The 141,304-nt window shown below is 51.7% G+C and overlaps 3 protein-coding genes across 6 annotated transcripts; 1 reads left to right on the forward strand and 2 right to left on the reverse strand.

Moving 5' to 3' along the window:
* Positions 1 to 6,443: 6,443 nt before the first annotated feature.
* Positions 6,444 to 35,458, reverse strand: UBE2V1 (ubiquitin conjugating enzyme E2 V1). 2 transcript variants are annotated; one of them, XM_068986705.1, is made up of 4 exons: positions 35,398 to 35,458; positions 17,574 to 17,722; positions 9,390 to 9,515; positions 6,444 to 8,122 (listed from the first exon to the last, which is right to left on the reverse strand). In XM_068986705.1, exons 1-4 carry the CDS (start codon positions 35,417 to 35,419, stop codon positions 7,976 to 7,978), a joined length of 444 nt encoding a protein of 147 aa, XP_068842806.1. In that variant the 5' UTR covers positions 35,420 to 35,458; the 3' UTR covers positions 6,444 to 7,975. The 2 variants fall into 2 exon arrangements, with proteins under 2 accessions (XP_068842806.1, XP_068842807.1); XM_068986706.1 differs by lacking the exons at positions 17,574 to 17,722; positions 35,398 to 35,458 and adding an exon at positions 17,387 to 17,485.
* An 11,003-nt stretch (positions 35,459 to 46,461) lies between these two features.
* Positions 46,462 to 71,741, reverse strand: PEDS1 (plasmanylethanolamine desaturase 1). Of its 3 annotated transcripts, XR_011145925.1 has the most exons (7): positions 71,618 to 71,741; positions 63,997 to 64,116; positions 52,779 to 52,870; positions 51,459 to 51,603; positions 49,843 to 50,055; positions 47,607 to 47,822; positions 46,462 to 47,479 (listed from the first exon to the last, which is right to left on the reverse strand). XR_011145925.1 is itself a non-coding variant. In XM_068986703.1 (6 exons), the coding sequence occupies exons 1-6, from the start codon at positions 71,739 to 71,741 to the stop codon at positions 47,701 to 47,703; spliced, it is 807 nt and encodes a 268-aa protein (XP_068842804.1). In that variant the 3' UTR covers positions 46,462 to 47,700. The 3 variants fall into 3 exon arrangements, 2 of the variants coding, with proteins under 2 accessions (XP_068842804.1, XP_068842803.1); XM_068986703.1 differs by having other exon boundaries at positions 46,462 to 47,822; positions 52,788 to 52,870; XM_068986702.1 differs by having other exon boundaries at positions 46,462 to 47,822.
* A 29,337-nt stretch (positions 71,742 to 101,078) lies between these two features.
* CEBPB (CCAAT enhancer binding protein beta) lies at positions 101,079 to 102,140 on the forward strand. The gene has a single exon (XM_068987738.1). The coding sequence runs from the start codon at positions 101,079 to 101,081 to the stop codon at positions 102,129 to 102,131; it is 1,053 nt and encodes a 350-aa protein (XP_068843839.1). The 3' UTR covers positions 102,132 to 102,140.
* The last annotated feature ends 39,164 nt before the right edge of the window (positions 102,141 to 141,304 follow it).

Here is a 141,304-nt window from a genome sequence, read left to right on the forward strand (position 1 = left end):
ACTCAGAACTGTCCACCCTGCCGAGTTCTGGGCATGCAATTTCTTCCACACGTTTGAAGATGTTACCTCTGCAGAAAGGCCCTCCCTGCCCAGGGTGACCTTCCCATCTTGTTCTCTTGCTGGGATATTTCAGGTATGTGCTTAATACTTTGAAATGACATTGTAAATTCACCCTGTCTGTTTTGTCTCCTCTATTCCAAAAGGGAAGTCGCTCAGTCGTGTCCGACTCTTTGCGACCCCATGACTGTAGCTCACCAGGCTCCTCTGTTCATGGGATTCTCCAGGCAAGAATACTGGAGAGGGTTGCCATTTCCTTCTCCAGGGGATCTTCCCAACCCAGGGATCAAACCCAGGTCTCTTGCATTGCAGGCAGATGCTTTAACCTCTGAGCCACCAGGGGCAGCAATTTTAGTTTGCTTTGTTTTCTGCTGTGACTCTGGTATAGAGGTCTGCACACAGAAAGAGCTCAATAAATGTTTGTTGAATAAACGAATGAACAAACCAGTGAGTGAAAGCTCAGGGAAAGGGTTTGGCTCCTAACCCAGAGGGAGGAGGAGATCTGTAACCTGAGGCCTGAGGGAGGGGGAGAGGGTGGGCTAGTGAAGACAGGGGGAGAAGGGTTTTGTCTTAAAATGCTTTTCTCCAAGGGAGGGTTAAAAGGTAGCTCAGAGGTGGTAAGGTGATTAAAATGTTAAAAGCCTTTAATCTATTGACACCATGAAAGTTGAGATATTTTACTAAATCTTGATGTCTGGCTTCTGTCTCAAAAAACGTAAAGATATGGCCATCCTGAGCTCTCATTCCAGAGGCAAGAAGGTCAGTTTCCCAGCTTGTAACATCAGCCCCTTGAAGCCTTTGAGTTTGTGACCCCTGAAGCCAGAGGCCACCTTGGCATCGCTGCAGGACCCCACCGCAAACACCCGGGCTGGGCGACCTTGGGGACGCCTTCTGAGTCCTAGGTTCGTCCTCAGTAAAAGTGAGCTGGTAGCGCAGGTGCGCTGGTCCTCCAGGTGCGGGGTTGGCAGTGGATGCGGGCCAAACGCACACGCCCAGATGCTTGCGAGGCCGCTGAGAAGTGGTCCTTCCTGCCCCGTCCTCCGGGCGTCCGTCTGCAGCGCGCGAGCGCCCTCTGCTGGCCCGAGCGGGGACGCAGCCCTGAGCCTCAACCTGGAGCCCTGGGGCCTGCAGACCTGGAGAGTTTGTCTCTGGTGCAACAGGGTGATTTCACAGTAGCTTGAAGGGTTTGCCGTGTGCTGAGGACCGTGAAAATCTCATGGGCGCATACAATGTTATGTAATGCTTAGCACAGTCCTGTGAAGGGAGCCCAAGGGCTCTGCCCAGAGCCACACAGCCATAGGTGTACTGGGGTTGGCGTCCATGACTCCAGGTCATGTGCTGAGATCCGGGGAGAGAGAGGTGACATGCGAGCCTCTCCGCTCACCCACCCGCGTCTTCACCAGCTTAACCTGGAGCCGCCAAACTCCTTACTGGGCTGGTCCCTCTGTTCGCCCGCCCAGTTGGCCCACAGTCCCTCCGTCACTCCGCGAGTTCTCGGCAGAGCCGCCGGGACCCTGCCCTCGTCACTGCCCTGGGCCTGGAGAGGAAGGCGAGGCCCCGCTCTGGAGAAGGATTCCTGAGCTCGCGGAAACCTTCTCAGTGTGTCCCAGGACAGCTTTCGGCGCTGGAGGCAGGGGTGTGGATGAGCCAGGTGAGCACCGACCTGCATGGTGCCCGTTCCAGAGAGGGAAGGAGGAATCAGTAACCGAATAAATCAGTTCGTTAGGTATGAATATTGCCAGGAGCAAAACAGCATCGGCTAATGAGGACAGCCGGCCCAGAGTGGCTGCTCTAGAGGGGCCGGGGCGCTCTCGGGGGTGGGGGGCATACCTGTGCTGCCTGTGGTGGGAGCCCACCCCTGGACACGAGCAAGCAAGTCCTGGGCCTGGGCACCAGACGGGCGTGAGATAGCCACGTTTTGCCTGGGGGTGACGGGCAGAGAGCCCAGGGAGGTGGCCCTTGGGGTAGGAGGGGGAGGGCATGAGAACTGGCTTGGGGAAGCGAGAGGTTTCTGAAGTGCCAACCTAGTGCGCTGGCCGGCTGCTGCAGCGTCTGCGCTTCTCGAAGACCCCGGGGCGCGGTGGGTCAGAGCACAGAACACAGGCCAGCGTCACCCAGCCCCGCTCCGTGCGGTGTCAGGAGGCCACTGAGCCGGCCACCTGCCTGTCTTCCCCCCTACTCGCCCACCGGACCCTGAAGTGGACAGGCCTCGAGGAGGGACCAAAAACGTGTCCCACCAACCACCCAGAAGGGCTTCTGATCTGAGCTCTTTGCATCCCAAGGGCCCGGCGGTGCCTGGTGAGGGCGGCCACCCATAGCTGTTTATGCTTCAGATGACCGTCTCAGACGGCGAGGATGCCTGTGTGTGAGGCACTCCTACAAATCAGGAGGCAAAAGGAACAGAGATGATGTAATTGAGAGGGATAAAGGGCTTCTCAGCTAGAGAAAAGATACTCAGCGTATCACATGACAAAGTGCACAGGAAGCCATGAGCTAGCACGATTCAGCTCAGAGACGGGCGAGAAGGGCGTATGAGCGCAGATGAAGGGAATGCAAGGAGCCACCTTGCGTTGCTGGTGGGAGGGCGAGTTTGCTACTTCTTCGTTTGGAGGCAGTTTGAAAATGACAGGATTAAAACTGCCCATGTCCTTGGCCGGAGAAGTCTGTTTCTAGGCATTCTCTTGGCGCGGGTGCGCCCCGGTGCGCCCCGGTGCGCTGAGGCTGCTGGGCTGCGGCGGAACGTCAGGGATGACCTCGGGGTCTCCATGAGGCCCTGGTCCCTGTGGGTGGCACACGGACAGCGCTCAGCAGCTGTCCAGGGGCCTTGAGAGGTCCTGTGGGTGAAAGACATGTCTGGGGGAAGAGCGGAGTGGAGGCCACACGCCCAGTTAGGCTAACTGGAAAAAAAAAAAAACACCAGAGGGCGATGGGGAGCGGGTCTCGGCTTGCGCGCGCTCGACCTCGGAAGAATGTGCAGCCCTCCGGGCCTCGCCTTGAGGGGCGGGGCCAGGAGAGGGAGGGAACCTCACCTTCCGTTCTGCCCCCTGCTACTGTTTGAAGCACTGTCCAGGTTCCTGCAGTTTCTCTTTGGTGAACATAAAAGTGGGGTCTCCAGCTCAGATTTCTCATCACTAGAGTAAGGGGCAGGTTAATTTTTTTTTAGCAAGGGAGCTGATGTGGTCTCTGTCCTTCACTGCTGGGGTGGCTGCCACCTCTGTGCTTATCACAACTGAGATACTCTGTGGGTGCTGTGCCAAGTCGCTTCAGTCGCGTCCGACTCTGCGGCCCCGTGGACCGTAGCCCACCAGGCTCCTCTGGCCATGGGATTCTCCGGGCAATGATACTGGCGTGGGTTGCCATGCTCTCCTCCAGGGGATCTTTCCGACCCAGGGATCACACCCAAGTCTCTAACGTCTCCTGCATTGGCAGGCAGGTTCTTTACCACTAGCACCACCTGGCAAGTTCAAAGTACATACATTGGCCAGGCATTGAACCTGCATCTCCCTCGTGGGAGGCAAGAATTCTACAACTGAACCGTCAATGCCTTGTAGACAACTCTTTACTCATCAAACCTAAAATGTTCACTTTTTAACATCTTAACATCTCTGGAACTGGGACATTCCTTACAATCAGTGGCATCTTTATAATTGGCAGTTTTTTCTTGGTAGTGCATAAAATAATGGTCCATCTCACAGAGCAGGATCTCAGACTCAATGAAATGTGGGTCTGTTTCTTGGGGCCCCTGCGGCCACTCCATTACTCGGCACCTTCCACCTGGGCCACAGGGGTCCTGCCCATGCTCTGAGGACCCACCGCATCCCCCTGGGTAGAGCTTCCAGGACTGCAGGCCTCCCAGGGGTCAAAGGCCACCTAGATGACAATCTGGGGAGGAGAAGGTACAGCTGGTGATGGAGCTTTATGTCCTGAGGCCTCAACTGTGGCCAGCCAGCTGTGATGGTGCTCCTGTTCTATACAGGAATGAAAAAAATGCATGTGGCACACTAATGTTGGGAGATCTCACATAAAAATCAGTATCAGAAAGATTACAACTAAAATTAATATAATACTGTAAGTCAACTATACTTTAATTAAAAAAAAAACATCTGGCATTCACTGAGCCCACATTCCCAGCACATCAGGCACACACCGGAACCCCGAAGACATGGCCAGTGCCTTCCAGTGCCTTCCAGTGCCAGGGCCAACAACTGCGAGGCTCTTGCTGAGTGCTAAGTCCTCCCCTCTTTCAAGGCCGCCTGCAGCCACAGGTAACTTCATGGAGCCCCCAGGAGGAGGCCCCAGGGGGTATGTCCAGTTGTCACCCCCATAGCCCACAGCCACGTGCGGCCCATACAGCCCACCCTAGCATCTTCTTTCTCTCAAATGGAAAGAAGAGATGCTCTCACAAGCTGCCCTTCCTTAGAACGTTCTCTGCTCGAATCTTTGACGTCAAGACCAGAGTCCTTCACAGAGTTCTGTGGAGCAGGTGCAGGCCAGGGAAGGGAAGAGGACTGAGTGTCCACTTGCCATGGGGGCGAGGGGGTGGGAAGGGCAAGAGGCCCAGCGGGACTGGCTCAGAGGGGCGGGCCCTCAGCAGGGCCGGGGCTGACCTGATACCACCCATGTTGCTGCTTTACAGCCGGAGGCAGCAGGGCGCCGGTACCCCTCACCCGCCCCCACCCAGGGGCCCCAGAGCTATCTCAGCAGAGAAGCAGCTCAAGGGCGCTGCCCTCCCCAAGGTCGTGGACAGAGGTCACGGGGCAGCGGAGACCCCTCGCTGGTTTGCTGGTGGTCAGTCAGGGGGGTGCTTCCCTCCCCAACACCATCAGGCCTGCAGGTCCACATCGTGAACAGGGACAGGGGAGGGACCTTCTCTCATGGGCAACCGGGCAGGGACTGGGGGTCGGGGGCCACCCCGCTGAAGAAGTGCTCTCTGCACCTCGAAAGAGCGCTTCCCCTCCGCCCCATGTGTAGGCCGTAAGCTTGAGACCACCTGTGAACGCACCGGCCGAGATAAGGGGCAAATCGCCCGACTGTGGGACGTATCCACAGACCAGCCTGGAGGCTGTGCCAGGAGGCTCCAGGTGAGTCCCGAGGCTCTAGGCCCAGTTCCCCGTAGCCACCAAGCAGGTACCAGGTGCAGAGTCTCTGCTTTCCTGTCTGGAGGTCCCCGCGCTCGTAGACTTAGCCCTGGGGGTGTCCTGGCAGCGTTCTGAAGCTCCCCTCCTCTTTCTCCCTTGTGAGCTGAGGGTGAGGAGCCCGCAGACGTCCCTGGCCCAACCCCCTTTCAGGGGAGCTTGAGGGAGCAGCTCACTCCAGAGGACGGGCTCATGAGGACCTTTAGCAGAAAGTCTGGCAGCCCTTTCTGGAAGGTGGCCCGCTGTGAACCACCCGACTCCCTCCAAGCAGTCACTGACGTCCGCTCTGGCCCCAAGGGACAATCTGGCTCCTGGCACAGACACCCGGGTGGTGCCTGCTGGTGGTCGGGACCATGGCAGGGAGTGCAAATTCTGAGTCAAGATGGCCACGGACACGTCCTCACCCCTCACACAGTGGATGGCAGACACACTCTCCATCCGAGCAAAATTCTTGTTTCAAATGCTAGAAACACATGGGAGAATCTTTTCCATCCAACAGACAACTAAATCCAGCTACTAAGTACTAATAGTTGTTACTAGCAGAGACTTAATAGCTTGAGTTTCACAAAGCAACATTTTAAATCTAAGGGGAAACCCTACCCCTCCTTTGCTGGTTTTTTAAGACAGGGGTTGGCAAACTATGGTCCATGGGCCAGGTCTGGTCCACTGCCCAGTTCTGTTCGGCCCCTCAAACGAGGAACGGTCTATAGAGGAGCGTCTGCAATTGACCTGATAACAGGGAGACTAACTTTGAATCCCAATTACGTCATCCCCTAAAAAAAAGCATTCCATTCTTCTCAGTGTACCTGTTACCATTACAAAAAACTGTACTCAATTATGATGTTTTGAATTTCATCCAAAAGGTGTGGAAATTTTGTTTTCTCGTTAAATAAACACACACATAATTTCTTTGATTTTGCCTCTCGGCCAATAAAGCTTAAACAGTTGGGGATTCTCTGGCTGAAGAATGGTTAGGACTCTGCCCTCACTGCTGAGGGCCTGGGTGCAACCCAAGATCTCACAAGCCAGAAGGAAAAAGCAAGCCTAAATGTTTACTAACTTGAACCCACTGTAGAAAAAGTTCCCCAACCCCTGCTTTTGGAAGTCAAATTGAACACCAAAGCATCTAAGACATTCAATTCTAATCCTGAATAAATTATATGCTGAGGAAGAAGAGCACAGCTTCTTAAATATTAACGCACACTTCTTTTTATTATATTAAAATCAGGCAATGGTCTGACAATAAAAAGACTGCTTATGGAATACTGTTATGTTAAACTTTACTTACAGGATGTTAAACCCTTAGAACTAAGGTTTCCTCCAGAAAAAGATTAATGGAAACATCAATTGCTTTTCAGACTTGATAGTTGCTGCTTCAAAAGGTGGTTTTACACAGACACTAAAAAAAAAAAAAAACCCTTGGAGCACAATGAATTGATTTTATTTCGGTAGGCATCCACATCTCAGCATTTAGTGGTCCTGAACAGAAAAGTGGAAAAACGCAGCAATTCGCCAGGAATTTCGGGGATCTGCCGTGCACACCGAGGTCTTTCGTGATCCCTGCTGAGGGCCGGGAAAAGCAGCAGCACCAAAACCAAAGTATGCACCGGATTCAAGGCTCTTTTCGCTCCAGTTGTCAGCTTCCGAACCAGACCCGAGTGGACTCAAAGGACGGCCCAGTGAGAGCCCTGTGTAAAGCTTCTTCCATGTTAGAAAGCCAAAGCCTCTACAGGAAAAGGACAATTCATTCAGAGGGGTCGTGAGTGCTTCCAAGTGGCCTTCCTCCAAGTTTAACCACCAAGGAGGCTGCGAGCTGGCAGGCCTGAGTAACCCTGGTGACTGTTCTTTTCACCTTATCGAAACCTGAGCTAAAGAAACGCATCAGCTGATGATGACAGCAGAGGGTGGCAAGGCTGAGAACCCAGTATTCATTTCCCAGGCTGGTGGAGAGTAAAATATGGTTCCAAGACTAAATGAGGGGAGGTCAGAGACTCTTTCCAACCTTACCTGATGGCTTCTGGCCAAAGCAAGGAAGCGTCATGGGAAGTGTTGGGTGGTGGTGGTGCAGAAAGGGACTTGAGGAGGAGGAAGGAAAAAGCAGCACCCCTCGATTAAGGTGGGGGGAGAAGATACGGGGAAAGCCCTGAATTCCTCACCAAAGGCCAATTCCAGAGGGGAGCAGAGGGGTTACAATCTATGCCTCGGCCAAGGGCAGCAGTGGAGGGTGGGGGGGGGAGGAGGATTGATGGCTTGGAAGAGGGGCGTCACTTAAGACTTAGAGAGAGACCAGGGATGCGGACAGAGCAGCCCACACGCCAGCAGTGTCCCCCAGGCTGTGACCTGAAACCTTCACGCCTACTCTAATAAGCCACGCCTAGCTGGAGGGCTGTTGCAGGGAGTGGGGGGGGGAAGGCAGAGACCCCAGGCCGTGGAATCAGCAGCAAGGTGGCTGTGTGATGTGTCTTTTCACAGTTGAGTTAGACGTGCCCCACCGGTTAGGATGGGAATCAATTTAAATATCACTTTCTTGATCCCAGAAGTTCAACTATGTGGACAGTGGTTACACTTGACAGGATGATTTGTTATAGCACAACTTATATATTTCAAATGGACAAAAAATTAGTATCATTTACAGTATCTTAAGATAAACTGCCTTTGAATGGGAGCTTTCTTTCCAGTACTTTGAGGTCTACAAGACGAATCTAGAAAATTTACTACTGTGGAAAATGAAGACTGCTTAAATCGAATGGGGGCAGGGGAGGGCCTGTGGTTTTTCTTTTTCATTAATTGCTGTAACACTGTCCTTCAGGCGGCTGAGGAAGTTTCATATTTTCTTTAGCCATCATTAGGCGCCGAAGCTCTTGCAGGACAACTTTGATGCTATACGAATTCTGCCATTTTGCTAGCACTGATATAGCTCTTGGGTCCACCTATAGAAAGGCAAAGATAAAACAAATTACTGTCAGGCTCTCAAACAAAAGGAAAGCTGTGTGCTGAGCTAAGCTACAGCAGAAAAGTGAGTGAGAAGCATTTTTCAGGTGGAACACGCTGGTCACCCAGCAGGACTGACACGCGGAATGCCCACAGGGATCCCTCCCTCCCGCTGGTCTGCTTTGCCCTTGTTGGGTCCCAAACCCTTATGGCCTGGAAGGAGGGAATTAAGGGCAAGTAAAAGCCGCCTTTAAGATGAGGCACCAATGCCTGGTGAGGCTCAGCTGGCTGTGAAACGACGGCCCCGCCTGCTGGGCCAGCTGCGGCCACCGCCCAGGGCCTGTCCTGCCCACTCTGTGCCTAGGTGGCGGGCGATGCCCAGGGCCTGTCCTCCCCACTCTGTGCCCAGGTGGCGGGCGATGCCCAGGGCCTGTCCTCCCCACTCTGTGCCCAGGTGGCGGGTGATGTTCAGGGCCTGTCCTGCCCACTCTGCCCAGGTGGCGGCCACCGCCCAGGGCCGATCCTGCCCACTCTGCGCCCAGGTGGTGGCCACCGCTCAGGGCAGTAGGGAGAGTGAGGCAACAGCAGCCCGGACCCGGGCTCTGCAGACCAGAGCCTGCCTGAGCCACCCCCCTCAAGTCAGTGCAGTGCCCCCCTGGAGAAACGCCTCCAAGCAGGAACTTCTCCTGGGTTTAGGACATCAGGTGGGCCTCAGAGGCTCGAGCGCCTTTGGCGCGCAGCGCGGGGCCGTCGGCCGCCCCTGCTCTGCTTTTACAGCATTTACTGTGGTGTCACCACCAGCACCTGCTTACGGCAGATGAGACTGGTCTCCATTCATGGCAGTGAAAATAGTGGCAAAAATAAGAAAGCAAGGCCATTACAAGGAGAAAGTATTATATGTCCATGGTGCACAAATAAGGCCCGTGGGGAGAGGCGTGGCGTTGGGGCGGTCTTTTCCCTCTCTGCCTCCATTTCCTTGCCTCCACCTCTTGGGGGTGAAGCAGGAAGGCTGAAGGAGCGCTCCTCTCAAAGTGACCGGCACAGGCTGAGTGATAACAGCCCAGAGCCAACGCCATGCAAGTTGTGCTGAAACACAACTGGGAAACAGGCCCTCCCTCCAAAACAGCACGCGTGTGTCCTGCGGTACATGTCATCATCCGATAACCAAGGAACAAACGCAATCAGGCCCCAAGTGCCCCTGACATTCGAGCACAAAGAATTTGGGGGACCCCCAGGGGACAAGGAGGGGCAGCAGAAACAACTTACCACTCCATTAGAACTATTAACTCCATTCATATTAATTTTTGTTACAAATCTTACAAAGGGGGGTGCTTCTGGGTATTTAGGTCCACATTCTATTTTAAGGCTGTATATTCGGTTTTCATAAATTGTCTGGAAAAAAAATAGAAGGCATAGCCATGTCAGGCAATTACAAAGAATTAAAAAACCGCACAACTTCTGAAACCCCATTTATTCCCCATGCAGAGCTGGTGCGTCTGCTGCCACCATTCAGAGTCTACTCGCTGTTTGCTAAGTTAGTCGTAATCAGTCCCTGCACCAGCGCCTATGCATCCTGGCTTTGGGGGAATATAAAGAAGCCAGGAAATTTAAGCCAGTGTCACTGGTCTTAGGGTGGCATCATTAGGCCCAATCAGATGGACTTGGCTTTTCTGTTCATTTGTCTACACTCTGGAAAATGACGTGTAAGAGGCATCCTTCATTCTGGGAAGTCACACCGATGTCTACTCATGCTGGGATCATCAGCCAAGGCACTAAATACCATCATGTACAGAGTAAAGAACAAGCAACTCCAGAGAACTTTGAACTCAAGCAAAAGGTCAGGGTGGGCACAGACACAAGGGTTGCCTTCCAGTCCTCACCACCGGGGCCGTCCTCTGGGAAGGGATCTCAGCCACGGGCACTCTGTCCCTGCTGCCTTTAGGACCACCCGGCATCGAGGAGGTGTGTGGGGGGAGGGGGCCGAGGACGCCAGACCTGCCCAAGAGAAATGGTCCTTCTCCGAGCGCCAACCGAGCCTCCGCTGAGAAACACCGAGTCCCACCTCATGCTCGGGGATGGCTCCCTTGTCACTTCTGCCCAGTGAGCAGTGGAGTGCGCCGCCTTCTCCAGGCGGTTCCTTCTGCCTAGAGTGCTGAGCCCCCACTCGGACCACCTCATAGCCTTCGAGACCCAGTTCAAGCAGCATGTAAAACAGAAGGCTGTGCACGGTTTTCTCATGTGAAGCTGCGTTATCATCATCTGCGTGTCTGAAGACCACACCAAAGCGCAGCTGACACCTCCCGGTCAGACTGGCCCCCTTGCAGGGAGACCGGCCTCCTCCGGGGCCCTCACCCGTGCCCTGTGCCCTCTGCACCCCGTGCTGCACAAGAAACGCCCGCTGTGTGAACAGTGACATCTAGCGGCCTTTGGGGGGAGCACGTTAAGAAGGATGATTAAAAGGCTTGAAAACATTCAGTCTGAAATAGTGGCCCGTCCCTAGCTTAAAAACTGGAACATATATTTTAAGATCCAGAAGGCATAACATTCCCATACCACATCCACTTCACAGGGACCCCAAGCTGTAACAAAAGCTCAACTCAGGATTTCCCCCCACCTGCCTTCTTCCCTGGTAAGCAGGAGCACCATCCGGCAGTTAGAGCAAACTGGCAGCCAGCCATGACTCCCTTTTCCCTCACTCCTTATCCCAGGCATCAGAAGGGGTGCACACTCACCCAACCTTCCTCTCCTATCACGCCTCCTCCAGATGACCCCAGGCCTCTGCCTTCGCGCGCCCCTAGCACCTGCTCCCCAGCCAGCCCTGGAAACTGTGCCTGTGGCCTCACCCCTCCAGTGGCCTCCTGGAGACCTGAGAAAGGGGGGCCCGGTTCCTGGACTGGACCCCGCGCGGCCCTGCCCTCCTCTCCGTTGCTTCTCTTTCCTCATCCCGCCCCTCCGGCCTCCTCGTCACTCTTCAGACACACTGGGCTCTCTCCTTGGGGCGCTCATACCAGCTGCCCCTCTGGGCCTCGCAGCTCAGCTCCCATGCATGTTCCCCTCAGAGTTCTCGAGACCCCTCACTCGAAGACTGATGCCCAGTCACCCGCCAGACACCCCTCACTAATCTCAGAACAAGGCGGGCAGGGGCCTCAACCGAACTGGTACTCATCTGTTTATTGAATGAATGAACATTGCAACTTTTCTGTAAATCTGGAAGTGCTACACAATGAATGTTTGCTTATTTATCTATTTATATTACAAGACAGTTGATAGTATTAGTTCCTGGCATACAACAGTGACTCAGTATTTTTGTAGATGATACTCCATTTAAAGTTATTATAAACTACTGGCTACATCCCCTGCGCTAATCAATATATTCTTGTAGCTATTTATTTTCATTCATGGTAGTGTCCCTCTCAATCCCCCATCCCTCTTTGCCCCTCCTCCCTTCTCTCTCCCTACTGGTAACACCAGTCTGTTCTCTGTATCTGTCTATTTCTGTTCTACATTCATTTATTTTTTAGATTCCAGGTAAAAGTGGTAACATACAGTATTTGCCTCTAACTTATTTCACTAAGCATAACCCCCTCCGGGTCCATCCACATAGTTTGAAATGGCAAAACTTCAATCTTTTAAAAGTGTTTTTAAGACATATGAGACATGAGAAAGTGAAAAAGGTATTGGCTGCAAAAATATGCAAAGCACAGCACAAAATCTCAATTAGCATAAAGACGACGACGTCAGGTGCACTGGTCAACCACCGCTCAGCTCAAATGCTGGTTACATGGCAGGTGCACTCAGCGTACAAGGGGCACGTGCTGTCAGAATAAAGGCTGGGCCTCTCAACGGGAGATGGGGTGCAGCCCGAGAGGACCCCCATGACGGAGGCCACAGACAGGCAGCAATGTACAGGAGGCGTGGGAGAGACATGTCAAACCACTGTGCACGGTCAATCTGGGGATGATTAACCCCAGATTTCTGCTAGGGGATTTGAAAATCAGGGAAAAGCTTGGGAAAAAAGACACCACACTAGGTATTTTAACAAAGAATTTAATATAGGAAATCGGTTAAACCTGTATTACTGGACTGAAAAAAGCTTTGAAAGAGGAACCTCAACAAACACAGAGGTAATGGCTGCAGGGAGCAGATACTGCCTTTGGGCTAGTTCAGGGCTATTGCCTTTTGCCCCCTGAAGGCTGGGGGACAAAGGAAGAAAGCTGTAGCTGGTCAGATTCAGAGGCTCGGAGGAAGAGGGTTCCAGGGTTGAACCCAGGTCTCTCAGGAGGGGCTGCTGTGAGGCTGATGCTGGGGGTGCCCCCAAAAGTTGGAGGAACCCCCAAAAGCTGGAGGCCGGGACCCACTGCTGATGCCAGGATGAAGGGTAATCACCAGAGTGGCGCAGACAGAGAGGCAAGCAGGAAGGAACAAGGCTTCCTCTCTGCCTTTCAGGCTCTCTGCTGCGTCCTCCCCTGGCGCCTGACAGGAAGCCAGCTGACAGAGGAAACATGTAGCTCACAGATGCCAGCGCCAGGATCCAGAGCTGAGCAGGGAAGGTGGGCTTGGAGCTCACTACCCAGCAGCTGCCTGGCCCGCTCCGGACCAGGCAAGACAGACTTCCTCTGCACAAAAACTCTGTTCCCGTCAGTCAGGGCATCTACATGAGCCACAGGCCCTCTGACGGCAGTGCTGATTGTCCGTTTCTTGACTTCAGTCACAGTGCCACCTGAATACTGGACAGCTGGAGACTTAAGTTGCTGAGCTGACTGCACAATGGCAATGAAAAATAAAAAGGCAAAAGGAGGCCCTCTTTCCTTCCCCTTTGCTTTCTGTTCCCATCAGGGTCACTCTGGCCCAAAGCCCCGTCTTGGCAGTGAGAGCTGTCTCTGGGCTAAGCCCCTGGCCTTTCGGGGCTCCTCCAACCAGCCCTGTGGATCCCACAGGGACCAACAGCAGAGGGTGCCTGTCCTCCAAGTGATAGGTTTCAGTGGTCCTAGCGTCCCCCGACTCAGCCTTCCAGACCCAGGCCGTAGTTGTTTTTTAGTGTTCTCTCTGTTCCCCTGCTGCTGCTGCTAAGTCGCCTCAGTCATGTCCGACCCTGCGTGACCCCACAGACGGCGGCCCACCAGGTTCCCTGTCCCTGGGATTCTCCAGGCAAGAACACTGGAGTGGGTTGTCATTTCCTTCTCCAATGCATGAAAGTGAAAAGTGAAAGTGAAGTCGCTCAGTGGTGTCTGACTCCTAGCGACCCCATGGACTGCAGCCTACCAGGCTCCTCCACCCATGGATTTTCCAGGCAAGAATACTGGAGTGGGCTGCCATTGCCTTCTCCGTGTGTTCCCCTAGTAGGTTTTTTTCAGCTCAACACCTATTTGATCAACTTTCTATATTATATTATCTCTGTTGAAATAATATTTAGTACGGTTTCTCTTTTCCTGACTGACACAAAGAATTAAATGGTACAAAGTGAACTGCTTAATCTGTATTGTTTGAAAAACTTTATGAGAATACATTCACATATCAGACATGTAACCGAAAGCTTTTAAGAAGGAGACAGGTATACTGATATGGAAAGATGTCTGTTAAGGGTAAAAAAGAAAAAAAAAGCTGCAAAACATTAAGCACAGCAAGGTCTCATTTTTATTAAAATGGTTATGTCTTTAGGTTTGTGTACCCACAGTAAATGCCAGGAGAAACACCACACGCCACGTGGCCAGCGTTTATCCTGTGGAGCGCGTAATGAAGCGGGGAATGGATCACTCCACACACTCCTGTAATTCTGTTTGTCCCTAAGTGTGCACAGAATACTTTTAGATAAGTATGTGCATAAACACACAGCTAGGCTCTCACCCAGCCATAAAAGCATCATCATGGAGAACTCCAGAGGTGTAACAGTGCTGCTCAACCAGGGTGACCCCCGCCCCTGTCCCACTCCCAAAGTGGTGGGAAGCAGGCTGCACCTGGAGACGTTTATGACTGTTACAACCCCGGGGATGCTGCTAAACACCTGTCTAGTGACAGGACAGCTCCAAAACTAAGAGCCACCCAGCCCAATATATCAGTAGCGCCAAGGCTGAGAAACTCTGCTCTATAACCCGGCTACCATTACCACCCTATGGTCAAAGTACAAATCCTCTATATGGAATGCCGTGAACAGACATGTTTGCCGAATTTTGCAAGGGGCACTTGGACAGGAAGCTTTGCTTTTAGGTTTGGAAGATTTGCTTTACAAAAAGAAAAAATATATATACATATCTATTTTCAAATAGCTAACATACTCATATGATTAAAGCACACTCAAAGAGTACAAAAAGGTATTAGGAATAAGTCTCCCTGCCCGCAGCCCTAGCGAGTGATTCCTTTTGAAGAACACAACCACCGACATCAGCTTCTTCTATGTTTTCCGAAGTGTTCTCAGCGCACCGAAGCACAAGCGTGTCCTCCTCCTCGTCCGCCCTCATCCAGCCTGACCCCGAGTGACAGCAGGTTCTGCATACTGCTTTGTACCTTTTTCCCACTTAAGTATCATGGAGATCACTCCATTTCCACACACATAAATCTGTCTCATTCCTTTGAAAAGCTAAACAGTACATTCTATGGTCTACTGAAAGACACTGAGGTGGTTTCCAGTAGTTTGCTAGTACTGAAAATAATGCATGAGGTAATTTTGTACATACAGGATTTGGAGCAACACATTCAAGAGGAGAGGGGCAGATTCCTAGTAGAACTGCTGCATCATTTGGCACACGCTTTTTAAATACTGGTGGAGGATTCTGTTGAGTAACACAGCAAAAATATAACAGGGAGAGGAGCTCCTCAGGCTCTATTTAGAAGCTTTAATAATGAGGCTGGCTCTTCAGTTGCACAGCATATACCTTGTATGTTAACCACAAAATAGACTGGTCACAGGAAGCACCTAGAAGCACCTAGTTTCTTTTATGTCTTTGCTTTTAACCTTAGGGAACAGAAACTGTAAGAGTAAAAAGGCCCGATAATAAGAACTGGTAAAGACGGAGAGAAAGGCACACCCCATGCACTGCTGGCAGGAGTGTAAAATGGTGCAGCTACTCTGGGAAACAGTTTGGCAGTTGCTTGAAATGCTAAACAAAGTTGTCATATGATCTAACAATTCCACTCCTATGTATATACTTAAGAGAAGTGAAAACATCTGTCCCCATAAAAGCCTATACACAAATATTCATAGCAGTATTATTCATAATATGAAAAAGTGAAAAAAATTCAAATGTCCATCAATTAATGGATAAAGAAAACTTGGTATATCCATTAAAAAAGAATATTATTCAGCCATAAAAAGGAAAAAACTACTGGTAAGTGGTATAACATGGATGAACCTTGAAAACACCATGATAAGTAAAAGCCAGTCATTAAGGCCACATATTGATCCCAATCACATGAAACGTCAGAATCGGCAAACTCACAGACAGAAAATCAGATTGTCAATGGGAGTGCCTGCCGATGGGCATGGCATTTCTCTCTTGGGTAATGAACATGCCCTCAAGTTAACGACAGCTGCACAATGCTGAATATGATTTAAAAAACCTACTGAACTGAACACTTTAAAAGTATGCTCTATGGAAGCGAATTCGCCATTGTGAATTATATCTCAATTAAAAACAAAAAAAGATGTAAAGGATATATGGGAAGTACCTTGCAGACTGCAGCTACTCACTAACAGCTTCCTTTGGAAAGGTCAATTGAAATTCAGGGTAATCTACAGTGTCTTGGATGGAATAGGATATCTTTAACAGAGCTGAGTGTTCATTTTATCTGTTCATGTGTTCGTGTAAGTATATAACTCAGTGGTACCACTGAGTGTATTCACTCAACACACTCAATTGGGGAATAATTTAGTGTATTCATTGTGGCACACTGGTTCATCCTTACTATGTTAAAGTCTGAAAATCGGTCTGTTGATTAACAAATCTATTGAACAACTACCTCATTCTGAGTCATTTCTAGGTGTTCTGGAGAGTAAAGAGGAGGGAAGAATAGTTTTCATCTTCAAAAAACCTAAACCATTCTTAAGAAGAGATGAAATGCAGTGAAGGAAACCATCACTATACAAAGGGCTTGCAGAGACAGCAAGAGATGATCTGTGTGAAGACAAAAAAGCCTTCTGCATCAGGTTTTCCCTAGTACTTAGGAGATTCAGAAAATCCTGATTTTCACAGATTAAAAAAAAAAGATCAAAAAAAGAGTAAAAGCAGACTGCACATTTTTCAACCACCCCCACCCCCCATAAACAAAACTACAGGGTCAAAAAAATGACTCAGAAAAGTAAGTGGCAAAGCCAGTCATTCACCCTGAGCATCTATGACAATCTAAGATGAACAACAGGTTGTCCTGCACTGAGCGGGCCCCACACTCTTTCCTTCTCAGCCAGGGCCACATGCACCTGTCTTTCTACCTCCCAGAACTAGTGCAGAGCCTTGCACAAGATGAACAGAATGACTGACTATCCTCAAGCACAAGCAGACACAGGAAAGGGCCTGCTACGCTTAAAATCTCCTACAGCTCGTCTGAAACGAGTGTCACATTACTGGAATCTATCTCTTCCCTCCCACATCAAATTATTACTTAACACTAGATACCTTTATAATGGGAACAGCTGAAAACTCAAAATGTAAATAGGAAGGAAACAATATAGGCTAGTAGTTAGGAATACAAGCTCTGGGTGAGACCCGGTTTGGGAATTATCAGCTAAGTAACTGTGCAGACTTCTCCAAGTTGGCTTCTGTACAGTGGAATGCAACTACCCAACAAGAGCGTCCCAACAGCGGGCTCTTGGGAGAATTAAATGATGTTTCTGGGGAGTTGACTACATGCCATAAAAAAAGGTTAGCTGGCATTACGAAGACTGGGAACTCTTGCTAATTACGCAGCTTAAGAGAGGTCACATTCCTCATCCCCACTGTCTCTGTCTTCTTTGCAAAGGTCTCTGGGCTAAACAGTGCCTGGAACAGACCAGAGCAGACCACGCAGGCAATGACCCTTTGCTGAGTGGCCCAACGAACCAGGACACAGACACATGACAGGACTGGGACACGATGAATAAAACCCACAACCCAGAAGGCTTTCCACAGCCCATCTAGACCGTGCCTTCAGGAATGCCGGCTCTATCTGGAGCCTTGTTATTTGTAAGGCCAAGAATCTGTTCTAAACTACATCTAAAGGTACAATTACCTCAAACCTCACTGTCTACATTGTCATGTAAATCACACTATGAGTCTGAACAGGTTTTTGCTTACCATTTAGAGAGATTAAACAGCATCAGAGGAGGTTCAAATATATAAACTGAAACTGGTCAAAAAAGAATAGCCACATTTCAGAAAATACACCATTGGTGAGCTTTTCCCGTGACAAGGCTAACAGTTTTTAAAAGGAGGCACAGTGAATGTAAGACATTGACATTTATAGCCGTAGCTCGACGCTTACTCTTGGAGGCCCAATTATCATCCCTGTCCATCTTGTAAGTGTCATGTCTTCGTCATCTTCTAGACCCCAGCTAACTGTGCCATCTCCTACTCCTTTCTGGCCTTCTTCGAGTTCTTCCAACAGTCGGAAATTTCGAGGGACTTTTACTCCTAAAATAAATGGAAAGAGATTCAAGATACTAGCAACTCCAGGGGAACTTGCAAGCCTAGAGCTGGTCGCTCATCATCACTACCTGACGATAAAGATGCTCTCACATGCAGAACCTGTGGGAGCCGGCGCGCCTCGAGCTTGCCTCAAGCTTGCCGCTTACGGAGCTCTCGGTGCTGACGAGCACAAGAAGCGGGCACGGGGTTCCTTACCGGTGCAGTGACGACTAAACCATGGCTCGGTGACAGAACCTACAAAGTGCCCCGCCCCCGCCCCTGGAACGCTGACAGACTTCACTAAGGCTTTACGAGTCCAAATGTTCATTTGGGCCCCCGAGTTTGACATGAAAACCATAAATAAAGTGTTGATACAAGCGCCTTGGAAGAACAGAGGCTATTTCTTTTGTTTTACTCTTGTTCTACATCTCTAAGGGTGTGCTCCTTTGCTGGAATAACTCTTAAAACTACCCTAGAGGGAACAGTTGCCCTACTCCGAGCACGTAACAACAGTGTCCCCTTCATCAACGCAAGAGTCAAGTGAAGGCAACGGATGAAAATTTTCAAATATTTAAGTCACAGTTTCTCTCTCGTGAAAAAGCTAAAGGAGGGTAGCCAGTTCTCTGCTTTACCTGTTTCTAGAATCCCCCAAGCCTGGCAAGCAGCTCAGGGAAGCAGGCACACAAGCACCTGTCCAGGTTCACACCACTGGGCCCAAGTTCAGGCTGAGGCGCGTACTGCTGCGGGGTGTCTTCCAGAACAGAGCCTAGGTACTGGTGCCAGATGGGGGTGCTCCTCTCCCAACCAGGCCTGCCCACCTGCCTCCCACCTCCCCTGGCACTCAGACTATTTCCTCAGGGAAAAACTCGGGATCCAGGCAAGTTACTAGCTTTCTTTACTGAGCCCCCAAGGCCAGACTCTCAGAGCCAAGCAGCACTTCACGGATGATTGTGAAGAAAGACCCACTTGGAAGGACTCAAAGCTGTGGGAGGTGTTTCCAGTATATTTTAGTATTTTCCAAAGTGCAGAACCCGCTACTATTAATTCGACTGGAATAAATATCTGAGGACATCAGATACTTTTCCAGGCACCAGGAAATAAGCTGTGAACAACACAAAAATGCCTGCCCTCACGGAGCTTACATTCTAGAAGGAAATACATGCAAATTATTAATATGACAGATGGTGGTGTTCTGGAGCAGAGAGTACTGATGGGAGAAGTTACAATTTTAAATAGGGAGTAGGATTTATTGATAGCTGAAAGGAGAGTCTTCCAGGCAGGGGCAAAGGTCCTGAAGCACAACCTTGCCCAGAGTGTCAAAGAACAGCAAAGATACCAATTTAGCTAAAACCAAGTCAGTGAGATGGAAGATTAGTAGGAAATCAGGGGCTCCAACTGTGAAAAAAAACACTGGAGTTGTGAGCAGAGGAATGACAGGATCCAACCTGTTTTTAACAGGACCCCTCTGGCTGCTGTATGAAGAACACAGTGAAGGGAGCTAGGGCAGGAACAGGAGGCTCTGGCAATCATTCCAGCAGAAGCTCGCAGGGGATGGCAGTGAAGGTGGTGAGAAGCTTTGCTATTTCAGAGGGCTGAGTGGTGAGACGTGCTGTCAGGCTGCCTACGAAGTGCGACAGAAAGAAGAGTCTATGGCCCCCCAGCTTTTTGAAGATGGTACATGAGTGAACACTTCACTCTACAGTCATGCGTTTATTTTTGAGAATAGCCTATTTAGGGCATGTAACATTATACTAATTTTTCACTTATGACAATGATACAATTTTCCTTTTAAGAATAAATATAAGCAAAAGAGTCAGCTGACTGAAGAAAAATATTAAACAGCACAGATGGTACTTGAAACTTAACAGAAAAGTCCTGAAAGCATTCTTGAATGGTCCATTTGGAAAACACTAGCATTTTTCACCCACAGACTAGCCAACTGGATTATTCAGCTACAGTGAATAATTAAGTCTCCTCCAGCACACACAAAACTAAGGGAGGTTTTTGATATTATAAGCAAGAAGCCAGACAATAGAATGCCTCTTGTTTAGAAAGAGTGAAATCGTTAACAATCCTAACTAATTTGGCTCAGGGAGAAAACTCACTGCGCATTGCCACCGCTATTACACTGGCTGGTATATAACCCTCTCCAATAAAAATGAATATTCCAACAGCGCGGAGTTGCACTGACAGGGAGACTGATGAATATCTGAGGTAGCTGTTCACGGATGGGGTGATGGGCTGACTTGTGTCCCGTCAAATTCATACACTGAGCCCCAGCTCCTGGCATCTCAGAATGTGCCCATGTCTGCAAACAGCCTTCCAGAAGGTGATTAAGCGGAAATGAGGCCACGAGGGTGGGCCCTGCTTCAGTCTGCCTGGTGTCCTTCTGAGAAGAGGAAGCCCAGGTGCCCAACAGGCATGCACACCTGTATGGGGTAAAGACCACACGAGGACCCAGTGAGAAAGCGACCACCTGGAAGCCAAGGAAGTCAAACCTGCTGACACCCTGATCTTGGACTTCCAGCCTCCAGAATTCTGAATTTCCATTATTTTAGCAACCCAGTCTGTGGCACTCTGTTCTGGCAGCCCTCGCAAACTAACACAGATGCTAAGTGACATCTTAAGAAATTTGGAAAGGAAACTAAGATAGTGACAGTGGTTATCTCTGGGTGCAAGAATTATGGGTGACTCCAACCCCCTTTCTATATTTTATGATTAAAAAACCCCCAAACCACAACTGTGGTATTTGATCAAGAAAACACTTAGGAACCATGTCAACCAAAGCACACTTGCGATCTGCTTTGCTCACACGCCTCCCCCAGGTGAGTCACATGGGTCACGCTCCCTCACCTTCTCCAAGCCTTTAGTTACCGGGCACCTGACTGAAGTGAGGACTGAGGATTTGCTGAGAGGGGGAGTCTCACCTAATGGTATTCCCTAAGAGACTAACTCTAAGCGGACTGTGTTTCTTAGTGTTACCAAAACCTGTTCAAGTACAATGATCAACAGCAAAGTCCAGTAGTTCCCATGGCTAAGCCCTTCATCACTGAATGAAGTTATACATGTGATCTGTATTTCAACTTACTCTCTTTGGCAAGATAAAAAATGGGCGGTTTTTTTGGGGGGGGTGAGGGGGGGGAGCTGCGCCAGTTTGCAGGACCTTAGAGATTGGAGCCAAGGAAGGTCCCAGAAAGCACCAGGTCTTAACCACTGGAGCGGGAAGAAATTCCAGAAAAACTGTGCTATTTTTTGGTGTCAGATCTTTAAAGTCAGGTTGGATTAATTACTTTAGGTGTAACTGTTCCTCCTATAAACTTTAGCAAAGAATATCCTTATGGCTGTAAATGTTCCCTCTTCATCTAACAACCAGGTCTAATTAGGAAATCCTTTTTGTAAAACAAATTTTTTTGCTACACCACTAGGCATGTGGGATCCTAGTTCCCAACCAGGGACTGAACCCGAGCCCCCTGCGGGGGAAGCAGAGTCTTAACTGCTGGACCACCAAGGAGGGCCCCCTGATTAGGAAATCTTCATCCAAATATCACAAGCTCGTTGCTATTAGTTTCAAAGCAGGTAGTGAATTCAAGTTATATCTTTCTGATGCTTCATTTTTTTTTTTTTACTGGTGAAGTAGGGAAAAATATTATATCAGTAAAGAATCTTGTACTTCCAAGTACTTCCACTGGAGTAGACATTCAATTACTTAAAGCGTGCAAAGTCCACATACACAACTGAACAACAACAAAAAATGAGGCAGTTAAATTTATTTTAGGTTAGCATTTGGAACAGTAACTGAGCACCACAGAGGACAAAGTCAGCTTTTGTTACTTCCAGACTGACATTATAGGATGATTCAGTTTGAGTCAATTATGAAACAGGCATTAAAACAGCTTAATAAATGACAAACTTTGGATTGGCCAGTATCTACTAGGCAGTCTAGAAATAGTGCAAGCAGGAGTTGGAATATACATATAAATATCAGAATAACTGTAATATATACTGATTAATTACAGTAAGCATTTAGTCTATTTGAATTGCAGTTCTCAACTTTTTTGGTCTCAAGACCCTTTTATACTCTTAAAAATTACTGAAGATTTCAAAGAGCCTTTGTTTATGTGGGTTCTAGCTACTGTTACTTATCAAATTAGAGAATTAAAACTGAGAAATTGTAAAAATATTTAACTCACGTAATAACTAACCACAACAAACCACTATGTGTTAAGATAAACAACGGACAACTATATTTTCCAAAGAGTAAAAATAAATTGGTTAGAAGAGTGGTATGGCTTTGCAAATTTCTTTAAAATGTCTGGCTCAAAACAACAGGAGTGTGGAGAACTGGAGAACTCATGTCCCGTCTGAAGCGCACAGCCACTCCTTTGCTCTGGCCAAGCGTCTGTGGTTCACATTCTGTTTATGAGCTGCCATTCTGCAACATCTGAGGTCACCTAATTGTTCTCAAAAATCCCTTTGAGCCTTAACACCCAAGGTTTACCTCTGAGGATATTTTAACCCTCTAAGGGTAAGAATATGTAAAGACTGATAAAGGATGTATCTGGCATCGGGCAGTTATGTACTCAGTTAACCTTTATTTAGCTAAATCTTGAAGAATTTAAGTCCACAAAGTGGACAGCTTTTTAAGAGGGCTGTTACTTTTTAATCTTCCTTAAGCCATAAATGTATTTTCAAAACCTGATTAAAAGCCTGGGGAAGAACAGCCAGCAGCAATCAGGAACTGAAAACACACACAAAGTGTGCAGAGATTCATGCAGCTGCTTCTCATCTAAAGAGAAGCGGCTGACGAGTGCCTGGTTAGCTGATATACTGAACTCCCTAAGGCGGGAGAAGGGGATGACACAAGATGAGGTGGCTGGATGGCATCACTGACTCAATGGACGTGAGTCTGAGTGAACTCTGGGAGCTGGTGATGGACAGGGAGGCCTGGCGTGCTGCAGTTCATGGGGTCGCAAAGAGTTGGACACGAGTGAGCGACTGAACTGAACTGATCTAGTAAAGAACCGTCTAGGGTTCCATGTTCCATGTGTCTAAAACTGAGCTCACTCCACGTTCACAAGCAAAATCCTCACATTTAGGACAGCAATTTTGAAAGTTGGCGAGGCTTTTTAACTGTTTCTCAACACTCCCCTACCCATAAACTGGTCAGTAATATATCACACTTTTCAGTACAATGATAACCAAACACTCACCCTATGCTAGACCTTACAAGGGCTATGAATGAAAGACAAAACAGGGGCCTCCCAATCAGAGCATGAAGTCTCACTATGGACACAAGACACACAGACATGAAGTCCAATAAAACAAAGCTATTAAAACATACAAGAGAAATATAATCACAAGACAACGTTTCTTTAACCTTTGAGAAGGTCACAGACCCCTCGGAATATGACGAAACCTAAAGAGGTGGGGCTGTGTTTCTAAGAGGGACTAGCCTTTATCCTGAAGGTAATTAGTGGGGAGCTGCAACAGGCTCTGAGCAGGGCAAGAGAGAAGGCAAATCTCCCCGGTAATGTTCAGGATGTGCTGAAGGATTAGAGGCCAGGTTAGGGACGTGTTACCCTGAACATCTCAGGATACAAAGGCAGAAGCATCTGCTTGGAGCAAATATTGGGACAACAGAACAGGTCATCAAACGACTTACAGGCTGAGGTAGGTGGGATGTTAAGAGATTTAAGGTAGCACATATTAATTTGTATGACTGTGGTGGTGGTTCTCATTTTTATAAAGAGATATTAAAACACTGGCCTTTACATGGTAGGCTTTAGATGAATATTTGTTGACAATTAAAAAAAAACTGAGTGAAAAATAAAAAGGTATGTACAGTCCATTTTATAAAAGATAAACACAAAGTCAACCCATGCATCCCTACATGTCTCCCCGACCCAGGGGTCGAGCCCATGTCTCCTGCGTCTCCTGCAGTGAAGGCGGGTTCTTTTCCTCGGGCCATCGGGGAAGCCCCTTACACGTGTATACTCACATAAATTATCTTTCGATGCCATGGAAGTGAAAAAAATGAAAGTGTTAGTCGCTCAGTCTTGTCCGACTCTTTGTGAACCCATGGACTAGCCTGCCAAGCTCCTCTGTCTGTGGAATTCTCCAGGCAAGCATACTGGAGTAAGTTGCCACTTCCTACTCCACGGGATCTTCCCGCCCCAGGGATCGAGCCTGGGTCTCCGGCAATGGGGGCAGGTTCTTTAGCCCCTGAGCCACCGGGGAAGCCGTGGAAGCAGAATCACAAGCGGAAGGGTGTCTGGTGACCACTCTATTCTGAAAAGGCTGCTCAGAGTCATGGCGAAGTGGCCTCCCACAAGCAAGAATCAGAACCTAACTTCAGAGAAAACTCTACAATCTCTCAGCAGAGGACTAAGAGCACGGACCTAGGCTCAGGTCCACACTCTGTCACTTACTAGCAATCTAGTTGAGGGACCGTGCAAGTTACCTTGAACCTCAGCACAACAGGGGTGCCGATACTCCTTGCTTCTGCGGGAGGTGAGGAACAATCAATGCGCTGAAACCTATAAAGCACTTGGTGTTATACCAGGCGCAGAGCCTGAGTCCCCTCCGCCGGCACACCATTACAGTGTAAAAACCCTCACTTGATCCCATATCCCCTTCTAGCTACTAGCGCATTGTTTTGCTTGTTTTTAGCAAAAAAACCTCAAGAAGGCTGTCTTGACTCCTTGTCTGCAGTTTTTCACCTGACCTGCACCTACTCCACTTAAGGTTCTCTAGCGAGTCACTCACCCAAACTGCTCCCCGGGGCGCAAGGCCCCTAGCCAAGCCCTGTGACGGACGCTCAGTCCCCACCTCCCGATCTGGAGCGCTGGCAGCGCCCCCCGCTGGTCCTGTGACTCCTCCCTAAGCCTCGGGCTCTCTGCAACCTCACGCACTGAGGAGCCTCATCACCCTGACCTCCTGCCACTGGCTGCCCGGCCTCAGTGCACAGCTCACTGACCGCTGTTTTTCTGTCTACTTGACTCCCCAAGTGATCTTACCCAGATCAAGGATGCTAATAACTCTCCAATAAGAGGTGGCAAGAATACACAGAAGAACTGTACAAAAAAGATCTTCACAACCCAGATAATCACGATGGTGTGATCACTCACCTAGAGCCAGACATCCTGGAATGTGAGGTCAAGTGGGCCTTAGGTAGCATCACTACAAAGAAAGCTAGTGGAGGTGACAGAATTCCAGCTGAGCTATTTCAAATCCTGAAAGATGACGCTGTGAAAGTGCTGCACTCAATGTGCCAGCAAATATGGAAAACTCAGCAGTGGCCACAGGACTAGGTCAGTTTTCATTCCAGTCCTAAAGAAAGGCAATGCCAAAGAATGTTCGAACTACCGCACAATTGCACTCATCTCACAAGCTAGTAAAAGTAATGCTCAAAATTCTCCCAGCCAGGCTTCAGCAATACGTGAACTGTGAACTTCCAGATGTTCAAGCTGGTTTTAGAGAAGGCAGAGGAACCAGAGATCAAACTGCCAACATCCGCTGGATCATGGACAAAGCAAGAGAGTTCCAGAAAAACATCTATTTCTGCTTTATTGACTATGCCAAAGCCTTTGACTGTGAGGATTACAATAAACTGTGGAAAATTCTGAACGAGATGGGCATACCAGACCACCTGAGCTGCCTCTTGAGAAACCCGTATGCAGGTCAGGGAGCAACAGTTAGAACTGGACATGGAACAACAGACTGGTTCCAAATAGGAAAAGGAGTGCATCAAGGCTGTATATTGTCACCCTGCTTATTTAACTTATATGCAGAGTACATCATGAGAAACGCTGGGCTGGAGGAAGCACAAGCTGGAATCAAGATTGCTGGGAGAAATATCAATAACCTCAGATATGCAGAAGACACCACCCTTACAGCAGAAAGTGAAGAAGAACTAAAGAGCCTCTTGATGAAAGTGAAAGAGGAGAGTGAAAAAGTTGGCCTAAAGCTCAACATTCAGAAAACTAAGATAATGGCATCCGGTCCCATCACTTCATGGCAAATAGATGAGGAAACGGGAAACAGTGGAAACAGTGCGAAATCACTGCAGATGGTGATTGCAGCCATGAAGTTAAAAGACGCTTACTCCTTGGAAGCAAAGTTATGACCAAGCTAGACAGCGTATCAAAAGGCAGAGGAGACATTACTTTGCCAACAAAAGTTCGTCTAGTTAAGGCTATGGTTTTTCCAGTAGTCACGTATGGATGTGAGAGTTGGACTATAAAGAAAGCTGAGCGCCGAAGAATTGATGCTTTTGAACTGTGGTGTTGGAGAGGACTCTTGAGAGTCCCTTGGACTGCAAGGAGATCCAACCAGTCGATCCTAAAGGAGATCAGTCCTAGGTGTTCACTGGAAGGACTGATGTTGAAACTGAAACTCCAATCCTTTGGCCACCTGATGCGAAGAGCTGATTCATTGGAAAAGACCCTAATGCTGGGAAAGACTGAGGGCAGGAGGAGAAGGGGATGACAGAGGATGAGATGGTTGGATGGCATCGCTGACTCAATGGACAGGGGTTTGGATGATCTCCGGGAGTTGGTGATGGACAGGGACACCTGGCATGCTGCGGTTGATGGGGTCACAAAGAGTCGGACACGACTGAGCGACTGAACTGAATTTATATTTCGAATTAACTGCCGGCTAGCCATCTCCATTTAGATGCCTAACAGGCCTCTCCAACTTGATTCCAAACAAAACTCCCTTGCACTCCCCCAAAAACAAAAACTACCCACCCCTCGATCTCAGTGTATGGCACAGATTTCCCAGACTAGAGACCCTGGAGTTACGGTAAGAAATCTTTCCCTTATAACCCCATATTTGACCCATTTCCAAATATATCCCCAGCATGACCCGTCTTCACCATCCGGACCGCAAGCACCGCAGCACACGCCGCCGCAGCCGGTTTCTGTCTACTGGCCATTCTCTACAGCGAGCTCTTTAAAGGTAACTCAGACGCCACGGCTCCCCTCTCACCACCCTCCTCCCCTCTCACCACCCTCCGCCGGCTGCCCCTTCCAACTAGCCCCAAATTCCTGAGCTCACCCACAGAGCCCCGCTGACTTCCCTAATACCATTTCCTGCCTCCCTCCCCTTGCTCCTTGCCCTCCTCCAGCCACACCAGCCTCCCTGAGCTTTCTGAACAGGCCATCTGATGTTGCTTTGCACTTGACGCTCGCTCACCCCAGAATTCTCTGCCCCAGAGCTGGGCATGGTGGCGGGCTCCCTTTTTCTTCATCTAAAGTCTACCTTCCCATTCCCTTATCATGCTTCATTTTTCTTCACAACATCATTACCACTCGACATTTAAATGTACAGTATTCATTTCCACGTCATTAGTTGTTTACTGTCTGTCTCTCCCATCTGAACATAAATTCCCTGAGAGTAAAACTTCTGTTTTGTTCCCTACTGAATTTCCAATACGCCAGAGTGCTCTGCCAAAGCATGTACTCAAATGCCTGCTGAATGACTGAATGGGTAGCTGGGTGTTAGCTACGGATGTTGTTTGAGAATGAATAATGCTCATGTCACAAAATTCTAACTCTGGTTTATTTTTGAAAACATGGCAGGGAAATATTCACAGCACTATTAAAAGGGAATCTAATATTATAAAGATTATCCAAGGGACTAATATGGATTTTAAATCACCCAGGAAAGTTATACGTTAAATTTTGAATGTGAGGATATGAAGAAGAAACACCAATCTTCAGCGAGGAGCTGGGCAGTCTGTAGCGGGCCTCTGAGAGCCGCCGGCCCCCTACCCCATGGTCCTTCACACAATGACTGTGCTGCACCTCTCCTTTTTCTTTAAATTTCATCTTCTTTCCTTTTCATTGTCTGACTCACTCTCGCAGCTTCTCAAGCTAAGAGCCGTGACTCACTCCACTCCCTCTCCCCAGGATCCGGTGTGCTCCCTGGTATGCACTGGTGCTCAATTAATGCTTCCTGACTCAAGAAAAGGCAGCACCTCTTCCTCTCCTATCATAGCCTCTAATATGGTCTGCTGTGGCCAAAACACTGAATACTGATACTATGTAAGTGAGATACCAAAGGTTCTTTATTTTGAGGTAATTAAAATTCGGTAAGTAGTTTTATTTGTTAATGAAGTGTGATCAAGACTTTTAGAGAACCCCCCTTTTTTTTTTAAAAAGAGGGAAAACTGTTTCTCTCCCCAGACCACACAAGTTAAGGATTCTTTACAAATTGAACTTTGCTTCATTAAATATATATGAAAGCATGTTACTGATATTTCAAACCATTTAGAAACTGCTTACAAAGTTAATACACCAATATTTTCTACAAAACAAGAGCATTTAGCTCTGAATGGCCTGACCACACCCTTCTTCTAGAACCTCAGGGGCAACTCCAGGGATAAAAATCCAAATACTTGTCAGAGATCCTACAGACCCTGTGAGTGTATCAGTCACAGGGGGACTTCATCCCATCCCAATGAGAGAGAATAGGTTCAAAATCACGATACATTACTTTAAACAAAAGACTTCAGTGAATACATTAAAAATTAAATCCATATATGTCAAAACCCAGAAGTATTAACAGGTTAGAAAAACTCAGGAACACTAACATATTTTCTTCCTCTGGCACTCAATCTACTGAATTAACCTAAATTTTAAGATTCCTAAAATTTCTAAAATCTCCTAAAATTTCACCTAAAAGGCAGCTGAAAAAACAGCTTCAAGAGACAATACCTTTACAAGAGTATGTAAAAATGGACTGTTGTTAATCTTAATAAACTGTAACTATTCAAAGGTTAACTATGAAAATGTTAAGATAACTTTATCAAGGTGCTAAAATAACACAGCAATCCAAGATTTATAAAAAGAAAACATTTGTTACTGTTACTTCAGAATTCTTCTTTCCAGAAGGATTTTTCCTGGATCTGTGTCAGTATTAACAGTCAGCCAGTTATTCTCTTGGCTAAATATAAACTGAAAAGTCAGCAGCTGCAGGATATCACGAAGAAAAGATGACAACCAGGTTAGAAAAGCATGAATAATTGATAGGGTTTTACATCATGTCCTAGTAAAACATTTAATGCAGTAACGTGAAACACAGTAACATATTAAAATATTTGTGGTACAAAAAGAATTTTGAAGCCCTTTAAAACAAGTGGCAGGTATCTCAGCAGGTCAACCCTGGAAAACCCTGGCCTGGCTTGGGTCTTGATTTAAAATGGCAGCGCCTCACAGGTCTCTCTGGAAAGAAAGCCACCAGCTGAAACTGACTTTGGTGCCCATTCAGGGAAGACAGTGAACTGAGCTAGGAGTTTGGTGGTGCTACCATCTGGGAAAATAAGGATACCTGGAAGGTGAAGCACCTGGATTAAATGCTCCTGACATAAAGTGAGGGGGCAGGTAACTTTTATTTCTGAGCAACCAGCATGTGAAGTCTGGGTGCCTACTTAGGACCTGTCCCGAGGAGGATGTTTCTTCTCTCCTTCTCTATAGCAATGATTCTCCCAAGTATGGTCCCCAGACCCGCAGCCTTCACATCACCTGCGAACCCACTAGAAGTGTGAATTCTAAGGCCAGACACCAGAACACTACGCTACAGCACGGAATTATCCGATCAAAAACTGAGGGTAGAGCCCAGCAACCTAACAAGCCCTCCAGGTGATTCTAAAATGTTCCAGTTTGAGAACCGAAGAAGGCGATGGCACCCCACTCCAGTACTCTTGCTTGGAAAATCCCAGGGATGGAGGAGCCTGGTGGGCTGCGGTCCATGGGGTCGCTAGGAGTCGGACACGACTGAGCGACTTCACTTTCACTTTTCACTTTCATGCACTGGAGAAGGACATGGCAACCCACTCCAGTGTTCTTGCCTGGAGAATCCCAGGGACAGGGGAGCCTGGTGGGCTGCCGTCTATGGGGTCACAGAGTCGGACACGACTGAAGCCACTTAGCAGCATCTAGGGGAAGAAACATCCCCCCTTTTATCATCCTTTAGAGTCCAGGCGATGTGACAACAAATAGCTGGTGACAAAATGCAAGGCCCCATGTCTCTCTGCTGGGGTGATGAAGGCCAGAAACTGCATTTCCTCTGAAAGGGGTGGAGACAAAGAATAAGGTGGTAAGTGTCTCAGGACACTAGGGAAGGAGAGGACAGAGCTAATGCTATTCTAAAGTCCCTCTGTAAGTACCAACTCATCAGGGCAAGAGCTTTCCTTTTTGAAAGGTTGAACAGGCATTTTCGCTTCTGTCCTTCCGGATTAGTTCATTGTGACACTCAGTGTCTGTTGAGCACCTGCTATTTGCTAGGGACCACACGAGTGCTAGCGACACAGCAAAGAGCAAGGCAGAATCCTGGCCTACTGGAGAGGCCCAGAAAATATGCTTAGAAAAAAACACTCTCAAACAAACAAAAACACCCCGAGAAACCTTCAGACAAGGTTAAGCAAGGTTTAGAAGAGAACAGAACAGAGCTGTGATGGGTGAGAAGACCAGGCTGAAAAGGGTGGGAAGGACGGCCTTTCTGGAGAGCTGAGACCTGAAGGAGGAGAAGCAAGCAGTCAGTCACATGCAGGCCAAGCTTCCCAAAGCGGAAGGGCAGGAGCAGAGGTGCCGTATCACGCGAGGTCACAGCAGGCAAGGCCAAGACTACGGCGGGCCCTGAGGGCCATGGGAGAGAGACGGATTTTATTCTAAGTGCAGCACGAAGGGCTTTCTGTTGGGAGTGGCAGTTTGTTTTCTTGTCTGCGAGACGTCATTCTACTTCCTCTATAGAGAATGGATTGGAAAAAGGCATGACTGCAAGCAGGAGGCCTTTGCTGTCTTCTAGGCGAAAGGAAGGTGGTTCTGGTAGGAACCACTGTCTCGGTGGCAATAATGCCGAGAGAGAGGAGGAGGATCTGGCGTCTATTCTGGGGTTACACCTATGGATTTGCACAGGGTGAAAGTGACAATGAAGAAAGAACCCTGCTCGGTGTTATTATTACCACCCATGAAGGAACCAATCTGCCAAGGCAGGAATGTCAACAGACCTGCCAACGGCTGAAGGAACTCGAGATGCCCAGCTGGAGAACAGGTAATAGGGGCTGGAAAAATGCTGCCATCGCCAAACCGCGTGCCCTGGAGCAGAGCTGTCCCAGTTCTGCACCCCGGATCCCCCGCCCTGGCTCTGGGCTTCAGGCAAGCCATTTCTCTTCTCTGGGCCTCAGTTTCCTCATCTTTACAATAGATACCTGCTTCAAAGGGTTACTGTCAGAAACAAGATGACGTATTTAATATAGCGTCTAGCACATAGTTAGCCCTAGAAGTGCCATTTAAAAAGAAGTCTGAAAAGCCTGCATGTAACTGAGGACCAGGACTGACAGACTTTGTACACGACATCACGGAGCCCCAACGAGTGTGAGTTATTGAGTGTGAAGTATAAGCAAGAGCAAGCAGTGGCCTTCACTCTCATCAGACAGCACACAGCCCAGAATGGGATAAGAAGTGGTCAGGGATGCTATGAAGAGTTTCTGCTACAGGTGGCACTAACTTCTCATTAAAGCCCATTCTCACCAAGATTAAACACGCCAAGACCAAGGAAGAGCACACGGGCAAATCCATGCCTTTCCATTTCCTTCCGAAGGTGCTGGAGTAAGCTGGGGAAGGACCAGGAGTCAAAGCCCCTGGCTCTAATCTTGAGTGTCACCACGCCTTGGCCAGCCACCAATTTCCCTCGGGAATGCTATGGGGCCAACACCGCCCCTGGAGAGCACACGAGTTGTGGAGAGTCGAATGAGATGATATAACAGGTAAGTCAAAGCATGAGGAAACCTCTAAAACACTATATGCAATGTGAAAGAAATAGTTTTAACATCTCTCCGTCACCCAATGTGCTGCTCTGTACTTCCCTGGGGACCTTCAGAATTAGACTTGAGTGAGGGCGAGAGAAAGAGAATACAGTTGGGGGAAGAGGGTGGTTTTAAAGTTCCTGTGAAGGGGAAAATCACGGCCAGCACACCCTGGCAGTCCCTAAGAGGAACCATAGGTTGTTCTGGCCCAACACAGCGTTTCCTTCCATCACTGGGGCAGACTGGTACTTCTTCAGCTGAGCACCACGTGACGTTCTCTTGAAAGCAGAGTCCCTGTTGTACAAAAGGCACCTACCTACAACCGGCACAAGAAGATGCTCACACAGTGAGACACGGGAAGGAGACAAGCTAAGAGACTACAGGTTCTCATCTGCCAGCTCCAGCTTTCTGGGGAACACTCTTGAACGGAACGCAAGACCGTAAGCTCCACCGCCCATGTGGTGACATGTTCGTAAGAGGGCTGTGTGCATGAGGCCGCTCCAAAACATGTGGGTTTAAAATGTAACGGGCTTACTCTCCTGGCACTATGCTTTTGGTTAACTGTCAGGGTAGCCTGTGGGATGCTGGGTCAGAGGAAAGACCTGGCCGCCAAGGGTTACTCTTTGAGGCCCTGCAATCTTGGTCAAGGCAGGAGGAAGTAACCTGTCCTAACACGAGCATCCTGAGGACTTGTGGGGTTTTCACAGTTCCACCCTCTAAGATCTATGCAGAAATCACACACTGCAGAAGCAAAAGAGGCAGAAAGGTGCTGTCACCAAGCGTTGAAAGCTGTGGCCACGGAAAACAGAGCTCAGCCCTTACAGGAACTCAGAGGCTTCACAGCTGTTTCCTGGGACCCAGGGGCCCAGACTCATCAAGAGGCTTGTTCTAAAGCTGCCTCAGGAAGGCCTCGGGGCCCCTGACCACACCTGAAAGACTTCTCAGGGTTAGAAAGCAGAGGGGCCTGTGCACTTGTTTCAGTCTAGCCCAGCAGCCTGCCCCAAGTCATAGCAATACAATCTTTCTGCTTCCCACTTCAGCGCTCTACACTCCTCTTACTGCCTGGGAGGAGAGGTCAGATCCTGCCATTCTTCTCTTTTAAGACCCTCATTCATTCACTCACCAAATATTTACTGAATGCCTACTTCAGACCAGGTGCTTGTTCAATGGCTTCCTTTCACACTGAATAAAATCCAGAGCCCTCTCTCTCTAACCTATCTCTTTAACAAGCCTCCCGTGCACACTGAAGTCTTCGGTTCTTTCAATCTGCCAAGCGGATTCCTATCACAAGGCCATTCCACTCACTGTCCCCCAACCCCGGCCTGTGACACACACCGCCAGCTCCTTCCATCATCTGCTTCAGTCCAAATACCCGCTCTTGGAGAAGCCTTCCCTGACCACCTCTCCGGACAGCACCATATCACACAACTTCCTTCACAGCGTTTACTGCTATCTGAAATCTTAATTATGTATTCCTTTAATGGGCTTCTCCTTGACTAGATTAGAAGCTCTTTGAGGACAGGGGCTATGTCCACCCTGTTCACTCTCCATAAAGGGGCATAGTAAATTCTTAACAAATATCTGTTGAACACACAGACAAAGGAGTTCTCGGAAGTCCAGTTCCAGGGCATCTCAAAACCTGTTCCCTGTTACCTAAACCATGCCAAGTGCTCTTGTATGCCACCAGACAGCAGCTGACGATGTTTTATCTGATGACCACAGCATTTAGGGAGCACTCTTCAACTGGGAGGATCTCAAGAAGTTAGAATTAAGTAGCTGTTAAACCGGATTATAGATAGCCAATCTCCAGTCACTGCCAAGGAGCTGAGCGGCAATACCACCGTAAGGACGGCGGCTATGGGCACAGCCGTGTGAACAGCCTCCCCGGTCCACAGCAACCTGGCCGGGTGTTACTCCGCTGAGAGGAGCCTCACAGCAGTCTGGCCTGACTCAGCCCCTCTTCTGAGAATGTCCGTGGCAGTCTCTTGGTAAATGAATTGACTCAGCACTGTTCCAACTGAATCCAATTCCAGGAAAGGGAGGTGTGGTTTCCTCTATCCTTCAGGAAGACCCCATGGCTTTCAGTGTAAAAGACAGCTTGTGGTAGGTGACTCCAGTCAGACCCCCAATGTCCAACTCCTTCCATGCCATCTAACAACCAGACAAAGATGGCCCCTCAGGACACTAGAGGAGTCACATGCGGGGAAGACAGACTCCCTCACCCTGCTCACTTCAGGTCACCAACCTTTCCTACCGCTGCTGCTGCGGCCTTATACAGCTGGAGGATTCCAGTGCCCAGCCCGGTGGTCCTGTTTGTTTCCCCCCTCAGAGGCCGCCCACGGTCACCTCATTTGGGAGGACTTCTTTGGCCAATTTCACTGCCAGACACCTCAGGGGACACCCTGCTCGCCAAAAGGGAGACGATCCGTCACTCCCAAATCCTGCACTTCCCGAATCTGACTCTCTTGCCTCACTGGCCCCTCTGGGGGACCTTCCCCAAACAATCATCACCCTGTCTCCTCCAGAAGGCCACCTGAGTCCATCCCCTGCTCCCCAGCTGTGAATGCTCACTCTGAAACAGATTCCTTCAGGACTTGACCCTCTGAAGCATCTTAGGGGAGTACAGAGCAAGGAATGCAAAATAAACGCTGCTTCCCTTTACCTACCAGAGTCTGGAAGAACTCCCCCTGGCCCAGAGTGCAGCCCCCTCAATCCCTCTTGCATCTTGATTTTCTTCTCCAGTTCCCATTTCATTTATTCCTCTCCCCATGACCATCCAGCCACTGGGGAACTTCTGACCTGAACCCCCATATGTTACCAATACCTGAAAGAGTGGAAGAGAGACAGTCTCCATATGAGACACTCCTAAGGTATGTTTCCCTCACCCAAATAAAAGAGATGTTTCTTCTCTAAGAAGAACATCTCTGAAACCTGATTTCCAGTCTCACTCACTGCATGGGGCTTCCCTCAGTCGACCCTTCCCCTAACACACACCTCCAGGGCTCCCAACTCATCTGTTCTTCACCCAGGATCGCAAGCTTCCACCGACTGCCCTACTCAGAGCTCGCCTCCTAAAACCTAACATCTATCTCCTCAAATAGGGGCCTGGTAATGATGGGGCCATTGCACTTTCAGCTGCTCCAACCAAATCCCTCTGGAATCTGAGAAATCCCTCTCCCCTTCTCACGTATCCTGTGGAGATGCCCTTAATTCCAGCTCCCCCACCGCAAAAGCTGCCATCCCAAGACGCCCCCTTTCTAATCAGCGTAAAAATTTTCTCAGCTAACCCAATCCCCTAAACTTACACGGATCATGCCCTTAAACAACGGGGCATCCTATCACTCACCCCTCAGGATCCCGTTTCCTTCCCTCATTCTTCCTCAGGGGCTTCTCTGAAGTCAGGGCCAAACGGACATCCCCAAAGGCGCCTCCCCCCGCTCAGACACCCAGCATCCAATAAAGGAATTCCATCTCTCTAGGGGCGCCTCCTTGTCCTCTAGGGGACCCCCCGATCTCGTCTAAGGAGCCGCCAGCCCCCGACTCCTCCGGAGTGGCCCTGGGTTCCCCCTCGCCCGCTCCGGCCGTTCTGCAGCGCCGCAGGGCCGGGCCCTTCCTCTCCGCAGGGCCCTCACGCCGCCCGGGGGAGCCTCGGCCTCACCGCGCCGCCCACAGGCCCCTCAGGCCCCCGCCCGTGCTTCCGGCCACCGCCTGCTCCTCCTCCCCGCTCAGGCCGCCCGCGTCGCCGCCGCGGGGCCCAGCGGACAGCGGCCCTGCAGAGGCCCTGGCCCCGCAGCAGGGGCCTGTGCGGGTCTCCGGCCCCCGGCCCAAGCCCATGCCCCCTCGGCCGGCTGGGCCCGGCGCCCCCGCTCACCCGAGCCCGTGGTGGCTGCCATCTTGCGTCGCTGTCGCTCAAAGGCCGGCCCCTTCTTCACCCCCCCACCGTCCCCGGGCTTTTCTGCGCAGGCGCGTGCGCAGGCGCGGACGCCTCTCTGACGCCTGCTCCGCGGGCCGCTCGACCCGTTGCCTGGAAGGTTTTTTTCCCCCTGCCCTTTTAGAGCGAGGAAACATTTGCGTGCGTGAGGGCCCAGCAACCTGCAAGGCCCTCCAGACTCTGGTGCGAGGCAGGTATTGAGGTGCTTGGTGAGAAGGGCAAGGGTGATCAGACTGGGAAGGGTGTGATTAAAAGCCAAGAAAGGTTTAAAAGAGCGCCTGTTGTCATAATCTATAATACAATGTAATCTGAAGAGAAAAAAAAAAAAACAACCCACCAAAACCCCAAAACCTGAATCACTATGCTGTACACCTGAAACTAACACCATATTGTAAGTTAACTATACGTCAATAAAAATAAGCAAATAGATGCAAATTTATAATATTGTTTAAAAGCACTTATCTTGCCCTGGGCTTTTTCCTCTGTGAGGTTTGGGTTAAAGTGAAAAATGAGGGCGAGAGGGGTTAAGATATTTATATAAACTCAGCCCTTAAGTAATTGAGTCAGAATTTGAACCCAGGCCATATGCCTTGCTTCCAAGATCAATCCTTCCAGGTCAGAAGGGGCTTGAAGCAGGGCGGTTAAAGGATTCCGGGGCATATATATATATTACTATATATATATAGGTGGCAGTGAAAACATTTACTAATTCACTCAAATATTTACTAAGCATCTACTATGTGCCAGACACTTTCATAGGTGCTGTAGATGGATATACATCCCTGAAGAAGCAAGCTCCTGCTCTCATGGGCTTACATTTTAGTTGGAGGCAGGAAGCAAGCAAACAAATAGGGAAGAACCTAACTATAATAGGACAGGAAATAAACCAAGGGAGGTGTGGTCAGGCCTCTTATGGAAGTCACATTTCAACAGAGACCTGAACGATGAGAAGCAGATGGTGGGAGTGACATGTGCAAAGGCCCAGGAAACATATATTGGCAAATGTTAAATTCAAGAAGTTGACTCCTCTAGCATAAGTGGTCTGAGAAACCCTTATGTGGATGTGAAGACTGAGGCTGGAAGAGAGGAAAGGTTTGCCTCATGGTGGCACAGCTACACACTGGCAGAGAAAGGACCAGAACTTTCAGTACAAAGGAACAAGGAAGCTGGACACCTGCACCCAAGTCACCTGGTTCTGACAGCAGTGCCTCCTAAGCATCTCTCTACCCCATCCACATCTAGGCTCCCCTTGTCGCCCACGTGGAGGATCCCAGCAGCCTCCATTCTTGCCCCCATGTTCCATTCTCCTTATGATAGCCTGAGTCTGCTCAGTTGCTCAATCGTGTCTGATGGTAGCCAGTCAGGCTCCTCTGTCCATGGAATTCTCCAGGCAAGAATATTGGAGTGGACAGCCATTCCCTTCTCCAGGGGATCTTCCCCACCCAGGGGATGGGTTGCTATTTCTTTCTCCAGGAGATCTTCCTGACCCAGGGATGGAATCCAGATCTCCCGCATTGTGGGCAGACTCTTTACTGTCTGAGCCACCAGGGAAGCCCCTTCCCACTACTGGTCACATGCAGTCATCTTGACATTACACCCTGTATCAAGTGATTCAAATTTACCTTGAAGGGCACACAAAATATTTGCCCTGGACTTTCAGTCACTGTACAATGTTAAATAACAGATGGGAAGCATTTGGGTTCCTAAAGTGGACTCACCTCTGGAGTGAAATGTTCTGGGTTCGAGTTCGCCACTCACTTGGGTGTGTGACTTGAGGCAAGAGACTTGAACCTCTCCTGGCATCAATTTCCCCTTCTGAAAAGGGTGATAAGGATACCAATCTCATGGGATTGCTATGGAGATTAAATGCGCTGATAAACGCTTGGGCACCCAAAGACGAGGGGACATCTACCAAGCTGTCAAATTCAGCTTTTAATCCTCACAGCTCAATGACACGACAGCTCCTAGGAATATCCTCAGTTTAGAGAGGAGGAAACAGACGCAGAGCTAACAGGTGGAGGAATTAGGGTTAGAACAAAAGCCCCCTATTCATGATGCATATGTGTTTACCCGCATAGATTCCTTGGTTCCCGTGGGGAATGTCTGTCAAGCGAAACTGACCATAAAGAGAATTTCTGCACAGTCCGCCTGGCAGAAGGACTAAGTGAAGGGCGACAGCCCGGGGCATGCTGGTTGTTGTAGTCCAGAGGCGCGGCAGAGCCTATTGGGAGTTGTAGTCCTGCGCGTGCTAAAGCGCTCTCGGAGTCACAGCCAGTCCCCAGAGCCGCGTCGCTCTGGCTGCGTTTGAGCTGGTAGCTTCATTTGATTCCGTTGGGAGTCCCGTTTTATCGGATGCGTGGGAAGGTGAAAATGGGTAGTACAGCTAAAGAATTTAGAAAACAGCTTGACACAGTGGAAGGGCTACAGAAGGATTGGCTGCTGCTGTCAGTATTTATTTCCTCGATGACCTTTGCAAAGTTGGCTGTTATCTCCACATTTGTCAGACTTGGAAACTGAGATTCGGTGGAGTAAGATGGCTTCCCCAGGTCAGGCAACAAGAGAAGTAAAATCAGGTTTGGAATCCAGTTCTTTTAACCCTGGGGCGTTCGGTGTTCCCTCTGCGGTGAGGGAGCTGAAGCCTGGGAAGCTTTAAGCAAAATGACGTGGGCAGGTTTGCATTTTAACAAAGTGCAGCCTGGCTGCCTCAAGGAAATTGAATTGGGCTGCAGCAAGACTGGAGGTGAGAGGTTCAGAGAGGAGGTGTACCAGGCCAGTCGTGTCCTTCTGTCCTTCAGAAGCCTGGTTTTGTTTAGGAGGCCGAAGGTTCGGCTTCCAGGTGTGAACCCAAGCCAGTCACAGGCACTGCCATTTCCTCTTGCCAGTGGTTGGTCCAGGGGTGTGCCTATGACCTAGATCTTTCTGACCAGTGAATTGGGGAGAAGGCATGTTTGGAAGTTTCCTCTCATGAAAATAGCTGGGGAGAAAGCCTTTTTTGTCCCCCGCCTTTTTTTCCCGTATAATATGATGTTGTGATGGTTGGAGCTGTGGCACTCATTAAGATACCATGAGGCACAAGCCTGATGCTGAAAAGCCAACACACCAGATTCCAGCACAGAAAAATGGCAAGAGCTAGGTAGGACCTGGATGATGTAGTTGAGCAGTTGAACAAATCTCAGAGCTGCCTACCTATAGGGTTCTTAAGACATGTGATTTGATTTAGGTCATACCTGAATGGTCTAGTGGTTTTCCCTACTTTCTTCAATTTAAGTCTGAATTTGGCAATAAGGAGTTCATGATCTGAGCCACAGTCAGCTCCCAGTCTTGTTTTTGCTGACTATATAGAGCTTCTCCATCTTTGGCTGCAAAGAATATAATCAATATGATTTCAGTATTGACCATCTGGTGATGTCCATGTGTAGAGTCTTCTCTTGTGTTGTTGGAAGAGGGTGTTTGCTATGACCAGTGCGTTCTCTTAGCAAAACTCCATTAGCCTTTGACCTGCTTCGTTTTGTACTCCAAGGCCAAATTTGCCTGTACTCCAGGTAGCTCTCAACTTCCTACTTTTGCATTCCAGACCCCTATAATGAAGAAGACATCTTTTTGGGGTGTTAGTTCTAGAAGGTCTTATTTATTTATTTATTTATTTTTAAAAAATTTTAAAATTAATTATTATTTTTTTACTTTACAATACTGTATTGGTTTTGCCATACATTGACATGAATCTAGAAGGTCTTATAGGTCTTCACAGAACTGTTCAACTTCAGCTTCTTCAGCATTACTGGTCAGGGCATAGACTTGGGTTACTGTGATACTGAATGATTGCCTTGGAAATGAAGAGAGATTATTCTGTTGTTTCTGAGATTGCATCCAAGTACTGCATTTTGGACTCTTTTGTTGACCATGATGGCTACTCCATTTCTTCTAAGGGATTCTTGCCCACAGTAGTAGATATAATGGCCATCTGAGTTAAATTCACCCATTCCGGTCCATTTTAGTTCGCTGATTCCTAAAATGACGATGTTCACTCTTGCTATCTCCTGTTTGACCACTTCCAATTTGCCTTGATTCATGGACCTAACATTCCAGGTTCCTATGCAGTATTGTTCTTTACAGCATTGGATTTTACTTCCATTACCCGTCACATCCACAACTGGGTGTTGTTTTTGCTTTGGCTCCATCTCTTCATTCTTTCTGGAGTTATTTCTCCACTCTTCTCTTCAGGCAGTGATCAAGACCAAGAAAAAGAAATACAGAAAGGCAAAATGGTTGTCTGAGGAGCCTTACAAATAGCTGTGAAAAGAAGAGACGTTAAAGCAAAGGAGAAAATGAAAGATATACACATTTGAATGCAGATTTCCAGAGAATAGCAAGGAGAGAAAAGAAAGCCTTCCTCCATAATCAATGCAAATAGAGGAAATAGAGGAAAACAATAGAATGGGAAAGGCTAGAGATCTCTTCAAGAAAATTAGAGATACCAAGGGAACATTTCATGCAAAGATGGGCTTAATAAAGGACAGAAATGCTATGCACCTAACAAAAGCAGGAGCTATTAGGAAGACGTGAGAATACACAGAAGGCCTATACAAAAAAGATCTTCATGACCCAGATAACCACGATGGTGTGATCACTCACCGAGAGCCAGACATTCTGGAATGTGAAGTCAAGTGGGCCTTAGGAAGTATCACTACAAACAAAGCTAGTGGAGGTGATACCGTCATAACAATCCTTCCCTGGTAGCTCAGCTGGTAAAGAATCCGCCTGCAATGCAGGAGACCCCGGTTCAATCCCTGGGTTCGGAAGATCCCCTGGAGAAGGAAAAGGCTACCCACTTCAGTATTCTGGCCTGGAGAATTCCATGGACCATATAGTCCATGGTGTTGCAAAGAGTCGGACACAACTGAGTGACTTTCACAACGACCCTGTGATGTAGTTACTCACCTTACAGATGAGGAAACTGAAACACAGAAAAGATTAAGTAACCTGTGCAAAGAATCACACTTGTAAGGGGCAGAGCTGGGATTTGAACTCTAGGCTCTTAACTACCACTGTCCTGCCTCCCCATCCCCACCTACCACGCTCTGGCCTCCCCATCTGGCAAAAAAAGAATAGAACACATCCAGAGTAAGAAAATGCAATAGAATAGCCAATCCCACTCAACATATTTTATTTCAGTGATTCTAAGAGGCAAATTTTATATTCAAACATTTCTGAAATCAGGTGCATGGTACAATCAATGATATCTTAGATTCAGTGAAATACAGTAAGAGAAATGCAAATTAAAACCACGTATCAGATTGGCAAAGAACAAAACACTCTATAACACCCTGTGTTGGCAAGGGTGTGAGGAAACTGGCGCTCTCAAAAGTTCTGAGAGTTTAAATGGGCATGGCCTTGGTCAAAGGCAATTTTGGCATGAGCGATCGGAAGGTAACTCACAGACATCCCTAACCCAGCCATTCGATCCCCAGGAATTGACCCCTCAGGTCTACTGGCCCTCATGAGCAAAGACTTAAGTCCTTCAGTGCACACCACAGCAATTTGTATTACCCAAGACTGAAAATGACCTCAAAATTTAACAGGTGATGCGTTATAAAAGAAAGGGCCATCCTGAGGTTGGAATGTTATACAGCTGTAGAAAGGAAGAAGGAAGGAAATATGGAAGTGGTTGATATTACTTCCAAAACATATTGCATGAAATGGGCAGGGTGCAGAACTGTGTATGTAATATTCTTCCCACTGTGTGAAGCCACGCCTCTGTGACTGTGGAAAGGACTTGCAAGTGTCTCATCCAAATGGTGGGCTCTGGGGAGAACTCAGGGCTTGGGGGAGCATGAGTGGGGAGCACTCTGGATCTGGAGTTGGTCCATTTTTCTCTAAAAAGGGCCAGATAGTATTTTAGGTTTTGTGGGTCGTTTGGTCTCTTGACTCTGCTGCTGTATTGAAAAAACGGCCATAGACAATATGCAAATGATGTGTGTGACTGTGTGTCAAAGAAAACTTTATGACTGACGCTGAATTTGAATGTCATTTGTTAGGAAAATATTCTTTATTGCCCCCACTATTTAAAAAAAAAAATGCTCATGGGGACAACAGAAAAACAGGTGGGCCAGATTTAGCCTACTGGCCATAGTCAGCTGACCCCTGTATTGTTCATTACTCTTAAAAAAAAAACCCTATATTTATTTATTTGGCTGTGCTGGGTCTTGGTGGAGAAGGAAATAGCAACCCACTGCAGCATTCTTGCCTGGGAAATTGCACGGAGAGAGGAGCCTGGTGGGCTACAGCCCATGGGGTCGCAGAGAGCCGGGCGTGAGCGAGAGACTGAGCATGCGCGCCGCGTCTTGGTTGAGGCGCGTGGAATCTTCGGTGCAGCATACAGTATCTTTCAGTTGCTGGCATGTGGCATCTAGTTCCCTGGCCAGGGACTGAAGCCAGGCCCCCTGAATTGGTAATGTGGAGTCTTGACCATTGGACCACCAGGAAAGTCCCCTATTACTCTTTACCTTATTCATAGCTTACCTATTACAAAATTATGTTTAAAAGGGTAGCTCCAAATTGTTAGGTTTATTGGAAGGGGGTGAAGTTAATGTTGGGGGCAGACACGGTGCCCAGAACCCCTCTAAAGACAAGTCAGCATAGGGGAATGCATATCATTTCCCAGTGGAGCTGGGAACCTATCGTTGGCGCTGCCACCTGCCCGGGTCCACCACCAGATAGCAGCACACACCCAACTATAGTCAGGCGGTGGTGCCTGCACCAGCCAGGAGGAGGAAATGGTACCCACTCCAGCATTCCTGCCAGCAAAAAGCCATGGACAGAGGAGTCTGGTGGGCTACAGTCCGTGGGATCACTAAGTGTCGGACACGACTGAGCAACTGAGCACCCACCAGCTGGCAAGTTGTGGGCAGACGTTCACCTAGACACCTGTTTTATTTTGCCCATGGTAATGGAGCCAGCGTTTTAAAGCATCTGGATTTTCTGGCTCTTTAATCAATTGATGTGAGTGGTCGTTGCCCTCTGGGGTCTCATGTCTCCGGGGCACCCCACTCCTCGGTGTCAGTGGCTGTTTCTCATCCTGCGACGTTGCTAGTTTCCCATGGAAGACACACTGGAAACCCTGCCTCCCCACCTCCCTGCCTCCACCGGGGCTGCAGGTGTGTGTGAAACCTGCCGGAGCTCAGCGTCAGACCAGGGCTCAGATTCCAGCCCCGCCATCGACCATCTGTGTGATGTTTGATATGTTATTTGACTCTGTGCCTCAGTTTCCTCATCTGCAAAAAAATGGGGCTAAGTGTACGGACCTCTCAGAGCTGCAGGGACCGCCCAAAGGGACTCTCGCTCGGGGCTCTCCGCCTCTGGCCTATGCTAAGTGTGCAGTGGGTATTAGTCAGCATTTCCTGCCCCGTTTCTCAGTGGGAACTTGTTGAAAAACTCCCATCTCACAAATGACCCCAGCTTTTCCAGACGTGACACAAAACATACTTCACTCTGGTTTAGAAAAATACGTTTCCAGTCCTTGGGATTCAGGAGCAGCGAGACCATCTGAGTCTGAGGCCTGGCTGTGTCTTACTAGCTGTGTGGTCTCAGGCAAGCCACTTCACTCTCTGAACTCGGGTGTTTGTTCTTGCTGGCTTCTGGGAGGCTCTAGAAATATACTGCCTGCAGGGCCTGGGAATAGGAAGTAGTTCAGTTCAGTAGCTCAGTCGTGTCCGACTCTTTGCGACCCCATCAACCACAGCATGCCAGGCTTCCCTGTCCATCACCAACTCCTGGAGTTTACCCAAACTCATGTCCATTGAGTCGGTGATGCCATCTAACCATTTCATCCTCTGTCGTCCCCTTCTCCTCCTGCCCTCAATCTTCCCCAGCATCAGGGTCTTTCCCAATGAGTCAGCTCTTTGCATCAGGTGGCCAAAGTACTGGAGTTTCAGCTTCAGCATCCACCCTTCACTGGAAGGAAGGACTCCTTTAGGATCTCCTTTAGGATGGGCTCGTTGGATCTCCTTGCAGTCCAAGGGACTCTCAAGAGTCTTCTCCAACACCACAGTTCAAAAGCATCAATTCTTCAGCGCTCAGGTTTCTTTATAGTCCAACTCTCATATCCATACAAGACTACTGGAAAACAATAGTGTTGACTAGATGGACCTTTGTTGACGAAGTAATGTCTCTGCTTTTTAATATACTGTCTAGGTTGTTCATAACTTTCCTTCCAAGGAGTAAGCGTCTTAATTTCATGGCTGCAGTGACCATCTGCATTGTCTGCACTGCACCATCTGCAGTGATTGGTGCAGGGAATAGGAAAGCAAGCCCTGTAGCCCCAAGGCTGCTTACCTGGCCCTGATTTCGGCTCTCTGCCCCACCCACTCAGTTCAGTTAGGTCGCTCAGTAGTGTCCAACTCTTTGAGACCCCATGAATCGCAGCACGCCAGGCCTCCCTGTCCATCACCAACTTCCGAGTTCACTCAGACTCACGTCCATCGAGTCAGTGACGCCATCCAGCCATCTCATCCTCGGTCGTCCCCTTCTCCTCCTGCCCCCAATCCCTCCCAGCATCAGAGTCTTTTCCAATGAGTCAACTCTTCGCATGAAGTGGCCAAAGTACTGGAGTTTCAGCTTTAGCATCATTCCTTCCAAAGAAATCCCAGGGCTGATCTCCTTCAGAATGGACTGGTTGGATCTCCTTGCAGTCCAAGGGACTCTCAAGAGTCTTCTCCAACACCACAGTTCAAAAGCATCAATTCTTCGGCGCTCAGCCTTCTTCACAGTCCAACTCTCACATCCATACATGACCACTGGAAAAACCATAGCCTTGACTAAACGGACCTTAGTTGGCAAAGTAATGTCTCTGCTTTTGAATATGCTATCTAGGTTGGTCATAACTTTTCTTCCAAGGAGTAAGCGTCTTTTAATTTCATGGCGGCAATCACCATCTGCAGTGATTTTGGAGCCCAAAGAAACAAAGTCTGACACTGTTTCCACTGTTTCCCCATCTATTTCCCATGAAGTGATGGGACCAGATGCCTTGATCTTCGTTTTCTGAATGTTGAGCTTTAAGCCAACTTTTTCACTCTCCTCTTTTACTTTCATCAAGAAGCTTTTTAGTTCCTCTTCACTTTCTGCCATAAGGGTGGTGTCATCTGCATATCTGAGGTTATTGATGTTTCTCCCAGCAATCTTGATTCCAGCTTGTGTTTCTTCCAGTCCAGCATTTCTCATGATGTACTCTGCATATAAGTTAAATAAGCAGGGTGACAATATACAGCCTTGACGCACTCCTTTTCCTATTTGGAACCAGTCTGTTGTTCCACGTTCACTTCTAACTGTTGCTTCCTGACCTGCATACAGATTTCTCAAGAGGCAGCTCAGGTGGTCTGGTATTCCCATCTCTCTCAGAATTTTCCAGTTTATTGTGAACCACACAGTCAAAGGCTTTGGCATAGTCAATAAAGCAGAAATAGATGTTTTTCTGGAACTCTCTTGCTTTTTCCATGATCCAGCGGATGCTGGCAATTTGATCTCTGGTTCCTCTGCCTTTTCTAAAACCAGCTTGAACATCAGGAAGTTCACGGTTCACATATTGTTGAAGTCTGGCTTGGAGAACTTTGAGCACTACTTTACTAGCGTGTGAGATGAGTGCAATTGTTCAGTAGTTTGAGCATTCTTTTGCATTGCCTTCCTTTGGGATTGGAATGAAAACTGACCTTTTCCAGTCCTGTGGCCACTGCTGAGTTTTCCAAATTTGCTGGCATATTGAGTGCAGCACTTTCACAGCATCATTTTTTAGGATATAGCTCTACTGGAGTTCCATCACCTCCACTGGTTAACACCTTTTCTTTCAGCAACCATCCTTCCCTCCTCTCATCCTGTGGTTGGGAAATGTTGATCCCACTTCTGCAACTCTAGGTGGGTATTTCAGCCCTAGCCAATCAGAACACTTTACCATCCCACTCCAACGTGGTTGGTTGACCCAATCCAGGCCAGTAAGAGTCTGCCCTGGGACTTTGGCTGCATCTGCTGGGAAGGAAAACATTTTCTACTGAGATATGGAGCTGGTCCAATGTCAACCTCGACTCGCTTGACCAAGTTCTGATGAATCATGTGTACCCCAGGGTCCCACCAAACCTTAAGTCAGAAACACCTCTAAACTTTTCAGTTACATGAATTATTTTCACTACTCATTTTTGCCTGACAGTTATAGTTTCTGTCATTTAGAGTTGATAAATTCTAATACCCCTTCCTTTTGTGGTCCCCTCAGATAGTCTCAAATCAAAAGTCTACACTGGTGGTTTTCTTAGAACTACAGGAGAATCTAGTTATCTCAAAATAAAACTTTTTAAAAAGTCTAGTGGTGGGCAAAGTTTAAGGAAAATAAAGTTATGGGTCACATTAAAAAAACTATCTGTGACTGCTCTAGAGTTTTCTCATTCTCTGTCCCCAAAAGGTTTTTGTTTTTCCTTATTAACATTATAGAAACTATCTAGCCCAGACTAGATTAATTGTAAATGCCTATGTGTTCACTGCTGAATCCCAGCGCCTGGCATATAGGAGGTATCTTGTATTTGTTCAATGAATAAATGAGCAAGATAACTTGTTTCACATGTTCAGTCTCCCCATTTAGCTGTCCATATAGTTTGGTCCCTATTTTTCAAACCTCATCTTCCACTGTCCCCTTGCTCACTCCAGTCCAGCCACATTCTTTTAAAAACCCCAGGCATGTTCCTGCCTCAGCGCCTTTGCACTACTGTCTGGCCAGGAGGGCTTTTCCCACAGTTCTTTCCCCAACTGGCTCCATCTCCTCCTCCAGGTCTCAGCTCAAATGTCACCTGCTCAGAGAGGCCCTCCTTGACCTGCCAAAGCAGCCTCACCCCGCTTTTCCAATGTCATCCCAAGCGTTTCATTTTCTTTACAAATCACCATCTAAAAATCCATGTGCATTTATGTATGTTTATTGTCTCTCCCCAGGAAGTCGACTCCACCAGGGAGGTCCTTGTTGGCTCATTTCCACGCTTGGCGCCAGTAAATCTCTGCAGAAGGGGTTCCTCAGTAGGGTTCTGCCTCCATGTCTCTACCCCCATGATCTCTGACATGAAAATTCCTCACGGAATCATGGGGCCCCCTTCCAAAAGGGTCTGGAGCAGATGTCAACACTGATTCACTGTCTTGGGGGACAAAGCCTCCATCTTAGCAGAAGGCTGTGGGTGAAGCCGGGAATAGGGGCGGGTGGGGCCTCAACCTTCCAGCCTCCTTACTTCCCCTCCTCCCGCCAATCAGGAAACAGGAGGCAGCCCAGGTTAAGTAGACTCTTGCTGCTTTGTTATAAATATATTATGTACATCCAAAACATGACATTAAAATATTACTCCGTGTTACAGAAAAGATATTAAGGCTTTCTATTATTTACATTAAACAAGCAAGCACCGTTAAAAAAAAAAAATAACCGAAACAAAAAAGCCCCACTCTTCCTTCTCTGACATACCCTCAAGTCAGAGGAGACGCAGTGTCCCTTTCCAATGACCAAGACCCTTTGCAGGGGCTGTGCCCTTCGAAGACATCCTCCAATTAGAAACGTCAGCTCTGGGTGGAATCACACAGGCAGATGGGGGAAGGGTTGAGGAGCACAGAGTCCACTCGATCAGGAAATTTCGGCTTCATCTGGCCAGCTGCCCCCAGACCCTTGCTGCACTTTGCCGCCCTTGGGTGGACAAGCTACGCTGAAGGTGGTGACTGGGCAGGCTGTTCACCGAGGCCTTTGGAGTCAAGTCTGCAGGGCCATAGCGGGGTGACGGTCCAGGGACACTCAGCTGTGCCTGGGGGCTCCTAGAGCCCTGCGGGCAGACAGACAGGAACAGGTAAGATGACTCAGTGCTCCGATACCAGCCACGCTGAAGGGCTGCCCAGTGGGGCAGGGAGTGGTGGGTGTGTGGGGAGTTGGTGAGCTTGTCCTGAACCCAAGGGATGGCTGAAAGGGTGGGGCTCTTTTTTTTTTTGCAGTCAGGCTTGGCAGACAGAGCAGCTCAGGTGGCTAGGGAGGGGCCAAGGGGAAAAAAAATGAAGGAAATGAAAAAAACCAGTGGCTCAAGTATTGTGTCACAAGGGGTGGGGGGTGGGCTAGAGGTGCCCGGGCCCAGCCCAGGAGGTGTCCTCTCCACCTGGAGTGGCCAGCGCGAGGCGGCTGGAATTTGGCAGATGGCTTCAGTTTGGGGGAGCTGGGGAAGGTTGGCAACGAGGTGGTGCCTGGAGGAGTTATTTGATCTTCTGCGCCCATTTCATGTCATCTGCCCGAGGCTTCTCGCCTGTCAGGGCCTGGATAATGTCCTCCAGGCGTCGCCAGAAGCCCATCCTCTCCAGAGGGTAGTTGAGCCAGCCTGCAGCAGAGACAGGGCAGGGGGGTGTGAGGAGGGGTTGAACGGGAGAGCAACAGTAAGAGCAGACAGACAGCTGGCCCCGCCTTGGGCAGCAGAGGGACTGGGAGTAGGGTCTGCAGAGGGCAGGGGAAAAGGGCTGACCAAGGAATCTGGGGATGGGGGCTCCCCATCAATGGGCTGAGGGGCTGCTCAGACATACACCTTCATCCCTTCACTCACCTTCTTACTGAGCTCTTACTATATGCCAGGCACGGAGGCAGTGTTTCCTATCATTTGGCTCTAACGCCACCTCTTCCAGGAAGCCTTCCCTGACTACCACTTAGCAGCCCTCCAGGCCTGTCGCATCACCCATCCTTATTTCTTTACAGCCTTCATGATAACCTGTAACCATCCTCATTAATTTGTCACTTCCCTGTTTAGTGTTGGTTTTGATCTCCAGCTCCCAACCATAACCCCATGTTCTTTCACTGTTGATCCTGTTGGATCCCAGGGCCTAGGATGATGCCTGGCATGGTAGCTAAGTGAATAGTTTTATTTCCGTTAAATAAGTCTCATAATCTTATTTAATCTGTATTACAGTCTCCCACCTGAACCTTGAACTAGGTATTACTATGAGTCCAATTTTCCACATGAGAAGACTGTCTTGGAGGGCAGTCTCCCAGTTAGTACCTGGCCAAACCAAGACTGACCCCAGCCCTGGCTGAACAATTAAGTGATCTCCAGAAGAGCCTAAAATTTACCCTTCTCCACCTGCTCCTAAAAAGCATGACTTTAGGATGTACAAAAAAATATTTTCTGTGGCTCTCAGTTCTGCTTTCAGAAAGGCAAAAGCAAAAAACCCTACAAAATACCTGACCAAACCAAACCAAAGCAAAACCCAACCCTTCCTCCAAACCCATACGTGTAGCTTACTGAGTACCCGCTATGTGCCAGGCACTTTGCATCTGCCGTCTGACCATTCACACCGCAGCCCTGGCAGGTGGTCTGTGAAGGAGTGGCTGTAGCCTCATCTTGTGAATGAGAAAACTGATAACCAGGGAGGCTTGTGAGCCTCTGAAAGTTGCATATGGAGGAGTTGAAGGTTACCCAAGTTGGCCTGACTTAACAGAACCCGTGATACACTTAACCTTAAAAAGATACCCACGGACCCCGGAAAACCTACTTGCCTCACCTCCTTGGCACTGGCTCACTGGCTCCGCATGTGGGCCTCCCAACTGCCCCTGGGGCACATGTTCTGGCCTCAGGGTCTCTGTACTTGCTATTCCCTCTGCTTGGATTGATCTGTCATTTATCCGCAGGGCCCCTCCCACAGTTTTCAGATTCCTGATCTCCCCCCGATTCTCTGCTCTTCGGCCTGCTTTGCCTGTCCCCATGGCATCTCTCACACCTGGAGCTTGCCAGCTCCCCTATCCTGGCCCTCATTCCACACCGGCCTCCTCGCTGCTCCTGAAACAAACCAGGCGTGTGTGTTCCTGCCTCCGTCACCTATTGCTCCTGCTGCCTGGAGAGCTCTTCCCTCCAGGTCTCAGGACTCTCTCCCTCAGTTCAAATGCCACCTTCTCCAGGAGGCCTTCCCTGACCAACTCATTTAAAGGGGCAAAGCTCCCTATTTCCCTCTGCTACCGTCTTCTGTGTTATTTTCTTCCTTGGCAGTTAGGACTGCCAGATGTAGTACTTATCGCCTGGGCTGTCCCCTCTTAGAATGCTATAAAGGTAGGGATTTTTGTGTTTTGTTCAGTGCCACGGCACACAGTAGGCACTCAATAAATATCTGCTAGATGATGGGTGGCTGGCATCACAACTCTACGAAGAGGGTGTCTGAGTGTCTATCTTATTTATGGCTGTGTCCCTGGCACCTAGAAGGGTGCGTGGCACATAGTAGGTACCCAAGAAATGTGTGTTCTGAGAGAAAGTTCCTCCAGGACTGTGCCGCATCCCCCTGTGACCTCTGCCCCCAACCCTAAGGATGGAGCAGCAGTCGGAGTGGGGGCAGCCCGCCCCTGCTATCCTGTGAACGCACCCGTGGTGATGCAGAAGTAGGTCTCGTGGGGGGAGACGTGGTGGATGCGATGGTGTTTGCGGGGCAGGATGATGTGCCAGTCCTGCAGGAAGACGACCCAGCGTGGCAGCCCGAAGTACGTGTGCGACCACTTGTGGATCTGGTTGGTGAAGGTGCTAAAGATGATCAGGCAGAAGACGAAGCACTCCCAGGGGTACAGCTGCTCCAGGACTTCTGCAGGGTGGGGACAGGGTGGGTGCCCACGGGCCCCAAGCAGCTGTCACATAGGGCAGGGGCCCACTGCCAGCCTGGCCCTCACCCCTTGCCCCTGGGTGGCAAACTTCCCGGGATGGCAGGCAGGCACCCTGGGCTCCTTCTAACCTCCCACATGGCCTCTGGCAGGCTCAGACTCTCCTGTGGCCTCAGTCTTCCCTTCTGCTCAGTAGGCAGAATAGAAATAAGCAGAAATAATGGTTGAGACTGTGGGCTTTGGAGTGAGGCAGGGCTGGGTGCAAGTCCCTGCTGAGACATTTCTTGACTGTGTGAACTTGGGTCAGCGACTCTACCTCTTCACATCTCAACTTCCTCATCAATGAAATGGGAATAAATCTTGGTCCAGATTCCCTAGAAGCAGAGCCTCGCTGAGACAAGGACTCATGTGCACGTGATTTATCTGACTGGGGAGGGGAATCTTCTGAAAAACACCCAAGGGAGTGAGGAAAGCAGGACAGGGCAGGGGAAGAGTTAAGCAAAGATGGGATGGGGGGAGTCTTGTCTCAGCCTGATGGGGGGGGCAGGGCAGAGAGTGGATTCTGAAATGCTGATGACTCCACAGAGTTGGTCCCACTCAGAGGCAGGGGGCTGGTCTTTTGCCGCCGTTTTGGGTCACTGACTTCAGGCTTATCCCAAGGGGAGGGGCGGGACCTGTGCTGGCAGTTCTCAGAAGGGAGTTCACAGCCACTCAGAGCAGCGGGGAGAGGATGTGGTTAGACACCACACACACTCAGCCCATCTCCCCACAGGGGGCTGCTCTGAAGACCAGCAAGGTGTCAAGCTGTTAGAACAAGAGCTGGCTCAGAGGAAGGGGTCTTCCCCCATCTTGCCCCACACTGAGGTCACTGAGGCTCAGAGAGGTGATGGAACTCGCCTTGGGACAAGTTCCCTTCCCCAAATAGGCATGGCAGAGATCTGAACTCAGGAGTGAGTTTGGATCAGGCTATACATACTCTTCCAGGCGGCAAGATCAGAAGCCCCTAGGGCCAGGCAGGTGAATTCAAATGAACAAGGTGGGGGGCGGGGGCAGGGAGGTGGGTGGAGATTAGGACTGCAGGGAGCAGCGGGGACTGTGGCAAACTGGAGAGCATGAATCTTGTGCAAGGGGGACCCCACAGCTCAGCTCCGGCCCAGTGCAGCCAAATGGGAGCCAGGACACAGGTGGCCAGATTGGATTGTTCAAGAGAAGTTGCAAACAGATCTTTATGTCAAATATCCCAATTTTACATGAGGGCAACTAACTAAACTTTTATAACACTGAGGGGCGAAACAGCCACACAAGCTATGGCAGGCTCGTGGTGGGGGGGTGTGTACTTGTCCGAGGGCTCTCTGGAGGTTCCCCCACCAACAGCTGGCATACTTACCTGGGCTCCGGGTGCGGAACTTGTAGGCCATGTTTAACAGTGGCAGCAGCGTCAACAGGCAGTTGTCCCCGTTGGTCTCGATGAAGTCGTGCCGGGTGATGGCTGTTGGGTCGATGTGATGCTCCCGGAATGGCCGGATGAAAGCCTAGGTGAGGTGGGGGGATGGGAGAGGGGACACAGCCGACCAGTCAAGCCCCTCTCCCTGACCTCCTGCACACACACTCCGCGCGGGAGCGCCTCCTTGTCTCTGGCATGCTGCCCCAGCACGGCACTGCTGTGGGTCCCTCCAGCCTTCAGGCCCCGGGTCTAGCAGCTTTAGCAGACGGGTGGAAATGACCTGGTGGGACCTCCGGCTGCTTGCCCCTCTGTCGGCCTCAGTCTCCAGACCTGGGCTATGGAGGCGGGGTTGGTACAACCTCCACCCTCCTCTCCTACCCTGAGGCAACTGAAGAGACCCCTCACACTGACAGGCAGGACCCTTTTATTTTTTCCAGTATCCAACCCTTCCTTCTGGTAAGAGCCTCTGCTTCTTCTCTTAGCACCAGCTGCTCCAATCAGGCTGCCTCCTCGGACCCTGGCCTGGCCAATCAGAGCGTCCCATTCCTCTGGCCACAGTGACTGGATGTGTGACAGCCACGTGACCCAAGCGAGGCCAATGGGGATGAGCCGTGGGACTTGGGTACTAACTATGGGAAAGGGGGCGGTCTCCGTGGAGCGCTGAGCTGGGAGGATGGACCTTGAGGCAGTGGATGGTCATCCCGGCCACCTTACCAGGGGAGAGCCCGCGTGAGTGTGGAGCCAGCGGAGGGGAAAGCAGAGACAGGCGTGGAGAGGGACGGGGTCCAGAGAATACAGTCCGTTTGTCCTACTGGACCCAACCACGCCCTAACGTGGCTTCTAAAATTTTTAGTACACAAATCGGTACCTTTCTGTGGTTAAGTGTGTACCAGATTTTCTATCGCAATCAAAACGTCTGACTGACACCAGATAAAGTTCGATGTTAACGAACAGTGAGGTGCTGCAGGGCAGGCAGAGGAGAACAAGATGCGGTATGGCCCCCAAGTTCCAGGGGGTCCAGTGAGGTGGACATGTATCAGAGCTCTCTGTCCCAGGCCTGATGCTTTTGCTTCCAGGAAATCACAGGGGATTCCTCTTCTGGTCTTGAAGGCGGGGGAGCGGGGGTCAGACTGGAACCACGGTTCCCACGTTACAGATAGGAAAATGGGCTCAGAGAGGAAAGGGGACTCAGCTCAGGTCAGACAGCCCCACCTTCTCCTGGAGGAGACAGGCTGGGCTTCAGGGCTGGGTCAACATACGTACCTTCCCCACGATGGGCAGCTCCACGGAACCCCAGGTGTCGGCTCCCCAGTGCACCAGGCCGGACAGGAAGTCAGCAAGGAGAGCCCCTGCCACTGTGGACAAGAGGAGGGTGAGCTGGAGGTGGGGATGGGGGGTCGAGGGCACATCCCTGCCCACTCCCCACCCCAACTCAGGAAGTCATTCGCTCAGTCATTCAGGTTAGGGTGTTCCCTTCTCTCCTTGGGACACTTTGCTCCCTGTGAATGGAGCTGCAGTCTGTCCCTTTACTTGATCATCCCCAGGGAGACGTGGGGCCTCACTTCCTAGGTGAGTCTGGAAGAGTAAACTGGGCTCAGATTGCCCGGCCTTTCCCTGTTAGGAGCCGGCTGGCACTTCCTCTCTGACCCACAGTCGCCCTGCTCTACTCCAGTGCTACTGGTGATAGATGGCAAGGTCATTCTGGGGTTTGGTGTCAGGAAGGACCCAAGGTCCAGACAGAAGCCACAGCCCTGCAACCCAGCTTTTACCAACAGTCAATGTGATCACTGGGCCCCCAGCAGCCTTTTTGGAACAAAGACCCCTCAGCCCCGAAACCACATGCTTACTTGAGGGTTCAGTATAATCCAGAGGGTAAGTGCTGTTACGCCTGGACTCACATGCCAGCTGTCACTCGCCAGCTGTGTGACACTGGGCATGTTCCCTAACCTCTCTGTGCCCCAGTTTCCTCTAGCCAGATGAGAATGAGGAGGATTAAAAAAGAACACTGCAGCTACCATTTACTGAATACTTTCTCAGTGCCAGACACGTTCGATCTTCACGAATTCTCACCATCTATTAGAAGCTGGTATCATCCTTATTTTTACTTTATAGAGGTGGAAACTGAGGCTTGGAGAACAGAACTAACTAGACTGAGGTCGCATACATGGCCAGTGGCAGAGTCAGGCTTTTAAGCTACCTTGGGGTCCAAATATCTCAGTAGGATGCACCACGACACTGTCCACATGGGGAAACCACGGCAGAGTGGCCAGCCCGCTGCCCAAGGTGACTCCCCAGTACCACCCCCATCCTGCTCCCCACCACCTGCGTCTCAGCCCTGCTGGCATATTCCCCTTCCCTTACACCCCCTTACAAGCCTCTGGGTCTCTGCACTTGCTCTTCACCCTGCTGGAACATTCTTTCCCAAAATGTAACGCAGCTCACTCCCTCACTTCCTTCAGATCTTTCCTCAAAGTTCCCCCGAGGATACCTAATCTAAAACCGTAAGCACCCCCATCTCCCAGCATTTCCTGCCTCTTGTCTTCTCCAAGCACCTATCACCTTGGACTTCATTTCTGTTTACTGTCTTCCCCTATAAAAATGTCAGCTCCACAAAGTCAGGAATTTTCGCCTTTCGTTTATGGCTGCATCCCACTTCTCGGCACACAATATGGGTCGGTACACGTGTTGAGTGAATCGATGGGAAGTGCTAAGTACAATCTGTAGTGCAGAGGGAGCCCTCAATACTGTTACTATCTTTGCTGTTGTTCATTTAGTCCATAAAGGCAACATTCTGCCAGGGACCTACTGTGTGCCCTGCACTAGAGCCAGAGATGCATTGGACATTGGCTGAGCTCATGTTATTGGGACAGAGAAATAAGGGGCAGGGGGAATTGCCAGGGGGTACAGTGGAGAGGAATCTGCCTGCCAGTGCAGGGGACATGGGTTTGGTCCCTGGTCTGGGAAGATCCCACATATCGCAGGGCAACGAAGCCTGGGCACAAGCAGAGAGTAGCCACCGCTCGCTGCAACTAGAGAAAGCCCGCCTGCGCACAACAGTGAGGACCCAGCGCAGCCAGAAAAAGGAAAAAAAAAGACAGGGTGAGGAAGGGGTGACGCTGCCTGGGGGCCACGCTGGGGAGGGGTAGGCCGTGCTGGGGCTCTAAGGCCGGTGCACAGGGCTGGGCAGTCGTGCTACTCAGGGCGGTGCGGGGAGGGCGGGCCGGGCTAGGGAAGGGGCTGGCGAAGGCTGGGAAGCCCAGGGCTTTTGCACTTGCTGCTCCTCTATCTGACGCCCCACCCCCTCCCTGAGACCCCTGAAGGGCTGGCTCCTCCTCCGTCTTCTAGCTCAGGGTAAACATCACGAAGCCCCCGGCTAAAGCCATCCTCCCAGGCAGGTGCTCTTGGTCACGTCTCCTTGCTTTGTTTCTTTCACAGCACTGGTCACCATCTGAGGGGACAGCCTCGGTTATTTTCCCCACTCCTCGGATGCGGAAAGGGGCTCAGGGAGGCTGAACCACCTCCCTGAGTGGCAGACCTGGTTTGAGGTTAGTCTACCAGTCTCCAAAACCAGCACCCTTTCATGCCCTTAAACTGTAGGTGTAGGGGCATTAATAGAGCTCCTGCTGCATACGCAGGATGCTGTGTACACACTGCCTTGTGTCTACCACGAGGGAATAGTGGCACTGGGGCCAAGCGAAGGGGGAGCTAGATTAAGAGTTGGAGGCACTGCTGTGTGACCCTGGGCCAACTCTTTGCCTGCTCTGGGCCTCAGCATCTTCCCTTTGCCAGTGAAGGGTCGGCGGAGGTGCCTCTTGAGCCCGTCCCGTCAGCCTGAGCTAAGGCTGCCTCAGGAGAACACAGCCCTCCAGCAGGCTCCCTTATGGTGCCATTTTCCTCCTCACCTTTGTTCCATGCAACCACCAATCTGCTTCCCATAATTATACACTGGTTTTGCCAATTCTGGAACTTCACATAGATGGATCCTTATGGGATGTGCTTTTTTGGGTTTAGCTTCCTTCCCTAGCATAATGCTTCTAGAGGCATCCATGTGGTTGTCTCAGGAGTTCATCCTTTTCAGTGCCAAATAGTATTCCACCACCTGGATGTACCACAGTACATTTATCCATTTTGCTGGTGGACAAAGAGGCTGTTTCCAGGTTGGGGCTGGAATGACTCAGCTCCTGTGAACTGTCATTCACAAGCCTGTGTGAGGACATATGCCTTCATCTTTTTTGGGTAAAGATGTCAGCCATCTACCTACCTATCCATCTACCCACCCACTTGCTTATTTAGTTTTACTTGATATTTATTGAGCACTTATAGTTACCAGGCCCTGTGCCAGCACCTTAAATGTTTTCTCTCTCTTAATCCCTAAACTGTACCAAGGCCAGTCCTAAGCCAGTTACAGATCTCATCTCCTTAATCGTCCTAAGCACTTAATCCTTACAGATGATGTGTGCGTGCTAAGTCGCTTCAGTCATGTCCCACTCTTTGCGACCCCACGGACTATAGCCCGCCAGGCTCCTCTGTCCATGGGATTCTCCGGGCAAGGATACTGGAGTGGGTTGCCATACCCTCCTCCAGGAAATCTTCCCAGCTCAGGGATCAGACCTGCGTCTCTTATGTCTCCTGCATTGGCAGGCGGCCACCTAAGAAACTCCTTACAGATGATAATGATAATAAAAACAATACTAGAAAAACGTTTTATAATTACAGTTAACACTAGGGTGCTTCCTGTGTGCTGGGTCCTTTGTCAAAGGTGTTAAAAAAGTATATTATTGGGAATATAAATCCCCACAGATTAAACGTGTGCTGTGCAGTGACTTCTCTACCAGGGGAATAACAATACGAAAGGGAGGTGGTGAGAGTAACCTTAAAGGAACCTGACAAACACCACTTGAGCCTGGTGGTCAAGGTCAATATCACGGGGATCAGTCATGCTGATAGTATATATCCTTGCTATAGATGGTGATGAAAATGGCACTTGACCTCTGGGCTCTTCCTCCCCAAGACACACAGCCCACTAACGAAAACACTAGACAAATCTCAGCAGACGAGCATCCCACAAGACACCAGCACTCCTCCAAGCTGTCCAGGTCACTGAAAACAAGGAAGATCCAAGAAACTCACAGCTCAGGAACCTCAACGGACATGACAACTAAACGTGACGTGGGATCGTGGATGGGATCCTGGGATAGAAAAAGGGCAGTAACTAAAAATGAAGGACATCTGTATATGCTGCTACATTTAAAATGGATAGCCAATAAGGACCTACTGCACAGCGCAGACAACTCTGTTCAATAAGCGGTAGCCTGGATGGAGGGGAGTCTGGGGGAGAAGGATGATCTCTGTGGCTGAGCCATTCTGCTGCACACCTGAAACCATCACAACGCTGGCAACTGGCTATCCTCCAGCATAAAACAAGAAGTTAAGACACAACCAGCCAACCAACCAAAAACACCCGAGACCACACCGTTCAGGGTTCCATTTACATGAGATATCCAAAATATGAAAATCTACTGATACAGAACGGAGATCAGTTAGGACTTAATGGTTAAGAGGGACAGCGTTTCTTTGCAGGGTGACGAAAGTGTTCTAAAATTGAGCGTGGTGATGACTAGGTAACTTGATAAATTTACTAAAAACTACTCAATTGTGCTCTTTGTATGGGTGAATGCAATATTGTGTGAAACGATATGACGACAAAGCTGTTACCTAAAAAAATTTTAAAAACTGAAAAAAAACTTAAGGACCTCTGATAAACTATGGACTTTACTTCATAATAATGTATGCATATTGGTGCATTCATTGTAACACACATATGATACCAATATGAGATGTTACTAATAAGGGGAACTGGGGCCAGGGCTTCTATGTGAACTTGCTGTACTGTCTATCTGCTCATTTCCTGTAAATCTATAGCTGTCCTAAAAAAAGAAAGTCCGTTAAAAAAAAAGTGTATCATCTCACTTCATGTCCACTGTGACAGGCCCCACCACATCCCACCTGCCAGAGGAAGAAATGAGACCTGGAGGGTAGTAAGGAGGGGTCAGAGCTGCTGGTCGGTGGCCAGGGACCAGAGAGAGGGCTGTTCATGATGATGCTGAGCCTCCATGTCTGAGACAGGAACGGTATTTATGTCGCTTAAGTACCATTAGCTAGTAACAGGCGAATGCAGATCCTAAGGGCTTCCCAGGTGACGCAGTGGTAAAGAATCCGCCTGCCAGTGAAGGAGACGCAAGAGACGCAGGTTCCATCCCTGGGGTGGGTAGATCCCCTGGAGAAGGAAATGGCAACCCATTCCAGCATTCTTGCCTGGGAAATCCCATGGACAGAGGAGCCTGGCGGGCTGCAGTCCATGGGGCTGAAAAAAGTCAGACACAAAGGAGCGACCGAGGGCACAGCGCAGGCCCGTGGGACACAGTGAGCGGTCCCCCAGTGCAGCCACAGTTAGTAGTTAAATATCGCTCCCCTCTCGGAGCCTCTGCGGTGTCATCTGTCCAGTGACCAGCCCCTGGCCTTTTCTGGCTGCCCAGCAGGGAGGAGGAACGTGGGCTTTACAGAGATGCCAGGAATTATTTTTGGAGAGAAGAGAGTCCTCCCCCCTCCCCCCCTCCGGGAGGAAATGCCTCTAATCTATGGGCCGAGGCCGTTTCCACAGTGTGAGTCCAGGCCTCCAGGCCTGCTGCCCGAGTCCTCTTTAACGGGAGCAGGGCTGGCAGAGGCGGGCACACAGAAGCTTCTTTGTCCCAGGGCTGGTGTCAGCGCCTGGTGGCTGGCTCACCCTGGGGGCGGCCTGAGCCTGGTCACCACCCTGCCTGCAGGACACGGGGCCAGGCTAGGAGACCATGATGACTCACCCCAGCCACCCCGAGACCCTGAGACCGCTCCCTGGGGCCTCCACTTCCCCACAGGCCACGCGCTGGGACTTCTCTGCCCCACCCACCCTGAGGCCTGGTGTGGAGATGGGGCTGATACAGAAACAGGCACTGCTGAGGGCTGGTCCCTACGGTGTAGCGTGTGTGTGTTTAGTCGCTCAGTTGTGTCCGACCCTCGGTGACCCCATGGACTGTAGCCCACTAGGCTCCTCTGTCCATGGACTTTTCCAGGCAAAAATACTGGAGTTCACTGCCATTTCCTCCTCCAGGGATTGAACTTGCGTCTCCTGCAATGCAGGCAAATTCTTTCCCTGCTGAGCCATCAGGGAAGCCCTGGTCCCTCCGGTCCTGGGGCCAAATCCTGTCTTTACCACCTTTCAGCTCAAATCCAGCTGAGACTCCTTCAGGCCAGACTCCTGACGCGAGAGGCCGCCACGACCCGAGGCCCTGTGACTGCGGGATCTCTGCTGACCTCTGCACTCACTGTGCCTTCCACCTGGAACCCCCCCTCCTCTGCCAGGAATTTCTAGCCCCTCCCTCGGGCACCAGCTCGCCACTCCCCACATTTTCCCTGCCCTTTCCCCAAGCGCAGCAAACAGCTCAGGGCTCCCGCGGCCATCTCTGGGTCACTCAGCCGCTGTGGCCAACGCCGTCCTTGTGCGGGCCGCTGAAGACCTCCAGGGGGACAACTCCGACGGTCCCTCGTGGCCCCGTCTTGCTGCTCGGCTTGGTGGGTGCTCCTCGCTGACCCCCAAGTCTTCTGAAACACCTTCTCGTGTTTCAGGTCCCCATCTTCCCTCTTGGCTGGCTCTTCTTCCTCTTCCCGCTCTGAAAACTCTGGGGGTCTCAGGCCTCTTCTCTGTTCGCACAGAGCACTCCCGGGGGCCCTCCGCCAGCACCTAGGCTTCAAACAGCATCTCTCCTCCCGGGACACCGGGACCGGTTCCGGTTTCCTGCTTCCCCCCGCAGCTCCTTTCTCGCGGCTCCTCCACTTCCCTCCCGGCTGTTGGCGATCACTTCCCTCAGGCCGCCTACCCGTCTCCCTCTCACCGCCACAGCCAACCTGTCAGCACCTTCTGGCAGCTCACCCTTCACGGCGCACCGGGCTCTTACCACTTCTCAACACCTCCGCTGCCCTTCTGGGGTCGCGGCCACCACCTTCACCTCTCTTCCAGACCTCTCCGTTCCCACCCGCCCACCCTGCTGCATCAGATGATGTCGGCTCCAACGGGAAAAGGTCAGTTTTCATTCCAATCCCAAAGAAAGGCAATGCCAAAGAATGTTCAAAACAACCGCACAATCGCACTCAACTCACACGCTAGTAAGGTGATGCTCAACATTCTCCAAGCCAGGCTTCAACAGTACATGAACCGTGAACTTCCAGATGTACAAGCTGATTTTAGAAAAGGTACCAGAAAAGGAACCAGAGATCAAATTGCCAACATCCACTGGATCATGGAAAAAGCAAGAGTTCCAGAAAAACATCTATTTCTGCCTTATTGACTATGCCAAAGCCTTTGACTGTGTGGTCACAACAAACTGTGGAAAATTCTGAGAGATGGGAATAACAGACCACCTGACCTGCCTCCTGAGAAATCTCTATGCAGGTCAGGAAGCAACAGTTAGAACTGGACATGGAACAATGGACTGGTTCCATATAGGAAAAGGAGTATGTCAAGGCTGTATATTGTTATCCTGCCTGTTTAACTTATATGCAGAGTACATCATGAGGAATGCTGGGCTGGATGAAACACAAGCTGGAATCAAGATTGCCGGGAGAAATATCAATAACCTCAGATATGCAGATGACACCACCCTTATGGCAGAAAGTGAAGAACTAAAGAGCCTCTTGATGAAAGTGAAAGAGGAGAGTGAAAAAACTGGCTTAAAGCTCAACATTCAGAAAACTAAGATCATGGCGTCCGGTCCCATCACTTCATGGGAAATAGATGGGGAAACTGTGGCAGACTTTATTTTTTTGGGCTCCAAAATCACTGCAGATGATGACTGCAGCCATGAAATTAAAAGACGCTTACTCCTTGGAAGAAAAGTTATGACCAACCTAGAAAGCATATTAAAAAAGCCGAGACATTATTTTGCCAACAAAGGTCCATCCAGTCAAGGCTATGGTTTTTCCAGTGGTCATGTATAGATGTGAGAGTTGTACTATAAAGAAAGCTGAGTGCCAAAGAATTGATGCTTTTGAACTGTGGTGTTGGAGAAGACTATAGATTCCTTTGGACTGCAAGGAGATCCAACCAGTCCATCCTAAAGGAGATCAGTCCTGAATATTCACTGGAAGGACTGATGCTGAAGCTGAAACTCCAGTACTTTGGCCACTTGATTCGAAGAACTAACTCCTTGGAAAAGACCCTGATGCTGGGAAAGATTGAGGGCGGGAGAAGGGGAAAACAGAGGATGAGATGGTTGGATGGCATCACTGACTCAATGGACATGAGTTTGAGTAAGCTCTGGGAGTTGGTGATGGGCAGGGAGGCCTGGTGTGCTGCAGTCCATGGGGTCCCAAAGAGTCAGACATGACTGAACAACTGAACTGAACTGGCTCCAAGGGGACAATCGCCAGTGCCTTCTCACGGCTTGCAGAATAAAACTCCAAGTTCAGACCATGGCCTTTAAAGCCCTGTGCGGCTGGTCCCCATGGGTCTCTGATCTGCCTCCGACTACTTTTCCTCTGGTCAGTTTTCTCCGGCCACACTGGCCTCCTTTCTCTTCTCCAAGCGCGCGGGGCTTACCCCAGACTCGAGGGCTTTGCCCCTGCTGCTCGCTCTGCCTGGAATACCCCAGAGAGAACCACTTGGCCAGCTCCCTCACTGCCTTCAGGTCTCTGTGCAAATGCCACTTTTCCAGAGAGACCTTTCCTGACCTCTTACCTCTCATCTTCCCTGCCGGTTTCTGCCAATCTTGACTTTGCCACCCAGGATGGCATCATCTATCTGTATTAACTGGACACCTTTTCAAGGCTTCTGGCTCCTTGGCTTTCTGGGGCCTGCCAGGGGCACCAGAATGCCTGGGAGACAGCAGCAGGCTAGGGGTGGCCTCTGTAGGCTGGCACAGTACCCTTCCTTCCTGTGTGTCAATGCAGAAATCAGGGTGACTACTTAAATCGATCAGGAACTGTGCAAACACTGCTATCAGAGGATTGTAGGCTGTTATCAGTCCAGAGGCAAAGGTGTTTGGTGGAAGAGCTTGGCTGATAAGCAGGTGAGAAATCTCCTGACCCCAGGGCTGGAAGATCTGGCCCCAGTCGGGGGAGGGAGGTGGTGACCTACCTGGGGTGTCCAACCTCTTGGCTCACTCAACCCACACGGGGTCTCTGGTGCTATGGGTCCTTGGCCCAGAGTGGGCCTGCTGCTGAGAACATACTCTCTCTCCTAGTGGAGGCCAAACAGTCCCAGGTCAGGGAGTCTGCGGTTTAGGAGATGGGCAGGTCTGGATACACCATCCCAGACCCTGCTGCTGCCCGACAGGGAAACCACCCGGGTCCGAGAGCAGGTGCCCGAAACTCTGGCTCGGTTGCCGCCTACAGTGCAGAGAGCCCAGGGTGGGGCTTGGCACGTGGTGGTGTTTGTTGTTGTGTAGTCGTTCAGTCGTGTCCGACTCTAGCAACCTCATGGACGGCAGCCCCCCAGGCTCCTCTGTCCATGGAATTTCCCCGGGAAGAACACAGGAGTGGGTTACCATTTCCTCCTGCAGGGGATCTTCTGGACCCAGGAACCGTATCCGCGCCTTAGGTCTCCTGTACTGGCAGGCAGGTTCTTGACCACTCGTGACACCTGGGAAGCCCTTGGCATGCAGCAGTCTCCGGAAATATCCACAGTTAAACTGACCATTGAGAGGCTAGGTCTGAGCCCTGGGGAGGGGAATGTTGGGCGGTGCCCCCTCCCTACCTCGACCCAGCCGCTGCCCTCTCAGCAGGGATGCATCTGGCCCTCACAGTGGCCCCAGCCAGCAGGTACTACAGCAGCCTCACTTTCCAGATGTGGCAGAGAGGCTCAGGGGTGTAATGACACTTGCCCAAGGCCACAGAGCCCAGGAGTGGCAGAGCTGATGTGAGTCCAGGATACAGCAGTCTGCTTGTGATCGCCCCCAGACGGGTGTCGGGGCTCACACTGTCGACACCCCCGCCCTTGAATGTGCTGCTCCAAGGCAGAGAGGCCGGGGGCGCAGGTCCTTCTTGCCCCTGGAGAGAGGGGGCATGTCCGGCTCTGTGGGCAGGGCCTGGCTCCTCAGCACTAATGCGTTACCCTCTTTCCCTTCCAGTTGGTCCAGCCACCCAGCACATGCCCACTCCTACCGCAAACCCCGATGGCTCAATTAGCAGGCCCGAGTGCTACTGGCCTGAGCGGCCAGAATGCTTTTAATGAGACTGTGGAAGCTGAACACTTCGGGCTGGCCGGCTGGACCAAGGGCACAGCGGCCACTGAGCCTGGGGTCAGAGCGACAAGCACTGGAATTAGAGGGGAGAGCGGAGGGGCAGAGGGCAGGCAGGAAGGAATGACGTCACTCCAGGACCTGGGCGTGGAGACAATGAATTAGAAATCGTGTAGTGCTTTCCGTTTTGAGGGGTGACTCCGGCCGGTCCCCGCTCTGAGGCTCAGTCTCCTGCTCTGTGTAACGATGCCAACGATGGCAGTGCCTGTCGCCCAGGCCGTGGAAGCCTGAGGACAGACCGGCGGAAACCGCTTGGCAGGCACCGATGTGTGCAGGTTGTCCATTCATTCACTCACCGCTTTGGTGAGCGTTTACAGAGCACCTACTGTGTGAGGCATCGCGTCAGGGGACACAGCAGCGAAGACGCACAAGCCCTGACTCTCAGGGAGCGGATGTGTGACTGGGGGAGGCAGGGGACAAACAAACAGAACGTAGGACAGGGTGGGGTGCGGGGTGCACGGAAGGACTGCTGTTGTAAGGGAGGAGCTCCCTGAGGGGGACGAGGTCGTGAACCACCCAGGGCTCCGTGGGAAGAGTTCAAGCTCAGGAAGAGCACGTGCAAAGGCCCTGAGCTAGCAGCGTGTCTGACGGTGCCCGGGGAGGCGCAGCGGGGAGGCTGGTGTGGCAGCAGCAGCATGAGCCGACAGGAGGAGGGAAGTGATAGGAGGAGGGCTGGGGGCTGTGCCAAGGAGCTTGTATTTTGTTCTAAGTAGACTGGGGACAACAGACCAGTGGTGTGACCTCATGTGGGATCCGATGGGATCCTCCCAGCTGCCTGTGGACAGTGGAGGGCTGAGGTGGAGGTGGGGAGACCATGGAGGAGGCCTCTGCCACAGTCCAGCCTGGAGGATGGTGCTGGACCAGGGAGGGGATGGTGGATGCTGGATACAATTCAAAAGCAGAGCCAGGAGACTCGCTGATGGTGTGGATGTAGAGTGACAGAGGGGAGGAACTCAGGATGACGCCCAGGTCTCTGGGCCAAGCACAGACACAGCTGCCACGTGTGTGCGATGGGCGACAGGGTCTCCACAGCCCGAACCCCATTCCTGTGCACGCACGATGTGTGAGTCGCCATCAGCGTGGCGCAGACACTAGGTAGGTCCCTGGCCCCTGGGGAAACCAAGGCAGGCAGCGGGGCTGCGGGCACTCACCCACGCCCAGCATCACGAGGGGCGTTTGCTCCCAGCGGGCCAACAGCAGGAGGTGGACCACGTTGTGGGCGATGAGGCTGAAGCACAGAACCACGCAGCACCACTCCTGGAAGCGCTTGCCTGCGGGGAGAAGGGGCGAGAGTGAGTGCAGGGTGGCGGGCCAAGGCCACGGGATCAAGGATCAGAGCCAGGCGGGGCCGGTCTAGGGAGGGCTCTCTGACTGTGTTCCATGAGTCCGCAGTGCAGACTGCAGGCTGAATGCAGGCCCATTTCACAGAGTGTCCCTGAGGCCTAGAGACTGGGACAGGTCTGTCCAACGTCATATACTCCAGGCCGGCTGTGTTAAACCAAACTCTTCTGCACACAGGCCTGCTGCCCACGAGGCTGGCCTTACATGTGCCAAGTCTTTGGCAGACAGGACGAGAACGTTGATCTCGTGGGCCCCTTTGGGCTCTCTCTGGAGACCCCTGAAGGAATTTTAATGAGCTTCTTTTTTTAATTCTCATTATCCTATCACCTGCCCCCTTCTGGTAGGCAATTATTTGAAAGCGCCACAAACAGCTTTTAATTATGCACGTTCAGACCTTGTCCCACGTCCATCAAGCGGGGCTCCAGGCAATGAGTCAGGAATTCAGGAGAAACCAACCACAGTTATCACTTCCACGGCTTCAGCCACAGGGCCGATGAGGAGGTCTCAAGCTCTTAACATCGCCAGGGGCTGGAGAGGCGGTTAGAAGCAGTGAGGTGGGCTGGGTGGGGGCAGTGGGACACCGCAGCACAAGTGCCCCTCCTAGAGCGGGAGGCACTAACTGGCTGACCACTGCCAGGACAGGGAGTGTGGGCCCAGGCAGGTCAGAGGCTCTAATTCTCAAGAGGAGCCAGAAATCAGGATGCAGGTATGAAACCATCTATATAATTTTGGCACGTATTTTTAATATCCTGTGGGCTGGGACAGGCTGATTCACTCAACTGCAGCTTTGTTGACCGTATCGAAACACTGAGAATAACCTCAGTGTCCACTGCCTGGGGAATCAGACAAGTTAACTTGGTTTACAGTGTCTCTGTTGCTAGGCAAAAAGCCTGGGTGACTGTTCCTATGTGGCTGACGGAGGGACTGGATATTCAGGACAAACTGGTAAGTGCAAACAGCCAAGTGCCAAACATCCATTTACATAAAAAAAGAGAGAAAAGACAACCAAACAACTGTAGAGTTAAGACTGTCTTTTCACCTCCTTTTGAATTTAAAATTTATGAATGTGATATCTTAGCAAAAATCTCATAATTATAAATTAAAATTTAAAAACGCAAAAGGAAATAAAAGCACCACCTGGCTGCATGTGACATGGTCCCCAGGAACACTGTTTTCTCAGGCAGCTGGTCTCAAGGACAGATCTCCTCTTGCAGGTCTCTCTGTGGAACCTCCACCTCCAGGAAGCCATCTACTATTCCTCCTTTGACGCCTGGGCTCCCCGACCATGGGGCCCATCATGAGAAACTCTGCCTGCATAACCTCCATCCTCCTCTCCCTAAATGTCAACTCAGGAGGCCTAGGACTGTGCCTGCCTTGCACAGCAGGGCCCTGGCACGTGTTGGTGCTTAATAAATGCTTGTGGAATAACAAATTCCTAACCACGATCCTAGAGGAAAACCGTCAGGCTTTGCTTCTGGGCACCTTTCTCTGAAGCGGTGTGACAAGGACCAGGCTCAGAGAGAGAACGGGCCTTGTCCGGGCTGCACGAAGCAGACTGCGCTCCAAGCCAGAGCCAGAACTTCCACCCTGTGAGAAGACCAAGGCTCCGAGTGGGCGAAGGACATGCCCAGGGTCGTATCCCTCGTACAGACGAGGACCTTGGGACCCAGACAGGGCCAGGATCCTCCAGGCCTCACATGGAGGCAGGTGCAGAAGCCCCTCGCCGCCCACTCCGCAGTCAGGGGCTGCTTCCTTGGCACCCCGGGGCCCTGCCACCCCAGCGCCCCAACCTGGGGTCACCATGATAGGACCCTGAAGGGCCTTCCCTCCTGTGGCTCTGGTCTGCGGCCAGGACGGGGGGCTCAGAAGCAGGAAGCCGGGAGGGCCGGTGGTCAGGGACGGGAGATTCCTCAGTATGATCTGCCGCCCCCCGGCCTGCAGCGCCAGCAATGAGATTAAGTGACAGGAACAATAACCAGGCCAATCACAGGCTGGGCACAGTGTGCAGCCCACGCCAGAGACTCTGCAGACCCACTCCCTCTGTCTTGTCTCATTTATCCATCTATAGCTGCACTTCAGTCCTTCCCAGCATCAGGGTCTTTTCGAAGCATGAGATGGTTGGATGGCTTCTCATCACTGACTCAATGGACATGAGTCTGAGCAAGCTCCTGGGAGGTGGTGAAGGACAGGGAAGCCTGGTGTGCTGCAGTCTGTGGGGTTGCAGAGTCGGCGACCATTGAGCGACTAAACAGCAAACGGCTGCACTGGGTCTTCTTGGCGACACACAGGCTTTCTCTGGTTGTGGGGTGTGGGCTTAGCTGCCCTGTGGCATGTGGGATCTTCCCGGAGCAGGGATCAAACCCATGTCCCCTGCATTGGCAGACAGATTCTTTACCACTGTAATACCAGGGAAGTTCCCCCTCTGCCATATTTTGCTCTTAGTTTTTTTTTAAAAAAGGAGCTACACTTAAAAAAAAAAATACCCTAAATTCCTATTTTCCTGCTTCCTTTAAGAACACAGGCTCTGACCACCCCAGGTCTGAGCCCCCCTCAGATGGGGGCAGAGCTCCTGGCTTACCCCAGCCCTCTCTCCTCCCTGAGGCCTCATCCTGGGGGGCTTCCACTGGTGGCAGTGCTGGCCAGGCCCCTGCAGCCATCTGGGTTTTGAAAGATGAGGCACGGTCTTTCATTCAAGTCTCAGTGCCTTGAGGGAGGAACTGTGTGATCCCACTTCCTGGATGAAGAAACTGAGGCTCAGCAGGTAAAAACCAAGAGCTGGGTTTGGATCCTGTGCCTGTAAGTGGGAGACCTTAGCCTGGACGTTTGGGACTGTCTTGATTCCAAATGTAGCCCAGCTCGCTCCCCTTGCCATGGACAACATCCCGAAATCTGAATATTTTCCATCTAAACTGTCCTCTAGGCTCTGGAGTCTTCTGCAGAACAAGTGCCTCAACTATGACCCAGAAAAAAACGTATCTATTATAATAAGCATTCACAGAGCACCTCTTCCATACCAGCTACACTGCCAGGGAGGATCCCAGCCAGCCTGGCCTGCCGTACACCGAAAGCTGGGGGCTATCTGCCTCGACCTTCAGAGGGGGAAACTAGGCCTGGAGAGAGGAGGTGTCCGAAGTCCCTCGAGAGTCACCAAAATCAACATGGACAGTGAGCCAGGCCGGGACTGCACAGTCAAGGGGTCTAAATGGGGTCACATCACAGATGGGCAGACTGAGGCCGGGGAGGGGAAGGCCTTTCATCCGCATAGAGGGCTCGGGCCACCTCCAGCACAGCACTGGGCCTTGCTTCCCCGAGCCAGCCCCTGGCCTGACCATGATCGGAGCCGAGGGACAGAGGTGATGCCTGGTGGCCTGCGGAAGGGCTGAGCTGGCGTGTGGTGGCTGTGCAGGGGCGGGGCGGGGGGCATCTCTGCTTTCCTGGGGACAGGTCACAGCCGGACGCCTGGCACCGGGCCCGCCTCTTCTGTTTCAGTCAGACGAGCCCTGGAACCTGCCCTTAAGGTGGGTCCGGGGCCACTAGGAGACCCTCGGCCTCAGGGAGGTGGGGGGACAGGAGGTAGCGGGGAGGGAGGGACCAGAGAGACGCAGAGGAAGAGAGACAGATGGGGGAGAATGGCATCAGAGACACAGAGCGGTGAGAGAGAGGGAGAAGAGGGGGAGAGAGAGAGATGGGGGGTCTCTACATACACGGAGATGGAGAGAACGAGTGTAGCCAGAGAGAGGGAGAGACAAAGACATGGAAACGAGGGAGACAGAAACCCGGGCCAGGAGTGTGATGGACCAGCCTGGCCAGGAAGGGGCCTCGGGAGGCCCTCTGGGGACACAGCCCAGCTCAGCTCCAGGATGGTAGGCCAGGACCCCCACCCGGCACTCCTGACACCCTTCACCTCACCCCCCCACCCACGCTGAGTGCCTGTGTCCCACAGGCTGGGGGTTGAACAGGGGCTCCGGGAACCTGCCAAGATCCACCCCTGGAGCCGGCGTATCCACATAGCCAGAGGTCAGCTGGTACCTGCCAGGATGCGGGACACCCACCTCGCCTCTGGGCCTGCCCGTGAGGCTGGGGGAGGCCTGCCCAGCCCTCCCACCCGTCACAAGGGCTGCACCTGGCAGAGGGTCTGCAAAACCCAAACTTGGACCCTCTATGGCTCCCAGGCCCCAGGCGCGTCCTCGGGGCAGACTCTCAGGGTCCAGAGGATCGGGCTGAGGCTCTTCAACCCAAGTGGCCCCATCAGACCCCTTATGGCTCTCAGCCGACACGAGGCCCACCGTGTCTGCCGCCAGCCCTGCAGGCATGCTGCCCGGCCGCCCTGGAACATGGGCCCCCTCCCGCACCCCCACCCTCGGCAGGCTCACTTCCACAGCAAAGATTCAGAACACAGAACCCAGAACACTCCAGAACAGTGTTCAGGTTCTGGCCCTGCTAACTCTCTGTGTGACCGTGATCATCACTCTTTGCTAAGCCTCAGGGAAGGTCTTAAAGATGGACAGGGTGCAGCCACTCCAGGCCAGCCAAACATATGGTGTCCCTGGCGAGGCTGACCTTCCCCTCTGGTGAGCAGAAGCAAGCCAAGTCCCAGGCAGGACAAGCACTGGGAAGAACACGTGTGGGGGGTGGGCTATGAGGAGGCTACAGGGGTCTCCGTTTCCTCCCCTGTAAAATGGAGTTGATACCAGGATACTCCTGAGACAACTGTAGGGAGGCTGAAATGAGAGCATAGGAAGGAAACGCCCAGCACACAGTCAGGGACCAATAAATGTCAACTATGTTAACTGCCTCATTATTGCTGCCAGCTGTCACGGTACCAACCTACCTCTGTACCCGTGAATCTCAGGAATCCAGTCCCAGAACCCAGAACCCTTCCTGACTCGGCCCTGGCTCCCTCTGCTCCAGCCCGCGGGCCACCTCAGTCTCCCGCAAACACTTCAGGCTCGCTCCTAACCTCAGGGCCTCTGCACTTGCTGTGTCCCTGGTCTGGACCCATCCTTCCTCAAATATCTTCAGGCGTCCCTCCCTTCTGGTCTTGGGTCAAATGTCACCTGTTCAGGGAGGCCTTAACTGCCCCCCCTAAAATGTGACTGTCCCCAACTTCTCCCTTTTTGGCTATTTGTTCCGCAGTACTTGCCACCACTGGGCAAGTAAGCTATTTCCCTTATTTACTGGGTTTACAAAAGCCCAACTCTGTTTTCCCTGTTTTGTTGACCACTGTTCCCCCAAGGATTAGAGCAGGCACTGGGACAAGGGTCCCAGTGCTCAGCATGTGTCCCTGGTCCCTTACGTCACAGGCCAGGCCCGGAGAGATGGAGGTACTTCCCCAACGTCAAGGGACAGAGGCAGGCAGAGGGAGGCCTACGGAATTCAGAGAAGCCAGTCTCTTTCTGCTTCACTCCTCCTCCCCAGGCTCTCCCCTTGCCCCACCCAAACTCCAAGTCGGGAGGAGGCAAGGCCTCTGACTGCAGGTTTGGGGGACCAGGAGACTGTCTGCTCCCTTAAATCCCTGAGGGGCTGTCCTTTAGACGGTGAGGGGCACTTGGGGAAACCAGAACTGGACAAAGATGCAATCATGGTGGAATGAGAAGCGGAGTCCACAGGGGAGGCTCAGAACACCCTTCTGATTTCAAGGTCTGTAGGGTTTACTTGAGTGGGTGGAGCTGGACACCAAAGGAAGGGGCCTTTGAATCTTACCCTGGATTTCCAGGTGGTGAGCCTGAGGACCACAGAGATGAGGCAGTGTACCCCAAGACTCACAGGAGAGGTTGGGCTATGGCATTAATAACAGGGATTCCCTATTGTATGCTAGGCACTACACGAGATGGATGATCTCATTTCCCCTTCCCAGTGACACTAAGGAACCGATAAGCTTTATCATGTACCCATTTTAGAGGTGAGGAAACTGAAGCTCAGAGAGGGCCAGCACCTTGGCCCAGGTCACATAGTTAAGAAGCAGTCAGGATGCTAAGTCCAGGCTGCCCCAGGCAGCACCAGAGGTTTTAGGTCCACAAGCTGGGTGCTGGGGGAACGGGTTAAAGACACTATGGCATCATGGGCCAGGTGCCCAAGTTAGGTATGAAAAAAAAAAAAAAAAAAAGACTCAGAACATGAAACTGCAAATCCAGAAAGCCTCTGGTGATCTACAGCTCAGGTCATACAGACAGCTATGGCAGAGATGGTATGCAAACCCTGGCCAGTCAGGGCAGAAAGCCCAAGGTGGTGGTGGACTCGTTCTCGCCTCAGGCAAGGGATATCTATGCGTGGTGGCCCCCTCCCCCTCCCCCTCCCCGGGGGAAAAGGAAAGATGTCACAATGTTTGACAAATAAATAAAGCTGGATGAGCTGGTGACACCCAAGCAAAGGGGCCTCCCAGTCACCTGACTCTGGAGTTCTCAAAGGCAATTCCTTAATCCCTGGGGACACTTGGCTCTGCTGGGGCCTGGCAATGAGATTCCTGAGGCTCAAGTGGAAGTCAGAGAAGGGGGTGGAGGTCATTGCTTGCTAGAGCAGAAACGGTAGGCCCAGCAGGCAGACACCGGGACCTTGTCAGGGGGCAGAAGCAGAGCAAGGGTCTCTAAGTTTGCGGTCTGGTCTGTGGACACCCCCAAGTCCTTATGGAGGAGGTTAATATAAACATCTACATGGGGGAGAGGAAGTGGCTGGGACTGGGGCTTAAATTTTGAGAGAAAGCTTAAACTGGAAGGTGTGCAGGGAGGCCCTCACCACCCAGAATTTCAAAATACAGGGTGAGAGTTAATTCGCGGGGTGTGGAGGGAGGGGTGAGGGTCTATAAACTGAAGCTATAAATCTAGGATGGGGCTTTGGAGGAAGGGCGTCTGGGGCACTCGGTAGGTGGGGCCCCCTGAGTTGAGGTTCCCAGAGCAGACCTGATATGCTCAGATTTGTGGGGTGAAGTCACTACAGCCCAGGGCCCCGGCAGGGGTGCAGATAGGGCCCCAGGGTGTGAAATCTGTATCTGGGGAACCTGGGATAGGGTGTAACTCTTAGGAGGGGGCCAGTACATGTCACTGAGGGGGGGGTGCTTTCGGCTTGGGGTCCTGGTGTGGTGGGTCCCCAAGACTAGGGGCTCTTTACAGCCGCGGGGACCCCGGGCTAGGATTGGGATCCGACAGCGTGATGGGAGCTGTCCGTAGCCCGAGGAGTTGATATGGCAGCTCCTTGATCCGGGGGGCTGTCTCTGCATCCAGAAAGCCCCGTGGCTGGGGTTCTGGTTTGCGCTTGGAAGGGGCGCTGGGGTGGGGTCCCAAGACTTAGGGGCGCTACTTGCAAGTTAGAAGCCGCGCCTGGAGCTCTGCACTGGGGGCTGAGGCTGGGGTTCCGATCCAGGGGACACAGGACCGCGGCCCCGCAGCCCAGGCTGGCTGGTGACTGCGGGCCGGGAGAGGGGGCCGGAGGTCCTACCTGGGGAGTAGAGCGCGGCCAGCTCGCGGGCCCCGGCGTGCTGCGCGCCCCAGCGCCGGCAGGACGCCGCCTCATCGTCTTCGAGCTCTGGCTGCTGGCCCGGCCCGTCTTCGGCGCCCGCCATGGCCCCTCGCCCGGCCAGCCCGGTGCGCTCCGCTGGCGGCGGCGGCGGCGGCGGTGGCGGCGGCGGCAGGGCCGCGGAACCGCGGCGAGATCACGCCGCCCAATGACGGTCCAGCCCCGGGCGCGGCCGCGGCGCCGACGGGGGTCTCGCCCGGCCGGGCGTCACAGCCAATGGGGGCGCGCGCCGGGGGCCGCGCCAGCCAATCAGCGGCTGCCGAGCCGCAGCCAACCGCGGCGCGCGAGGGGCGGGTCCGCAGCGTACGGAAGAGCCGGGCTGCTGCGCGTTTCGGCTGCTCGCGCTTCTCTGCACGTCGCCGCCGCACTGTGGGTCCGAGCGCGCTGACGGCCCCGGGAGGGCTGTGTTTACCCCCGCGGTGCCCCCGGTGCCGAGGGCCGAGGTCTGAGCGGCCGTCTCTTGGGCACTCCCAGGCCGGCGTCTGTGACGGGCAGGGGACGCGCGGGGAGGGTCCCCTGGCCGGGGAGGGGAGGCCCCGTTTGGAGGGTCCCTGGCCGGGGCCGGTTTCAGGGTCTCCGAAGACCCCGAGCGTCGCCCCTTCACCGTGGGCCCCGCTCTCGCGGTGCTCCCGGGGACAAGCCTGACCGGGGGGTGGGGGCAGTGTCCCTCGGAGGGAGGAGACAGGAAAGTGATAAGAGTCTCTGTCAGATTTGGTGAGCGCTGACTATCTGTTGGGCGGCGGGCCAAGAGCTCGACCGCAGGGTGTTTTTTACTCACAGTCCGGAGCTGGGTGGCCTCCTCAGAGGCCCCTGTCACCGCAGCGCCCGGAGGTGCCCCCTTCTCTGGTCACTGTGACATCACCTCGCCTTCCCAGTGCTCGTCGGAACGGACGGTGCCAGGCTCCCCCCTCCCCAGAAAGCAAGCTCCCCAGGGCTAAGACTTGCAGAGTTCACAGCCGTTCTCCCACGTCTCTAGCAGCCTAAGTGAAGTGAAGTGGAAGTCCCTCAGTCGTGTCCGACTCTTTGAGACTCCCATGGACTATACAGTCCATGGAATTCTCCAGGCCAGGATACTGGAGTGGGTAGCTTTCTCTTTCCCCAAGGGGATCTTCCCAAAGGGCTCGAGGAAATGCTTATGGAGTGAATTAAGTCTCAAATGAATTTATTACCTCAGCAGGAACTCGACCGGTCTAACCTGACTACAAAGTACACAGTAATTGCTCACATAAATTCCACACCGCGTCACCCGCCAAATGGGAGCTAAGAGTGTTCAAGAGGTGGGGGAACAGGGAGGGGAGGTTAAGACCCCATTCTGTCTTTTGGAGGCTCCATCCTTGTTCTCAAGGTTTAAGCCCTGGATTGTCCCGGTGCTAGGAAAAGTCAGTCACCCCAGGAGTGTTTCCTGGGCGTTCCCACCCTGGGCGGCTACAATCCCCGCCAGACCCACGCCCGTTTTCTGCTTCTTTGTATATACCACCTCCCAGGAAAGAAAAGCGTGCTTCCTTGGCAGGGAGAGATTGCAGTATGCAATTCACCTCCTGCTGAATTCTGGCAAAACTGACTGGCTTTGCCTTCTTGTAGTTTACACAGTTCAAATTTTCAATCCAGGAGATTCAGGTGCCTTGTGTTGGGATCGTTTCAATCTCAGATTTCAGGGACACACCCTTCCAAGCTCTGCCTGTGTCCCAGACCTCTGAGCAGGATGAGGTGGCTGGTTCCTGCTGGTGTCGGGAGCTCCCCTAGTGGCCAGCACAAGATGGGTGATGGACAGACAGGTTATTCATTTCCTCAGGGAACACATTTGTTAAGCACCAACCTGACCCAGGTTGCTGCAGGGAAAGAGCAGGGAACATGACTGTCATATTTTCTCTCATTCTGTGATTGTCTTTTCACTTTCTTGGTGGTGTCCTTTGATACACAAAGTATTTTTACTCTTGATGAAGTCTTACCTACTTTTTTCTTTGTGCTTTAGGGGTCATTATTTCCTCATTTTAAAAATAACTTCATCGTTTTCCACTGTGTGGCTAGATCATAATTAATTTAACTAGTTGTTTATTGATGGACACTTGGGTCATTTCCTGTCTTTGAATGTTATAGACATTTTGCTCAATGTCATTTTGGCATGTAAAGGTAGGTCTATTGAATTCACTCCTGAAGTGGGATTGCTTTGACAAATGTTAACTGCTTAGCCATGTTGGTAGATATAGATAAACCTATTGGTAGGTATTCCAAGGCCAAATTTGCCTGTTATTCCAGGTGTTTCTTGACTTCCTACTTTTGCATTCCAGTCCCCTAAAATGAAAAGGACATCTTTTTTGGGTGTTAGTTCTAAAAGGTATTGTAGGTCTTCATAGAACCGTTCAACTTCAGGTTCTTCAGCGTTACTGGTTGGGGCATAGACTTGGATTACTGTGATATTGAATGGTTTGCCTTGGAAATAAACAGAGATCATTCTGTCGTTTTTGAGATTGCATCCAAGTACTGCATTTTGGACTCTTTTGTTGACCAGGATGGCTGCTCCATTTCTTCTGAGGGATTCCTGCCCGCAGTAGTAGATATAATGGTCATCTGAGTTAAATTCACCCAATCCAGTCCATTTTAGTTTGCTGATTCCTAGAATGTCGATGTTCACTCTTGCCATCTCTTGTTTGACCACTTCCAATTTGCCTTGATTCATGGACCTGACATTCCAGGTTCCTATGCAATATTGCTCTTTAAATAGCATCGGACCTTGCTTCTATCACCAGTCACATCCACAGCTGGGTATTGTTTTTGCTTTGGCTCCATCCCTTCATTCTTTCTGGAGTTATTTCTGCACTGATCTCCAGTAGCATACTGGGCACCTACTGACCTGGGGAGTCCCTCTTTCAGTATCCTATCATTTTGCCTTTTCATACTTTTCATGGGGTTCTCAAGGCAAGAATACTGAAGTGGTTTGCCATTCCCTTCTCCAGTGGACCACATTCTGTAAGACCTCTCCACCATGACTCACCCTTCTTGGGTGGCCTCACGGGCATGGCTTAGTTTCCTTGAGTTAGACAAGGTTGTGGTCCTAGTGCGATTAGATTGACTAGTTTTCTGTGAGTATGGTTTCAGTGTGTCTGCCCTCTGATGCCCTCTTGCAACACCTACCATCTTATTTGGATTTCTCTTACCTTGGGCGTGGGGTATCTCTTCACGGCTTGCTCTAGCAAAGCGCAGCTGCTGCTCCTTACCTTGGACGAGGGGTGTCTCCTCACCGCCGCCCCTCCTGACCTTCAATGTGGGATGGCTCCTCTAGGCCCTCCTGTGCCCGTGGAGCACAGCCGCCACTCCTTGGACGTGGGGTTGCTCCTCCCGGCCGCCGCCCCTGGCCTCGGACGTGGGGTAACTCCTCTTGGCCGCCGCCCCTCGGGTGTGGGGTCCCCCCGGCTTCTGCCCCTGATCTCGGACGTGGGGTAGCTCCTCTCGGCCGCGCTAAGTGTGCCGGTCGCAGCCGCCTGCGCTAAGTGGATGTGAGTCTGAGTGAACTCCGGAAGTTGGTGATGGACAGGGAGGCCTGGCGTGCTGCGATTCATGGGGTCGCAAAGAGTCGGATATGACTGAGCGACTGAACTGAACTGATTGGTAGGTAGGTAAGCAGATATTGCCATTGGACTCATATAACTAATTTATATTCCCACTAACTGTGTTCAAGCGTGCCTGTTTCCCACAGTCTTGCCAAGAGAGGGTGGCTAATTAAGTAAGTTAAGATTAAAATTTCAGTCCAGTTATACTTAGCACATTTCAAGTGCTCTATAGTTACACGTGGCTGGAGGCTAATGAATTAGTGCAGATACAGAACATTTCCACTATTGCAGAAAGTTCTATTGGGCAAATTTTAGTAAAGAATTGTACAGTGACCTTGACCTTACATTTTAGTAGGATCCTTGGGCTGTTTGTGGGAGGTCGGCTCAGAGACTGAGGAAAATCAGGAGACCAGAGAGGAGGTGACTGCAATAGTCCCAGGTAGGAGGAGTTGGAAGGTCAGACTAGAGTGACTGTGGAGGTGGGAGAAGTGGTGGGTTCTGGATGCATTTTGAAAGTGGAGTGGCCAGGACCTGCTGGTTGATGTCGTGGGGGGTGAGGGAGAGAGGTCAAAGATGACTCTCAGGTTTCTAGCCTGAGCCACCCAAGTAGCTATGTCCAGCGGCATCGAGTAGTTATTTCTGACCTAGAGAATGACACATGATTTTGGTCATCAAGTTAGAGCAAAGCCAGAAACTAGGGAAGACACAGAATTACACACCTAAGATGGGGACGAAGGCCAGGGGCAGCGACGGGCAGTGGAAGAAGCCTGGTCTTTGAAGCTTGGAGTCTCACAGCTGTGTTTCTGAGCCTCTGTAGGTCCATTTTCCTTCCTCAAAATGGAAAGAACAGCACTTGATAGGTTTGTTGTAAGGTTCACAGTGAGCGCCGTGAGAGGTGGGGTTCTTGGCAGAAATGTTTGTTACATGTGGTTATGAGGGTGCTGGGGTGAGGTCCACACCCTCTCCTGGCTCTCAAGGCCGTGCTGACTCTCCAGCCGCGCTTCTTGTCACCTCCCATGGTCATCCCCCTGCTGGGCGTTTTACAGACACCAATGAAAGCAAATAGAACCCTTTCTGGGAGATTCCTGGGGCCCAGTTCCTAGGCATAATCTTGCCTCCCTTCCCCGGGAGCAGGTGGGACTAGCAGATGAAAACTATATTTTAAAAACTAGAGTAAAGCATCGATGATTTAAAAAAAAATTTAAAATAATAATTTCTAAAAAATAATTTAAAATTTACAGAAAAGTTACAAAAACAGTACAATAAATTTCTGTGTATCACCTTCATCCATATCCCTCAATTGTCAACACTTCACTGCATTGATCATTTTTTCTCTTTCTGTGTAATTTTTCTGAACCATTTGAGAGTCAGTTACATAAAAAAGATACAGTGTCCTTTTACTGATAATTACTTCAGTGCACATCTCCTAAGAACAAGGACATTCTCTTAGGGGACCGCTGTATCGTTTCCAAAATCAGGACGTTTAATGTTGATACAGCCTTATAGCACCATTCTTACTGTCCATATTCAAATTCCACTAATTATCCCAATAAGACCTGAAATCCTTACTCTTTTTTAAAATTTACTTTTAATGGGAGGATAATTGCTTTACAATGTTGTGTTGGTTTCTGCTGTACAACAACGTGAACCAGTCATGAGTATACATATATCTCCTCCCTTTTGAAACTCCCTCCCTCCCCCGCCATTCCGCCCCTCTAGGTTGTCACAGAGCCCAGAGTTGAGCTCCCCGTGTTGTACAGCAACTTCCTACTAGTTATCTATCTGAAATCCTTTTTCTTACACTAGTGATTACCAAGGTCATGGACCTCTTCCAAAGAAATAAGACGTGCACCTGTCCAAAGAGAAGAAAGTCAATGACAGCCATGGATCTGCTGGAAGAATCTGTGCTCATAAACCCTGCTTACAGGCTCTGTGCGTGGAGAGCAGTGCTTCTCAACTGGGATGATTTTGCCCCCCAGGGGACATTTGGTAATGCCTTGGAGCACTTGTGGCTGTCACACCTTGGGGTGGTGATACGCTGCTGGCATCTCATGAGTAGAGGTTTGGAATGCTGCTGAACCCTACCAGGCACAGAACAGAGAATTCTCTGACCCAAAATGTCAGTAGGGTTGAGATTGAGAAACTGTGACCTCTGGGTAAACTGGGGATAGACGCCTCCCTCAGTTGTAATTGGAGTACCTTCCAGATCTACAGTTCACCCCAGCAATTCTCTCTCCCCAGCTACCCTGGAAAACCCTGCTCTTAGAGGCATAGGAAGGGCCAGCCAAGTCTGTTTGCGATGGCTTCAAATTGGAACCAGCCCCCATGGCCCATTAGGAGGAGACTGATAAACGGTGTAGTCACATGGTGCTTCCTTGGGCTCTGTTTGCGTGCATGCTAAGTCACTTCACTCGTGTCCGACTCTGTGCGACCCCATGGACTGTAGCCTACCAGGCTCCTCCCTCCATGGGGTTCTCCAGGCAAGGATACTGGAGTGGATTGCCATGCCCTGCTCCAGGGGGTCTTCCCACCCAGGGATCTAACCTGTGTCTCTTACGTCTCCTGCACTGGCAGAGAGTGTCTTTACCACTAGCGCCACCTGAAAAGCCCTTGGTTCTGTTTGCTTCTCTGTAAAATGGGGTTGGGGAGATGGGCTTGGAAAATCAAAGTCATGCAGTCATGTTCAACTCTTTGTGATCTCATGGACTGTAGCCCACCAGGCCCCTCTGTCCATGAAATTCTCCAGGCAAGAATACTGGAGTGGGTAGCTGTTCCATTCTCCAGGGGATCTTCCCAACCCAGGGGTGGAACCCAGGTCTCCTGCATTGCGGGCAGATTCTGTACCAGCTGAGCTACCAGGAAAGCTTTCTGGGCGTGGAAGGATGCCAGGAATCCTGGGCCCAGCTGCTGCTTTGTGACTATGGGCATCACTGTCTGACTCATGCATGATTGATGTGTTGGGATTATGCGTGTACATGTCCCTAAGCTTTTATTGACAGGAGGCTGCCCTGGAACGTCTCGCCACTGGAATGGAGGGCAGGGCCTCTGCTGAGTCACCTCTGGCCGTGGGAGGCTGTCTCTGGGTATGACTCATTTTAAAAGCAGCTGCCATTTCTTTTCCTTTTTTCTTTCAAAACATTTATCCTTTTGTTTGCTGGTTTAGACCTTACGAACAGTATGAGTGGTTACTGGGCACTTGAAATGTGGTAGTCCGAACTGAAACATACTGCAAGCATAAACCACACATTGCAGCAGCTGCTGTTTTCTTAGTGCCAAGTATAGACCAGGTTCAACGCTAAGCCTATACTGTGACTCTCACAAAACTCCCGCGTGGGATTAGCACGCTCACTTTCCTGTCTCCATTTTTTAAATGAGGAAACAGGCTCAGAGAGGTCATGCCACACAGCAGGGAAAGGCAAGATTGGGATTCAAACAAGAGGAGTAAGATTCCAAAGTTTGTGTTATTTCCAGTCTGCTGTACCTTGTCCACACACGGTAGGCGCTCAGAAAATGTGTGAGTGGCAGAGAAAGGACAGTATAGTTCACTGGAAATAGAGCCCTGAGTTTTAGAATAAAACATGATGGCTGCCTAGCTATGTTAGCTAATGACTGCTGTTCGTGGTCTCCCTTGCAGCAGTATAGGACATATGACTACTGCTGCTGCTGCTAAGTCACTTCCGTAGTGTCCGACTCTGTGCGACCCCATAGACAGCAGCCCACCAGGCTCCCCCGTCCCTGGGATTCTCCAGGCAAGAACACTGGAGTGGGTTGCCATTTCCTTCTCCAATGCATGAAAGTGAAAAGTGAAAGGGAAGTCGCTCAGTCATGTCCGACTCTTCGCGACCCCATGGACCGCAGCCCACCAGGCTCCTCCGTCCATGGGATTTTCTAGGTAAGAGTACTGGAGTGGGGTGCCATCACCTTCTCCGAGGACATATGACTAGTTTCAGCCAATAGGATGAGAATGAAAGTGGCACAAAATACCCTGGTTTGTGCCCTTAAAGAGGTTGACTTTGGTTGCTTTTTCTCTACTACCTACTAGCAGTAATGTAGATGTGATGGCAGTGCTAGGGCAGCCATCTTGGACCATGAGATGGAAACTGTTGGAAAGAGTCTGGGCCTCTAAAACCATAAAGCCATCATCCAGCTCTGAACAGCTTTTGTTCAGATTGATGTGAGAGCGGAAAATAAACTATTTTTTCTTGTCTAGGAGACATTTGTTATTTGAGCCTGTATCTCACCGACGCATTTGTTAAATGCACAAATGGATGATTGAATGACAGAAGGAGTAGCCAGATCTAGGCCCACAAACATAGAAAAATGCACAAAGATGGCATTTGAGCCTAGGTGGAAGCCAGTGGAGCCAACTCCAAGCCTGGCCCTTGTGCTAGCTTGCTGTGTGCCCCTGGATAACCCACATGCCTTCTCTGGGCCCCACATTCCTGGGTTGTAAACCAGACTCTAAGTTCCTGGCTTTGCATAGAATCTATGCAGTTTAAAAGTGTTCATAGCTCTGTGGAATTTCATTTTTTAGGAATCTATTCCCAGAGAAATTCTCACCTGACAGCCCATAAACACAGGTGTAAGGATGTAGCTGCAGACTGATTATGGAGCAAAAGTTTGTCCTTCAGTTCAGTTCACTTCAGTCGCTCAGTTGTGTCCAACTCTTTGCGACCCCATGAATTGCAGCACGCCAGGCCTCCCTGTCCATCACCGTCTCCCGGAGTTCACTCAAAGTCACGTCCATCGAGTCGGTGATGCCATCCAGCCATCTCATCCTCTATTGTCCCCTTCTCCTCCAGCCCCCAATCCCTCCCAGCATCAGAGTCTTTTCCAGTGAGTCAATTCTTTGCATGAGGTGGCCAAAGTACTGGAGTTTAAGCTTCAGCATCAGTCCTTCCAAAGAACACCCAGGGCTGATCTCCTTTAGAATGGACTGGTTGGATCTCCTTGCAGTCCAAGGGACTCTCAAGAGTCTTCTTCAACACCACAGTTCAAACGCATCAATTCTTCAGCACTTAGCTTTCTTCACAGTCCAAATCTCACATCCATACATGACCACAGGAAAAACCATAGCCTTGACTAGATGGACCTTTGTTGGCAAAATAATGTTTCTGCTTTTCAAGACGCTATCTAGGTTGGTCATAACTTTTCTTCCAAGGAGTGAGTGTCTTTTAATTTCATGGCTGCAATCACCATCTGCAGTGATTTGGAGCCAAAAAAAATAAAGTCTGACACTGTTTCCACTGTTTCCCCATCTATTTCCCATGAAGTGATGGGACCGGATGCCTTGATCTTTGTTTTCTGAATGTTGAGCTTTAAGCCAACTGTTTCACTCTCCTCTTTCACTCTCCTCAAGAGCCTTTTTAGTTCCTCTTCACTTTCTGCCATAAGGGTGGTGTCATCTGCATATCTGAGGTTATTGATATTTCTCCTGGTAATCTTGATTCCAGCTGTGCTTCTTCCAGCCCAGTGTTTCTCATGATGTACTCTGCATAGAAGTTAAACAAGCAGGGTGACAATATACAGCCTTGACGCACTCCTTTTCCTATTTGGAACCAGTCTGTTGTTCCATGTCCAGTTCTAACTGTTGCTTCCTGACCTGCGTATAGGTTTCTCAAGAGGCAGGTCAGGTGGTCTGGTATTCCTCTCTCTTTCAGAATTTTCCACAGTTTATTGTGATCCACACAGTCAAAGGCTTTGGCATAGTCAATAAAGCAGAAATAGATGTTTGTCCTTAAAGGTGATTAAATACACTCTGACAGGTTCCTGCTGGGGAGTTCTGGACAGCTGCTTGTGGCCATGATGACTTCTTTTATGATACCTGCTGGCACAAAATGATACTGCAGCTCAGCTCAGTGAAGATTTGGGAATTTCCAGAAGAGGTTCAGCCGTGACGGTCATTTGGGAAGCCACAGAGCAAGGAGCGATTTAGAAGGAAGGCCAAGACAGGGAGGTTGGCCTGGCTAGGGAGGTTAAGAATACAGACCTGGTTCAAATTCCAGCTTCACTACCTATTACCTGAGTGAGCTTGGGATCTTCTCTGAGGTTAGTTTCCTCTTCAATAAAGTGAGAATCCTACGGCTCTCATCTTTACTGATCACTCATTATTTACTGAGCCAACATTAAGCGACTGTGATGAATCTCACTCAGGCAATAAAGATATGCCAGGACCTGGATCCTGCCCTCAAACCCCCACATACAGGATACTTTCAGGTACAGATGACACTGTAAGGGAAAATAAGGCAGCAGATGGATCTGTGGGAGGTGCGCTATTGCAGATGAGGGGCTCCGGGGTTGGGGGGGGGGTGTCTGAGGAAGTCTGAGCAGAGGCCAGCAGAAAGGGCATCTTGTGTACACGGAAGACGTACAAAATTCCAGTGGAAGAGCCTGGTCCACAATACATGCTCAGTGCATGGTGGACCACTGTCTTATGACACAAAGGAGTTAAAGGGGAGACTGGAATGCATTTCCCAGGGTCTGAGGCCATCAGAGAGAGTGAAAGAAGTGTGTGTGGGGCCTGACAGGTGGAGAGCTGACCCAGCTCTAGGTGGCCCTGGGCAGATAGCTGTCTGGGGCTCCACCGCCTCATCTGGAAAATGGGGCTGAAAATGTCCACCTTGTGAGATTGGGGTTGTCATGGACTGAATTGTAAACCTACCGCTCCCCTCCCTCTCCAGGCCCTGAGTCATATGTTGAAGTCTTGGCCCCCAGCATCTCAGAATGGAACTCTATTTGGAGATGAGGTCTTTAAAGAGATTATGAAGTTAAAACAAGGTCAACAGGGTGAGTCCTAATCCAATAGGACCTTATAAGAAGAGGGGATTACGACACACAGAATGCACAGAGGGAAGAAGACGGCCATCTATGAGCCGAGAGAGGGCCTCAGGAGGAAACGGCCCTGAGGACACCTTGCTGTCAGACTTCCAGCCTCCAGAACTGTGAGAAAAGATGTTTATGTGGTTTAAAAGGCCCAGTCTGTGGTGCTTTGTTTTGCGAGCCCTGGCAAGCAAACACAGGGTGATATATGAATACAGACAGGCACCCCGAGGCCCTTAACAGAAGCTGATTCGCTTGGCCCAGAGCCACGCAGAGCCTCTCAGCCGTGCCCGAGTCCTGACTTGTGAATCCCGGCATCTTGGTAGAAACCAGAGTGGGCTGTGGGATTGCTGCGGTTCCTCCGCAGCCAGGTCCATGCGGTGACTGGGATGGGCCCTGCCTCCAGGACTCAGCTCATTGGATTTCTGCGCTCCCATCTGGCTCATTAGTCAGTTGATCCAGAGACTTAGCAGGTAGCACTGTGGCCATTCCGTGAAATGTGGCATGGCTGTATTAGCGAGGGTCCGGTCTGGAAAATGGAGACCACTCTAAGGCGTTTCCCACAGAAGGTGAGATATCAAAACAAGGAGTTGCGTATACAGATTATGGAAGAGCTGAGATGCTAAACAGGCAGGAGGAGGCTTCCCGGGCTGAGCTACAGCCGGAGGGCGGGGAGACACAGGGGCATGTGGAATCTCTAGATCCAAGAACCCAGGGCTGGAGCCGTGGTGGGGACTGCTGGGAGGAACTGGGACCGGGAAGGGAGGTCCTGCTGGGGAGGGATCGGTCCTCTTTGCCCTCAGATCCCTGTGCTGCCCTTCCCTGGCTCTGCTCTGAGTTGCAGAGGGGCTGACCTCTGCAGGCTGCACTTCCCAGGCTCCAGGTCTGCAGACTTCTCATTGGCCAGCGGGAAGTCTTGGGGGCAGATTGGCAGTTTGAGGAAGGGGAAGCCAGGGTATTTTCCCCTGTCTCCTCACACCTTGGGCTGCATCTCCAAGCTGAGTCTCCCCCACAGCTCCAGCTCCCACAGGACAGTCCTCTGTGTTTCCAGCTTTGCTGAGTGACCACAGGCCCTGGACTACTGTCATATCACCTCTTCCTTTGGTCCCTCCAGCTTAGAGATGGCAATGACCTTCCGCTGCTGTGAATTCTTTTCTTATTGGTGTCTTTTCGGTGAAATGTTTATTTTTAAACGGCAACCTAATTCTAAGATAGGGATCTTCTCCAAAATACACTCTAAAATACCCTAATCTTCTCACAATATACATGAAAATACTGCTAGTCCAGAACATTCACCCCATCAAAATTTATAGAAAAATCAAAAGCAATCTTCTTAACCAATGCAAGAAGAAAAAAATAAAACACCCAAGGTTGAGGAAAACCTCCCTCCAAAACTGCAGTAGCTTAGGCATTTAATTTCTCTTTTCACTGAAAAGTTGGAAAAGAATGATCTAACTCAATCTTCCAAATAGGTCTTTCTTTCAGTGGCCTGGTCGAGAAAGTTACTCAGTTGTCAGTAGAGTCAGGGCTTCATCCAATACCCTGGGGTTCCGCCAAGTTCACTCTTCTGAGGCTTCCGTGAAAGGTTTGATTCCAATCAGGCGCCTGCAGAGGTCTGCCAAGAGGCAGGTGCACAAGCCAGGGCAAGCCATGCCCCGGTCAGCAACTCCAATCAGTGGACTGTTGATGACTCCGTTCTTGGTGCTTCCGCGTCTAGGTACATTGAAGAGCTTCTTATGTGAACTGTCATTAAATGTTTCAATAAGGTACTCACAGGCATGTCCTGTACTGGGGCATGTCCTGTACTGGGGCATCTTATCCCTGTAGGGAGGGGGCCCGGGGTGGGGGGAAGGAGGCAGCCGCCGGGCAGGGAGGAGGGGGAGCTGTGAGCTCTAAACCACTTCCTGCTTGGCTTCTGGGCTCCTGCATCATCTTTGTAACCAGTTCCCAGTTGGAAAGGCTCTGCTTAAATGCTCAGTGGTTTCCCATCCCGATATGAAAGCAGGCTGGCAAGTGGCCCGCCCAGCAGCCTTTCCAGTGCCTTCCCCCTTCTTACAGATAAGAACCCGGCAGACCGCAGCGGCGAGGCAGCTGGGCTCCGGGGACCACAGGGTGGCCCTAGAGTCAGGTGAGCTTCTCTCTGGCCTAATTCTGCCCTTTGTCAGCTCTGTAAACTCCATCAGGCCACGTGCCCTCCCTGAGGCCTCCGGCTCCTCACCCGTCACGGAGGATCAGGGCGGAACCCATTGACACAGGGCGTTTTGAGGATTTGACGAGATGTGATGTGGAAAGAGCTTAGCCACAACCTTATAAACGAGGGGTAAAGAGGAGACGTCCCCATCAGCAGTTAGAAGATGTGTAGCCATCATAACAGAGGCCGTGGGGCTGCTGGTGCAAGGACCACAGGCCAGCAGGGAGAGGGGAGCTCGTGGATATATAAGAGTATATCTCGTGCGGATACGAGAAATAAAGACACGAGGACAGTAGCCCTGCAGCCCGGTGAGGAGAGGAGAAATTGTTCAGAAGATGGTGTTGGGCAAGTGGCCCCCAATAAAACTGGACCTTTTTTTTTTTTAAACAAACCAATATTTATTTGGCTGTAAAGGGTCTCAGTTGCGGCAGGATCTTCGATCTTCATTGAGGCTGGCAAACCCTTAGTTGCCTCATGCGGGATCCAGGTCCCTGAGCAGGGATTGAACCCGGGCCCCCTGCACTGGGAACACGGAGTCTTAGCCACTGGACCACCAGGCAGGTCCCTAAAGCCAGATCTTTCATTCATACCGAAGACAAAGATGGGTTCTAGATGGATTAAAGACAATATGAAGTGCAAAATTAGAAAAATTAGAAGTTATATATACACAATGGAATAGTATTCTGCCATAAAGGGAAATTACATTTTGACACGTGCTACCATGTGGATGGACCTTGAATACAGTACGCTAAGTGGAGTAAGCCTGTCACAAAAAAGGGAAATGTACGACTTCTCTGATGCCTAGAGTAGTCAATTTCATAGAGATAGAAAGCAAATTAGCGGTTTCCAGGGGCTGTTGGGGAGAGGATGTGAGGAGGGGTAGAGTTCAGCGGGGAGAGAGTTTCTGTTTGGGATGAAAAAGCTCTGGATGTGGGCAATGATAGTGGTTGCACAACATGATGAATGTACCCTCAAAATGACTAAAATGGTTAGTTTAATATTATCTATATTTTGCCAGAATAAAAAAACATGATGTATAAAGGCAAAAAAAAAAAAAACAACCCAATAAAATTTATTTTGATTATGTCCAAATGAAGGAATTCTGACCAAAGAACTCTATGGACAAAGTTAATAGAAAAATGTTGAGTGTGAACAAATCACAGTGTCTAAAACTGCGGTGCTTGGAACGTACGAGAAACTTCTGGAAACAACGGCAGAGAAGACGGCAGCCCCAGTGGAAAAAGAGCAGGGGACGTGAAGGTCAATTTGCAGAAGAGGAAGACCGCAAGCATGGGAGGAAGGCCCAGGCTCACAGGTAAGAGGAAACCCAAAGAGGAGCTGCCACTGTACGTCAGTCAGAATTCAAGTTGGACGGCTCCCGGATTTTCGCCACTGAAAGGATCGAGGCTGGGATAAGAAAATCAGAAGTCGCTGTGTCAGAAAACAACGTCATGCTCCAAGAATAATAGGGATGTGATAAAAAGACACAGGAGCCAGCTGAAAGGGGCTGATTTTAAGATATGGCTGCCAACTCTTTGGGCTTCCCTGCTGGCTCAGCGGTAAAGAACCTGTCTACAGTGCAGAGATGTAGGCGGGAGACCTGAGTTCGACCTCTGGTTTGGGAAGGGCTCTTTCTCCCCGGGAGAAAGAAAATGGCAACTCTTTCCTGTATGCTTGCCTGGAAAATCCCAATCCATGGGGCTGCAAAGAGCTGGGCGCAACTGGGTGACTGGAGAACAGCAGCAACACCAACCAGTTCTTTGCCACTCTTCAACGGGCGGAGCCAAATGCACCTCCTCCTGAGTAGGGGCTGGACTCAGCGATTCAATTCTAACAAACAGAATACGGCAGAAGGGAAACTATTGGGAAACTCGGTAATATTAGGTTGGCCAAAAAGTGCCTTTGGTGTTTAAGTAAAAATGAAAGACACATTTTTCATTTTCACCCCTTTTCATGTTGAACAATGTATTCACCATTGTGGGCTTCCTTGGCAGCTCAGATGGTAAAGCATCTGCCTGTAATGCAGGATCTTCCCTGGGTCAGGAAGATCCCCTGGAGAAGGAAATGGCAACCCACTCCGGTACTCTTGCCTGGAAAATTCCATGGACAGAGGAGCCTGGTAGCCTACAGTCCATGGTCTCAAAGAGTTGGAAACGACTGAGCAACTTCACTTTCTTTCTTTCATTCACCATTGTGTTCCACTACCTTCTGCCACTTTTCCAGGCAACTTCGTAATTCCATTGTCCCAAAACTTTTTCTTTTTGAACAAAGAACTGTTCCAGGTGCCTTTTACAGTCTTCCAGGGAATTGAATTTTTTTTTTTTTCCCCATTAAGAGAATTTTGTAAAGACTGAAATAAATGGTAACCTGAAGGTGCAATGTCTGGGGAATATGGTGGATGAATGAGAACTTCCCAGCCAGGCTGTGATAGTTTCTGCTTGGGGGAGGACAACCTCCACGTCACAAGGACACTCAAGCAGCCCTACCAATCGGCCCGTGTGCTGGGAGCTGAGGCCACTAAGGGCCACGTAAGAGAGGCATTTGGAAGCAGATCCCTCAGCACTGAGCTGTCCACTGTGACACCCACCAGCCACAAAGGGCTGTTCAAGGCTTGAGTGTAACTGGCCCAAATTGGAATGTGCTGTGTTAAATACACACTGAATTTCAAAGAAGCCTGGAAAAAAAAAAAGATGTCAAATATCTCATTAACAACTTATTATATTGACAATATGTTGAAATGATAAGATTTTAGATATAGTGGGCTTGGTAAAATATATCACTAAAATCAATCAGTAACCATGGGGTTTCCATATGGCTCTCATTCTGCTCTTCCCGCTGGACATCGATGCTTTAGCCCCAGCCGAACCTTCAAATAATTCTAGTCCTAGCCAACGTGTTTTTTTTCTTTTCTTTTTTAAAAAGGTTTCTTTATTCATTTATCTTTGGCGGCGCTGGTCAGCGCTGCAGCTCGTCTCTGGCCAGCTATGCCGAGCGGGGGCTACTCTTTGTTGTGGACAGAGCTCGGGTTTTAGTTGCGGGCTTCAGGGGCTGTGGCGCACGGGCTTCCTTGCTCCGAGGCATGTGGCATCTTCCCGGACCAGGGACCGAACCTGTGTCTCCTGCATTTCAGGCGGATTCATAACCACTGGACCACCAGGGAGGTCCCCAGGCAACAGCCTGACTTCAGTCTTCTGAGAGGTTCTAAGGAGAACCTTCGGGTCAAACAATCCTGAATTCCTGACTCCAAAAACCAGTGGGAAAATGAATGATTGTTATTTTAAGCTGCTAAGTGTTGGGGTCATTATACAGATAGCAATAGACTGATTGAGGCGAGCATCATAATGGATGCTAAAGGTAGTGAAATTGTGAAAAAATGAGTGAAGACTGCAGGAATAATAGGATATTGAAGTAGTTTTAAAATATCTTCCCATGAGATGCTTATTCATTACAAAGAGAAAATACAGTTCTCTGGCAGCGGTGAAACCTGGCCGACGTCACTCGGCCAAGTGATCGATATTAGCATCACCAATAAGGGCACACGTAGCTACCAGGTCCTCCTGGTGGGGACACCGAAAGGGACTCACACCACTCGGGCAGCTCCTGACGGAGGTGCACAGCTTGAGTTTAACCGTGAGGAGGCTTCGGACAGGACCACAGGAGGGACGTTCTGTGAAATAACAGGCCTCTTCAAAAGCGTCAAGGTCATCAATTTTTAGGAAAGACAGACCTAGGGACTGTTTCCCAGACACCAAAGAGACAGGGCAATGGAATGCAGAGTGAGTTGCAGACACCAGGACACCTCACCCCTAAATACTTCAGCATGGACACCAGAAGCTGGAGTTCAACAAATAAATGTTAGTCACTCAGTCGTGTGTGACTCCTTGCGATCCCATGGACTGTAGCCCATCAGGCTCCTCTGTCCATGACATTCTCCAAGCAAGAATACTGGAGCGGGGTTGGCATTTCCTTCTCCAGGGCTCCTGTAGGGGAAATTAGAACTGGAGGCGTCAAGTCCAAGGGAGCTGCTCCGGACATGTTCATTATCAGAGTGTTCCTCTCCTTTGTAAAGCACTTCTGACTGCCAGATTGTTTCATTGTGATCCATTCAGGGGCCATTGCTCTTCTGATCTTAGCATATCTAATATGCACCCCAAAGATCTTTCCTTTGGGATAGATGAAATATTTCTTGTCTGTAAAACTGACATTCAATGAAAGGTACAGATCTTAGGTATACTTTGGGTTATTTCTGAAACAAGGTTTTGCAGATGCAACCAAATTAAGAAGAGCTCATACTGGATGAGGGTGGGCCCTCAACCCACTGACTGGTGTCTTTATAAGAGAAAGGAGGAGATGTACATACAGACATGCCCAAGGGAAAGAAGTCCCCATCAAGAGGGAGACAGAGTATGGCGTGATGTAGCTGCAAGGCAAGTAGCGCTAGAGACTGTACCAGCGTGGCTGATTTCAGACTGCCGGCTGCCAGAACTGGTGGAGAGTAAACGCATGTTGTTTTATGTGCCCTGGTTTGTGATGCTTTGTGATGACAGCCTGGAAAAACTGATATGGAACATTTACCATCACCCCCGAAAGTACCCTCCTGCCTTCCTACAAAATCCTGCCCACCCTTCAGAAGAAGAAATCACGCTTCTCCAGCATAGATTAACGTTGCTTGTTCTACAGCTTCATGTAAGTGGAATCAGGCAGGATGTATTCTTTCGTGTTGGTGTTTTTCACTTGGCACAAGATTTTAGAGATAGCCAGGTGGTTTGTTGTTGTTCAGTTGTGTCTGACTCTTTGCAACCCCATGGACCACAGCACACCAGGCCGTCACCAACTTCCGGAGTTTGCTCAAACTCATATCCATTGAGTCGGTGAGGCCATCCAACCATCTCATCCTCTGTCGTCCCCTTCTCCTCCTGCCTTCAATCTTTCCCAGAATTAGGGTATTTTCTAATGAGTCAGCTCTTCACATCCAGTGGCCAAAGTATTGGATCTTCAGCTTCAGCATCAGTCCCTCCAATGAACATTCAGGATTGGTTTCCTTTAGGATTGAATGGTTTGATCAGGTGGTTGCACCCAGGTTGGCACACCTCTGATTAAAGTCAGTTTGCTTGAGGGGGAAGCAAAATTTGAGGTTGAGGAGGAGGAGGGGTAGGCAATAAGGATGGGAAATTTCTTTTTGAAGCTGGGCTTGGAGCCTCCTGTCCTGGAATGTCTGACTTTTCAAGTTCGCCACTACACCTGCTTTCTTGTCTGGGCTCAGCGGGGCAAGTTGGAGGCTAGGCTCTTTCGCCACCTGGTGGTCATTCTAGATAAGTGCAGCCAGTGATGCCAGCCCTGCGCCCAGCTGGGTGGGGAGATTGGGGGTCAGATCACTGTGTCTTTTCCAGGGTTGTGCCTCTGAGTCACTGAGTACCTATTCAGCACCGGCCTGAGTCCTGTGTGAGTGTGTGTATACAGAGATGACCTCCATTAGGCTAACTGTGAGGGGTCCAAGGAGAGGGACTGATGCTGAAGCTCCAGTACTTTGGCCACCTGATATGAAGAACTGACTCATTGGAAAAAACCTTGAAGCTGGGAAAGATTGAAGGCAGGAGGAGAAGGGGACGACAGAGGATGAGATGGTTGGATGGTGTCACCGACGCAATGGACATGAGTTTGGGTGGGCTCCGGGAGTTGGTGATGGACAGGGAGGCCTGGTGTGCTGCAGTCTATGAGGCCGCAAAGAGTCGGTCACAACTGAGCGGCGGAACTGAACAGAAGGAGAGGGAGGTTACACGAAACTGACTCCAGTAGAGTCAGAATAAGATCCTGGAGTCAGCAGGTGGAGGGAGCACAGAGGCAGCAGAGAACTTGGGCATTCAGGGGGAGTTTCTCGGGGCATTTCTCGGCTGGAGGCAGAGAGGTGTGTTAGAAGCAGGGGGAGCCACAGGCGTGGTGCGGGACATGCCCGGCGTGGCTTTCTAGACACAAATAGCAACAAGGCAGCACGCGGCCAGGGCTTCCCAGGTGGCTCAGCGGGAAAGAACCTGCCTTCATTGCAAGAGACAGGGGTTCAATCCCGGGGTGGGGAAGATCCCCTGGAGAGGAAATGGCAACGCACTCCAATATTCTTGCCTGGGAAATCCCATGGACAGAGGAGCCTGGTGGGCCATAGTCCGTGGGGTCACAAAGAGTCGGACACAACCGAGAGGCTAAGCAGCAGAAACAATGCCTATCCATGGTGCCCATTTTCAAGTTAGAAGAGGACGTGGTTTCCCCCTCTCCTCCCACCTCAGGACCCCAGCCCGCCGTAGCAGACGTCCTCTGGGGCTGGCTTCCCACGAACCAGCTTCCTGGAAGGCACGCCCTTGTGCAGCCCCCTGGCCTTGCGCCTGGCCCGTCCAGCAGGACAGTGTGGGGCTTCCGCCTGAGAAGACCCAGCAGCTCTCACTTCTGCGCTTGGGAGCACGGCCACTGTGGCAGCGAGCCCGCCGGGAGGAGCCACCTGGGGGCCACGGGACAGCATTCCAGCAGGGAGCTAGACCTGTGCAGGGGCCAGCGAGAAGGCCCTGTGATGATCACGGACATGTCCACAGGCCAGTGGAAGAGGCCACGTGTGGAGGGGGAACTATGTTATGGAGAGTGGGGACCAAGGACTCGGCGCAGCTGGCTCCTGCAGCCAGCCGCCGTTCAGGCCAAGCCAGCGGCGGCCCCACACGCGGAGCTGAGCCCTGCAGCGGGGACAAGCTGCCCCCACCCGCGCCTTGTCCAAAGTCCTGACCCACAGGGGTGTCAGCAAACCAGATGGGGGTTGGTGGCAGGCTGCTAAGTTGTGGGGTGAGTTATTTCACGGCATTCCGAGCACCTCGAGTTTCTTCCGGCCCTCCCAGCAGGAGACCACATCCTCACACAGACACACGAGAGTGCATTTCCGTGTCTGTCTGCCTTCAGGTGGGGGTTCGTGCACCACACGTCCTGGCCTGGCCCTTCCCTTTCTCTCTCTTTTTAAAAGTCATTCGCTTGTTTATTGACGTTCATTTTTAAAAAATCGATTCCTTACGACCGCGCTGCCTTTCTCTAGCCGTGATGCTTGGATTTCCCATTGCGGTGGCTTCTCTTGTCGGTGAGCGTGGGTTCCAGGCCACACTGGCTTCAGGAATTGAGGTGCCCAGCTTTGGTTGCCTGCCCCCGCCCCGGCATGTGGAATCTCCCTGTACCAGGGAACAAACCCATTTCTCCTCCACCGGCAGGCAGATTCTTAACCACTGAACCACCAGGGAAGTCCCTGGCCTTTTTCTCTTAACCTAGACCTTAGGGATGGTCCTAGATGTGTGCGGTTCATACGGTAGTTACTAGCCATGGGAGTGAAATTGGATGAAATAAAAACGCTGAGTTCCCAGTCACACCAGCCGCCTCTCAGGGGCTCAGCGGCCTCCTGCAGCTGGCAGCTCACTCCCATGTGGCAGAGCAGAGATGTGGGCTATTACCCCCAGCCCAGGGAGTCCTGCGGGGCAGTGCTGGTCTGGATCCCGCCCCCCACCCCCCATAGCACTGCGCCGTTATTTTTAGCAGCTGCAGAATCTTTCCTGGAAATACTGACACCGGAGCGCAAGACTTGCTATTGCAGAGCCCATTCGTCTTTGTGCAGTAGGATAAATGCCCACCACTTCTGGGCCCGATGAAGTCTTCCATTTTGATAGCTATGGCCAAGGTACCAGACGTTGAGCCCCTTTGCAAAGCCACTAAAAGTGCGTAAGCCTGTTTGTTTTCCCAAAGCTGCTTCATCAACACATGTGGAATTCAGAATTTTTTTTTTTTTTTTAACTAATGGTGAAGGTTTTCACAACAAGCAAGACTCTACCAGGAAGCTGCTCTGCTAGGCCCTTCTTTTACTCAACAATCCCACTGGGTGTCTCTCCATGCTGACATGAAAAGCTACCTTGTCCTTTAAAAAAAAGTGTGCTATTATAAAATTCACATAGCATAAAGTTTGCCATCACTTAAAAAAAAAAAAAACAGAAGTAGAGTTGATTTGCAATATTGTGTTAATTTCATGTGGACAGCAAAGTGATTCAGGTATATATACATATATAGTCTCAGGTTTTCTGTTACCAGTATGTTAAAACATACTGACTATAGTTTCCTGGGCTATATAGTGAATCCTTATTGCTCATCCGTTTTACACACAGTAGTTTGTATCTATTAACCCCATACTCCTGATTTACCCCTTGTCCCTGTCCCCTTTGGTAACCGTAAGTTTGTTTTCTATGTCTGCGGGTCTATTTGTGTTCTGTGTATAGGTTTATTGGTATTGTTCAGTGACACTGTGTAGTATTTGTCTCTCTGTCTGACTTACTTCACTAAGTGTAATATTCTCTAGGTGCAGCCACATTGCCACGAATAGCATTCCTTCGTTCTTTTTTGCCAGCAGAGTCATTGTATATACACACATAAATATTTATCTCCGACCTCTTCTCTATCCATCCATGTCGACAGACATTTATTTAGGCTGCTCCCCTGTCTTGGCCTTTGTGAACAGCGCTGCTATGACTAGTGGGGAGCCTGCCTGAATCTTTGCGAATGAGGTTTTTGACTTTTTTAAAAAAAAACTTTATATTTATTTATTTAGACTGCACTGGTCTTGGTTGCAGCAAGCAGGTTTGGTTGCTCGACAGCATGTGGGGTTTTAGTTCCCCAGCCTGGGATCAAACCCATGTCTGCTGCACTGGAAGGCCAATTCTTAGCCACTTGACCACCAGGGAAGTCCCGAGGTTTTCATCTTTTCTGGACACATGTGCAGGAGTGGGGCTGCTGGGTCATATGGTAGCTCTATGAAGTTGACCATCTTATAATCCCGTAGTTCTGATAAATGTCATGTCTAGTAAGATGCTAGTATTAGAGGAGGCTGTACAAAGACTTCATGGGAATGCTGTACTGACTTTGCAACTCTTCTAGAAACCAAAAATTGTTACCAAGTAAGTAGTTAAAATTAACCAGCAATTTTTAAAAAGTTCAAAAAAATGAACCATCTTAACTGCAGTTTGGGCTTCCAGGTGGCGCTAGTGGCAAAGAACCCGCCTGCCAATGCAGGAGACGCAGGAGACTTGGGTTCAATCCCTGGGTCAGGAAGCTCCCCTGGAGGAGGGCACGGCAACCCACTCCAGGATTCTTGCCTGGAGACGCCCATGGGCAGAGGAGCCTGGCGGGCTACAGTCCGTACGGTCGCAGAGTCGGACACGACTGAAGCGACTGAGTGTGTGTGCGCGCGCACACACATACACACACACACACACAACTACAGTTCAGGGACATCAAGTGTATTTACAGTTGTACAAGCAACACTGCCATCCATCTCTGGGACTGTCTCATCTTCCCAAGCTGAAAAGCTGTACCTGATAAACGACTCCCCTCTCCCCAACCACCATTCTACTGTCTGTCTCTGAGTCTGACTGACCTAGGCACCGAGTGTAAGTAGGATTAGACGGTGTTTGTCCTTTCGTGTCCTCCCTATTTCGTTTAGAATCATGTCCTCCAGCTTCATCCACGTTGCAGGCTGTGTCGGAATTTCCTTCTATTTAAAGCTGAGTAGTATTCCCTCGTACGTATAGACCACGTTTTGTTTATTTATTCTTATGTCAGTGGATATTTGTGCTGCCTCCACCTTTTGGCTATTGTGAATAATTGCTGCTGTGAATATGGGTGTTAAATATATTTTCAAAACCCTGCTTTCAGTTCTTTTGGGTATATGCCTAGAAGTGGAATTGCTGGATCACATGGTAATTCCCTTTTTAATTTTTTGAGGAAGTACCTTAATGTTCCTAACAGTGGTTGTACCATTTGACATTCCCACCAGCAACACAAAAGGGTTCCAATTTCTCCATATCATCGTCAACACTTGTTTCTTTTTTTTTCTTTTTTTTAACAGTAGTCAGTGGGTGTGGCGGAGAAGGCAGTGGCACCCCACTCCAGGACTCTTGCCTGGAAAATCCCATGGACGCAGGAGCCTGGTGGGCTGCAGTCCATGGGGTCGCTAGGAGTCGGACACGACTGAGTGACTTCCCTTTCAGTTTTCACTTTCATGCATTGGAGAAGGAAATGGCAACCCACTCCAGTGTTCTTGCCTGGAGAATCCCAAGGACGGGGGAGCCTGGTGGGCTGCCGTCTCTGGGGTCGCACAGAGTCGGACACGACTGAAGTGACTCAGCAGCAGCAGCGGCAGCAGCGGGTGTGGAGTAGTCTCTCTTTGTGGTTTTGATTTGCGTTTCCCAAATAATTAGTAATTTTGAACATCTTCTCATGTGCCTGTTGGTCATCCACACGTCCTCTTTGGAGAAATGTCTATTTTAAGCCTTTGCTTGTTTTTAATTGAGTAACTTTTCTGTTCAGTTGTAGTTCTTTATATTTTCTGGATATTAACCTCTTTTCAGATGCTATTCAGTCGCTAAGTCGTGTCTGACTCTTTGCGACCCCATGGAATGCAGCACGCCAGGCCTCCCTGTCCATCACCAACTCTCGGAGTCCACCCAAACCCATGTCCATCGAGTTGGCAATGCCATCCAACCATTTTTCCTCTGTCGTCCCCTTTTCCTCCCGCCTTCAGTCTTTCCCAGAATCAGGGTCTTTTCCAATGAGTTGGCTCTTCGCATCAGGTGGTCAGTATTGGAGATTCAGCTTCAATACCAGAAATGTGACCTGCAATTATTGTCTCCTGTCTTGTACACCGTCTTTCTACTCTGTTGATTTGGTCCTTTACTGCCCAGAAGTTTTAAATTTTGATGCATCAAATATATCTACTTTTTTCCCTGTTGGTTGCTAGGGCTTTTGATGTCATATACCTTGTCCCTTTTGGAGAAGGAAATGGCAACCCACTCCAGTACTCTTGCCTGGAAAATTCCATGGACAGAGGAGCCTTGTAGGCTACGGTCCACGGGGTCGCAAAGAGTCGGACACGACTGAGTGACCTCACTTCAGTTCACCTTGTCCCTCCAAATGGCTATAGAATGGTTCATTGTGTGGTTGTTTTGTAACTGGATCTGTCAGCAAATCCTGAAAGTGGATTCACTCTCTTTCTCGCAGCCTCCATGGCTTGGTGGAGTCCACGGTTAGCTGGCTGCGTGACTCTGCTCACCTCCTCGCTGGGCTCCCTGCTTCCTCCCTTCCCTCCAGGACAGTCCATCCCCCATAGGCAGCCCACGGATTCTATCAGAACCTAAGTCAGCTCCCGTCCCTCCCCTGCTCAGAACTCACCTTTGCTCCCCCTAATCCCAAGTAAAAGCCAGAGTCGTTACATGCTCAGTCAGGTCTGACTCTGTGCTGCCCTATGGACTGTAGCCTGCCAGGCTCCATGGGATTTTCCCGGCAATATTCGGAGTGGGTTGCCATTTCCTTCTCCAGGGGATCTTTCTAGCCCAGGGATTGAACCCGTGTCTCCTGCATCTCCTGTACTGGAGGCGAGTTCTTGACCACTGAGCCAGCAGGGGAGCTCCAAAGCCTTATGAGACACGGCCCCCACTATTTCTACAAGATCATTTCCTGCTGCTTACATGAGCCAGGCATGCTCCTACTCAGGGCCTTTGTGTGCGCCGTTTTCCTTGCTGCTGTCTGCACAGCCCACTCCCTCACTGCATTCCTGTTTTTGCTCACCTGTCACCTCAATGAGGCCTCCCCTGGCCATTCTAAAAACTTAGTAACTGTAACGGGCTTCCCCAGTGGCTCAGCAGGTGAAGAATCCAAATGCAGGACCCGTAGGAGACATGGGTTCGATCCTTGGGTTAGAAAGATCCCCTGGAGAAGGAAATGGCAACCCATTCTTGCCAGGAACCTCCATGGACAGAGGAGCCTGGAGGGCTACCGTCATGGGGTTGCAAAGAGTCGGAGACAACTGGGTATGTGGCACGGTTATTTGACCACTCTCAAGTTCAAGTAAAATCCCCCAGCGCTCCCCATCTCCATCCTCTGCTGTATTCTTCTCCATGGAACTTTCCAGAATATAACACACTGTATGCTTAACTCATTTACCATGTTTACTGTTTATCTTCCCCAAAAGGAATGTCAGCTTCATGGGAACAGGGATCACTTCTGTCTTGTTCGTGAATACGTCTCTAGGGCATGAGACACGGTAGGTTTCAAAAAAAAATCTGATGGATGGCTAAAGTGCCTTTTGTCTGCTTGTTGGACATTTTTATTTCTTTCAGTGGTGGCTTGCTCATGCCATGTGAGCATCTATTAGTATCCGCAGTGCCCATAAGCCCAAGTACCCAGTAGATCCTTCATCAAAGATTCATTTAAATCACTCTTGCATTTCCAGAACTAACTCATTGGAAAAGACCCTGATGCTGGGAAAGACTGAAGGCAGGAGGAGAAGGGGACGACAGACGATGAGATGGTTGGATGGCATCATTGACTCGATGGACATGGGTTTGGGTGGATTCCGAGAGTTGGTGATGGACAGGGAGGCCTGGCGTGCTGCGGTTCATGGGGTTGCAAAGTCAGACACGACTGAGCAACTGAACTGAACTGACTGCATTTCCAGAGCTGGCCACGTGGTGGCAGCATGCGCTCAGGCAAGTTTCACTAGCAGCCCCGAGGGTCTCCCACCGATTCCAAAATTCCGGATCCTGGGACATTGGACCTGGAAGCTGTCCGGGATCTAATCTAGGCAGATGGGGAAAGTGAGGCCTGGCAGAGGAGGAGTGGTGGGGGGAAACGTCGGACACAGGAATCAGGAGCGATCTGGCTTTTGCTCTTGTACCAAGTTCCCTGTGGTGCCGGGGGCAGTCCTAACCAGCCCTAGGCCTGCAGGCCTGCCTGCTTTGGGAGGTTCCCGGGACATGCAGGGTCCGGTGCTTTGCGGGGCTCAGGGGAGGTCCTTCACTCTCATGTGCTGAGGTGGGCCCGTGTGAGGGGGTGCCGTAGGCCCAGAATGCCCACGAGAGAGGGAGTGGCATTTCCCCCGTTGACCAGATGAGGGACTGGGGTCTAGAGGGGACCCCAGAGTGCCACGGCCTGCAGGGTAAGAGCAGGAACAGAAGGCCAGCCCCACAGCATCCCAGGTCCAAAGCCTCCAGAGACCGTCTCTCCAGACCCTCTCTGATGCTTCCTCCTTCAGCCTTATTTTTCGACCTGCTGGCTGACTTCTAAGCTCTGCTGAGAACTCCTTGACCACTGTCTGTCAAAGAAGCAACAATGGACACCTTTGGTTTCCTCTTCCTGGAAACAGGGCTAAAGAAAAGCGGCAGAGACCGGGAGAAGGAATTCTGAAAGCAGTCTGGGGGCAGAGGAGGGCACGGACCGAGGCAGGAAAGGGCCTGTTCTTCCCCAGTCGCCCACTGGCTCCTGCCCACCATTCGCAGCCAGGCGGGCCCAGCCCTCAGCTTCCGGTTTTAAAAGTGAAGCTAGAATTTCGAATTTTGATGTGACATGTCTTGATTTTGTGAAATGTTGGCAACACAGTCATTAAAAAACGAGACAGAAAAAAATCTGAAGCGAATCGCCGGGGCGGGGGTCAAGCCGACCGTGTCTCTAGGTTGGATCTGGGCTCCGGCTGCCGCCTTGAGACCCTTCCGCGGCCTGGGTTCCTAGGGACACCTATGCCACCGGTACCTGGGAGAGGTCGCCGCGGGAGGTGACAGGTGGGTCCCGCTTTCTGGGCCCTTGCCGCCTGCAGGGCCGCTGGGGCGTGCTCCGGTGCTCTGGGCCATAGTGGTTCGGTCACATCACCCCCCTCCTCGGGGAAAGGCTGAGCTCTAGTGGCAGGGCAGCAGGCAGGGCCTGTTGAGCAACCAGCCTTGAAAACAAGGGCTTACGTCACCCGGGCAGGCAGCCTCCCTGCAGGACACCTGCGGAGGCGCTGGGGTGGGAATCGCCACTGATTCCAGCGTCAGGGGCGGCAGGGTGGGAAGCCAGGGGCTCAGTGTTTGGTAGGTGACAGCAAGACCCCGATGGGACTGAATCTGTCCTTGGGGGCTGGTCCCCAGGGCCTGGGTGGCCCCTTGGCTCATTGTGTAACCCCCAGCTGCCCTTTTCTGAGCCTCAGTTTTTCCACTCGGAAAATGGGGCTCACATCAGACCCATTATGATTTATTACAAACCCAAAGGGGAAGGCTGGGCTGGGAAGACATTAATCTTTCCCATCCCCAGGGATGTGACCTTGAACAGACACCCTGAGCTCTGCGTGGCCTCAGTTTCCTCATCTGTAAAGTGGGGATGATAATAGGACCTGCTTCTTACCAGTGATTAGGAGGATGAGATGAGTTCAGTTCAGTTCAGTTCAGTTCAGTCGCTCAGTCGTGTCGGACTAGTAGATGCAAAGGGCTTAAAATATGGTTCAGGGAGGGTGAAAGACTGACCGGAGATCACACACGAATCCTTCGATTAGCTGCAGACTCCCCACGTCTCACTGCATCTCCCCAGAACCCCGAGAGGCCGGGGCGGGTGCTGAGTCTCAGAGAGATCACACAGTCCAGTTAACAGGGTGTGGGGGGAACCTCACCATCTCCTCCATCTTCATTTATTGAGCCCTTCCTGTGCCAGGCACTGTTCCAGGCACTGGGCAACAGCAGTGAGCAAAACATACAGCAATCCCTCCCGGAAGTCAGGGAGGGCTTTCAGAGGAGGCCACCTGCGGGCTGAGCCCTGCAGAGCTAGCTGCCTTGGGCAGGGCTGGGGAAAGCCTGTTCTTGGTCCAGAGGTGCAAATGCATCCTGTTCCCCAGTAAATTTTGAGCATGCTTGACCCACGATTTCCCATATTTGAGAGCGGGTAGTCTGCAGGGGGACTGAGGCAGACAAGACGAGGATCTTGGTGGCTGGAGATAAGGGCTAGGAAGGAAGTTTGCCAGCAGATGGGGCTGGGAGGGCCTCTGGGGGCAGTGGCGCTTCAGCTCAGCCCTGAGTGTCCCATTTTGCAGCTTGGGAGGCCTGGCTGGGTGGCCCCAGGGCCTTAGGTCCCTCCCTGGCCCAGAGGCTGCTGGGAAGGCCCAGAAAGCCAGCAGGCTGGGCCAGTGTTTCACTCTGTCCCTCCCTGCCCCCCACCCCCAAGGGCACTCAGAGATGTCATTTCTCCAGCTCTCCGGAGCGGAGGTCACCCCAGCTCAGCAGATAACGCTGAAGGTTGAGCAATGCCCGCCTGCCCGCCAGGGCCAGGGCTGGGGTCAGTGGGTCGGGGGTCAGCACCAGGCAGGCTGGGAGCTCCTGCCTGGGGTGCCGGGGTCTGGGAGTGGCAGAAGAGTAGGCCCAAGGGGCTGCCGAAATGGCCTTGGAATGGTGCAGGAGAGGGCCAGGGCGGCTGGCACCCACTCAGCAGGGAGGGCCTGGGGCCCGCATGCCCATCCTGGTGGGCCACCTCGTCTCCCTCTCCGTGAACCAAGGGCCGCGAGGGCATCCTCCTGGCAGGGTGAAAAAGCAAGCTCTGGGTCACCACACAGCAGGGGCCTGCTGAAAGAGGAGAACTCCTTCCTCTCTTCTGCATGGCCCCCTGGCTCCTGCCTGGACCCCCACCCACCAGCCTCAGATACAGGTGCTTTGGGAGGGGGATGACGAACAGCTCTGAGGGTGCCTGGATAAGGGCTTTTCTTTTGAGAACAGTGGGGAACATGAAGCTGTGTGATCTTGGGTGTGCTGTGGGCCTCTGGGCCTCTTTGTACCCTGGAGGAGGCCCTTCTTTCTGATGTGTGTCCCAGAGCGGTGAGCGTTTGGGAGTCTGCGTTGGAGACAGTTAATACAACTAATAAAGATAACAGTAAGGACACCCTCGCAGACTTAAACTTGGAGAAGCCAAGTGACTAGCCCAAGGTCACACAGCGTGTGGTCGGGGGGCACCCCACCCCCGTTCCACCCTTCGGGGAGGGGGCCCCAGGTCAGGGCGGGGTGGGGCTGGAGAAGACCCAGGTGTGGTCCGAGGGGGAGGGGGCAGGCAGGTGCGGGGGGCGGGGCCGGGGGAGGGGCGCTCGCCCCCTTGTTTGCACCTCCCCAAGCCCCCAACCCCAGGTCTTCCTATTTCAGAAGGGGAGTCACCGCAGGTGTGAGTCCCTCCTGTCCAGATCTGGGGAGGGGTGCCAGTTTAGGGGCGAGGCCGCACTCGGGGGAGGGCTGTGGAGGCGGCTCACCCCTCCGGGAGTCCGAGCTGGAGGGGGTTGGGGTCTCCAGCATCCCTGGCTGGGGGGAGAGGGGCGCGCCCCCTCCCTGGAGAGCCAGGTCCGGCGGCCGCGGCTCCCGAAGGCCAGCGCCTCCTCCAGCAGGGGGCGGGCGGCGGCCGCGTTCAGGGTGGGAGCAGACGGCCGCCCGGCCCCCTCCCCGGGCTCCCCCTCCCTTCTCGTCCGCCGGCCGGCCCAGAGGGGGCGGTCCGGGGGCGGGCTCGCGCCTCTCCGCGCTCGCCATCTCGGGGCCGCCGGGTGGGAGTGGACAGGGCGGGGGCCCGAGGCCGCCCCCCGCCCCGGCCCCGCAGGCCGGGGGACCCCCGGGGGCGCGCTCCGGGTCTCCAGGCCGGCCCGCCGGCACCCGGCCGGGGGTCCCGGGCGGCCGCGGCGTGTCCTCTGCGTGCCCGGGGAGGGAGGGGCCGCCGCCGGGCGTGACGCAGCCGTTGCTATGGCCCGCCTTTATAAATAAACGGGCTCGGGAGAAACTTTAGCGAGTCAGAGCCGCGCACGGGACCGGGAAGGGGACCCACCCGAGGGTCCGGCCGGCAGCCCCCCGCACTGATAGCGGCCACCCCGGAGCAGCGGCGGCGGCAGCAGCAGCAGCAGCGGCGGCGACACAGCAGCGACTGTTCGGAGCCGGGAGGCCGCGCCACCTGCGGGCCGGCCGGCGCGGGCAGCCCCAGGCCCCCTCCCCGGGCACCCGCGTTCATGCAACGCCTGGTGGCCTGGGACCCAGCATGTCTCCCCCTGCCGCCGCCGCCGCCCGCCTTTAAATCCATGGAAGTGGCCAACTTCTACTACGAGGCGGACTGCTTGGCTGCTGCGTACGGCGGCAAGGCGGCCCCCGCGGCGCCCCCGGCGGCCAGATCCGGGCCGCGCCCCCCCGCCGGCGAGCTGGGTAGCATCGGAGAGCACGAGCGCGCCATCGACTTCAGCCCCTACCTGGAGCCGCTGGGCGCGCCGCAGGCCCCGGCACCCACCACGGCCACGGACACCTTCGAGGCGGCTCCGCCCGCGCCCGCCCCCGCGCCCGCCTCCTCCGGGCAGCACCACGACTTCCTCTCCGACCTCTTCTCCGACGACTACGGGGGCAAGAACTGCAAGAAGGCGGCCGAGTACGGCTACGTGAGCCTGGGCCGCCTGGGGGCCGCCAAGGGCGCGCTGCACCCGGGCTGCTTCGCGCCCCTGCACCCGCCGCCGCCGCCGCCGCCGCCGCCGCCGCCGGCGGAGCTCAAGGCGGAGCCGGGCTTCGAGCCCGCGGACTGCAAGCGGAAGGAGGAGGCCGGAGCTCCGGGCGGCGGCGCCGCGGGCATGGCGGCCGGCTTCCCGTACGCGCTGCGCGCCTACCTCGGCTACCAGGCGGTGCCGAGCGGCAGCAGCGGGAGCCTGTCCACGTCCTCGTCGTCCAGCCCGCCCGGCACGCCGAGCCCCGCCGACGCCAAGGCACCCCCGGCCGCCGCCGCCTGCTACGCGGGGGCAGCGCCGGCGCCCTCGCAGGTCAAGAGCAAGGCCAAGAAGACGGTGGACAAGCACAGCGACGAGTACAAGATCCGGCGGGAGCGCAACAACATCGCGGTGCGCAAAAGCCGCGACAAGGCCAAGATGCGCAACCTGGAGACGCAGCACAAGGTCCTGGAGCTCACGGCCGAGAACGAGCGGCTCCAGAAGAAGGTGGAGCAGCTGTCGCGCGAGCTCAGCACCCTGCGGAACTTGTTCAAGCAGCTGCCCGAGCCCCTGCTCGCCTCCTCCGGCCACTGCTAGCGCGGCCCCCGTGCGCGTCCCCCGCGGCCGGCCGGCCGGCCCCCGCGCTGCCGGGCGCGCCGCGGCCGCCGAGACTCCGGGGAGCGCCCGCGCGCCCGCCCGCGCCCCTGGCGGCGCCGGCAGAACTTTGGCACTGGGGCACTGGGCAGCGCGGGGAGCGCGTCGGTAATTTTAATATTTTATTATATATATCTATCTATATTTTTGTCCACACCAGCCGCACGTGCAGACGGGGCGCCCGCCCGTGGTGTTATTTAAAGAAGAGATGTCTATGTGTACAGATGAATGATAAACTCTTGCCTCTCATTCTGCCCACCCCCCCTCTCTGGGCGCCGGCGGGCGGGCCGGTTTCGAAGTTGATGCAATCGGTTTAAACATGGCTGAACGCGTGTGTACACGGGACTGACGCAACCCACGTGTAACTGTCAGCCGGGCCCTGAGTAATCGCTTAAAGATGTTCCTACGGGGTTGTTGCTGTTGATGTTGTTTTTTGTTTTTGTTGGTGTTTTTTTTTTTTGGCCTTTTTTTTTTGTATTATAAAAAAATAATCTATTTCTATGAAAAAAGAGGCATCTGTATATTTGGGAATCTTTTCCGTTTCGAGCATTAAGAACACTTTTAATAAACTTTTTTTTTTTTTTTGAGAATGTTTAAAAAGCCTTTTGGGGGCAGTAGTTGGCTTTGATTTTTTTTTTCTTCCCCTTTATTTTGGATTTATATTTGCCTTTCTGGTGTGTGGGGGGTTGTTGTTGTGTGTGTGTGTGTGTGTGTGTGTGTGTGTGTGTGAGTGAGAGCTGCTGTTATTTTTGGCATTTTAGGTGGTTGGGTGGGGGTGTTGCAGCTGCTTATTCTCTTCTGCTACTCCCCCCTCGACCCCACCCCCAGGGCCTGTGCTTGGAGAGGGGGGTGTCAGGCCTGGCGCGGGGGAGGGGCAGAGGAGTGCTGGGTCAGGCTTCGAGGGTGACTCAGTGCGGCTGAGTGCTGGGGAGGAGTGACTAGGAGCCCTGCTTGGGGAGGGCCTGCAGGGCCTCTGGCTGGTCCTGAGTCCGGGGCTTGGGTTTGGAGGGGCTTTGCGGGTTCTGATCTCTGAACAGCGCTTGGGGACCCAGCCCACGGGACTGTGACTCTGAAAAAGAAGGGGTACAGGTCTTGGTCCTACTGAGCCCAAATCGGAGCAGACTGTTTCGAAAAGTGAAGCAGGGCATGGTGTTTAGAAAATAGTGTGTGTGCGTATGTATATTTTTAAGAGAGTAGCCTGGGTGTGTGGGTGAGCTTGTGTTTGTGTGTTCTGGCCAGAGGGAGGGGAGAATCCAGAATCTGGGCTCGGTTGGGGAGGCGGGGGAAGGGTTCCTATACGTTCACTCCTTTCCTAGTACCACTTGTCCTGCTTGTACCTACTGTGGACACTGAGGCCCAGGCTCACCTGCTCAAGGACGCTGAGCCCAGGTGTGAACCCGGGTCTGCCATCCCTGATTCCCTGTGACAGAAGTGGCCCCGGGCAAGGCTGCGTCTTCCCTGTCCCCTGCTACACTCCTGCCTGCCCCTTTGCATGGCTCCTCCACCCCCGTTTCAGCCCTGGACGGCATTCCTGAGAGTTGAGGATGTAGACGGAGGGGTTTGTGGATACCCGTACAGCGTCCCACGGTGCCTGGCACGCAGGAGGTGTTATATAAGCGTTTGCTCTTGTTATTATTTTTCGCTGGGAGGCTCCTGGCATTTGGCACTTGAATCTCCAGCACAGCGCGAGTGTGGCCAGCGCTCGCCAAGGGCCAGTGTCCAGTAAGCCCTGGACCTGCCCATCTCATCTAAATCTCACAGCCTCCTTCGAAGAGGCTGCTGCCATTACACGGCCTGCTTGGAGAGCTGTGAATCTGCTTTTGGCTGTCGCACCCTTAAGAGTGAGAAATATGTTTGTGGGGGGAGCCCTGCTTTAGGAATTCAGGGGTGGAGGGAGGGTGGAATAGGGGGCTTCGTAGATGAGTTTGCTGAGGACCTGGGACGGCCTGGGATCTCGGGAGCGGTTGCTGATACTGTGGTTTGAGAAGGGGCAGTGTGCTTCCTCTCCCTTGCCCTTTGGGCGCCTGGATGTTCCCCGCCCCCCTCTGCCCCCGCCCCCTGGAAGCCTGTGGGAAACAGACAGCCCCCACCGTTACGGAGCTGAGGACCAAGGCAAATGCCACCTTCCTAACCCCATTTGTGGCCTGGGCCCTGGGCACACATAACCTGGGCCCTGGGCGGTCGGAAGACTGATGGGAAGCTGCACTGTCAAAGTCCGTTCAGTACCAGCACCAGCGCGTCAGCTCAAGTGCCTCTGGGATTTACCTGCTGAGGGGCAGAGTGGGTGGGGGGCTGACCTTGGGAGTGAGGTAGCTCAGTCTTTGGGTCAGGGGGTGGGGGGAGGGAGTCGCCATTTAGGAGGGAAACTCCCCAATCCCTGCTCCTTCAGTCGTGAAGAGTTGGCTGGTGACTGCCGCTTCTCACCCACTTTTTGTCACCAGAGGATGCAAAGGAGGTGAGAGGCGAAAAGTCTGGGCAGAGAGTGGCCCTAAGCTCCTGTTTCCTGAGCGCAGCTGCACAGTGAGTGTGGAGTGTCACTGTTCACACGCTCAGACCCTCCTGTAATCGACATAAGCACCCAGGGAAGGGGCTACACCGGTTTGACAAAAGTAAACTGAGGCCCATGATAGCGGGGTTACTGCTCAGGAAGAACAAGGGTGGAGCCAGTTAGCCAAGTTCAGCTCTGAAGTCTCGGGAAAGCTTGGTGCTGAAAGCCTGATTGGTAACCCCAGCCCTCACCCAAGTCCTGGGCCCTGCCTGGAGGAATCCTTGCCCCCCAGCTCAGGCACTTCGGAGTTAAGTGACATGCTTATGGTTTCACAGTTTGGAAGCAGCATTAAAGGAATTTAAACCTGAGCCCATCTGATGGCCCCTGAAGAGGGCTTGGAGAAATAGTTAACAGGTTGAGGGCTCTGATGGTGCTCCAGGCGGCGTGTGGGGGCACTGTGGACAGAGCTGTGCCCAGAGGACTTGGGGAAATGTCATAAATGGGGGGAAACCCACTGTAGGCATATGCATCGCCAGGCTGCAGGCTCGCAGGGAAGAGGGAGGGTCTGTTCAAAAGCTGGGAAACGAGAGAGAGAGAAAGAGAGAGAGAGAGAGAGAGAGAGAGAGAGAACAGGATGGGGTGAAGCAGGAGGAGGCCAGGGGTGTGCCTCAAAGAGCGGGAATCACAGTGGATACACACTCAGCACTTACAGTGAGCAAGACCTTCGCACAGATGGATTTGCTGGTCTCTCCCAGCTGCCTGGTCATGTTAACCACCGACCCATTTAGTGGGGTTGACCACTGAGGCTAGCTGGGAACCCTGACCAATGTTTGCTTGGGACAGGAGAGTTGACAGAAAACACTGACACCTCATAACCTTAGGCAGTTGCCCCACAGCCTGGCGATTTTTACCAGGGATAGAAGTGAGTGTCAGAAATTGAAGCTGGAGACACTGCCGGGCGCCGGACCCTGTGCTTACCACGTACTGGCTTATCAGCCTCTCGGAGACCCTGGCTTTTGTTATTGGCATTTTCCTGCCAATCAAGCTGGCTCAGAGAGGGGAGGCGACCTGTCCAAGGTTGCACAGCTAAGGGTCGTGACAGGATGAGAAAGAGAAGGGGGACTTCCCCATCTAAACACCTAAGGAATGGGTCCTCTCCCTAAATCCTACCTAGACCTCTCTGGGACTGTTTTGTCCCTGTTTCTGAGACACCAGTTTTTTTTTTTTTTTCCACTTATTCCTTAAGCATTTATTGAGCACCTGCTCTGTGCCAGGCCCTATGCTGGGTGCTGGGGACACATTCCCAAAACAGAGATGATGAGTTTTGAGGACAGGCAGCAGACAGTGAGGACAGGATAATGACAGATGGGGACAAGGGCTCGGAGGGAAGGCAGGTAGGGCAGGGCGGCGTGGGGGCATCCGGGAAGGCCTCTCCTAGGAGGAGGCATCCGCAGAAGCCAGGGTCAGGTGAGGCATGGGGGCCGGGAAGAGCCTCGGTTTCCAGAGCCCTCGCCCTATGTCACCACGTGTGCCTTTTATCTGCGATAATCCAACGACTTGGATGCTGTTTAACACCCCCTTCCCTAGTTGGACAAACAGGCCCAGAAAGGCGAAGGCACTGGCCCCATGGCTGGGGAGTGATAGCACGAAGCCTTCTCCTGCTTCCCTCTCCCTGCCCCAAACCTTTCCTCTGCTCTTTTCTTCTGACACCCGCCCCCTCGCCGCAAACTTAGTCCTCGCTCAGCCTGGCTGACCACCTGGATGACCAGTGGTGGAGTCCCAGTGGTCCCAGCTGGCTAGCTTGCTAGCTGCCCCTCCTTAGGGGTTTTCAACCTTGTACTGACCACGGCCATGTATAGTGGGGTGATGGAGGCTAGAGAGGGCTGGGGAATCGGGAGGTTCCGGGGGCTCCAGCCTGCTGCAGTTTGAGCCCCTCCCAGATGCCCACTGAGGCCAAGAGGTAGGAGTCCTATGTCAAAGACTGGGGAGCTGACACTTTGAGAAGGGACATCACTTGCCCAGAAAGCAGCGAAGTTAGAGTTTGAATCCATGTCTGTCTGAGACCCAGGCTAAGCCACTTTGTGGTGAGTTAGTTGCTGCATGTGGGGGAACAGATGGCCAGACCTTGGTTTTGCACTCTTTAGCCCATCTTTGAGTAAGAGGCAGGGGGAGGAAAAAGCCTCCGAGTTTTGTCCCTTATTTTCTAGATGACCTCCTGCAAGATCCTCAACCATTGTGGGCTGGGGCCTCCTCCCCCGTGAACATAGAGTAGCACCAGCGTGGTTCACATACTTAGCTGGCCCCCAGTGAGCCCAAGGCAGGCCCTGTGCCCCTGGGGCTGATCTTCTGCTGGGGGAGTTGGTTGATGGATTAGCGGGCTAATTTCAGAGCATGATGAAGACCTGGGGGAAAGTGGTAGAAGGTGACTGGGGAGAGTGTTTACAGGGCATTCCAGGCAGAAGGAGCGCAGGTGCAAAGGCCCTGAGCTCAGTGTGTTAGGGAAGCAGTGACCAGCCTGTATGGCTGGCGTCGAGGCAGCCAGGGGTGTGGTGGGGGAGGGAGGAGGACGGGGGTGGCTGCGTCCCTCACGCAGCGCTGTGGAGTGAGCGTCAGAGGGCTTGTCTGGGGGTGAACGGCTAGATGTTCCCATCAGGGCCGGGCACCTGGAAAGCTCTTGACAAGTTTGTCGGTGGGATGAGACATGTCCCTCGGCCTCTCGGTGAGGCAACGTGCAGTGGGTGAAGGGCACACAGAGGCTGTGTGCCGGGGCCCGGGAGACCTTGCTGGTGCGGAGCCTCTGACCCAGGGCCTGAAGCCACGGGGAGCTGTTCAGCAGGCAGGAATGAGGGGAAGGCCATGCCAGGAGTGGGGCTTGGGAGGAGTGGAGGCGGGCAGCCAAGAGAGGGAGAGTTCTCTGGGAAGCAGTGAGAGCAGGGGAGAGGGCGCTGATGGGGGGGTGGGCAGGCCTCCCAGCAGCCCGGGGGGGGCAGTAGGCGGTCAGAGGGGAGGCAAGAGCTGGACTCCAGGAGGAGTGTTTTCTTACTTGATTTCCTAAGTAGCGTACGGTCGTGGTAGGAGGGTTGGAGCACACAGGGTATCAGTAGGAGAAGGGAATACAAAGCACCCGTCATTCTCCTACCCAGAAATACAGACCCTCTTAACACTTGCTGTGTGGCCTTGGGGAATTTAGTTTGCCTCTCTGAGCCTCTGTTTTCTTGTTTATAGAACAGAATAATAATAGTACCCGTCACGTACAGTTGTTGCGAGAGATAAATGAGTTAATCCACGCAGCATATTTAGAACAGTACCAGCACGCAGTCAGAAATAGCCATCATCACTAACAAGAACAATGATTTATAACATCATTACCGTCTTGGTGGGTGAAGAGCCCAGATGCTAGAATTTGGCCCCTGTATTCTAGTTCGGAGTACCAGACCCCTTGTGAAGTCCCTTAGTCGTGTCCAACTCTTTGCAACCTCATGGACTGCAGCCTGCCAGGCTCCTCCGTCCATGGGATTTTCCAGGCAAGAGTATTGACTGGAGTGGGGTGCCATTTCCTTTCTCCAGGGGATCTTCCTGACCCAGGGCTTGAACCCAGGTCTCCTGCATTGCAGGCAGACGCTTTACCGTCTGAGCCACCAGGGAATCCCAGACCCCCTTACCTGTCTCCTGAAAAACATGTATGCAGGTCAAGAAGCAGAGGTTAGAACTGGACATGGAACAACTGACTGGTTGGAAATTGGGGAAGGAGTATGACAAGGCTGTATCTTGTCACCCTGCTCATTTAACTTATATGCAGACTATATCATGCAAAATGCCAGACTGGATGAATCACAGCTGGAATCAAGATGGTGGGGAGAAATATCAACAACATCAGGTATGCAGATGACACCACTCTTATGGCAGAAAGTGAAGAGGAACTAAAGAGCCTCTTGATGAGGGTGAAAGAGAAGAGTGAAAAAGCTGGCTTGAAATTCAACATTAAGAAACCTAAGGTCATGGCATCTGGTCCCATCATTTCATGGCAAATAGAAGGGGAAAAAGTGGAAGCAGTGACAGACTTTATTTTCTAGGGCTCCAAAATCACTGTGGATGGTGACTGTAGCCATGAAATGAAAAGACGCTTGCTCCTTGGAAGAAACGCTATAACGAACCTAGACAGCTTATTAAAAAAGCAGAGACATTACTTTGCTGACAAACATCTGTCTAGTCAAGCTATGGTTTTTCCAGTTGTCATGTATGGATGTGAGGTTTGGACCATAAAGAAGGCTGAGCACTGAAGAATTGATGCTTTCAAACTGTGGTGCTGGAGAAGACTCTTAAGAGTCCCTTGGGCTGCAAGGAGTCAATTAATTGACTAACCAGTCAATCTTAAAGGAAATCAACCCTGAACATTCATTGGAAGGACAGATGCTGAAGCTGAAGCTCCAATACTTTGGCCATCTGAGACCAAGAGTCAACTCACTGGAAAAGACCCTGATGCTGGAAAAAACTGGAGGCAAAAGGAGAAAGGGGTGGCAGAGGATGAGATGGTTGGATGGCATCACTGACTCAATGGACATGAATCTGAGCAAGCTGTGGGAGATAGTGGAGGACAGAGGAGCCTGGCGTGCGGCAGTCTATGAGGTCACAGAGTCGGATGTGACTTTGTGACTGAACAACAACAAAATTCTAGTTCCAAAATCACCATTTCCTGGTTGTGTGACTTGGAGCAAGTGACTGTATCTCGCTGTGTCTGTTTCCCCATCTGTCACAAGAGGATAATATTCTTTATAGCATTTTGTAAAGTTTTAACAGGTTCATTTGTGCAGGGTGATAGTAGATAGAGACTTCTGTAAGCAGTAGTTATTTTCTTCCAGAATTTTTGTTCTGTGTGTATTTTTTCTTCAATATAGCAAATGTCTGTTTGATGCACACCACCTCCCTCTCTTCCTTAACAGTGGGACCTCTCTATTGCTAGGGGCAAGTGGCCTTACTAAGACTACATTTCCCAGCTTCTTTTGCAGCTAGGGATGACCAATAAGATATAAACAGAGATCGTGGGTGAGGTTTCCAGGAAGACTTAAAGTGGGCTGACTCAGCTGTGAGACATCTTCCCTTTTGCCTCCAACTCCCATTTCTTTCTGCTCAGATGTGATGGCTGGAGCTTCAAGGACCACTTTGAACATGAGGCAAACATTGAAGCCTGGAAGACACATGCTTAGAGTGGTGAAACCAAAAGATAAAAGGCATCTGGGTTCTTGATGGTAATGCAACAACCACACCAGTCCTTGCCTGCCTCGCTCTGGACGTGTTTACATGATTGGAAAATAAATCTGTGCTTATTGAGGTCCCTGACATTTTGGCTTTCCATTACCAGCAGCTGGATCTATTTCTAACTGATACATTTGCCCAAACGGAATCAACCTGTGTGGGCTGTTTTGTGACCTGCATTTCTTAGTGATGCCCTGGTGCTTCCTTGTCTGAGAATGTCCTATTGCACATGAGCTCAACGTGAGGAGGTTGCTCTTTGCTTAGAAAGAATAATTTCCATGCAATGTGGTGGATTCTCTGTAGTCTTGGATAGGTCTTGTGACCCAGCCAGTGTTAGGGTAGGCATGGTCTTAACTGTTCTCCAGTTTTAGGTGCTGCTGCGGCAAGTTTGACCCTACTAAGGCATGGAAAGTGGGAGATGGTTGTGTCAATATAGCACTGGTTGATTTTCCCAAAGAAATGGGCAATCCAGATTTTTATGTGGAACCATTTTCTGTCTTAACAGCGTTATTGGTTTATAACTGGAATAGAATAAACTGCACTTGCCTGAATTGTGGGGCTTAAGTGGTTCAGTGGTAAAGAATCCCTGCTAATGCTGGAGATACAGGTTCAGTCCCTGAGACAGGAAGATCCCCTGGAGAAGGAAATGGCAACCCACTCCAGTATTCTTGCCTGGGAAGTCCTATGGACAGAGGAGCCTGGCGGGGCTACTGTGCATGGGGTCACAAAAAATGCTGGATATGACTTAGCGACTAAACAACAAACAATGGGGTGGCAGGATTTCTTTCGATCCATTTCAGTTGCAGAAGCAACGCACGAGGGAATCGGTCAGGAAAGTGTTTTCCCATCCTCAGGTGCCTCCTCTGAGACTCTGAATCCAGCGCCTGTTCAGACAGGCTTGAATCGGGACCTGGGAATGGACAGCGTCTTTTCCGCTGACCCCAGTGAGCTCACACCCCGCTCCACACTGTCCTCACGTGAGCCACTGGGGAGGCCCTCGGTTTGGAAACGGAGAGGGCCAGCCCCCCGGCTGCAGCTCACAGAGCCTGCTGGCAGCTGCGCTGGGGCCAGACACCCCACACCACCCTAAACAACCCCTCTGCCCCAAGTGGCCGCCGCCGCCTGCCCCCCTGAGCCTGTGGCCCGCCAGGGCCGAGAGGCACCTCAGCCAGCTCGCCCGGGGCCGGCCCGGCTGGGGTCTCTGCGAGGTGAGTCCACAGGCCAGGGAGCTGGGTGGGTGAGCTTTGACTTCTGCGGCTGGCCCCAGACTCCTGCCTCACGGGCCCTGGCCTGCAGAACCCTGGAGGTGGGAGGTGGCCGGGGAGGAGGCGAGCCCCCTGGAGAAACTGGTGGGTGGTGGTCAGTAGGCTGTGGAGGAGACAGAACTGGGCAAGGAGTCGGGCCGTCTGGGCCGCCTTACCCAAGCCAGGCCTCGGGCCTCTTGTGCCAAACGGGGCCAGTCGCCAAGATCCCTTGCCGGTTGAGGAGGGACACACAGGTGGTATCTTTCCTTTCGTCTTCAAACTCCGGTGTAGCATGTGAGCTAGTCACGCTTCCCGGTTCTTGGGGTGAAATTGCCGTCAGTCCCTTCAAGATGTGCAGGGCATTTTGTTTCGTTTTCTGCCTCCATCCTGGCTCCCCACATCCATTCTACCCGCTTCTCACCTCACCCCCCCACTAATGTGGTTAATATCTATCCTTATTCATGCATCTCATCATCTCATGTCTTTTCTTCCTAGTGAAATATACACAAATGGGAAAGTACACACAACATAGGTTCACAGCTCAGTGGACTTTCCCTGTGCAGACCCGTGTGTGTAACCACCATCGAGACCCCCAGACGACTTTCCCAGAACTCCCGTCACCTCCGCTACCTGTGGGTAATCATTGTCCTGATCTCGAACAGCAAACATTAATTTTGCCTGCTTCTGCACTTTATATAAGTGGGATCACACAATATGCCTTCTTTTGCGTCTGACTTCTTTCTGTGTGTGTGTGTGTGTGTGTGTGTGTGTGTCTGATTTCTTTTTAAGCAGTTTGCTCATTTATTCTGGGCTGTGCTGGGTCTTCGCTGCTGTGCGGGCTCTTCTCCAGCTGTGCCGAGTGGCGGCAACTCTCCAGTTGTGATGCATGGGCTTCTTACTGTGGTGGCTTCTCTCGTGGCCAAGCTCAGCCACCATAGTTGTGGTGCACGGGCTTAGCTGGTCCTCGGCATGTAGTATTTTCCTGGATCAGACACCAGACCGGTGTCTCCTGCATTAGCAGGTGGATTCTTTCTCTGTTGCTGAGCCGCCAGGGAAGCCCCAGTGTCTGACTTCGTCCGATTTCCTGTGTATTAGCGTTTGTTCCTTTTCGTTACTGCATGGACGCCAAATACCACAATGTCTTTACCCGTTTTATTGCTGAGGGACATTGGAGTTGTTTCCAGCTTTTAGGTCTTCAGAATTGAGGCTGTGGAGAAAACTGTAGAATACATGTCTTTTGGTGAACATATGTGCATATTTCAGCTGGGCATATACCCAGGAGTTCCTTGCTGAGTCATAGCAAATGCTATGAGTATGTGCTTTAATTCCTGGTAGTCATATTCAGTCCTAGTTCTTATTCCATTTCAACTCTTTTTTTTTTTTTTCTGTTTTAAAAATACTTTCTGTCTTGGTCAGTTTGGTTGCCATAACAGAATACCATAGGCTGAATGACCTCTAAACAGGAGAAATCTCTCTCTCACAGTTCTGGAAGCTGAGAAGTTCAAGTTGCCGGCAGATTTGGTGTCTGGTGAGGTCCTGATTCCTAGATGCTGGGTCCTCACAGGTGCTAATCTCATTCCTAAAGGGACCTAATCACCTCCCCAAGACCCTCTCTCTAAATACCTGCACATTGGGTTATTTCCATGCATGAATTTATAGCACTTTTTACTTTGAAAAAAGATCTCACATTTATAGAAAAGTTCTAAATATGGTAAAAGAACATTTCCCCCCCCGCCTGAATTATTTGAGAATTGATTGTTGACCTATTACCTGATCACCCCTTGATACTTTGATATATAGTTCCTACAAACAGGGTATTTCTATGTAACTACCATCTAACCATCAAAATTAGGAAATTAACATTCTGCATTACTGCCAGGCCCTCAGACGCATTCAGGTTTCACCAGATGCCCTAATAACGCCCGGTAAAAGGATGCAGCTCAGAGCACACGCTGTATTGAGCTGCCATGTCTCTCTAGTCTCCTTTAATCTGGAACAGCTCCTCAGTCTTTTCTCGATTCTCGTGACCTTGACCCTCTTGAGGTTGACAGGCCAGCTGTTTTGTAGCGTATCCCTCACCTTGGGTTTGTCTCTTGTTTCCTTGTGGTGAGATTCAGGTCATGCCTCTTCATACCATGCAGATAAATCACAGTAGTGATGCTGTGTTCTTTTCTTTGTCCTTTTGTTGATGGTGTTTACTCCCTCCCCTTGCCCCCAGTTTTACCGAGAAATAATTGATGTATAGCATTGTGTAAGTTAAAGGTTTGATGCTTTTGAACTGTGGTGTTGGAGAAGACTCTTGAGAGTCCCTTGGATTGCAAGGAGATCCAACCAGTCAATCCTAAAGGAAATCAACACTGAATATTCATTGCAAGGACTGATGCTGAAGCTGAAGCTCCAATACTTTGGCCACCTGATGCGAAGAGCTGACTCATTGGAAAAGACCCCGATGCTGGGAAAGATTGAAGGTGGGAGGAAAAGGGGACAACAGAGGATAAGATGATTGAATGGCATCACCAACTCGATGAACATGAGTTTGGGTAAGCTCCGGAAGTTGGTGATGGGCAGGGAAGCCTGGCGTGCTGCAGTCCATGGGGTTGCAAAGAGTCGGACACAACTGAGCGACTGAACTGAAGTTAAAGGTGTACAGAATGATTTGATACATGCATTTGATACATGTATTATAAAGTGATCACTACAGTAAGTTAACACCCCTCCCCTCACATGGTTATACCATTTTTTTCCTTGTGGTGAGGATGGTGGTGTTACTTCCATCACTGGAAGAGATTATCTGTCATGAATGTCTGTGAAGTCACTTTTTTTCCCCTTCGCAATAGATAATTGTTTGAGGGGAGGTACTTTGAAACCATGTAACTATCCCATTGCTCATCAAGCTTTCAATTACTAATTTATTTTTGGTAGTTTCTTGGCCTTTTGACATGTTGCCACCATTCTTTAAGCACTTCCCCAGCCTTGTAGCAGGAGGTGTTTCGGGTTCAGAGAGTGCTTTCCTTGCTCCAGCCCTGGAATCAGCCATTTCTCCAAGGATCCTGGGCTCCTTTCCCTAGAGAACAAGTAGAAGCCGATATCTTGGCAGGAAGTGTGCTTATCGCTGCTGGAGTCTGTCTACATCCAGGCTGTCTTAGGACTGTGTGTCTATAAATGCGCACACACATATATGTCTATTTACATACTTATGTATCTAGACATACGTTTACGTACACATTATCGCTACTTCTGCCCCTGTCTGTCATCATCATCGGCCATCATCTATTAGAAGACTATGAGTTTCCAGCTGATACCTCGAGGTCCACTCCAGCACCACAACACTGATTCTGTTTGTCTCTCTGTCCAAGTTGGGAACTCTCTTTCCAACAGGGAGAAGCCTGGCTCCCATTACCCTCAGTGTATCGCCTCATTTGACGGTCCCCTGCATGTCACCGATTTCCTATCTCTGCACACCGCCCTCCCCTGACCCCCCCAACATGCCCCAGCTGGATGCCTCCTCCGGCCCCTGCACTGTGTCATCTCTCTTGTGGATGATTTCAGTTCCATTCCCTCATGGTCTTTATGCATTTTTCTTTTTAATTTTTATTTACTCTGAATGTATAACATATGCTCATTATTCAAAGAATATGGACAAGTTTGCAGTGAAGAGCCGGTCCTCCTTCCACGTCAGCCCTCGCACTCTCAGCTCCCTTCCCCAGAGGCCACTGCAGCTCACAGCAGTGTTTTTTGTTTCAGACGGTCTGTGTGAACTGGAGCGCACCCCGTATTTACATCACGCTTCTTATCATACCGCTTGCCATTGTGGTCGGTGCTTTGCTTTTCTCATCCAGCTCTGTGTCATATCACCACTGCAGAGCTGCCTCGATCTTTTTAGTGATCACACAGTACTCCATTGCATGGATGTACCACAATCATGCAGCCTGTCCTCTTTTGATGGAGATTTAAGTTGTCTCCACCTTTCTCTAGCTCAGACGATACTTCAGCGGACAACCATTTCCAATCTGTTCCCGGCAGATGATGCTTTAGAGATGTCTCCATGCTGCTCTGGCCCCTTTACTGCCAAGAATGCATACCATTCTTGTGGTGTGTCTGCCACATTTTAATGTGCCCTCCCCCTTATGATGGACACTGACACAGCTTCCAAGTCCCCAAAGCCACAAACACTGTAATGATGTCATTGAATGTGCCTTTGTGCAGGTTGGATTGTCTGAATGCTGAGATGGAGTTTGGGGAGACTGATCAAGGGATTTTGTGTGTGTGTGTGAGTGTGTGTGTGTGTGTGTGTGTGCTATAACTGTTGACTTTATTCATGGGGGAGAGGAAAGATGAACTCAATACAATTGTGTTATTTCTCAAATAATCTGGAGAGGGGCGAGCCTCTGGGGACCTAGAGAGGCAGGCTGGGACTCTCTGGAAACTAGTGTGAACTGAGGCTGACCCTCCATGGTTCCCTTGCCACTGCCAGTTTCTCCTCACTGCCCTTTCTTCTTCTGACTCCCCGTGGGGTGCACAAGTCAGGTGAGTATGGCTCACTAGGTGTTTGTCACTTAGATGTTTGACTTGGAATAAATGATCTCCCCCTTCTAAGCCTCAGTTTCCTCATCCGTGTGATAGGTCTCTCACATTCCTGACTGTTGTGTAGCATGAGGCTTTGTGGAAAGTAAGCCCTTGATAAACAAAAGGGTCCCCTTAAATTAGGGTCCCCAGATCTTTGTGGCATAAATCTCTACCTCAGGCTCAGATCTGGGGACACAGTCCCTCAAGGCAGTGAGAAGGGGAGGACCAGGGAGTCAGGGGTGTTGAACTGGGGTTGTTATGATGCCAAAAAGTGTTGTAACCAGACTTTCAATTTGGTAATGTTTGAAGCAAAAGTGCTAATCTAGATGGGGATGGGTACTCATTTTATTCATTCACCCATTCATTCATTTATGTTTCTTTTAACAACTTGTGACTTTGGACAAGTGACTTAACTTCTCTGTGCCTCAGTTTTTTCTTCTGTAAAATGGGAATAATAGTACCTAGGCTTGGTGACATTAAATGAGATGATACAGGCAAACTGCTTAGAGCAGTGCACGTAGGACCTGTTCAATAAAGATCAGTTATTATCACAAGTAATTTTTCCAACAAATCATTTACTGAGAATATGCTACATGCCAGGGTTAGTTGTCTCTTTCTGCCAACAGCTAGAGCCACCTGGAGCCTCAGAGTCTATAAAATCAGAGCCCGGAAATGATGACATGATCTCAGGGTGTAACCACCCCCACCTAGCAATCTGGCTGATGTCCTGTAAGCCCCCACCACCCAGCTCCTCAGAGGCTGTGACAGCCTCAAACCTTCTCCAACAGCACCGATCTGCACCCTCGTGCTGCTCAGATGCTAAGTTATGTCCAACTCTTTTGTGAGTCCATGGACTGTAGCCTGCCAGGCTCCTCTGTCCATGGGATTCTCCAGGCAAGAATACTGGAGTGGGTTGCCATTTCCTTCTCCAGGGGATTTACTGGACCCAGGGATCGAACCTGGGTCTCTTACAGCTCCTGCATTAGCAGGCAGATTCTTTATCTCTAGTGCCACCTGGGAAGCTTGAACCCTTGTGAACTCAGGGAAAATCAGACTCAGGCAGCAAACCTTCATTTGTGCAATGGGAACCCCTCTTTTTAAGCCCTAGACATAGCTGAAGGTCCAAACTGCCCTTTCTTTGCAGTCCCTGGGAGAAAGTAGGCAGCGTAAGTTGGCCAGGGCTCACTTGGTGCCTGCTGCCACGAGTTGAGTGTGGACCAGGGTTTCTCAACCTTGGCACTTTGGGCATGTGAAGCGGGATCATTCTTTGTTGTGGGGCATTGTCTTGGGTATTGTAGTATCCCTGGCCTCCACCCACTAGGTGCCTAGTAGCATCCCTGCCCCCAGCTGTGACAACCAAAAATGTCTCCAGACATTGCCAAGTGTCCCTTGGGTGGGGGGCAAAACCACTCAGGGTTAAAGCCCCTGGTTTGGAGGGTGCAGAGGCTGGGCTGAGTCCCCACTGGCTTGCCGTGTGACATTGGAGAAGTCCTCTGCCCACTCAGGGCCTTGGGTCCCATCCCTCAGGGGATCAGGCTGAACCAGCACAAAGAGGCCTCCAGTCTGGTCTGACTAGAGTTCTGGGCTCCCGGGTACTCCCATCTGTCTGTGCATCTTGGTTGCAAGTTCCAGGAGGTCAGGTGAGGATTAGAGCCTAGGAGACAGCCTGGGGACAGCCCTGTGCTTGTTCTTCTAGGCCATGTCTGGCCCTCCCTCCAATGGCAGGAGAGATAACAATTATAAAATCAGGCCTTAGGTTGTGTCTCCTTTAATCCTTTCAATACCTCCAGGAGGTGGGAACTTTTATTACCTTCATTTTCCAGCAATAGGACAAATCACGATTGTGTGCTGCCTAACAGGACACACAGGAAGAACACAGCATCACTTCCATTATCCCCCTGCAAAGATGCATAGCCTGAATCTAACTAGGAGGGAGCATAGAGCAACTCCAGAGTGAAGGACGTGTTACAAAAGAGTTTGCCTGTCATCCTCAAAAGCAGGATGAGAACATCCCGGAGAAGCCGAGGGACTATTGAAAGAGCCTGTGTACACCTCAGGGAAGCTAGGAATCCTTCTGGACCAGAAAAGACCCATAGAGACTCTCATGAGGATGATCACAGCATATTGGGTTGCTGTGTGGGTTTGATAGCCATGCTGCACTGATGCTCTGTCCTGAATCTGACAGTAGTACTGGCTGTGTAATGGGGGAGGGGGAGAGGGTTAGGAGATGTGGCTGGAGGGTCTATAATTGGGTTTCTCTGGTAGCGCAGTGGTAAAGAATCCTCCTGCCAACACAGAAGATGCAGGAGATATGGGTTCCATCCCTGGGTCGGGAAGATCCCCTGGAGGAGGAAATGGCAGCCCACTCCAGTATGCTTGCCTGGAGAATCCCATGCACAGAGGGGCCTGGCGGGTTATAGTCCAGGGGGTCGTGAAAGAGTTGGACACGACTTAGTGACTAAACAACAATGCCTACAACTGGCTCTCAAATGACGCAGGATAAGAGAGAAATATGAATAGAGGGGAAGTGATAAAGTAAGTGGGACAAAATATAAACAATCTGGGTGAAGGATGTTATAGCTTGACTGAAAAGTCCCTGTAACTCTTGTCATTTTAATGAGTTGAAAGGTTACACCAAAATAAGTTTAAAAACAAATATAAAGAGCTGACCTTCAGTATACCCGAGAGAGATGAGAATACATGTCCACAAAAAGACCTGTAAGCATATTCCCAGCAGTTTTGTTTATAGGAGCCCCAGACTGGAAACAACTGAGATGCTTTTTAGCAAGTGAGAAGAGCAACAAATTGTAATCCACCTATAAATGGAATGTTATTCAGCAATGATATGGAGTGAGCTGTGGATTCATGCACGTTATGGATGAATCTTAAAAGAATCTTGTGGAGGGAAGCAAGGCAGACACAGATGCCCACGTCCTGTGTGTGATTCCTCCGATACAAAGTTCGAGAATTGGTCAGACAAATCTAGAAGTCAAAATATTGGTTCCTTTTGTGGGCAGAGGTAGCGTCTGAGAAGGGGCATGGATCAGCCTTCCCGGCTGCTGCAGAAGTTCTATGTCTTGACCTGGCTGGTGGTCACATGCATTTATACATAAAAAAATAGGCGCTGTGATAAAAATTCATTGACAAAAGTTTGTTGAGAGAAGTTCCTTTTCTGCACGTTATCCTACGTAAGTTAAACTCAAAAGTAAAAGAATAAAAAAAATTAAAGACGAACATTGGACATAGGAGAATGAGATGGGCAGGGAGTGGAGAGTGGGGTTAAGGGGAATAAAAAATGAAACCAGAGAGGAGCCTTGTGTGGACAATGAAGACACCGCTGTGAACTGAGGAGTCCGCTCAGATAACCTGGCCTTTTTGGTCCTTGAGGTTCAAAAGGAAAAACAACAGCCAAAAAAATCCACACGAGCTCAGAGGTGGAGACGTCCTTGCCTGGTGGGTGTGGCAGAGGCAGGATTCGAACCCGGGTCTGGGGGGGCCCTGGAGTGTGCTCCTTACCCAGTGCTCTGGCCTGGATTCAGTGGGCTGGACAGCCGTGCTGGGCTCCCACAGGCTCCCCGGGGGCCTGGCGGGGGATGATGAAACCTGTTCCAGCCCAGAGCTCAGGCTCAGGGCTCCAAGTGTGGAGGGGAGACAGTGGGGCAGAGGGCGGCCCCGCCTGCACCTCCCATGCCGGGAGCCTGGTTTTCTGGCCCGTGGCAGCCCTGCCAATCTCCGCCCGCGTCCTGCCGGCCTTTGCCTTCCTTCCTGAGCCAGTGTGTGGGCTCTGGTGCCCATCCCAGCTCTGCCCTCATCTGCTGGTGTGACCTGGGCTGAGCAGCTCCCTACTTTGTGCCTCAGTTTCCACTTCCAGAGCCTGCCCACGAGGGCATCTAGCTAATATAGCGCCGATGAGCAGACTCAAGGAGTTCAGTGTGTGTAGATCTCAATACCATGCCCGCCCGTCCCAAGCACACAATCATAGGAGCCGCAGTTGGTGGTGTTATTGCTACTTGCAGGAAGGAGGGAGTCTGTGTTGCCCTTAGACCTAGGAACACCAGTGTGGTAAGGCAGCTGGCATGGGATGGAAAGTTCTGGAGAAAGGAGCTTGATTCAGACCGCCTGAAGATTACTCAGAAAACTCACTTATTTCCCACTCTGAGGCTTTAAAAAAATTTTATTGTTAATTAGAGGATAATTGCTTTACGATGCTGTGTTGGTTTTTGCCATACAACAATGTCAATCAGCCAAAAATATGCATATATCCCCTCCCTTCCACCCTCATCTCATCCGGCCTCCATCCCACCCCTCTAGGTTGTCACTGTGCTGTGCTTAGTTGCTCAGTCGTGTCTGACTCTGTGCGACCCCATGGACTGGAGCCCACCAGGGGATTTTCCAGGCAAGAATACTGGAGTGGGTTGCCATGCCCTCCTCCAGGGAATCTTCCCCACCCAGGAATCGAACCCAGGTCTCTCACATTGCAAGCAGATTCTTTACCATCTGAGCTATCAGGGAAGCCCAAGAACACTGGAGTGGGGAACCTATCCCTTCCGCAATGGATCTTCCCGACCCAGGAATCAAACTGGGGTCTCCTGCATTGCAGGCGGATTCTTTACCAGCTGAGTTACCAGGGAGCACTGTTATATACTAACTTCCCAGCAGCTCTATTTTATGTGTGGTAATATATATATATATTTCAATGCTCCTGCTCAGTTTGTCCCACCCCCTGCTTCCCCTGATGAGTTCACAAGCCTGTTCTCTATGTCAGCGTCTCTATTCCTGCCCTGCAAATAGGTTCATCAGTACCATTTTTCTAGATTCCTTATATATGCATTAATCTGCAATATTTGTTTTTCTCTTTCTGACTTACTTCACTCTGTACAAGTAGATGACTCACTCTGAGTTTTGAGGAAGTTCTTGGTAAGCTAAGGTGAGACCCGCACGGGCTTCACCAGCCTGCACCCCGGGCAGGCGCTCAGGGCCCTGTGCTCGGGAGGGCCCCGTACTTGGGTTAATGCTCTGCTGTTGCGTTTTGAGATTCTTAGTGGTTTCAGAACCCGAGTCTCCTCATTTTCTTGGAGCCGGGCTTGTGGCGTCCAGCAAGGTCACTGAGCACTTTCACCAGAGTTTCTCCTTAGATATTCAGGAACATTCTCTGAGTGTAGGTATCACCATCACTAACCTTGCTGACCGCAGTTTTCCTCACCTGGGAAGAAGGAAGAAGTACTTTGTGCAGGGCTAAGGGAGACAGGAGAGGAACTCTGTTTTCTGGTTCCCAGCTGCCATCAGTGGCTGAGCTAAGGTGAAACTCAGGAAGATTAGGCCTTGGTGGGGCTAACCATGTGCCCCTGGAGCACACAGTAGGTGCTTAATAGATACAAGTTGCTCATTGATGCCTTGAGTGACCTCTTTGCCTTTTATTTCAAATGATGCTAGTAAGACATGCATTCATTCTCTTAAGACGTGAAAACATTTCTGATGAGGCTCGCTTGCCCCAGAGCCAATCCCTTCCTCACCCTCCTTGGAGGGTTTTATGATTTTGGGGTGCAAACTTCCAGACCCTGGTCTATGCATCACTTCGATCTGTGTGCCAGTGTGGACCTCCCCGGCAGCCCACTGGTTAATTTCCACTGCAGGGGGTGCAGGTTCTATCCCTGGTTGGGGAACTAAGATCCTGCATGCTGTGCGGTGCGGCCAAAAAAAAAAAAAAAAAAGGTGTGTGCCAGTGTGCCTTTTATTCCACGGACAGAGAAGCCTGGTGCGCTACCGTCCATGGGGTCACAAAGAGTTGGACACAGCTGAGTGACTAACACTTTCACTTTTGGGCTTCCCTCACGGCTCAGATGGTAAAGAATCTGCCTGCAATGCAGAAGACTTGGATTTGATCCCTGGGTTGGGAATCCCTGGAAATGGGAATGGCTACCCACTCTGGTATTCTTGTCTGGAGGATTCCATGGACAGAGGAGCCTGGTGGGCAGCAGTCCATGGGGTCACAAAAGGTCGGACACATCTGAGCAACTTACGCTTTCACGATGTGTCTTTTTCTTCCTTCCTTTTCTCCTGTTATACTTTTTAAAAGGTAAGTCTTTTATGGAAGTATAACCTGGGTACATTTTCACCAGCCTCATCCACCCAAAGCCCACTCTGTGGGCATGTCCTCTTGTGGCTTCCCACCTCCTCCCCATTTTCTAGCCCGTCTCTCTGTTCCTGAGTCCCCGTCTATTAGTCCTGTCTGTAAGTGGAGCATCCGTGATCCTCCATGATAGCCACCCACTTGGTGCCCAATAAGTAAGTGGCTGGTAGATGAACTCACGGAAACAAAGGGAAAAAACAAACATCAGCAAAACCCAGTTCTGGGTCACTGAGGGCCCCGTCGAGGCGGCTCTTGGTTAGCTGGCATCTGTTGTGAAAGCTGTGGAAGCACAGACCATCTGGTACCTGAGCGTAGCGTTTTCCAGAGAAGAACACTGAGGGTGTCACGGGGTCCCTGGAGGAGCTGACGGGATGGCGTTGGGTGGGGGGCCACCAGTCTCTGGGATCACTGAACCTCAGGGCTCCAGTATTCTTCGGAGGTCCCAAAACTGGGAAGTGACCGCATGGCATCCTAGGCCCAGAGCCTCTGATGCCACTTTCCACGTTTCCCTGTTGCTGTCTGCTATGTCTGTGACCCTGCGTCCGGCGCACAGAAGACTCTCAAGGATGTGCTCCAGGAATGAGCACAACCTGGGCTAAGTCCCCACATACAGCAGAAAGCAAGACAGCCCCAAACCGTGTCTTCATGGCGTTTGCACCCTCATGGAGGGAGGTACAGCCAGTCAGACGGTGAGCGCTGTGAAGAGAAATAAAGGAGAGCCTGCAGCCCTCGGGGCTCCTCTGTCCATGGGGACTCTCCAGGCAAGAGTACTGGAGTGTGTTGCCACGCCCTCCTCCAGGGGGTCTTCCCAACCCAGGGATCGAACCCGGGTCTCCCACATTGCCTGAGCCACTGGGGAAGTCCGCAGAAGAGGAAGGAGAGGGAATTCTCTGGCGGTCCAGGGTTTTAGGCTCCATGCTTTCATTGCCGAGGGCCTGGGTTTGATCCAGGAACTAAGATCCTGAAAGCCTTGCAGTGTGGCCAAAATAATTAAAAAAAAAAACAAAACACTTTGATTATAAAAAGAAAGAAGGAATGCTGGGGTGTGTGTGTGTGTGTGTGTGTGTGTGTGTGTGCACGCGTGTGTGTGTGATGCTGCATTTAACTACAGAGGTCAGGAAGGGCCTCAGTGAGAGAGGCTGTGTTTAAGCAAAGGCCTGGAGGAGGAGGGAGAGTGGGACAGGGGCCAGCACGTGCAAAGGCCCTGTGGTGGGGCCAGGCCTCCCCTGTGGGGGAGCTGCTTGGGGGCTGCTGGGAGTGAGGGGGACAAGCAGGAGAGGTGCTAGAAGGCGGTGTGTGGATGCGGTCATGGAGGGGTGGCATTCTGAGAAGAGGGGGATATGATTTGATTTCTCCCCCCAGGGTTTTGGGTGGTGGCAGCCAGGGAGAGGAGAGACTGGAATGAAAGAACGGTGGAAAGTGCTGAGTCCAGGGCCTGGTACACAGTAGGCACTCAATAAATAGCATCACGGTACTGTGGAGGCTTTGAATGGAGTGACCTGCTAAGCTTTAATGGAGGCCTTGCAGGTTGGGTGAGGCCCGGGGGGACCCCTTATGGAAGGCTTGGAGCCCCCTGATGAACTGGGTGGGGGAGTGGCAGGGGAAGACCCCCTGCAGTGCGGCAGGAGTGGCCGGTGAGCGGGAGGAGGGGCCAGGCCGGGGCTGGCAGGGAGCCGGGAGCTGGTGGGGGCGCGGGGACTGGTTCTCTGGCGGGAGAGGCAGGAAGCAGACCGTGTCCCCCGAAGCGCCCCGCAGCTCCCCGGGGCCTCTTCTGATTCCTGGCTGGTGGCCTCTGCTCTGTGGCTCCTACTCCAGGCCTCCCAGGCCTCCCAGCTCCCTCTCCCGCACGCGCCGTAGCTGGCTCCCCCATCAGCTTCGTCCTCCCTGGCCAGCACATCCTTGCTCACACCTCCGCCTCGCCCCTCCTCACCTCCCGCCCTCCCTCCTCTTTGGAGGGCCGCTCCTCCAGCCCCCAGCTTCTGCTCCTCTGTCTCCTGCTCTGCCCATGCTGCTGCCTCGTTGACAAATGCCTTTCCCTCCCCTCTCCCCCAGGTTCATGCCTACTCCTGACTTAACCCTCACTGGAGAGGGTCCTCACCCAAAGAGGACTTCCCTGACCCTCCACGTGCTCGTTTCCACCCCTGTGCATGGTCTTCACAGCCAGGACCCTGTTCAGGGTCCGGATGTGTGTGATTCTCTATCTGCGGTCACTCTCTTCTGTAGGCGCTGAGATCCTGGGGCAGGAACCGGTCTGTCTTGTGGATCCTGGGCTCCCAGGGCTTAGAACGGCACCTGGTACTTGGTAGGTGCTCTGAATCCCGCATGGAGGTTGGGGGGTGGATGGTTGGAGGAGGGTCTGTGAACAGGGACCTAGATGAATAGATGGATGGATGGATTTGGATGGGTAGGGTGGGCTGCGTGATAATGTGAACAGTGAACAGGATGAGGAGGGGTGGGCTAGTAGGCAGATCGCTGGTGGGTGGGGGATCAGTGCTGGCTAACTGACAGGAGTTTGGCCAGGGTGTGTGGCGTGCAATAGAAAACTCGTGGCCTAAGAGTTAGGAGACCTTGGTTCAAGTTGAGCCTGGCTGCATATCGACACCAGGGCCCGTGGAATCTCAGCCTTGTCCAATCGCCTCTCTTTGCCTCTGTTTCCCCTTTGATTGCTTTTTTTCAGCTTCATTATTGCTTACGTTTCACCGTGCAGAGTCCTTTTTACCACCCCCACCAATGTTTCCAGAGCCTCACATGAATGGAACGAAAGGGAGACTCTGAGATGGAGGGCAGGGTGTCTCCCGGGCACTGCGAGCTGCAAACACGGCTGGAAAACACAGCTAGACAGTCCACTGTTTTGCCACAGCCTCTCGGCTCGACGAGTCCCTCTTCTCTGGGAGGTGTTTGCTAAACACGCAGATTCTAAGGGTCCTTCACCCAAGCTCCCACTTTGGGTGCTTTGGAGCATCCAGAAGCCGGCAATTGTGATGATTTCTGAGCTTATCCCTGGGTTACAGTCACTGCCACCTTCCTAGACAATTGGATCCTACAGGTCAGCAGCCCAGCGAGTGTGTGAACCTGAGTGGATACACGTGTGTGTTGGGAGGATGCGAAAGGACTGGAAACAACCAGGATGTCCATTAGTGGGGCTGGGCAAGATCGTTGGGGCTGGTCTACTCCTTGGAGGACACAGCAGGCGTTAGAAATAAGGAAGAAGGCTTTGATAAGACAAGATCTCCAAGATACGGCTAAGTGAAAACCAGGTGCAGAACAGTGTCGTTCCACCGCTTGCGTTAAAGCATTCATAAAAGAAGAGACATATGGATATGCCTGGGTGATTCTGGAAGGACACACAAGAAACTGGGACCGGGGTGACCTCTGGGGAAGGAGACCCGGGGTCCAGGAGCAAGAGGGGGACCTTTATTTATATCTGCATCCCTTCCTGGGTCCTGGGTTCAAAGTCTGACCCTATTCAGCTGTGTGGCCCTAAGCCCTCTCTGAATCTCAGTTTCCCCCACGTGCTTATAGGGTTGTAAGTTTCCAGCCCTAGCCTGGGCTGGCTGGAGGGCCCAGGCGAGCTGATCCTGCCTCCCCTTCTGTTTCCCAGGACGCTCCGGGTCAGGCCCCACTTGGCGCAAGGAGGGTGGGTACCTGGGGAGGGGGTGGCGCCGTGCAGGGCGGAGCTGAGCTGGAAAAACCGGCAGGGTTGGAGCAGTCAGGGCAGACGCGGTCTTCACTCCTCTGCCTGGGGCCTCTCAGCGTCACTCATTCCCACCCTGCGCCCCTGATGGGCTGGACCCGAAGGGCTTCTCTAGACCCGGGGCTTTGGGCTGGAGACCAGCGGGGAAGGGGAGAGTGCCTGGACTTTAAGCTGGGGCTAGAGGGCAAGGAGAGAGATAGAGAGAGAGGACGGAGAGCAGGAGAGACACACACACACACACACACAGAGCCAGGTGCAGCTGAGAGAGGTGAAGAACCAGAGACAGCAGGAGAGACACAGTGGGGATCTCGGGGCAGGAGTTGGGGCGGCCAGGATCCTGGGGCCGCCAGAGGTACAGGGAGCTTGGGGGCGGGAGGGTGTGGGCACGGGGCAGAGCCTGCTGCAGGCCTCACCAGCAGGGCTGTCTCCACGCGTCGGGGTGGCAGTTGAAGTTCTGCGTGTTCCTAGGAACCGGCTCAGGGGGGCCTTCTCTTGCCCCTCCAGCATTCCCCTGGGACCTTGTACCTGGGGGCTGCCTCTCCACGGGGCCCTCTCAGAGCAGAGCTGGGGAGGCCTGAGGTGAAACTGGACTAATTAGTGCTCTAAACAGATAATCGCTGCCTGGAACTGCCTTTGGGTCCCTGGGATGGCTCCGTTGGGCCTCTGATGCAGGCTGCCAGAGCCCCGAATGTTGGACCGAGGAGGGCTCCAGGGGCCTGGAGCCTCAGGTCTGAGAACCTGACATTGCTCAGCACCCCCAGGCCGTCCTGCAGATCTGATGCCCTGGACTCCCAGTCTGAACGCATCTGTCCTAAGCCCTGCCTGCAGGCTTCCATGGCTCCCAGTGGCCCATAAACTAAAATCCCAGCCCCTCACCCTGGTCTAGGGGTGCGTGTTGATCTGTTTCTGCTCCTGCCTCATTGCCCTGATCCTCCCTTCTATGCTTTTACCCCAGATAGTCCACACTGGGCCACCACAGGACCTTTGCATATGCTCCCGGGAATTCTCTTCCTCTTCCCAGAGCTCTGTCCTATGTATGCTTCAGCCCTCAGCTCAAAGCCACCTCGCTAGGAGGCCTCTCCTGCACCTCTCCTTCCTTTTCTTCTTCTGGTTTTTTTTTTTTTTTTTTTGACTCTTTTGGCCAAGCCACACGGTGTGTGGGATCTTAGTTCCCTGACCAGGGGTTGAACCCACGGCCCCTGCATTGGAAGCATAGAGTGTTAACTACGGGAACACCAGGGAAGTCCCTCTTCTTCCTTCCTTTTAATGGGACTCCAGCTCTGAGAACTGCTTCCTCCACGCAAGTGTCAGTTTTCTGAGGACAGGCACCAGCTCTGCTTGATCACCACTGTGTCCCGCTGTGAGCCAGCCTGTGACCGTCAAGAAGCAGCCTGGACATTTCTGCTGTGTGGATTCCTCCTAGGAAGGGATCTGAGAGGAACCCCTGGGTCTCCCTGCACCATCCCCACCCCTCCTGCAGTCCCAGCCTCAGAAGATCCTGCCTCTGAGTCCTCACAGCTGTGGGGTGGCCCTGGGTGTGATGTTGTAATGAATCACTGGCCAGAATCCAGTCCTGATTATCTCTGGGCTGTGCCTGGCCTACCTGACATCGAGGGGGCTGGGACCACAGGCCACCGTATCAGGCGCCCCAGCCATCCCACTGGGCCTCTGGCCGCAGATAACTGCACAGGCCCTGCTGGCCTCACCTCAGCTGAGGCACCTGCACCAGGGACATGCTAGGTGGCCTCGGGCAAGTCCCTGCCTTCCTCTGGGTTCCCAAGTCACGGGGGGTGGTGTCCTGCCCCATAGAAGAGAGTGGCGGGTGCAGGGGACGTGGAGTCTGTGGCTGGGAGACCTTGGATGTGACAGAAGTGACTTCTCAAGGAGAGTGAAATAGGAAAGGGGTGACACATGATGAGATTCCCATGTGTCCCCCATGGAGGCAGGGAGAGTCTGGGGTGACTGACAGCCCAAAGGAACCCTGGGTGCCCCAGGTTTACAGTGTCCTGAGGCCCACTGGAGTGGAGGCGGAACGTGCTGGCAAGTGAGGCTCTGAGCTACTTCTTGGGCACTGATCCCACGATGGCCTCAGTTTCCTCCTTGTAAAGCAGGGACCGTAAGAGTTTCCACTTCACAGGGACGTGCTTACATGGGATACTGTCTGTGAGGCACTTGGAACCGTGCCTGACGGTGGGAAGCAATCAATAAGGACTGTTACTGCCACCCCCGGAGTCTTGCCTTGTCCGGTCCCCACTGCTCAGGGGTTCCCACCCCCGCACCCTTCAGCCTGGACGATCGCTCTCCTGCTCCGTCTCACCCCTACATCTCCTCTCCACGCGCGCTGCCCGATGGAGCCTTAGGAAACATAAGCAGGATCCCCATGCAGCAACTTCGCTCAACAGTCTGCGTGGTTCCCACTGCCCTCAGAATAAGGCTTAGCCTCCTAATCAGAGCCCGAAGGTGCTGCCACGTTCCCCGCCAGGCTCCTGCCTCTCTCCCTCTCAGGCGCTCTGCCGGAGCGCTTTCCTCCCTGCCCCCTGCGGGTCTCGTCTCCGTGGGTCTCTCCTTGCAGCCGTCATTATGGCCATACGGTCACACTCGCTCAGTCGGTGACTCAGTGGAGGTCTAGTCCCTGCTCTGGAATGCGAGGCAGGAACCGTGTCAGTTCTGTTTCCAGCTCTATTGCCATGCCCAGCACAGGGCTTGACACACACCAGGTGTAACATAAAGATTTGTCGAATGCGTGGATGAAGAATGGTTTGGTGAGCTGGAGGTTGGGGTGGGCTGGATGTCACTGAAAGCTCAGGTTCTTCCCACCTCGTGGTTCTGCCCTCTCTTCTCAGCCCCGTTCCTTATAGCTCCATGATGGCTGCCAAATCTCCTGCCATCTCTTCCTCACGTGGCTATGGTCAAGGCAGGCAAAGGCCTTCATATGTCCTCCTAAGAATGAAGAAATTGTTCCCAGACGTCCTTTGGCAGAATTCCCCATCTCACTGGCCACAGATACACTCCACGTCTAACCTCAGGCAATCAGTGCAAGGGGAGAGAGAGGGCCACGTTTGGCTGGGGCCAATTAGCATTCGCCCCCCCCCCTCCCCCCCGCCAGGGCACTGTGGGCAGAGTCTGCCCTTGACTTATAAGAGAGAATCCAGCTGGGGCCAGAGCTGTGGACCCTGAACTGGGGGCATTCTGAGCATCACTGAGGCTGTGGGTCCCCCACCCTGCCTTCCCTCTCTAGGGAACCCTTGGGTGGTGTCTGTGAGAGGAAAGGTACGGCTGGGTGAGGGTGTCAGGCAAATTAGATGGCCAGAGGCCTTCTCCTCAATAAATATTGATAGAGCCAGAAATGGAGCGGAGGTGGGCGGGCCCAGAGCGAATGTAGGGAAGAGGGAGCCTGGGCCAGAGATACTGAGGGAGGGCCAGAGAGAAACGATGGAGAGGTGGAGACACTGAGGGAGAGACAGAGAGACAGGGGGAGAGACAGAGATATGGGGGAGAGACAGAGATGGGGGAGAGACAGAGAGACAGGGGGAGAGACAGACATGGGGGAGAGACAGAGACACTGAGGGAGAGACAGAGGAAAGAGAAAGGCAGGGAGACACAGAAGGGGAGAGAAACAAAGAGAGACTTCGCAGGAAGGCTTCCGCATCAGCGCCTTAGCAGGCAGAGGCCCTGTCATGGTGGAGCAGCATCTCTGCCCCTTCTCCTTGCACTGCTGTCCTGGGCCAGTCATGTGCCAGCCTAAGCTTTGGTGTCCTCCTCTGCTGGATGGGGTAAACGACCCCTTTCCATAGGACTGCTCAGCAGGCCCAGCACACCGGGATTATCATTGCCTCAGTGGCCTCTTTTGGCCTGTAAGTGGCCTGGAATGGTTGGGAATTCTTGCCCCAGGGGACAGGGGGGATGTGCCCAGGGTCACAGCGAGTGGGCAGGAGGGATCTTGGCCATGATTCTAAAGCCTGTGCCCTGTCTGTGCCCCGCAGGGCTGAATGGAGCAGGGAGGAGGGGCATCCCAGCTGCTGGGCACCCTGAAGGGTGGTGCTCACAGCAATCCTGGTGATAAAGCCAATGGCCCCTGTGCTCTCAGGGTGGCCCAAGTGCTGGACACCAACCCGCTGAGGGCGAAGCTGCTCGGTTCTACTCATTTTGTCCCTCCTAGTATGCTGGTGAGGGAACAGCCTCAGAGACCCGCAGTGACTTCCTAAGACAGAGCTGGGGTTTGGACTCAGACAGGCCTGGGTCTGAGTCCCTGCTCCTCACAGGCTGGCTGAGCTGGGGGCAGCACCTCCTTTCTCTCAGCCTCAGTTTCCCCATTTGTAAAATAGGAAAACAGCAGTTTAAAAGACTTAAAAGACATGAGGATTAAATGAGATGATGTAGAGAAAACGCCTAAGCATGGGTCCTGGTACACAGTCAATGTTCAATAAAGGTTAAATGGTAGGTTGGGTAATAGTTTTAAAGTAATTTGAAAACAATCCCTTTAATTACTCTCCTTTTTACAGAGGAAGAGCTGAGGTCCAGAGAGGGGAAGTGACTTGCCCAAGGTCCCCGGCCAAGTGGATGAGCTGAGATTGGAATCTCGTGATCCAGAGGCCAGAGCTTGCTGCCGGCACTTCGTGGTGCCGTGATGGCTCAGCTCTGGACTGCCCGTTGGAGTGTCAGTCCCTGTGGGTCAAGGAGATGCCCGTGGCTTGGTCCCGTGTCCCTCTGGCTTGGCATTAGTCGTATCACCCGTTGGGATGGTTGCAAAATCCCACTCTCTTTAGCAGTCGATAAAGAGCGCCCATTGCAAAACTCTCAGCGGCAAAATTATTAAATGTTGTGTCACCCTGCGGCCAGGCCCTGGGTGCCCCTTTCCTGCCTGGAGGCCTGGGTGGAGCCGAGTTCTCACTCTCTCCCTCCGTGCCCTGACCCAGCAGAGGCTGGGGTGGGCTGGGAGTCAGCAGGGGGCTTTCAGGGAGTGGGCAGAGGGCACACCTGGGCCCTGGGCCCACCCACAGCTCTCCACTCTCAGGAAATGATGGCTCCACCCTTCCAGGTGCTCAGGCTCAAACCTTGGGGTCACTCGACCCACCTCTTGTCCCACATCCGATAGTTGGTAGGAGATTCTGTCAGCCCTACCCTTGAAATACATCCAGACCCAACCAGGTTGCCCCCCTTCACTTCCACACCTGGATTCAAAGCACCTCATTGCTGATCTCGCCATTCTCCACACAGCCCAAAGGATCCTGCTAAACCCAGGTAGATCCTAAGTCAGATCTTGTCCTTCTGCTTAGAACCCTCCGTGGCTCACGTCCAGAACACAAGCCAAAGTCTTCCCAAGGCCCACAGGGCCCTGCCTCATCTGGCCCCATTGCCTTTCTGACCTCCTCATCACCACTCTCTCTTCCTAGCTCACTTTTCTCCACTCCGATTGCCTCCTTGCGAGCTCTCCAACACACCAGGTGTGGTCTCACCCCAGGGCTTCGCCTTGCTGTTCCATGTGTCTGGAGCGCTCTTCCCCCAGCTCTGCCGCATAGCTGGATCCTGCGCGTCGTTCAGACCTCATCTCAGTGTCACTGCCTCCAGGACGCCTTCCCTGGCTACCCTGCTGAAGCGTCACCTCCAGTGTCACCCTCAGCCCTTCTTTCTTCCTGACTCGCCATCATATTACATATTTGTTTATTTGTTTAACACGTGTCTCCTTCCTCAGGGCAGGGACTGTTGTCTGTTCTGTTCACAGTCCTTCCCTGGTGCTCAGCCCAGGCCTGGCCCATAGCGCGTGTGTCCGTGTGTGTGCAGTCATGTCTGACTCTTTGTGACCCCGTGGACTGCAGCCCACCAGCCTCCTCTGTCCACGTCTCTTCTTGTCCTCCTTCTCCAGGCAAGAATACCAGGGTGGGCTGCCGTTTCCTCCTCCAGGGCATCTTCCCGATTCAGGGATCGAAACTGCGTCTCCTGCATTGGTGGGCAGACTGTTTACCACTGAGCCACCTGGGAAGCTCCTGGCACACAGTAGGTGTGCCACAAAGTTTTGCTGAATCAGGGCATGAGTGGACAGGAAGGGCCATGTCGGCCTAGATTACACCTCAGTGAACCTCACCAGGGCCAGTGAACGTGCTTTGCCCTCTTCAGCTTGTATTTGGAGACATTTTCCTGGCCAGCCTGTCAGATGGTCCCTCGACTGCCCGACTCCCCCCAGGGCCCCCTATCCAGCTCCCTGACAGCACTCACCATGAACTTGACTTGTTTTGTTTGTGTCTATATCTACTCTCAGCCCTCCTTCCCCTAGCCTCGGAGCTCTGTGACAACAGACCCATGGCTGCCTTGGTTCTCCCGCTGCCCCCCAGTGCCCAGCAAGGAGTCTGGCACCCTGCGGGATGTGTCAGGGCCTGGCTGATCCAGATTTGTGTTACAAACCCGCCAGCAGAGCCCACTGGCCAGGAAGGAGTTAAGCGGAGACACGGTGCCTGGACCTGCAAAGTCAGGGAGAGAAGGGGGCCCGCTGGGGCCTTAATTATAACACGTCTGTCCCATAATGACACAGTGTTATAAACGGCACACAAAGTGTACTAATCTGATATTATATCTGGGCTTTTTACAATAGATACAATCAACCGACTGTAGTTTGCTAACTCATTCTCGATCTATCTCCACGCTCCACCTAGATTATTATCAGCTTCCTTAATTAAGTGGAAGGCAGAGCTCTGCAGGCAATGCCCACAGCCCCAGCACCACCAAGTCCAGCCCAGCCCTCCCATAAGCCGGGATAATAGCTACTCCCACACGGGGCGAGGCTTCCCCCGCCTCCTCCATCCCAAACCCTTGTCCCAGGCTTGGGCGGGACAGGCCTGTTCAAGGCCTCCTGAACCACGAGTGCTAACCACCAAGGGCTCAAGCTGGTGGCCCGTGGGCCTGCTTGGCTTCGAGGCACGTTGGGTTTGGCCTTTGCAGTGCTTTTGCTGAAAGTGAAAATGAGTTGCCAACCCTGAACATTAAGGATGTTGCATAGAAACATCCACACTTTTGGCTTCCCTTGAGAAACGAGAGGATCCAGGAACCCCGGGTTCGTAACTGCTGTGTGTTGGAGCTGAGGAATGGCTGCCGCCAAGGGCCCTACCTGGCCACAGCCGCCCCCAACCTGTTTCACTTTTGTGTCCCTCCCTGACTCTTGTGGGCAGCTGAGTTTGCGACCCCAGCTGTAGGGTTAGAGGTCAGTTACCCATTTGGAAGACACTGAGGCTCAGAAAGAGTGCGTGACTTAACTAATATTGCACGGTGAGCCCAGAACTCAGGTCACAATCCTTTACTAAGTCTTTCCTGAGCGCCTACTGTATGCCAGGCCTAGGGACGCACACAGCGAGAGTGTGGTAAATATCATCCCGCCTTCTAGAAGTAACACTCTTCTGCTCTCCACGGCCATAACGCCATCTTTATTGCTGGGTAATGGTATCTGTTGGAGACAGGTCCTTTCTCATCCCCTTGAAGTAGCTGGAAGTAGATTTTTCATAGCTGCTGGACTCCGTCTTGGGACAGGAAGTGGAAGCAGCCATCTTGGAAGGAAACCCTTGGAAGAGTTCCCATGACAAGGCCTCCCCCACTTTCCAATCTGGGCTCTCAGAGAGCAGGAGCGGGTGACAGGGTCGGCTGACAGGCATGGAGGGTGGGAGTGAGGGTGTGTGGTGGGGAGTGGGCAGAGAAGGCCCAGCAGTATCAGCTAGACAGAATCGGAGGGCTTGTCCATCCTGACTGACCCAAAGGTCAATCAATCAGGCTTCTCCCACTCCCTTCCAAAAGACAAAATGTGGAAGGACAAGTCGCCAGAATACCCAAGTCACGCCACTTGGTAGTCCAGGAAAAAGGCGTTTGCTCAGCCAGCTTGGGAGACATCACACCTCCCACCCCAGCACCACAGCGCCAGCCCTGGTCAGGAGGAGAAACTGCAGCCGGGAACGTCTATCCCCAGCCCCTCAGTCCTGGACGCTGCTTGGGTCTCACTGAGCCCAGGGCCACCAAGGCTATGGCAGACCTGCTGGCCTCCCAGGAGCCACATGTGAAGAGCGTTCAGCTGCCCGCACGCTCTGTGGAGTGGCTCCTTACTGACGCGGGGCGGGGGGGATGAATAACAGTCCCAGCCATCATGTGCGTTTGCTAAAAATAAACTTGACATACTTTTGCGTTGGGAAACAATGTGGATTCCAAACATTTTCAAAGGGCAGAGAGGGGAAAAAAGGGAAGAATGGAAATCAAGTTTTTGAGCTTAGTAATTAATTAGCCTGTAAACAAATGACTCACGCTCTTTCCTGGCTATTTTTCTTTCCGTTTTGCGTGGATTTTCGTAGGGGCAGGGGGAGGGAGGCCAAGTGAACTAAACACAGAGGCAAGACTGGACCCAGATCCGTCTCCCTGGGGTGCAGGATGGCAACTGTTGGAGGAGGAGAGGCAGAGCTTCAGGTGGAGGGGACAGCTTGCTGCTTGCGGCAGCCCGGAGAGCTGAAAGAGCTTAGCACATTCCAGGAGCAGGGAGAAGCCTAGTATGGCTTGAGTGGAGTAAGCAAGGGGGTAAAATCAGAGAGGTCCACAGGGGCCAGATCATTTGGAACCCTATCTGTTGCATGTACAGCGTCTTGACTCGACCCTGAAGACGGTGGGAGCCACAGAAAAGTTTTGAGCCAAGAAGGAACATCATCTCATTCATACAATGATGTCGTTTAAAAATTGGGCGATCAGAATAATAAATTCGAAATGTTCTCGGTTGTTTGGATGCTTCTTGTCTTTAGATTTCCCCAACGAATACTGATCCAGTGGTTGTATTTCCTGAGGGTTCCGAGGGTTAGTGTCTGTCTCTTCTCCATAGAACACCAGCCCCGTGATATCAGAGACTTTCTCGGTCTTGTTTACTTCTGTGCCCCTAGTGCCAAGACCAAGGCTTGGCACACAGTAGGAGCCCAGCAAATGCTTGTCAAGTGACTGAGCCCTCTCTGCAAGGTCAGCAGTCTCGTTTCATTTTGTCAAAGGAGGAGCGGAGGGTAGTGAGGGCCCCACAGCCAGCCTGGGATGGTCCTGGGAAAGGCATGTTTTATTTAGTTCAAAATAAGGAGAAGTTTTAAGGGGAAAATCACTTCTGTAAGGGACTGGGCTCCCCAGTAATGGGGGCATTCAAATAGGGTGCACACCATCAGCCCCACAGTACCTGTCTCTGATTTGAGACAGACTTTGTGCCAGCTCACAGATGTCATCCGACAATGAATGAGGTTGGGGGTGTTGCCCATCGTGCTGAGAAGTCGAGACCTAGAGAGGAGTTGTGACATGTCCAAAGCCACACAGTCACAAGCAGGGGAGCCCACACTGGAATCCAGGTATGACGACGAAGGCTTTTAATTCCTTTTCTGAGCCGTCAACATTGGTTGAGTCTCAGCTCCACCACTTAGATGCTGTGTGACCTGGGGCAAGTCACTTTACCTTTCTGATCTTCCGTGTCTTGCTACATTAAATGGGGGTGTGGATACCTGCCTTGCAGGGCTGCTGGGTGGAGTTACGGAGGTCTGAGTGGATAACAGCTACACACGGTGCTCAGAGCTCATGGACCCCTCCTCTCTCTGCTTGGGTCCTTTTGACTTTGGCCCTCCTCCTGGGCTGTGGACCCCCTCTTCGGTCAGCCACTCCCCAGAGTCTGGTATCCAGGCACCCACCGCCCACTGGGTGTTGAATCACCCATGCCATGCGCTTCTTGCCTTCTGCCTGCATTTTCTTCTTCCTCCTTTTCTTGGTAAACCTACTGCCTTGTCTGATTGCCAAAGGTCCTCTGAGGGAGTGGCAAGTGGGGTAGGGAGACCCTTCATCCCACGACTGTTTCCGCTGCTTCCTCATCCCTCCCACCCTCACCATGCCAGCTGAGATCACTAGGCACGAGGCTTGGACCAAGAGTGCAGGTCACAGTTTGGGGTTTCATTAATCATTATGGAGCAGGTGGGGCTCTGGCTGGCCCAAGGGCCCCTGTGCGGGGTGCGGGGGTAGGCTGGGGGGGACCTGGGGTGGAGGGGGGATGTCAAGGGAAAAATTCTAGAAACAATGGTGCTCACAGTCATGGCAAACAACTACAGGAAAAGCCATACTGAGTGCCAGCGGGCATGCAATGATGGGGGCAAGGGGGGGCGGCGGCAACTGGGTTTGAGTGCCAGCAGGCGTGGAGTGATGCGGGCAAGCTGGGTGGTGGTGGTGGGGGCGACTGGGTTTGGAGACACTTCATGGAGAAGGTGTGTGTTGAGCCACGTGTGCAGAGGGGAGATGAAGGGCTGGTTCTTGGGGTCAGCTCAGCTGGGCTTGAATCTCCTCTCTGCCCCCTTTCCCAGTAGGTGAACGTGGTCAAGTTCGCGTCTGTCTCTGAGCCTCATTTAGAAAGTGAGATAATAATCATAGCATTCCGCTCATCGAGGGTGGCGAGGACTAAGTGAGATTAAGTGTCTAGAGCAGGGCCAGGCACACAGCGGAAGCACAGACTTGGTTGTGCGGATGCAGTGCCCCGCAGCCCTGGGTCTGAGTCTCTGACCTGCCTCTGTGGCTTGCTGTGGGTCTTAGGACTGGAGGTGTGAGATGTCCAGTCTGGCACTTGGCACTTAGTAGGTGCATGGTCAGGGGGAATGAAATTAGGATCTTTGCATGCCCGATGCCCAGTGTGAGACCATCCTGACATCCTGGGTGGGAGGTGACTTCCCTTGTGAGGTGGGATGTTCCTACTGCTCTCACAATGAGGAAACTGAGACTCAGAGACATAAAGTTGTTAGCCGGAGATTGGACCCTCAGGCTGCTCAGCTCTGGAGCCTATCTTTTTGTAAGCGGGGGTGTCTCTGGGAGCAGGCATTACTGGTGTATGCCCCACTGGGCCCCTTAGGGCCCCCATGGCTACAGATGGAACAGCCTTCAAAAGCTAAATAAAACAGTGCAAGTAGCAACTCTTGGCCCAAGATTCCGAGATCCAGCAGTGTGTTCCCAGGGTCATTGTCTCAGGCTGGTGACCAGGAAGCGGCTTTGTGTATTTGAGGGCTGGCTCAGGGTCTTGGGACGGGGACAGCTCCTACCAGGTTTAGCCTGACCTTTCACCTCCCACCCAACCAGCCTCATAGCACTCTATTTATTTATTTTGTTACTATTGGTCATTTTGGGCCACTTTTTTCAACTGTCCAGAATCTGAATCTCCTTCTAATGTTTGGAGAATTCCCGGCTCTATGAGCAGATTCTACTTTCCACAAAGGATGCTGGGAATATGAAGCTGGGTTTCCAGCCTCCCTTGCAGCTAGAGCATGGACATGTGACTGGGCTTGGCCAATCAGATGCACCATCCTGGACCCAGAGGGGGTCCATTCTGCCTCTATCCAGAGACTCTAGTTCCAGGCAGGTCAAGTCTCTCTCCTGCTCAGAATCTTCCATGGCTCCCCATTGCCTTAGGATAAAAGTCACAATTATCCCAATGTCCCATAAGAACCTCACCACCCCCAAGCCACCTCCTCCTCACTTCTCCAGTCACATGGGCCTCTCTCAGCTAAGCTCAACACTTTGAGCTCATCCCTGCTTCAGGACCATGTGCTTCCTTTTCCTTCTTTTACACAGCTGAGGGAATGGCCTGAAGGGAACTAGGCAGGGTGGAAGGGGAGTTGGGACGGAGGTTGGCCTGGCCTCTGCCTCAGTCTTGCAGGAGTCTCAACCCTTGTCCCAGAAACTTCTACCTTCAGGAAGACAAGATGGAGCCTTTCCAAGAGCTGCAACTATCTTCGCCTCAGCTTAGCCTAACTTGACATTCTCAAGGGCAATGGGGTGGCAGTGATGGGGATGATACTGCCCCCAAGAGGATGGAAATTGATTCTTGTGGGGTGAAAATCTCTTAATGTTTTTATGTCTAAAGCACAGATATGCATACCAAAAAAAAAAAAAAAAAAACCCAGATATACAACAGTAGATTAGAAGACAGGCATCAAAACTTCACAGGGAGACAGGAAAAAAACAAAAAAACTGTCTAAACATGCTCCTTGCAGGCATGAAAGCATGCTTAAGCACTCAGTTGTGTCCAACTCTTTGAGACCCCATAGACTGTAGCCTGCCAGGCTCTTCTGTCCATAGGATTTTTCAGGCGAGAATACTGGGATGGCTTGCCATTTCCTCGAGATTGAACCCGAGTCTCCGGCTTTACAGGCAGATTCTTTACCCACTGAGCCATCTGGGAAGTCCATACACGTGCTGTTAGGGGCAGCAATTAAAAAGAGTTGATTAACTTTGGTTTAACTCAATTCAGTTTAAAACTCACCTAAACTTGATTTGACTGAACTCCTCAACTCAACTCAGCAAAACTCACTGCAGTCTAAACTCACACAGTTTAATTCCTCTCATCTCAATTCATTTTGACTCAACGTACATCAGCTCTGTGCTCCTCAACTCAGGTTAAAACCCACTTGAATTAGATTTAACTCAACTCATCCTAACTTAACTCCCCTTACCTCAACTCAGTTCCGTTTCTCGCAGTTCAACTCAGTTTAATTTACTTCAGTTCACCTCAGTTTCACCCACTTCAATTCACTCAAGTCAATTCAACTCAATTTAATGCTCAACTCAGCTCAACTTCGCCTCATTTCCTCAACTCACCTTGTCGAAACTTGATTTAACTCCCCTCAGCTCAGCTTGGCTCAGGTCACCCACCTCAGTCACCTCACTCACTCACTCCATTTGCCACGCCCCCTTCACAGATAGCCTTCCGGCCTCGCAGAAGAGAGAGGCCCCAGACTCGGTTCTGGCTGCCAGCATCCTCCCAGTCTAGCTGACATGTCCCTTGACAGGTGCTCTGATGGGAGAGCACGGGGTGCTAAGCGAGCCGCATGTGGCAGCCCCTGGGAGCCTCAGATGCCTTCCCTTAGGAGGAAGAGTTGGTTCTGGCAGAATACTGGGAGGAAGGACATTCCAGCAAAAGGCACAGTATGTGCAAAGGGCCGGAGGCAGGGCATTCAGAGAACCGGAAGTTGCTCAGGCTGGGGGCATGATGGGAAGATGAGGGTGGGCTAAGCAGTGGCACGGTCTGCTTGAGGTACCCTGGCCTGGGGGCAGTGGGGAGCCACAGTGGCACCGAGGAGCTCCTCTGAGGAATGTGATTTAAAGGATCCCTCCTGTTGCTGGAAGGACACAGTCTAGAGGTGAGACTGGACGTGCTGGGCAGTGACTGAGCTAAGAAATCCAGCATCGGGAAGTCGGTGAGGGGCGAAGCGGTGGGGAGCTCGCTTAAAGAAGGACTTAAGAAATGGATAATACACAATTGTTTGCTTGGTTGTGTCCGACTCTTGGTGACACTGTGGGGTCTAGCCCCCAGGCTCCTCTGTTTATGGGAGTTTTTCAGGCGAGAATACTGGAGTGGGTTGCCATTTCCTCTTCTAGGGGATCTTCCCAACCCAGGGATTGAACCCACATCTCTGGTGTCTCCTGCACTGCAGGCGGACTCTTTACATGCTGAGCCCAATACATGATACATATTAACTGATTTAATCCTTCCAACAACCGCTATTACTATTATTAACTTTATTTTATAGATGAGGAAACTGAGGCTCAGAAAGGTCAAGATGTTTGTCCAAGGCACACAGCTTCTTCTTTTTTAAAGGACCCCTCTTGCTTATAATGTTTATTTTTCATTGCACTGGGTCTTCACCGCTGTGCGCTGGCTTTCTCGGGTTGGGGTGAGTGGGGGCTGCTCTTCGCTGCAGGGCATGGCCTTGCCTTGTCATCGCAGCAGCTTCTCTTGTCATGGAGCACAGGCTTTAGGCACACGGGCTCAGTAGTTGTGGCATGGGCTTCGTTGCTCTGTGGCATGCGAGACCTTCCTGGACCAGGTAGTGAACCCATGTCCCCTTCATTGTCAGGCAGATTCCTGTCCACTGAGCCCCCAGGGAAGCTGGACACACAGCTTCTCAGGGGCACAGCTGGGATCTGAATCAGGCATTGATGCTTCAGAGCCCTCAGGAGGACTGAGTGTCCCCTTCCAAGTTCTCCTGGGAGGTCCATCCTGCAGATTCTCACTCCACATAGTAGGTGCTCAGGAAACTCATGCTGTGTCAGTGTCTGGGGATTTAGATCATCCTCTCCATGTGAGTTGGGGGGGGCGGCCTGTCCCCATTTCAAAGGAAGAACCTGTTATCTTTGTTTCACAGGAAACTGAGGCCTGAGGTCACAGAGCCAAGGAGTGGTAGAGCCAAGCTTTGACTCCCCAGTGGGCAAGGGTTCTACAGATGGGCAAGGTGATCATCATCGGGGTCTTCAGCCGTCTGGATGCTTACTTCACACGCACGTGTGCACTGAGCAGGCCCTGCACGTTGTGTGGTGAGCTGATCCCACTCTGTCCCTCTCCGTCTTACACTTCTCCCGCAGCTGCCCGCTGACCTGAGGATGCAATCCAGGCTCACGCTTGCATCACGGCCTGCCTGGTCCGCTCCCCACCCTGCCCGCCTCTCTGACCTCACCTCCCAGCACTCTCCCCTTCTTCCTCCCTGCTCCAGCTTCCTCCAACAGGCCAGTTTCTCACCCCAGGGCCTTTACACATGCACTGCCCTCTGCTTGGAACTCTCTTCCCTTGGCAGCTCCATCTCATCCTTTGGTTTTCAGCGCTAATGTTTCACCTCTCCAGAGAAGTCCTCCTTAAGCCCTTGAGATCAGTTGTTCTCTATCACATCAGCTTAAAAAATGCCCTACCCCTCTGATGGATTCTTACTTGTTTATCACTCATTTCCTCTAGTAGAATGCGCTCTTGTGGGCACGACCACGTCTATCTCATTTGCTGCTCTACTGACTAACATCTGTGTGCTCGTGTGCTAAGCCGCTTCAGTTGTGTCTGACCCTGCCACCCGGGGACTCTAGCCTGCCAGGCTCCTCAGCCCAGGGGATTCTCCAGGCAAGGATACTGGAGTGGGTTGCCATGCCCTCCTTGATAAACATTTGTGAACGAATGAATGAGTGAAGAAATGGATGGACACAGTTGAGTACTCTCGGAGCTGAGAAGAGGAACAGAAGTCTCAGGGCCCAGGCTGGGGTCTGACAGCTCCTTTCCCAAGGTCCCCGTGCACTGGGAGGAGCCCTGCCGAGGCAGGAGGGCAGGCATGAGGGGCAGGCAGGACTGGGCGAGGCCTCCTCGTTCCTTACTGTTTTCATCCTCTCAGTAATTATGGGCTCAGACACTCCTCGATGCCTTTCCCAGAATAATAGCTGGGCCTGTTATCAGCAGCATCACTGGGGCCTTTTCACAAACAGTCATTAATCAGGTCTCACCGCCACCCTGCCTTCCTCTCAGTGGAAACCGAGGCCCAGAGAAGCGAGGCCACTTTCTCAGCGTCACACAGCTGATGCAGGGGTGGGGGGGTGGGGATGGGCTATTTTGCCCCCAGCTCTCTGGTGTGGGATGGGGGCTTCTTCTCTGTTTTGCTGAGTGGGGAGCCTCCGAGTCTGCCATGGCTGGGGGGCCCTGGCCCCAGCCTTCCCCGAAGCCCTGGGGGCCTTCCAAGGTGGCCTCTTAATCACCGCCGGTTAATTAAGAAGGTTAAACAGCTCAGAGGACCCACACAGGCCTGCCTGGGGAGAAGGCGGCCTGACCATTTTGTAGCGAGGCCGCTGATACCCAGGCCCTGGCTGGCAGGGTGCTGGGCCATCTCTGCCCTCCGGGGGCCCGGGGGTCTCTGAGGAAGGTGCCCTAGGGCTCTGTCGTGGTGTGTGCCCCCTCCCCTTCTTCAGGTGTGTGTGGGA

The sequence above is a fragment of the Capricornis sumatraensis genome, chromosome 15, assembly GCF_032405125.1.
Source record: "Capricornis sumatraensis isolate serow.1 chromosome 15, serow.2, whole genome shotgun sequence".
NCBI classification, from domain to species: domain Eukaryota; kingdom Metazoa; phylum Chordata; class Mammalia; order Artiodactyla; family Bovidae; genus Capricornis; species Capricornis sumatraensis.

What these genes read in the sequence shown, in the direction of transcription:
- PEDS1 (XM_068986702.1), bottom strand. Translation starts at nt 71,741, where the DNA reads ATGGCGGGCGCCGAAGACGGGCCGGGCCAGCAGCCAGAGCTCGAAGAC. An exon ending in GGCCGCGCTCTACTCCCCAG is followed by an intron (nt 64,117 to 71,617) that starts GTAGGACCTCCG and finishes TTCTCCCCGCAG; the next exon opens with GCAAGCGCTTCCAGGAGTGG. An exon ending in AGCTGCCCATCGTGGGGAAG is followed by an intron (nt 51,604 to 52,778) that starts GTACGTATGTTG and finishes CACCTCACCTAG; the next exon opens with GCTTTCATCCGGCCATTCCG.
- CEBPB (XM_068987738.1), top strand. Translation starts at nt 101,079, where the DNA reads ATGCAACGCCTGGTGGCCTGGGACCCAGCATGTCTCCCCCTGCCGCCG.
- UBE2V1 (XM_068986705.1), bottom strand. Translation starts at nt 35,419, where the DNA reads ATGGCAGCCACCACGGGCTCGG. An exon ending in GGCAGCCACCACGGGCTCGG is followed by an intron (nt 17,723 to 35,397) that starts GTGAGCGGGGGC and finishes CATTTATTTTAG; the next exon opens with GAGTAAAAGTCCCTCGAAAT. An exon ending in TTAATAGTTCTAATGGAGTG is followed by an intron (nt 8,123 to 9,389) that starts GTAAGTTGTTTC and finishes GCCTTTCTATAG; the next exon opens with GTGGACCCAAGAGCTATATC.